The sequence below is a fragment of the Sander vitreus genome, chromosome 12 (assembly GCF_031162955.1).
Source record: "Sander vitreus isolate 19-12246 chromosome 12, sanVit1, whole genome shotgun sequence".
Classification (NCBI taxonomy): Eukaryota; Metazoa; Chordata; class Actinopteri; order Perciformes; family Percidae; genus Sander; species Sander vitreus.
This window is the reverse complement of record NC_135866.1, coordinates 15,920,490-16,064,668: the sequence shown is the minus strand read 5'-3', so window position 1 is coordinate 16,064,668 and position 144,179 is coordinate 15,920,490. Positions and strand designations below refer to the sequence as shown.

The 144,179-nt window shown below is 38.1% G+C and overlaps 8 protein-coding genes across 14 annotated transcripts in view; 2 read left to right on the top strand and 6 right to left on the bottom strand.

Annotated features, from left to right (window-relative positions):
* Positions 1 to 28,682: 28,682 nt before the first annotated feature.
* LOC144526988 (pituitary adenylate cyclase-activating polypeptide type I receptor-like) lies at positions 28,683 to 58,018 on the top strand. 3 transcript variants are annotated; one of them, XM_078264791.1, is made up of 14 exons: positions 28,683 to 28,882; positions 35,903 to 35,999; positions 40,078 to 40,188; positions 40,303 to 40,403; positions 40,484 to 40,581; positions 40,842 to 40,974; positions 43,064 to 43,217; positions 45,936 to 45,996; positions 46,530 to 46,599; positions 46,717 to 46,808; positions 47,000 to 47,083; positions 49,100 to 49,229; positions 50,929 to 50,970; positions 53,398 to 58,018. In XM_078264791.1, the coding sequence occupies exons 1-14, from the start codon at positions 28,799 to 28,801 to the stop codon at positions 53,620 to 53,622; spliced, it is 1,482 nt and encodes a 493-aa protein (XP_078120917.1). In that variant the 5' UTR covers positions 28,683 to 28,798; the 3' UTR covers positions 53,623 to 58,018. The 3 variants fall into 3 exon arrangements, with proteins under 3 accessions (XP_078120917.1, XP_078120915.1, XP_078120914.1); XM_078264788.1 differs by lacking the exon at positions 28,683 to 28,882 and adding an exon at positions 35,645 to 35,726 and having other exon boundaries at positions 53,411 to 58,018; XM_078264789.1 differs by lacking the exon at positions 47,000 to 47,083 and having other exon boundaries at positions 53,411 to 58,018.
* A 1,033-nt stretch (positions 58,019 to 59,051) lies between these two features.
* Positions 59,052 to 82,101, bottom strand: LOC144526733 (vasoactive intestinal polypeptide receptor 1-like). The gene is made up of 13 exons (XM_078264360.1): positions 81,985 to 82,101; positions 81,115 to 81,223; positions 72,989 to 73,096; positions 70,779 to 70,879; positions 69,684 to 69,781; positions 69,245 to 69,377; positions 68,113 to 68,266; positions 64,698 to 64,758; positions 64,476 to 64,545; positions 63,759 to 63,853; positions 60,343 to 60,472; positions 59,463 to 59,504; positions 59,052 to 59,198 (listed from the first exon to the last, which is right to left on the bottom strand). Exons 1-13 carry the CDS (start codon positions 82,099 to 82,101, stop codon positions 59,052 to 59,054), a joined length of 1,365 nt encoding a protein of 454 aa, XP_078120486.1.
* A 9,098-nt stretch (positions 82,102 to 91,199) lies between these two features.
* On the top strand, positions 91,200 to 106,175 carry eef1da (eukaryotic translation elongation factor 1 delta a (guanine nucleotide exchange protein)). 4 transcript variants are annotated; one of them, XM_078264095.1, is made up of 9 exons: positions 91,200 to 91,302; positions 91,773 to 91,794; positions 96,275 to 96,389; positions 98,236 to 98,292; positions 100,203 to 100,281; positions 102,287 to 102,375; positions 102,907 to 103,098; positions 103,574 to 103,768; positions 106,055 to 106,175. In XM_078264095.1, exons 1-9 carry the CDS (start codon positions 91,215 to 91,217, stop codon positions 106,091 to 106,093), a joined length of 876 nt encoding a protein of 291 aa, XP_078120221.1. In that variant the 5' UTR covers positions 91,200 to 91,214; the 3' UTR covers positions 106,094 to 106,175. The 4 variants fall into 4 exon arrangements, with proteins under 4 accessions (XP_078120221.1, XP_078120222.1, XP_078120223.1 ...); XM_078264096.1 differs by lacking the exon at positions 98,236 to 98,292; XM_078264097.1 differs by lacking the exon at positions 91,773 to 91,794 and having other exon boundaries at positions 91,211 to 91,302.
* A 4,193-nt stretch (positions 106,176 to 110,368) lies between these two features.
* Positions 110,369 to 118,040, bottom strand: LOC144526553 (E3 ubiquitin/ISG15 ligase TRIM25-like). Its single transcript, XM_078264093.1, has 7 exons — positions 117,238 to 118,040; positions 116,269 to 116,355; positions 115,950 to 116,183; positions 113,836 to 113,995; positions 113,703 to 113,753; positions 112,558 to 112,617; positions 110,369 to 112,467 (listed from the first exon to the last, which is right to left on the bottom strand). The coding sequence occupies exons 1-7, from the start codon at positions 117,820 to 117,822 to the stop codon at positions 111,941 to 111,943; spliced, it is 1,704 nt and encodes a 567-aa protein (XP_078120219.1). The 5' UTR covers positions 117,823 to 118,040; the 3' UTR covers positions 110,369 to 111,940.
* Positions 118,041 to 118,298: 258 nt separating this feature from the next.
* Positions 118,299 to 124,269, bottom strand: LOC144526554 (E3 ubiquitin/ISG15 ligase TRIM25-like). The gene is made up of 7 exons (XM_078264094.1): positions 123,572 to 124,269; positions 122,683 to 122,778; positions 122,290 to 122,523; positions 121,511 to 121,670; positions 121,325 to 121,426; positions 120,247 to 120,345; positions 118,299 to 118,925 (listed from the first exon to the last, which is right to left on the bottom strand). The coding sequence occupies exons 1-7, from the start codon at positions 124,169 to 124,171 to the stop codon at positions 118,858 to 118,860; spliced, it is 1,359 nt and encodes a 452-aa protein (XP_078120220.1). The 5' UTR covers positions 124,172 to 124,269; the 3' UTR covers positions 118,299 to 118,857.
* A 1,505-nt stretch (positions 124,270 to 125,774) lies between these two features.
* Positions 125,775 to 129,399, bottom strand: LOC144526552 (protein THEM6-like). The gene is made up of 3 exons (XM_078264091.1): positions 129,300 to 129,399; positions 127,904 to 128,408; positions 125,775 to 127,064 (listed from the first exon to the last, which is right to left on the bottom strand). The coding sequence occupies exons 2-3, from the start codon at positions 128,402 to 128,404 to the stop codon at positions 126,957 to 126,959; spliced, it is 609 nt and encodes a 202-aa protein (XP_078120217.1). The 5' UTR covers positions 128,405 to 128,408; positions 129,300 to 129,399; the 3' UTR covers positions 125,775 to 126,956.
* A 757-nt stretch (positions 129,400 to 130,156) lies between these two features.
* Positions 130,157 to 132,564, bottom strand: LOC144526551 (protein THEM6-like). The gene is given in 4 exon segments (XM_078264090.1): positions 130,157 to 130,546; positions 130,623 to 130,745; positions 130,747 to 131,131; positions 132,478 to 132,564. Coding segments are annotated over 3 exon segments (612 nt in total). The 5' UTR covers positions 131,128 to 131,131; positions 132,478 to 132,564; the 3' UTR covers positions 130,157 to 130,438.
* Positions 132,565 to 142,036: 9,472 nt separating this feature from the next.
* Positions 142,037 to 144,179, bottom strand: part of ccdc24 (coiled-coil domain containing 24) — an 18,845-nt gene continuing 16,702 nt past the window's right edge. For both annotated transcript variants that reach the window (XM_078264088.1, XM_078264087.1), the window contains 2 exons: positions 143,909 to 144,020; positions 142,037 to 143,638 (listed from right to left, as the gene is read on the bottom strand). In XM_078264088.1, the coding sequence (XP_078120214.1) occupies positions 142,651 to 143,638; positions 143,909 to 144,020 (1,100 nt within the window). In that variant the 3' untranslated portion in view covers positions 142,037 to 142,650. The remainder of the gene's footprint in view (positions 143,639 to 143,908; positions 144,021 to 144,179) is intronic.

Here is a 144,179-nt window from a genome sequence, read left to right as displayed (position 1 = left end):
GTCGGAAAAGGTTGAAACCTGTGCCTACATGCATTGTGTGGAAGTCAAGGTAGGGAGGTCACCAGTCCATCTCTTTTATCATTATTTATTGAATGTGAAGCAAAATAAGCACATTGTCCTTCACATGTACAGGAGCGCTCACAAGGTGAGCGAAGTTATTACAACAAATACACCCGAGAAGAATTTGTGTGTGATGGTCATGGATATAAAAGTCAACTTATCATAAAGTGTATGCATGTTTTTCTGCCTTTTGTGAACAATGGCAATGGAGAACAACATGAAACATAGTTACATTTTTGACCTTTGAAACAGCTGTTCCAAACAAAACAAAAATTCCTACAAGGTCCACTCAGTAGCTGGTGCTTTCGATTGTATCACACGTTAACCAGTTTTAATGGCATTGTAGAAATTTAGATTTCCATTTTCTGAACATTTTATGGACTTTATTGTCCATGCTGGCTTCAGAAGTTCAGACTGAAAGTTAAAAAGTATTTGTTGGGTGGTATTTTATGCCTTTATTAATAGTTGATTGTAGAGAGATGTTTGTTTGTCTGCTATTAGTTTGTTCCTAAAAAGACTTGCTACTTGCTACAAGACTTGGAAGAAGTTTTCTGTTTGTCTACTCAGTGTTCATCGAAGATTTTGCCACAAAAATGCTACAAATTGTGTCAGTTTTTCAGGCTATTCTCTCCTGATTGTTTTTGTCTTTCTCCTATACATGCCATATTTGATATTAATTATGGGACCGTGACATGTTGGGATGTCTTGTTCCGCATACGCTGATGCAAAGCAGCACTTGGCTGAGACAATAGAATAAATAGACCAAGTGTCAACCTAAAGCTCTGGGTCAGCCGCTGAGCAGCGCCCTGGAAGTCCCTCTCTGTGTCCCTGGCTGATTTTCTCCCCCTCCTTCTGTTGGTGATTGGCTTCAGATTGGCATACACAGCAATTCCAATGTAGCCCTGCAGGCTCCTCAGTGGACACACTTGCCAGCATGTGTTTCCATGGAGACGCAGTTTGTTCACGCGCCCCTGCAGCCTGTGTCATTGACTTCAATTAGTGCAGAAGGCAATCTTGTCTAAGCACATACTTGCATAGAGAGCAAGGCTCAAAGGGCTGGAGAAAATTGTCTGAGGAGATCTGAGAGTGTGGAATACATAGGAGAGGACGTCAGGGCTACAGAGAGGCTTTATGGTGTAATGGCATTCATTCAAATACTGGGAGATTGTCAAAACACAACGAGTAACATTTCAATTTAAACTGAGTACCCTTCATGACATCAATAAGACCGACTGCAAAGCTAACAATAAAAGCTGTTGAGGCAAATCACGTTTCAAAAACTGTAGATACTTGTTACGACAGCCAATAATCTGTCAAACCCCTCATTCAGAATTTCAATTCTCTGCTGACAAATGAAGGAACAAGGCCTCCTTTTAGGACAAAATTATACAAATTAGACCATTTTTAATTGTGCCCTGGGAGGAACATTTAGTTCAGCTGGTACAGCTGCACACATCCTCCATTTGTCACTAGATTTCATGCCATTTTAATTGTAATTTGCGTGTCTGATTGCTCGATCTCAAGATGTTTTTCCTGCACGTCATCTGCTTTCATTAAAGAGCTAAACATGTGTAGTTCAGGCCAATTGATATTAAATCATTATATATATATATATATATATATATATATACACACACACACATACAGTACTGTGCAAAAGTCCTAGGCAGGTGTGAAAAAATGTTGTAAACTTAGAATGCTTTCAAAAATATAAATAATGAAAGTTTATTTTTATCAATTTACAAAATGCAAAGTAAGCGAACAAAAGAAAAATCTAAATCACATCAATATTTGCTGTTACTACCCTTTGCCTTCAAACCAGCATCAATTCTTATAGGTACACTTGCAAAAAGTCAGGGATTTTGTAGGATTGGAGTCAGGTGTATGATCAACCAATTATAGTATATAGGTAGTTATACCGAACATTGGATGAATGGTTGCTGATAATGGGCAATGTAGATATTGCATTAAAGATCAGCCAGTTCTTTCTACAACAGTCGAGAACCCTTTTGTAATTATGTAAACACATAATGTAATCTGAAAACTGCTGCCCTGGTTAAAAAAACAATGCAACTGATCTCAGCTGGTATTCTGTCTGTAATGGAGTGGAATGGAAATTTCTAAGTGACCCCAAACTTTTGACTGGTAGTGTATATATTATTATGATAAGCAAGAATGTTTTTTTTTTTTTTTACTGTTAGTAAGTTTTATTTTACTTTTGATTAGCCTAAGTGTGATCTTCCACATTGTATCAGATGGATCCAGTAGTGCTTAAATTAAATCACACCTAAAAGTAGTATAAAATCCTTTATTACTCTTTCTCTAAACTGAAGTTTGTCTATCCTAAAAGTGGACAGATCACCCAACCAGGAAACTAGAGACTATTCATCCCCACTTCTCGGAGTATGGACATTCAACAGTCACAGAATTAAAACTCTGGGCTATACAAACAATTACACTTGAATCAGAGTGGGGACCACAACCAAGTTCTGCTCCAAGTTCCAAGTCTAATGGAATTTTGTTATGGGAAATACTTTAGCATCAATGACAAACTTTATCTGTTTTTGTTTTTGACACATTTTGTTATTTTGCTTTGATTTCATATTTTCTTTTTACTCATGGCCCAATATACTATACTTGACATAATGTCTGTATATATGTGTGGCTTCTTCAGGTCATGTGCTCTAGTACAGGTGAGCTTGTATGTTTGCCCCCTATTTTCCCTCCACTTTTCTTATTTCAAGGGTACTTATCCATCTGTTGCCAAAGAAACAGCACTGAGTTAGAAACGTGTTGTCTTTACCTATCAACATATTTTAACCACTTTGCTTTTTTGTTTGTTGTTGTCACATAAGAAGCTCTGATGAATCTTTTCAATATTGCAAGCAACTAGAGGAAAAGTCATGGGATCTCCAAAGTCCTCAGGATACATAATCTGGGAACCATGTCTATGCAAACTTTTGTGCCAATATATCTAGTAAGTGTTTCACCTAATAAGTGCACAATTTAACCAGCTGCTGGAGCTAAATGAAATCTTAAGGGATCACCAAAGTCAGTGGGTTTCATCTTCTGGAGACTATGAATGCCTCTAACAAATGTCATGGCAATCCATCCAATAGAAATATTTCAGGCTGGACCAAAGTGGACTGACCGACCAACTGACCGACATTGCTGCCCCTAGAAACCTGATACTAGCCTGGACGTCATTCTACAGTTTTAGGACCACTATTGTCATTATTGTAGCTTTTGAAAACATCCAATGGATCTGTTCCAGGCTTCATTTCCCAGTAGGTAACTTCAATTTTCATGTAGATGGAAAAAAAACATTAGTTGCAAAGTGGTCGGATGTGCCTTTAAAGTGATTCAACCTTGACTCTCCTAACTCATTACGAGCACACTCCCAGGCTGCATCTGTAATTACCGCAAACAGGTGCATCACTCAGCCTCATTGCCATGGAGTTAGAGATTTAATTTAGAGATGCTGCCCAGGATATTAACCCCGCTAATTACAACAGCGCGCTCCATGTTGAACTATGGGGATGAAACGTGGTGGACCTCAGGGCGAGGAAAAGCTCACAATTACTTTCGCTTTTATTCTGAGGGGAGTACAGGTGGGGAGGACTTGTGTGCAAATTGTGTGATTGCCAGAGAAGATGGCTTTTTTTGAGGATGCATGCATGTGAACAGAAGGTTTTGGAGTTTAAGCAGAAGATTTAAACACTTGTGGCAAATGATTTTTCCCCACTTTGGTCCAGACTGAAATATCTTGACAACTATTGGATAGATTGCTTGGAAATTTAGTTCACACATTCATGATCCCCATGGGGATGTATCCGAATACAGGTGATCCCCTGACTTTTCCTCTAGCGGAACCATGAGCATCACATTTATGGTTTTGAGGGGAAATGTATTGACAGCTTTTGGATGGATCGCTATGAAATTTAGTACACACATTCATGCCCCCCTCAGGATGGGGTAACTTTGAGGATCCCTTAACTTTTCATCTAGTGCTTTCATGTATGATGCAGGGTAAGGGTCAAATTAAGACTGCTGAGAAGTCAGCGAGGCTACATCCATTGCTGAAGACAGCTACTGATCTGGTCAATGACAAGCTGCCGCTGGTAACTGAGAGGCAGACGGTGGAAAATTAGAAGCCTGAACAAAAGTAAAATGGCGTATTTATCTGTAGATGAAAATGCAAACCTATCAAATTGTCAGTAATTCATAAAATCACATTTGTTGTTGTAGAGGTCTTTCCAGGGAAAGTTTTAAGCTCCAACTAACAGTTGTTTGTTAGGAATAAAACAAAGAAGAACTGGGTGATGATGAGCATGAAAGGCAGTGTGACACATACAGTAGAGTATTATTTTTTTGGACTTGAACTGAAAGAGGTAAAAACTCTATTTATTCATTTGAAGAAAAAAAATCAACAGAAAATTCAAGAAAAAAAGCTATAACAAAAGCCACACAATGGCCACTAAGCACCAAAGATGCCAAAATCCAACAAAAAAGTAATTACAGTTTTTATGCTCCCCTGCTCCAAGGGTACTTTGAAGAATCTTTTGAAGTATTTTCTATGTAACATATGCACACACGTGTGTGTGTGTGTGTGTATATATATATACATATTTATTTATTTATATATATATATATATATATATATATATATATATATATATATATATATACACCCTTTGACTCTATCTCTCTTTCAGAACACTTCATTTCATGTGCATCTGCGTCACAATATTTTTTTATTTCATTGGAAAACAGAATAGGGTGATAGTGTAGCTAGCCTGTCATCTTTTATTCATCCATTCATCCTCTTCTTCTCACTCCTCGCCTCCGCACCAGGGAGCTTAGCATCTGACAACGTTCACTGAAAACCACCAGCTGGATAGACAACAAGAGGAGAGGAAAAAAAAAAAAAAAGCTAGGAAAGAAGAAAAGTGCATGCGTGCAGGAGGGACAGGAGGGCAGCAGGGGCACGTTGTGCTGACAGCAGCCTGGCCCTCAGAGCACATCAGATGGTTAAGACAGGAATGGCTGTGGCTCTAGAGCAAAACCTCAACTCTCCAAAGTAACAATCTTTGAATAAAATTAACTTTGTATTTCATTTTTGTAATAAATACATCTCTGTGCAAAGAGGTAAATACAAAGAAGTTATATTTTCTTCCCGGCTCTCCACTACTGTGTCACTGAAAGCCTGGCCTGCTGAAATGATGAAGGCCAGTCGTCTCGGATATTTCTGGCCTTTTTCTGTCTCTCACACTCACACCCACGCTGAGGTAGAAATGTGCTTTGATTGCCACAGTGTGCTGCATAGACATTGATTTTGCCTTTCACGTCACAGACCTGCTGCGCTTATTATCATTTCTGGTGAGCAGAGCTGAAATAATTTCAGGCAAATACAATTATGCAATGCATATTCATGGCACTGCGTACATTTAAATAGCTGTGAACTTGTTTTTGGGTGACAAAAATGTCTTGTTCAGCATTGGATGCACTATGCTTACCAAGTTAGCTAGCTAGTGCTAGTATTTGCTGGTAACACAGCGTTTAGCTTAGCGGTAGCTGCACCCTCTACTCCAAATATGGTCACTTCTGCCTCCAAGAAAACAAGTTGGCGACAGCCAAAATGCCAAACTCGAAGCTTTCGAACGGTAGTCCACAAACCAAAGGGTGGCATCCTGTTGTGTCACGGTGGCTACGTCCACTTCTTTTATACATTCTGTGGTTGTAAATACTCTTTACAGCTTGAGTCTGCATCTATCAGCCTTAACTGATAGCCTGTATTTATCATCCTCTATCATCTGTCAATTGCTACAGGTAACTAGCTAGTTATCTATCTAGCTGCAATGGTACAGCTGTCATCAATTGTTTTTAGTTGCTCCAATGTTTTAACCTAAAGTTTATCATCTTTATTTCCTTGTTTTGTTTTTTTTAGGTTGGCTAGTGTTTTGGCACCCTGGGAATTTTTTTTTAACTAATCAGTGTTGAGAAAATGTGACTTCTGGTAAGTGTAAACAGTTCAAAAACCATTACAAGAAAAACATGTACACTTATTTTTCACCATAAAACCTCCAAGGATCCTTTTCAAAATGACAAAAAAAAATATTTGTGTGCAGCGTGAATTTTCTTGTGCCGTATTTGTGTATTTCCATAGAAGCCGAGGACTCACGGATGTGTTGTTGTATGCGGTTTTGAGGTAGATAATTTGTCATAATTGTTTAAATCTACATACAGATGGAAATCAAGTTTCTTTAAGCATACTCAGAAAAGTTATACACAAAGGCCTGTTTTGTTTGATTGTTTAATAGACAAAGGAAATGGAGGAGTTGCTCACACCTGCTAAATAATAAAAGAAATTGTGGATGGTGATGAGACAGCTACAGAAAAATCAAGGAAAATTAAACGTAAGTATTAATTAATTAGAAAAACATTTAATTTGGTATTAATGCCATTCAAAAGTCACACTGTACATCACATCTGAGCACATATTGTTTCATTTCCTGTTCATACAAAATTGTAAAGTGCGTTGATTTTTTTATGTATACCAACTGCAGAAATAGTATACTATTACAATTAGAATGTAGTATGTACTGTATACAAATTGTATCAAGAGACAACTAAATTGTCTACAATGCAAAAGGTTTATTCAGGATAGTATTCAATAGTAACATGTTGAAGGAGCAAAAAATAAAAGTGAAAAAATAACTGACTAGAAGTTAAAAAAAAAAGAAAAAAAAGTGTTTGAATTGTTTTTAAACAATTTAACTCACTCTTCTTTATCTGTATTATTTCATGTTGAAGGAGAAACCCTTTGAGATGTACTACATGGCTGTATTGTTTGTGATGCTTTATCTCTAACTGCAGTCAGCAATGCCAGCATTCATTTAAATAAGTCCTCATCAAAGTGCTGTATCTTCACACACACATGGAGAAGCTGCAGTGCTGCACAAAGCCTACATACAGTGTTTACCCCTAAACATTTACTAAGATCAGGCCACAGCAATACATATTTACATGGTGATAAGTTACAGAACAGCAATGGGAAAAATTCTTTTGATGTTTGTCCATGTGTGGAAATAACAGAGGTGCACCGTGACGTACCTATTTATTCACAAAACTAAACCACATTTAGGAAATTATACAAAATATTTCCCCATCATTTGAAAATAAAATACCTTTGTAGGGATGCTGTTTTTTTCATTTGCATTTACTCATTAACATTTACTAGAAAATACATATTTTTACTGCAAATTAAACATGTTTTGTATATTATATTTTATAAATGCAGGGGCTTAGCACAAAATTCTGGGGCCTGTAAAAAGGCATTCTCTATGGGCCCCTTCCCACATCCACAGCTATTCATTCTAGCATATTTTTGGGCCCTCCTCACATGAGGCCCCTGGGTACTCAGTCCCCGTCGCTCCCCCCCTCCACCCAGTCTGACACCCCTGCTTGGATGAACTCACTGCAAGGAGATATTGTGACCTAATGATATGTTCCCAAGCGCCCTGTCTGTTACTAAAATAGAAGCACCACATTGTGAGCACAGCATGGGTTCATTAGGTCCAAGTTTAAGATTTAATGAAGTACATGTATGCTGTGAAAATACATGTAAAGTAAATTGGGAACCACTGAGAGTTCACAAACCCACCTGTTCAGATTAAACTCTTTAAATGCAGTATCTGTTTTGTATTGACAGTTAGACATACCTACATACACTTCTATACATAAATAATAAAAATACCAGACTCACTGCATGGTTCATGTGCTACATGTAAGTAAAGGAAATATTTTCTCTGATCATACATATATGCACAGAATCAAGCGAAACGTGACAATAACTGTACCCAGGGAGCTGATAAAATATGCATTTACAATAATAATCAGGTGCCTAGAGATGTAACCCAAAGTCATCTCTAATATCGCTTGGTGTAGATTAAATAATAGATGTCACATAGCACATACTGTACATGGGTGAAGCATACATAAACACCCTTCAGTTTTATGTAGCTCAGCCTCAAATAGGAGGAATGCATACAGTTAAAATAGATAAAAACAGGAGAACAAAAGCTAAACGGTGACATACTTTGACAAGTCAAGGTTCAAATCTTGTGATGATCCAGATGAAACTAACTAACTAGGGTAAATAATGTGCATGTGTGCTTAATTTGAGAAATCTGACATTTATTTATGATTTCACTTGGACAGTATTGATATTCAAAAGTGTGTGCCTTAAAGCTCTTTTTAGACATTAAAATTTCTAGATGTACTGTATATTATGTGCATGCATGTATGTGATTCTCTGCACAAATCTATGATACAGCATGAAAGTAATCTGGAAACAAACAATTTAAAATGTTTGTCTCATACATTTGTATCCTCATCCGCATCCCTCATTTTTGTAGCCATAAGCCTGTTGAGGCAAATGTGTGATATTGGGCTATTGAAGTAACAATGACTTGGCTTCACTAGTACTGAACATAATGTAGGCTGTCCGAAATCACTCTCTTCTTCACTCATTTTTTACTTGTTTACTCTGAATTTAACATTTATATTTTTACAGGACTTATTTATATTTTCACTACCTTTGTGACTTTATTTCACTGTCTACCTAACGTCCTGTCAAGGATTTAGATTAACATGATAAAGCAGATACTGTATGTCCAGGACTCTTTGAATCCTCTGTGGACATTCTGTATAGTATTTGAAAATGCTGTTTCCCTCTAGAAATATTATTACTGTATATGCTATTCAAAGAAACACACACATTACAGTATTGATACCTTACATAGTCAGCATTTGCTTTCTGCTCTTGAACTTTACATTATTTTTTTACATGCTGTATAAACCAGAACCCTGTTGTTGTTTTTTTTAAATTTGTTCTCTTTCTCCACTCACCACACTCGGTGCCCGTCGCAGGCTGTTAACATTTCATGCTTGTTCACGTCATAAGCTTTGGAGTTGCACGGCATGTCTTTTCTTCAACAATCCAAAACAAACGTGTGTGCGTGTGCGTGCGTGCGTGCGTGCGTGCGTGCGTGCGGAACTTCTCATATGTACTGTGTAATAGTCTAATGGCTTTTGTTTGTGAAATAGGCTGATATCAAATGTGTGATGTATTATAATGAATTATGTAACTGTTGTCTTGTTTGTTGTAGCTATGTGCCAAATAAACAACTTTTTTTCCAGCAGCAACTACAGAGAAAATTTTAAATTCAGTAAATGTTTGCATGTGTGTGCATTTATATTTGCCGGTATGCACCAGTACCTGCAAATATTGTGATTAATACAGAAATGATTGGTAAGCTTGGTAATACTTCGTTTTTTACCATAGACCGTATAAAAAAATCCAGTCCATAATAGCCGCTTCTCCTGTGCTGTCCACTTTCCATGCATTTAATGTTTAGCCCAGTTAGTGTAAATTAAAAGGTTGAGTAATAGCATGAATAAAGCAATGGCCCAATCACTGTGAATTAAACAGAAAAAAATGCAATAATTTGATCAAAGTGTTCACAAGGTTCACAGCAACTTGATTTCCCCAACACCAGTTTATTTAATGTGGTGAATTTCCAAAGGGATGTATGATAGAAACCAGAAAACATGTAATTAGTGACATAACATATAAAACACAGAATAAGAGACATACAGTGAGGATTTTGTTATGTTGAAAAAATGTAAAAACAAATGAATGAATGAAAGGATTGTGTTGGTCTCGCTTTGCTGTCACTAACTGTTACAACCTGATGTGCATACTTATCAAAATGTGTTGTACATGCCACAATATCTTTAGATTGAAGTGCTGTAGTTTAGGTTAACTGGATTATACTTGCTCTAATGTTTAACCTTAATTCAACTAATATAACCCAGTTATGTGTAGGCAGTAATAGTTTGCCTTGGCTAATTAGACTATTTAAAAAACCTTTGGTCTAACTCTTTTTTATGGTCTCACGTTCTTCTGATGTTCTTTGATTGAATGTTTTGTCCTACAACTAAACTGCTGTCTTTAACCTTTATCTGAGGACGTGTTAAGCTAGCTGCACAGCTGTGCACTTACACTTGCACACAAAAAACGCTATTGAGTTGCGTTATGTAAAATTTAGGATCCAGTGTATTTGGGGCTTAAACACTATAGGGACTAAAAGTAAGGATACCTTAACCTCTGCTGCTTCGATATTTTTGTTTTAATAAAAAATTGTCTCTTCTGTGTCCAAACTTTATGATCTTCTAAATGGCAGGAGTACCCCTTTTAAGACCATGGGGCACTAGAAGCAGGCACAAGTAACCTTTTAGGCTCCTCTCAAGATGGGTAAGGTTATCAAAGTAGAGTCCTACTGCTTATTAACAGTTTAGTTAAGCAGCTGTGTGTCCCTGTATGCCATTTGTGGAGTAGGTGATATGTTCAGCCCTTTCTGCATGCCTTTTGTTTTGAGCAGTTTAGCAAGATGTCACAAACACATAGAAAGTAAAACCATTTTCTGATTTCATCGAGCTCACTGGTGATGTCATCACTTATTAGCACTAATTAAAATAATAAATAATCTGGGGCCTTTGTTTGAAGTAAATCAGCTTGGTAACCTTTTTGTTTTTTCTCCTAATATCTATCACTACAGTGAAACATCGCAGAAGTGATCTATGGCTCGTTTTTTTTTGCCACAGTCTGGAGGGCAGCTGACTTGACATCAGTACCTTAATTCCCTTGTGTGCTTTCTACAGAAAACACACTTGCAGTAATAGGCTGTGCAACCTCAAGCTAATTTATTTTCCTTGCACCTTAATAGTCATTTCGTACCATCACACACAGTATCTTACGCATGTGGGGGAAAAAGATCTATTTTACCTCTGAAAACTCCCAGGCATCAGAGATTTATTGCCAGTGATTAGAATAAAACTGCCAAGTATTTGTCATGTTTGTGTACATCACGCTCCTTTTTGTTTGTTTTGCTGCACATTTGAAGGGGGTGAAATTTCTCAGTTTCAGTTCCCAACGTGTTAATGTGTTAATTTTTGTCTTCCTAAATCCTAATTTCCTCTGGATGTTGGATGTGTCAGTGCAAGATAGCAACTTCTGCTTCGTGCTTTACAGAGTATTTAAACATTTCTCGTTTCCTGTCAGACCTAAAAAGAAGAAACTGACGTCTCAATTCTCCACACAACCAACAAATACTGTATATATAAAGCACTCCAGACTCTTTTGGTCTCCATGACAACAGGGATGTTTTGTTCCTTGATTTCTCTGATGTGTGGGAGCCAGATCGTGTGCTATTTAAAACTGCTGTTATTCTCAAAGATTTGTGAATTTATCTAAGGCAGACATGCAAGCGACAAGTATTGTGGATGCAACACTAAATACATTATTTAAAATTATATCTCAATTTATACTTTGGGTAACACTTACAATACAGTTAACTAAAATGTGAGAAGTTACTGAGGAACGACTTGATAATCAATGAGTCATTAATGACTTACTTAATCATTAGTAATGCCAGGTTCAGACTACATAGTAGTTTGTCTGATAAGGGGATCACTGTTTACCTTGCACGGCAGCTTAATTCATCACATATCACAAAAATCCATCTTGTCAGGCTCCAACCTAATGCGTTTGTGTCTGAACTAACCGCTTAATTATGGTCGCCATGGTGTTCGTGGCGCGAGGTTTGGTTATTATGGAACCCACTGCAGTTCTAGGCAAGACCCGCCCTTCAATAGCATTCGCGCGCTACGATTAGTCAGGCGTCCATGCTCGCTCAGGTCCTATCCCCTGACCAATTGGCTATCCTAACCTTAACTACTCGAGGTCAATGCCTAACCTCAACCAATCGGATTGCTTCGAAGGGCGGGCCTTGCCTAGAACTGCAGTGGGTTCCATAATTGCGCGCAAGGGACTGACTTCCGAGAACAAGAATGTAAACAAACAATAGCGTCCATAGCAGTGTGTAGCCTTTGATACTGACTGTATTGTGTTTGGGAAAAGAGAGAGAGAGAAAAAAAGAAAGAGAAAATTATCTTTTACAGCAGCACATCCATTCTCTTTCATGCTACCATGGTTACAGCGTATATGACTGTGCTACTATTGGTCAACGTCACACAACACATTCTGGAATTTCTCATACTCGGCAAAAGAAAGCAAATAAACTAGTATTTTTGATGTTGTCAGGTGTTCTCTTGTAACTCAACTGAATAGTCCTCGAATCACTTATTATTATTATTCAGGGACTACTCATTAACAATTCAATGATTATCAGGTTATTCCTTAGTGACTACTCACATTTGTTTTGTACTGTAAAGTATTACCATACTTTGTAAAATCCTTTTTAACAAAGTGCATCACAAACACACGATAAAGCAGTACACCCTTAGACTCTAAACAGCCAGTTACAGAATTTTTCATGTTGAAAAATAATGTATTTGACCTCTTCTCTTAGTAGACCCTCTGCATTTGGTGGCATTGTCATTCCTGCACAAATAAAACTAAATACACATAGACATGCACTACAAATGTCATCACTTTATCACAGTGTGCATGTTGTATGTGTTTTGAGAGAAACCCGTAATGGTGTCACATTGAAAGTCGCATTTTCTCAGCTACACCCACAAAGTAACCAGCGGTGTTTGCTTTAAATAAATCAAACAAAAAATCTTTCGACATTCCTACCTGCTGCCACCAACATAATATATATGGTTTACTGAGTATGTTCTGAGTAAATGCAGGTTAATAATGCGGTACCTTTTACCCTGCACATCACTCAATATCCAACCTTTCTCATTAGATTTCCAAAGATGCCCCTGCCATAACCCACCCAGAAAACGGACTTCTGCTTTGCTTACTGGCAACATTGACTGATCTTTAATGTGCTTTCTGGTACATGCTAATCTCACTCAATACGTCAGTTGACCACGGACTGGTTTTGCAGGCTGCCATCTTTTAAAATCTGGTTCAAGTGAATATAAAAATTGCAGTTTCTATTATTGGTAGCTTGTCTATTTAAAATTAGAGGGTTTTTGCAGGATGTCCCGTGTCAAGCAAGTGATGATTCTAGAGACCAATCATTGTTCTGCGGTGTTTTAACTCCACCTTTTAGTATCAGATCAGCTTGCTTAGAATGCTTCCAATAAAAGTACCAGCTCCCAGGTACTTTTCACAACTTTTGCCAATGAAAAACAAAAAACGGACAGGTTCCAAGTGAGTCGAGCCGTGCCGTGCCATGCCGTAGGGTCTATATGCAGTGGAAATGAGGCATTAGGCACAGCAGTATTTTTTAAGCTAAATGCTCACATCCATAGGCACCGATTTATGTTTTCCTCCGTGGGTGTTCACGGGCACACGACCTTTAAAAAAAAAAAAAGTTGTCAAAAAATGTTTGCATTTCAGAACCTTAGGAAATGGACAGCCGCCGACACGAACACACACGCCTATTAACTCGATAATAAAGCCATAAAGTAAATCTTTCAACGCCGGACAGCGCCACTTCTCAGAAATACAGATAGGATTGGAGTTGAAAAGTTTAACTGCAATCAGCTTCATGGGAAAGAGACGCTGTGATTGGTGGATAGGATATGGAGCAGGGGACTGAGTGCAACATAACCAATCACACTATGACAGACGCTCCACTTAGCACCAACTGCAATGTTTAATGATGAATGTAGTAGCCTACTAGCAGTCTGGCACACAAGGGTGCTCAGTATGCACCCACGGTGCAGCTGAGGCGGATGGGAATGTCATTAGTTTTGCAGGCATTTGGTCATAAACCAGACTATTGGGTAAATTAAGTTTTTGAGCTAATGATGGCACAAGATGAAAAGTTAAGAGATCATCGAAGTAGTTACATTTCATCCCGCTTATCTGAATTTTATGGCAGTCCATTTAAGATATTTTACTCAAAACTACAAATGTTAGCCTCATAGTAACATTAAAAGAAACAAAGACATTGGGTCACTAGGATGCATCCATTTTGGGATCACCTATAGTAGCATTCAGTTATAATTCTGTGATGATACCTCAGGAGATTCATCAGATCTCAGTCAACAGAAAAAGACCAAATGGTCATTGTAGCATACTGAAAGCTCCAGCTGCTTGAACAAAGCCCTGAGGTCATGCAGCTGGCTTCCACTCGCCTTATAATTAGTTGTCTAAAGAAAAATGACAGTGATTACTAGTATGTCGCACATGGCAACTTACCGAGCAACTGTATAGTGATCACTGTGGCAGATATTTGTTCATACATACCTCCGTTTGACTTTAGTCTGAAGATATATTAACTAAATTTTTAGAATTGCCAGTGGTAATTAAGTTAATCTTGACATAAATATATGAAAAAATGATAAATTACCACACCATGCAGCAGGAACATGGTTCAGATTTACTCACAGCGAATGTCATCTAGATAAACGTGCATTTACTGTAGCAAAATTATTTAGTGACTTGAGGTGGGAACTCCCCGTAATTGTCCCTCCTTCAACTTTAATGTATGCAGGAGATGCAACCATTAAGTTTAGACACAACCTGTTAAAAGCCATTTGGAAGGGTTTATAATGCTGTTGCCTGCCCTCATTAGTGAGGCAATAACTAAGAAATAAAAGTCATAGTGGTGAAAACAAAGACATCAACGCCACCCTGTTTAAGAATTAACAGAGCCATGCTGAATATAAAATTAGAGCTATGTAATGGGTTCAATATCCAGTTTTAATGTCTGCTGAATATTGCTCTGATTCTTGATGTTACAATCATTGCATATCAATGTCCTGCTTTGCATTTGTCTCTCTTTGTAGGATAGGATTTATTGTATATTTTCTCTTTAACACTCTCAAGTGTTCTTCAACCTAAAACCTACACATAAACCACAACAAAGAAAACAATTATATAAAACAAACGGGTGTGTCTTATGTGCTGAACTTGTGTGCGTTCCCATGTCAGTATTTCGTGGACTATCAGTGAAAGAATCAGCCATAACCCCGCTGATCTCTTTGATGGTCCACGAAATGTTTACAATAACAACAGTGTAGGGAAGCAGAACCCAGAGCCAATTAGTCCCTCATGTTGTAGTTTATGTATTTTGGCTTGTAAAAGCTACAGATCTATGTTTTTAATCAACTTGAGAAAACAAAGAGCTTTTCTAACAAAGTGAAAATGTAAAAGCTGATGGTGAGTGGTTTCAAAATGAATGTTAGAGAGCAATGTAAGGTACTGACCCTCTTTCATGCACTTTAATTTTTGTTTGAGTTTTACCAGTGTAGTCTATTGGGACCCTTGCAGGTGGTCACAGGTTAAGTGGTCATGAGATTATTAGCAGGATAGGGAAAAAAACGTTTCTGCTACACCAATTGATTTTTTGTTTAGACTTTTCTCTAATCCTCTGCTTTTTTTTGTTAATCACTGGATAATTTTAAGCATTTTCACGTTTAAAAAATATTCAAACAAAACAGGAAAACTGGTCACAACTGTAACACCAAACATCCATTGTACTTCACTGTAGGCCTACTTGTAAATTATATATTTGTACAGTTAAAAACACAGTTTTTTAACATGTAAATATCATTACTCTCAATATGAATACAAGCATACTGTATATACTGCCAAATCCAACTACTTCATGTATATAACAACCTGTTACATTAATTATGTAATTTGTATTCCAGCACCCTTTGCACTCTACACCATTGTACTATTGTCTTGTCTACAAAAGGCATTGTGCTGTTGTGTGTTATGTATATAGATATTTTTGACACATATCTACTGTATATCTGTACATAATAGTCAAATGTTCATGTTTACCTTGTTCAGGTTTGTTTTTAGCTGTTGTGTCTATTTCTTTGCAAGTACATTCAGAGTAACAAAAAACGGAGGGAAGTTCCTTGTTTGTATACACACTTACTAGGCCAAATGCTGATTCAGATTCTGATTACTAACTGGTAGACATATGCAACCAGTAAAGGGGAGGTCCCATGTAGACAGTGCTTTGTTTTAAGAGGTCACAAGCCAAAAAGGTTGGGAACTAGGCTAAAGTCTAAGTGAAATAGTGTTTATGGACACAGATGAATCAACTTCTAAAAGCTACATACATATGGGCCTACTGTAGTTTTAAAAAGAGAAAATAAATAGTCCTGTGTAGTACTGTGCATAATGTCTCAATAAGTGACAATTTGTATATCTTCGTTTAGTAGTTACACAAATTATAACTGACAAGTAAACATTGGTTCTCATTTATCTGTCTTTATGCACCACTGTTGCTTAGACTGCCAACAGTGGAAATGCTTGAACATGGTAACTAACAATAAATACAGTAAACACTCTTCTCATACGCATTCAAATCTCCCCTTGAGTCTTCTGAAGCGTGATTTGTCATTCTTCTCTCCCACACTGGTGAAAAGACCTTGTGACGACATGTGTCATCCATTACAGAACATTTTGTTGAGCTGCTCTTCTCTTTTCTCTGACAACCTGCAATTATATCAGCATGCTCTGAGAAGTTGCACTGCCAGCTGCACATTAAAGGCAATCAAAAGCTTTTGAACAGACTTGTCAGGAACAAAGTGGAGGTTCAGGCCCTATACTGTCATACTGATACTGATGGCTTCAGAAGAAAACCTCTGAAAGACCCTTTAAACATCATTAAAGTCTCTATGTGTTACATAATAACCCCAATACTGTATAACATTCTCAAATTACTGTAAAGAACTTGCAGTTGGAGTAATCTGGTTAGCATGATCAGTCACCAGTGTATTTGCAAATGGAAGAAATATACCGTACTATTTTGCCCGATGTTTTGTTTTAAAGAAAGTGACTAAATGAGATCATATTCAAAGCAACTCATCTCACATGGTAGTGATATTCATTTGGTTGGTGCTCGTGCCTCATAAAATCAAGGACACATTTCCCACAAACCATGCTGCATCCCTTCAACTGACTGGCATTTCTCCACATGCATTTGTTTTTAAGAGCAAGAAAATGGGTGAGAACTCGTAACTGAGACTTGAGAATTTTCCATCCGCATTTTTGCTCATTTCACCATCTGCCATTGTGAGAAAACATTAGCTCCTTCTGTGCTGGAAGATCAGCAGCCCTCCTCTGCTTCTTCCTCCTTATTTGTTTGTGCCATAAAGCAATCCAGCAGACCTCCTGTGAAATTTTAACCGGGTATAGCACACAAAATGTAGAGGAAAGGCCGGTTGAATCTGCCAATCGTCTTGGCGGTGAACTCTTTGTTTGTGGTAATTATGTTAATTCATCAAAATTAATGTTGGTAGGGATTTGTTAATGTTAAAATGTTAAACACAGGCCCTTAAATATTTAAAAACACCAATGATGCTGAACGCAGAATGTCTTGTAAAACAGGTCAACACCAAATACAAGCAGTGATGGAGGGGTAGTGAGGGCAAACTTGACCAAAATTGACAAGAGATCACTACCTCGCCATGCAAATATCTTCACTCACAGTTGCAAGAAGTCCAATCGCTATATTTTAGGCCAATATCATCATTTATCATCACAACTGGGGGAAACTAGTGTGAGAAAAATGTCGCTGTCTCAGCCAAAAAGCTTATTGTACTGGAAACTGCAGAGGCTAATGCCAGTATGGCAATTCATTTTACTTGAAACCCTTTTCTTTAACCCTTGTGTGGTGTTCATATTTTTGTTACACAGCCAATGTTCCCCTGTCTGGTGGACCCACCACATTATTAGGCTTTTAAATCAATACAGCCATAACAATTTATGTAAAAATACTTAATAGATGTTTACTTTAGCTCAATTACCAATGATATATACATCATGTATGGTTTATATTTGCCATTTACCCCTGTGAGATCACATTTATGATCATATGATCATTTTCATTTTTTGTGAGAAATATGGAAATTTAATTATAAAAAAATAAAGATTTTTTATCATTATTGGTGCTTATTTCTTAGAACTTAATCAGAACAGGTGAAAGTGCTTGAAATGTAACAATTTTGTAACTTTGTGTGGGAGTAGCAGGTGCAGAAAGACAACATAGTTTCATAGCACCTACATTTAAATACACTCGGGTCCAGTAGACCCAAACACCTCATATGTAATAGTTATGTGTAGGGGGGGGTGTACCATGTGCAGTCATTGAAAATAAGTTATTTTTTATGTTCTTAACAGAAAATGAGCCAATGCCAATGAGTTTGAGTTAGAAGAAATAATAAATAGCATAAGCTTTCTTTTAGCAAACATTGAAAACGGGTCCCACAGACCCGAACAACACACAAGGGATAAACAACAAAGCAAACTTTACACATAGTAGCAGGAGCAATTTCTATCTTCTAGATGTATATTCAAAATCCTCCATTGTCTGCATTTTTAAACCTACTAGCTAGCAGTCCCTCGCCTTCACTACCTTTGATGATGCATTGCTACATTTATTTGCATGCAAATGTTGATCAGCAGAATAGCGTGAAACAGGTGGGGTTAATGTGCATCTTATCACCTGCATGTTCATACACGTACAAAAACAGTAACCCACTCATTTGAGCACTCGCATTGCTCCATAGCACTACTAGTGGTCAAAAACACCCCAGGCTAACTTTGAAACAAAAAGCCTTTGCCTTTGCAGGTCTTCATCAGGATTCAAAACTGAAGAAAACACCACCTCAACATTTCAAGGAAGAACTGAAGGAAAGAAGTAACGGATCGTTAGAGTATTTTAAATAGGTAAAACCATCTACCTTCTGAATTTTAAAGCCCGTTGCAACAATATTTTTATGTACACACACATTTTGCATGTTAATTTGATAACCATTGTTAACTTTTTGTCCATTTGTCTGCTGCTTTTGTTTTCTAGCAATCCTGGTTTGTGAGTTTGTGGGGAAACTCATAATCATCATCATCATCATCATCATCATCATCATCATCATGCACCTGTGGTTTCAGTTATCCAATCAGGACACTCTCACTGTTCAATGAATAAATAAAAAAAGGTCATAAAATTAAATAAAAAGGTAAAAACTGGTTGGGATTTTAATGATCCTATGTAACGCAACATTTTTTGGTATCTTTTGCAGACAAAGTCCTCTGTCCCCCTCCTCGGCCTTTTCTCATATGCATAACTGATTGATTAATTCCCTACAAGTGGGGCACTCAGTGGGAGACAGATATGTGGGAGGAGAATGAAGAGAGGATGGGGGTTAGCATGACGTCTTGCCTGGTTCCCCATAGCGTCCTCTTTGAGATGAGGTCGGTAGGTGGGCTTAGCACTCAACCACTTGATGCTTCCCATCCCACATTCTGTCGAAGATGAGTTGCCATGGCAATCCAACAGTATGATTGGTCTGTAATGGCAAAAAAAGAGACGGGCAGAGAGAAGGAGATATGTCCTGTGGAGAGCCTCATTGAGTGGAGGGGCAATGGAGCATAAACACCTTCAAGAGACTGATTTGTATCCATAAAGCAACAAACAAGAAACAAACTTTTCTCATCTCTTTGTGGGCAACTTCTCAAATCTATTGACTAACTATATATATATATATATATATATATATATATATATATATATATATATATATAACTGCATAGAACATTACAAAATGTCACACTGGGAGCTGACAAATCAAGGGAATAGCAGGCCGGGGAAAAACCAATTGATCATTACTTACGATAATTTAAGGGCTTCTTAATAGAACAGTAGGACGGCTGGACATGCCCGTGTATTAGTTGTTTGACAGAGGTTTACCATTTCATTTGACCATATCTGAAACTTTTGGACTATAAGTGTATTAGGGAACCTTTGCACAAGATGTTATAGTTGAAACTTACAGTGATCCCCTACAGTGGTGGTTTTAGACCATTTCAAATTGAGGGGCCAGGCTGGGGCCACATGCAATTTTAGGGTTTACCAAATAGATTAAGCACAAGTGTTACATACCACCAACCCTCCATTGGTTTGGTTTTAAAAAAAGACTAACGATACACATATAACAATAAACACAAGAATACTCCTTTAGTGTTAAGCTACATTTTATTTATCCCTGCACATGAATAATGTCCCATATTTGTGGATAAAGATGGGTTCAAAATGTATGAAAATATTTGCAACAGTTAGGGAGGCCAGGGGGGGTCAAGGCTTAGAAAGGCCATAATTATTTGAACTTTGTAAGCAACTGCACGTCTCATTATGACATTTAATAACTGATTTCTTAATGCTGAAAATTAAACACCAGAGAATTTACAGCAATAAAATATTTTACTGTGAAAACCCTCTATCTGAATTTATGAGATTTTAATTTCATGTTAAACAATTGCAAACACTTTTTCTTCTTCTTCGTCTCTTTGTTGGATCAACAAAACATAACCTGATGGTTCAGATCAACTCCATTCAGGCTTGATTGCTTATCTGTGTTGGCTCGTATGTTCAAGTTAAAAATTTTCATCTTGACTTTTGGTCTGAATTTCACAGATCCAATTTAGGCGACTTGATTATTTTATTTTATTGAATTTTTTTAATTTAATATCTCGGCAAAAGCATGATTTTAACAAATGCTTTCCAAAGACACAGAAAGATTGACAACTCAATTATTCTTTATCCTTTTATCATAAAGTTTTAAATCTTTTCTAGCAAGGACATTTGTCTTGGCAAAGGGAATCCACTGTCATTACCCTGTTGTTGTTTGTTTTTCTGTCATGTGTTGTTTTACTTCCTGCCTTGTGTGTTTTCCCGCCTTTTATGATTGTCTGCCCCACCCTGATGTGTTTCACCTGTCCCTCGTTACCACCCACCTTTCCTTATGTATAGTGTTCTCTTGTTTCAGTGTTGAATTGTCTGCGTTTGTTCCTGGCTCTCAGTCTATTTTCTAGTGTTAAGTGTTTCTAGTGACCTTGTTTTTTGTATTCAGCCTTAGGTTTATTAAAGCTCGTATTTTGCTCTGCCAACCTGCTTTTGGGTCCTCCTTTTGAACTCACAAAGTGTGACATCCACAAAGGTAAAAAGGGGAAGTACTGTCAAGGTTACAGTGTGAACAGAACAAAAAAACATGTTATCAGTCCATATACAATACAAAAAATACATCATTAACAATCCTCCTACACCCACTATTCTAACCCAGCTTTACATTACATGTCATTTAGCTGATGCTTTTATCCAAAGTGACTTACAATTGCTGTATCAGAGGTCGCACACCTCTGGAGCAACTATGGGTTAAGTGTTTTGCTCAGGAACACATTGGTTGATGTATCGCAGTGGGAATCGAACCCTGGTCTTCCACATGAAAAGCATGTGTAAGATCCACTGCGCCATCACCACCCGACTGACATATTCATTTGAATATGTGTAATAACTGTTCTCGGGGTCCAGAGGCCATTTAATAGCCAGAAGGTTGCTAGTTTGACTCTTGACTCTGACATTTCAATTATTGTACTCACCATAAATGTCACCAGAGGTGCTTCTCATGTCGTTTAAATTGCCTCCCCAACTCCTCCACTTGCCTCCAATCTTGCGTCTTAGTCCTTTCCACCGAGGAGGCATGGGAGAGACGCGAGGAAATCGTCGGAGGAGAGAGGTAATGAGGAAATGTGAAATGTGGGATGAGACGTCCTTTCCTCTGAAGCATCACATTAATTCGTCAGCTGTATCAATGGGCGAAGTTAGCAACTCTTTCAGCTGCATGACTTCTGGGAAGGCTGCTCTCATGTATCCTCACCTATAGCTCCTCAATGATCCCTCCTCAATGCTTGCTCCTCGGTCCTCGGGGCAGAAATAAGAGCTTTGAGACGGCCTTCACCGAGGAGGGACAGAACAACTTCCGGTTCAGCTGAAGACCGAGGAGTCGAGGAGCTATCAAATAAGGGACATGAGATGCAGCCAGGGTCCTTCAATAAATGCCTAAAAATCCTTAATCGATTATTTTGTGTTGTGACCACAAATAAGAATAAAATCGAAATCTAAAAAAAAAGGGAGATTTAATTTTTTTTGTTTTTCTTTCTCTGTTCTGCTACATTTATTATCAGAGCAGTGTAAGACTGTTGTTGCCTCGCTGCCTCGTCTGAAATTCAATTGCAAAGCCAAAACACTTAAAGCCACTGAAAGATGAAGCTGAGTGTTTTCCATGGAAACAAGCCTCATATCGTTGTCTTACCTGCTATTATGGTATACAAAAATAGACCACAGATTGCTGCCTGCAATAGCAGAGAATTTTTGAATTTCTCTCAATTGGAGCATTTCCATGGATGTCCTTGAGGCCAGTAATAGTGTTAAAATGTTCCGGGAACAGCAGGAGATATGCGTCACTACCCTTCATCCAATCAGGCGTTTTCTTGGATGTCCCCCCCCCCAACATTAATACATTTTGATAGGGCGAGTGTCTTCTAGTCAGTTATTGTGGTCCGTGCTGTTTTCTGTTTTGTTCGCTGAGAATGTCCATATCATGACAGGGTCTACTTTTTATGCCTCATTGATTTATGGCCAACCCATCAAAAGGCCCCAGCTGGGTGATCAATCAACCCTGCACTCAAAACACTATCCTGCATATAGCTGCCTCTGGAAATTGTGCCTGGATCCAGGGGCTGGTTTAGAAACTGAATAGGGGGGCCAGACTGGGGCACAGTTTTAAAGATGGAGGGTACGTTTGGAAAATGAATACAATTTAAAGACTCACATTTAAAGCCCTGGTTCTTGTTTAATAATTAGCTGTAAATGATCAGCTGTTCCATTGTTTATTCAGTGTAATACATGTGAAAATATGAATTACTTTAAACATTCTAATGGGAAGTAAGCAATCAAGAAATAGCTGTGGTTGTAACTCCAAAAAGTCTACAGCCATGAACAGATTATGAAACAATGAGCCCCTGGACACAAAAACGTAAAAGGCCCCCCACCCCTCCTACACTGTTTGTGGTTGTTTTGTATCTATTTGTGTTCATTTTGCATGTTGTGGTTGTTTTGCATCTGTTTGTAATGAAATGTTACATAAACTCTGGTCTCATATATCAATTCTGTTGAGATTTAATTAAAGCAGCTTTTAGTATTCAGACTGTTTATTTGCAAATAAAATGTTGTACTGGACTTTTGCTTTGAGCCCATTGGTGCCCTGAGGCGATTGTTTAGTCGCTGTCCGTGGTGCTGAAAGTAAACAGGATTGCCAGAGGCCAAACAGGCCACTTCAAATAACTTTCATAGGAAGATCGTTGCATTTTGGACTAAAATGCCACAATGCAGCTTGTCTTACCAGCATTTTTGGATTACTTTGAAACACATGCGGGAATTCAGATGTTAAACTTTTGACTGAATGTGAGTCACTTACATCATGGGGCCGACTCACAGTGGCCTCACAAATTGCACCTAGCAGGGAACCGGACATTGTGCCTTCTGGAGCGTCTGAGAGACGCGGGAACAAATGTCAGTTTTATGAATAGTTCCTTTTCTAGAACAAAGTCCCACGCATGTCATGCAAAAACATGCGATGCTTTTTTTCCCTTTCAGTTCAACAACCCAGTGTTCAGACTCGTTGCTGCCTCCAGCTGCATTTGTAGACTAAACTGTTGTCTCACTTTGTTGTCTCTGTGTCTGACGAGGTGCGAATCCCGAAGGAATTGACTTCCTCCTCCTCTTCTTCCACCTCCTCCTCCACATCGTCTTGGTGCAGCAGCAGCCAACGCGGTGAGTGCGTCCTGCAGCAGCAGCAACAACAACAGCAGCAGCAGCAGCAGCCTCAGCAGCAGCAACGCACCTGTCGTTTTCTGGACGAGCTGATAACCGTTTTAGGAGTAAAACAAGGCATTCTCCGGGGATCCGTGAATACCGATGGCTTCATGTGTAGATATTGTCTCTGAAAATTACGCATCGGTAAGTTCCTTTGACTTGTTTTCCACGCCGAGTGCTGCGCGCTTTTACTCACATCTTTGGCTTTCGCTGCGGCTGATCAATTAAGAAGGCTTTCACTGAACCCTAGGCTATATGTTAAAAAGAAAAAGAAAAAGAATATATCCTATATTCCTTTTTAAATGACAGAAAGCAAGCTGGAGATTAATTCCGAGTGAGAGTGTTCAGTATAAATGCTTTTCTTGCTTTTCCATGTGTAAAGCGAAGGTCACCCACATGCATTGATGAATTAAACGTTTACCAATGCGGGAATAAAGGATAAAAAGGCTAGGCAAAATTAGCTTATTTATTCTGCACCATCAATGGGAAAATCATTTGTCACTGATTGATTGTAATTAAGACTGTTGCATTTTTCTATCACAAACCGTTTGACATGTTGCAAGGTGTAATTTAAATATGATTATTTAGCAGTAGAGATAAACTGATATCCCTGTAATACAGCCTACTGTATATATGGTATGATAATGGCACAGACAGTAACATGAACTGAACATATTCACAAAGCTGCCAAGAACTAATCATTTTCATGGGCTGCGTGATTGCACACTGACAAACATGCAATCCCCTTTTACAGGCATTAACAGAGTTGCATTTGGGTTAATTGGAGGCGTTCTCCTGTCTTATTGGGATCGTTTTCAACTGAAAATGAATTATTAATACACCATGATGTTCAGAAGAATTCAACACACATGAGGAGGTAGCTGATGTGTTGAGACAGATCTTACAAAAAAAATCCCTTTTCTTTAGAGATAAATCATTAAGGAGAGCTTTTTCTCTAGTTTGTCTCTGTCAGCATCTGTAGACACACACACAGCTTGTGCATACACACACTTACACAACCAAGTGATCCCTGTGCCGATTACGTGGTTGCCCAATCTTCCCATCAAGTTTAAGAGTCTGTTTTGGGGTGTTCCTTGTCAGTGTGTGGTCAGGTTCAGTGTCTTGCAGTTGGTTAAGTCATTAGTTATGATTGGAAATCCACATATTATATCCATGTGTCTCGTATTAAGTACTACTGGATAAAATAAACAATACAATCAGTCATTCTGTAAAAACCCACACATTTAGTGCTTCATTTCCTTTATTTTCATAGGTAGGGACTGAACACCATTTGGATATTTCTCTAAATCCCTTTCACTTTAAAGCTTCACAGATTCTTACACATGTACCCTGTGCTGAGCAAAGCAAAGACTCTCTTGCTTTCTTGCCCTCAGGATAGTTTTGATGTTTAGCCCCTTCTCTTTTGTCCTGTACCAGTGCTTCCTCAATACCAAAGCCATATGGATTAGCTCTAAATACCAAGGACTGTTTGTTTGTTTTTACTTCAATTGGAGCCTTCAGCAACATGGCTCCTGTGACATTTTGGGTTAAAGAGATGGAGAGAAATTGAGCTAATGGTCTGACAGGTTCCTCTCTGTCTTTCTGTCTGTCTTCCTAATGTCTGTTTCTGTGCGTTTTTCTGTTTAAACATGCATTCCGACAGTCGGATTTTAGCCCTACTTGACACATCCTCTATATCTCGGGGTTTTTCCTCTGAGCACGGTATGTCCTCTTACTTGATAAAGCATCCAAGAGATGCTTTAGAGGTAATTGGATTTGGTACTGGGGAAGGGACACAGAGAGGAATGTCTTTGTGTGTGCATGCATTAGCTTAGCTAGCTTAAGTGTGTGTGTGTGTGTGTGTGTGTGTGTGTGTGTGTGTGTGTGTGTGTGTGTGTGTGTGTGTGTGTGTGTGTGTGTGTGTGTGTTTTACAGTGAATCATCGTGATTTCAGGAAGCTGTGTGGATGAGTAAGAAATGAAAAGAGGGGTGTTGGGGGAGGGGTTAAAAGTCTGACCCGAGGCATATCAATTTTATTATCTTAAAGGAAATTTATGCGATCCTTCCAAATTTGTTGCCTTTGGAAATCAACTTGTCCTTCATAAATCCATGCTTTTGTTCAATATTCTGCTTTAATTTAGTGCGAGTGATGACATATCTTTTGTGGTCGTATAACCTCAGTGAAAAACAACAAATTACCGTACTCCTCTGTGATTTGATAGAGGGTTTTTTTTATGAGTGTATGACTCTGTTGGGATAAGATATGAAGTGATGCTTACCCACTGAAGAGGGGTGTTTGTTTATGTGTGTGAGTTGAAGACAATGCAGTGAAAACATTTGGCTGCAACTTACAATTATTTTCATTATCATTCAATCTTCTGATTATTTCCTTGATTAATTGATTGATTGTTTGGTCTAGAAAACATCAGAAAATAGTTTAAAATGCTCATCACTATTTTCAATTTCACAAGTTATGTCATCAAATTGCCTATTTTGCCTGACCAACACCCCCAAACCTAAATATTCTCATTTTACTCTCACATAAGACAATGAAAAGCAGCAAATCATATTAAAATAGTTTATTAAACTGATTGTGGCTTCTATATCACCAGTTTTACCAGTTGAAGATTTGGAAAAACTGTTACTTGAAAGTATAAAAAGTGTACCTTTTTCTTTTTTTACATTGTGGCATAAAGTAGCATAATATGAAAAGATACCATGTGCTTGTATAAATATTTTTTATTCTTAAAGAAAATATACAAGCTATTTAAAAATGTGGACACCTACTCATACATGGTGTAGTTGTGTAATCATTTGTAAAATGCCTTTTTGGAAAGCGATTCTTTTTTATAATATGAATCCACTCTATAAATTAATGCTTCAGGTAGCATTTCAGTGCCATTTTGGGAAAAGTTTACATTTCAGCTTCCTTGTAATAGTATTACAAATGAACCACATATTAGTAGTTCTTTCAGCCTGCAGTAAAGCAGCGAGCTACTCTTTTCCAAATAACTAGTTTAGTTTGATCCTTAGAAGCCAATTAACTCTATGTCAAAGGTTTAATATGACAAAATATAAAGTTACAGGTTAATGTAGCTATCATCTTGTCCTACAGACTAATTTTGATTGAGTGCTATAGAGCTGCAAAGTGTGAAGAACCATTTTGGGCGTCCTTGGTTCCGGATGTAAAATTCTCATTCATTTTTCTCGTAGACAATGTTATGTGACTCAAAGTTGGAACATTTCGACGGGTTGGATCAGGATTGAACTCTCCTGTTGAAAGCACCAATACAAAAGATTAATAGCTGTGTCAGAAAAAAATCAGTTTCTTTGAGAAAAAGTTGAAGATACAAGGTTGTGTACACAAGAACGTCTAGCTAGCATCTTGCTACAACTCCTAAGGCGCCTTTAGACAAGAAACATCCAATCACATAGCTTACCATGGTCTGGGTGAATACTCGATTCTGATTGGTTGCAGGGCGTCCATTAAAAAGTAATATAGGGCACCTATCAGTCCCTGGTGAAACTGTCTGTTTACCGTCACCGCTACCATGAATGGAAAAAATCTATATTGTATTTACAAAACTGAGTGTAGTCCTTCCTTGTCCCCTGAACACCAACACCACAGGATGATGCTAACACACACGCTGCAATAAGTAAGTTACTCCTCCCCTCTGAACTTACTTTGATTGACATTTAGCGATCATCTCACATCCCGTTCGCTGTTCAAACAGCCTACACATGGCTTATTATTTGTTTGTGAAAGTCTTGATATTGATTTGGAGACAATGCCATGGCTGGATAGCTAGCTCATTGTTAAACATACTATTTAATTATATTTACTGATTGTCAGCCGTACGCAATGTTATTGACTTTGAATATTCTGGTTTACAGCTGAGCTAAAGTCAAGAGTTCTATGAGCTGAGCGGAGTAGAAATATCTCCCGTTGAGGTCCGTCCTAAGTATTTACTGGAGCAGTGAATAACGTTTCCATGGCCTAAGAACCTTATGGGAAGGATTGTTCCAGGTATTAGTCAAACCCACATGTACCAGGAAACAAACTTGTTGTTTAAAAAACTTAACATTTTGATTGTAAAACGAATGAAAATATAAATTAATGGTCTTAAAAAATGTTCTTTGGTAATTGACCATGGTTTAGTGGGTTAATGCCCTACGAGGTCGCAATTGTCAGGAATTAATATGTATGTGCGTCGGACGGTTCTGGCCTCCACATTGTCCATTCATTCCTGATAATTGGTTAACACCTCATCTGACATTAACCTTTACTTAAAATGCAGTGATGTGCGCTGCCAGCAGAGCGTGGAAGCTAAAGAAAACTGATTTTACAACCTGCAGTTTAAATTAATTCAGTTCAATTTTGGAGCGACTATGGCACCGTCTTTTGTTCTCTACTTGTTCTCTTAATAATACATCCATGGTCTAGCTGCTTTCTTCTCCATGGCAACGGCAGCCAAGGCTCATGGGTATTAAAGAATTTTGACCCGTCCGCCATGCCATAACTACGAACAAAACACGATTTCTCAAAAACAAAGTTGAAATTAACCTATAGGACTGTGACATTATCTGTGAGAGTCCTGTGTTTATATCTTAAGTAACATTGTTTAAAGAAAAAATGGAAATGAGAATACAGAATGGAGGAAAACACTTCCCACTTTGCAACTAGCATCTCAAAAACTGAAATATTTGTTACAGTTAGCATCAACGATTATTCAATATTCAAGTTTCCAAAACACATAATAATAAAGAATTTCAAAATGTTATACATCATAGTATTAAACTAGCCTATAACACAAATATCTGCATAAGGCTTTTCTTAGTATGTGATTAGTGATGCAGTGTAACACGGTGCTCCCTTGTTACGTTGTTGTTGTTGTTGTTGTTGTTTGTTGTCTTACAGAGCCTTTTTTCCTCTGTGTTGTATTTCAGAGCCCTTGTAGCTGAAGAGTGGTAGCGCTGAGGGGAGCAATCTCAGTGCATCCCTGTGAACACACACGCCAAGACACACACACACACACACACACACACACACACACACACACACACACACACACACACATATGTTGAGGAGCCTTTTGGATACAAGCACTTCACAGGAGACAATGAGAGGCTACCTGCTGACTGCAATCTTTCTGCTGCCCTTGGTGAGTAGTTTGTGTGCATGCATCCATGTACTGTGCACATGTGTAGGTGTGTGGGGGTGTTCAGGAGCATAAAGGAATGTGTAACCATATCCATGTATAAGGGAGTGAGTGTGTTCATGTCTCCATCATCAGCCCACTCTTTTTTAGCCTAGGATTTGGTTTATTTTCATACGTACACTCTTGACAGGCGCTGGAGGCGTGGAAATCACCATATCAGCACATCAGCATACGTTATTACAGGTTCTGGATCAGCTCTGTGCTAAGACTACTGGCCGCCTATCAGAACAATAACAGATGGCCCGATGAAAATCAGAATAGAAAGGTTGTGTAACATGTATGCACACTGTAGGCAGCACATCAGCAGCTTCCCTAGTAAAAAGAAATGTAACATTATGTGACTGGTATCCTTAATCTATGAATTTGATGATGACGTCTTTATCCTTTTAATAATAGTTCCAGTCTAAGGATGGTTACTAGGGAAACTAAAAATGAATTCACAATGTGACCTTGCAGTGTCAAACATCTTTTCTAACCTTTAGTAAACATGTGTAACAGGTTCCTTCAGCTGACATCTTTGCACAGTGAACTCTCAAGCTGACCTTCAGTGGCTGATGTGGCACATACAGTATGTCTGTTGTGATGTACTTATTGTGTGTCAAATGGGTCTGGACGGTGTGCCAGTGGTCTGCAACGCCCAATTGAAGTTTTATTATCTGTGCTGTGCAGTGCTGTGGGAGCTACTGAGTTATCTGGCCCTTGAAAATTGCCTTGGGCAGGGAAACATGGCTCTGCAGCTTCCAAATGGTCGGTTTATCTGGACAGACATCTGTTCAAGGGAGAGGAGTGACTGGGAAAGGAGAATGAGAAGCACACTTGAATAAAAGTCTTTTGTCGTATGCAATGTCATGGTTATAGTAGTCCTCAATTAAGTTGGATTGGCGTTGACCAGCTCTTGGTAAATCCAAGTTTGTGTGTAAAATCCTTCCCAATTTCTACTAGATTCAAACTAGTGATTTACTGAAGGTTGCACCATTGAAACTGATAGTTAGACATTTTGGGAGACACACTTATTCGCTTTCTGGTAGAGAATTAGATTAGAAGATTGATACCACTCTCATATCTCTGTTGCCGTAAATATGAAGCTACAGCCAGGAGAATGTCAGCAGCAGCTCGAGCTGCTTACTCTTCAGAAATGTACGTGACCTCGCGTGCGTGCGTGCGTGCATGCATGCTTGTGCGTGGTAGATGGAGGTGTAAATTCAGGCATGTCTGTGTTTTCTGTTTGTAATTATATCAAGATCAAAACAAAATACATAACTAAAACAGCACACATAATCTGCTACCCAGGACTCTTTACAAATAAATGAACATATAACACATTTAACAACTTCATCTTACAGGCCAAACAGATAATAGTCATCTGCATCCAATTATTTCTTATTTGTGTATTTGAGTGTTCCAGTGTCTGGAAATGGAATCGAAACTAGATGAAAGATGGCTGTGATGATGTTTCAAATAATTCATGCAGTGTTGTGTGTTAAAATTCTGCCCATGTGCAGCGTGATAAAGGTAGTGAATCCTGGGACATCTTTACAGTCAGGCGATGTCCTATCTTATCTAGGCAGGAGTGATTTCATATTGGAGGGCAGAGAGAGAGAGTGATGAGTCAGCCATGGCTCAGAGGGCTGGGACATATTACACCTGTGAGAGTGAAGGAGGGGGTTGCATGAAAGCTTAGGGTGCAAAACAGAGATTGGCTTTAAGAGAGCGAGAGGAAGAGTTATAGAGTAGTTGATAGACATGCAGTAACTCTATTACCTATGGGTAAAAAGTTTCCCTCACTACACCTAAGTTCCGCCACTGTATTTCCAAGTGAAGCAGAATATGGGGGTGGGATACAAATTTAAAAGGGATTCAATAAAAGTGTGCAGGGATTTAATTTAGGGCTGTCAGCATTAACCCGTTAATCGCGATGCGATTAAGGGCCGAGCATAACGCGTTCATTTTTTTAATTGCATTAATCTCATGCCGCCATTAATTTATTTTACACTTCACTCGGCTTCGCGTCGTGCCTAACAGGCTTCTATTTTGACCCTTTGCCGCACCTTTACTTATCATCAAGCTGTCATACTTCTTCGTAACACATCCTGCTGCTGCAGGCATGATGGAGAAAGACAGCAGAAAACACAATTCTGAATGGCGCTTTTTATTTTCCAAAACTCCTGGACAGCTCATTAGACAAGTCGAAAGCCACATGCACATTGTGTAAAGCTGAATTAAAATATCACGAAGCACGTCAAGCTTGAGCTACCACCTACGAGCTAATTAACGTGACTAGGATGATGCTAGCACTATTTTGGAGAGTGCTACTTGCCGACCTGTTGATGAAACCAAATCCAAAACAATTACTACAGCTGTATTGCGAAATGGGTGACAACTAACTGGAGACCTGTCTGCATCACAGTAGACTTGGGTCTTAAAGAAGTGCTACGGTTGGCATGTTCTGACCCGTCTTATACATTGCCGTTGAGGGGGACAGTCGTTTCGCGCATACACAGCCTGTACGACACGGAGAAAGCAGCCCAACTAGAACTGCTGCAAAGTGCAAACGCTGTCTCATTAACCGGTGATCACTGGACGTCAGTGAGTAATCAACATTATTTAGGAGTTACTAAACACTATATTGACTCTGGTAAGGATACGGATTTTTAGTTTTTTAGTTAAGTACTTGGAGGAATTGTGCAATAATGACAGTTTCACACATTTTTCTTTTGTTTACAGTAAATAAATAATTACAAATCTTAAAATCAAGTTCATAAAGTTCTTTGCATTCATTTGATTCCCAATCAAGATACTCTGGTAAAAATTGCTTTCTATTGTTAATATGTACGGTGGCCGACAGGGGGAAACGCCCTGCAACTTAAGAAAACACACGACAAAACACAAGCAAATTAAGAAAACAACTTCATTAATTTGACAACACGTGCAGCATTCAGCAAACGCGCTGCAAATTCACACAACACAACCAATAAATAAACGCACTGCAAATAAAAAACGATACAAAAAGAAAAGCACGCAAACCCCGAAAAAAACAGCGATGCAAAAAGAAAAACAAAGAGAGAGAGAGAGAGAGAGAGAGAGAGAGAGAGAGAGCAACTGCATAGACTGTAAATATTAAGTCTATGTTTGAGATATGTTTTCTCTCGTTTGGTGGGTGTGTCTCGGCTCAGGTCACAGGTGATACTCAGTCAGCAGAGACGTCTGTAAACTTGTGGTAATAAAACATTTAAAACTGCATCAGCATTTAACGTTGACGTTTGTTTAAGCCATATTACATGAGAGGGTTTAATTTCGAGGTTTGAAAGGCGCATTACTGAAGTATAGGCCTCCTCAAGTGTAATATAAGTGATCAATCTGTATTCATATTGTGGAGCAATTCGCTCTTGAAATACAAAAAACAGACAGGATTTATAGTCCCTCCCTGTTTAGTAAACCAGCCAATTTACCGTGGGATTTATCAAACTGAATAAATCCCGCTCGCACATATAAACACAAAACTGCTTTGCTAACTCCAATGTGTTGTAAGTAAGACATCTGCTGAAAAAGTTATTGTATTCATTAGCATGATTGCCGTACTGTTTAGTTCACAAACATCCAACACACCAAAGTACAAACACATAGTGGACCAGACGCAAGCTTTTATTTTGAAAAGCCGAAGCTTGGGGACTGCACCAGCCGGGAGGGCATGACACGGGAGCATAGACTGTATATTACTAATATATTATGTTATTATTATTAATAATAATAATAATATGAATTTAATATACAGTCTATGGAGTTCTCCAGGCTGCAGCCATACCCGACTCTAATAAAAAGTCAGAGCTGTTCAACTAGCTCCTCCCTCTAGAGGCCTGGAGAACTTCCGTTGTGTAATCTGGATGCTGTGTTTTTTTGTTGCATTTGTTTTCTGGGTTTTTGTGCTTTTCTTTTTGCATCGTTTCATATTTGCAGCGCGTTTATCTATTTGGTTGTGTTGTGTGTATTTGCAGCGCATTTATGTATTTGGTTGTGTTGTGTGTATTTGCAGCGTATTTATGTATTTGGTTGTGTTGTGTGTATTTGCAGCGTGTTTATGTATTTGGTTGTGTTGTGTGTATTTGCAGCGTGTTTGCTGAATGCTGCGCATGTGTTGTCAAATTAATGAAGTTGTTTTCTTAATTTGCTTGTGTTTTGTCTATTTGACTGTGTTTTCTTAAGTTTCAGGGCGTTTGCCCCTGTCGGCCACCATAAATATGTACTTAAAAACAGTTTTGAAATGCAAAATAATAGAATTTTAATCATGTGATAAAACATGCGATTAATCGCAATTAACTATAGAAATTAAAAAAATGTATCGTTTGACAGCCCTAATTTAATTTTATCACTCAAAAGTGGAGAACCACAATTTGGAGCCTCAATTTACAACTCCCCCATCCACCAGCTTGTTAAATCAGGAGTCAAAAAACACGAAAGATAAAATTATTATTTATTTATTTAAAATTTTCAGCAAAGGGTCTGCCAATATAATGACAAACACAGACCCATGATCACTCTGCTATCCACTACGATGATAGAATATGAATACAATTACTTGACATTATACCAACATATAGACATCTGTCTATTAATGCAGGGACACAGTACATTTTTTTCCATGCTTTAATGGATTTGTTTGCCTACTTGTGGCAGCACATTGACATATGGCCTTATAAAGTCGCCAATTTACTCATCCAACAGATACAGAGCAACATTAGCACTTATTTCTAGTCATATTTCTATCCACTTGATGAATATAAAACCAAAACAATAAACTGAAAAACACAAAAACTCCTGAGGGGAACAGCAGAGTCAGGTAATAGTTGTGTGATCCCTTTCACATTACACATACTCATTTTATCCATTATTAGATTGAAAATATTGAATAATGCAGCTTTGAAGCACCTCTAATATCTTAATCTTATCTCTCGGCCGTTATTAAAAACTTGTGACTAAATTAGCAACAATCAAAGGGTGACTTACGGTAAAGGGTACATTCATGTTATTCCTATGGCTATACCTAAAACAGTCCAAAACATTAGTAAACATGAATAACACTCTCCCAAACTCAAATGTGTGATGTCATCAAGAATAAAGTATGGAATTGCTCCATAGACAATGAATTGGGAAAGTTATAGATTACCCCGAGAACACCCAGGGCGATGTTCTAAGTATATGGGCACATTCACTGTTTTAGGACAATAGAATAAAGCTCATTTGGGTATAAAAAAGAAAACAAAATCAGTCTCCCATTCATCGTTTAAGGAGCAGCTCCAGACTTCATACTTGATGACATCACAAATGTGAGACTTACTTGGTTGAGGTTTCTGGTTTTGAGAGAGAGTAGCTCATGTTCACAAATATTGATTGAACTTTCCCAGGACATGGAAAATAATATTGGAATTCTTAATTAATTGTTCCCTTTTAAAGTAAAATCATTCTTAAATATATATAAATATAAATATATATATATATATATATATATATATATATATATATATATATATATATATATATATATATATATATATATATATATATATAAAATCTATTTTTTTTTTTCATCTAGTTTGTTTTATTTGAACACAGCATATGTGGTTTGATCATGCTTGATTGACAGTGGCGTCTCCTTGGCAGCCAAAGCATTCTAATTCTTGATTTGCTACTGTATGTTCTGATTGGTCCTCCTAAATACTGTAGCTGACATAACCTTTTTTTCAATAACGCTCTGCCCACTTCAGAAGAGTAACAAAAACACAAATACAGAAACTTTTAATGTCACATAAAAACATTTGCACCGCTAAATGTTGTTTATAAAAAAGTCAGTAAATAAACTCTCTTTACAATCGTGACAGTGGTGTCATTTTTGTTTAATGTAGCCCCTCTTTTATTAGTATATCAGCTCTTTAAAGGTCCCATGGCATGACAATTTCACTTCATGAGGTTTTTTAACATTAATATGAGTTCCCACAGCCTGGCTATGGTCCCGCAGGTCGTACGAGACTCGAGGCAGACAGGCAGGGAAGAGTTCACAGAAGTTTCCACAGGTGGGGGATAAGGCTGGACGGTGAGGCTGGAAGCTTGTAGGCACAGCAGAGGAGGCAGCAGGTCTGAGCGGTCACACATGGGTGTAGATAACAAACTGGCGGCGAAGAGGTGATCAGCCCGGGTTTAAGTATTGCTGGAATGACTCTTGTAGATGAGCTGCAGCTGTGAGGAACGGCTGTGCAGTGTTGATTCGGCCACGCCCCTTGACCTACTTTCCTCTGAACACACCTCCAGCACTCCAGGTGGAAAAACACAGATACACACAGACAAACAGAACAAAAACACCCAAAACAGGGACGGAGAGAGAGAGCTGCCCATAACAAGAAATGGCGATAGGTGTAAACCGAGCCCTGGGTATCCTGCTCCGCCTTTAAGAAAATGAAAGCTCAGATGGGCCAATCTGGAATCTTCCCTATATGTCGTCATAAGGGGAAAGGTTACCTCCTCTCTGCTGTGCTCGCTGCCCACAGCCGCCCAGAGAATTTGGCCCGCCCAAGAGGAAATAGAGCTACAACCGTGGCCGCAAGCTGGTCAAGGCCACACCCCCACCCTCCACCTTGCCCCGCCTCTCTCCTCCTCAATAGCATTTAAAGCTACAGACACAGAAATGGCACATCCTGAGGAAAGCTCATTGTGGGACTGGCTCATAGTGGCTGTTTTGGAATTTAACACAGATTCAAACTTGATGACTCGAACACTGGGGACTCGGACTCATACTCAGGTAATGATGACTCGACTCGGACTCTTCTTTGGTGACTCGGACTAGGACTCGGACTCGAAAACTGGGGACTCGAGACTCGACTCGGACTCGACAGATGGTGACTCAACTACAACACTGGTATCAGTATAGTTAATATTTATTTTGGCACTATGTGTGTTTTTGTTTATTTTCTCCAGGTGGCCTCAGAGTCCGAGTACTGCCTAATCAAGCATGAACATGAGAAATGCATGGAGAGGATCATGCTGCACAACCCCAGCAATGACCTTGAATCAAGTAAGTGAGGATATGTCCGTGAGTATGCATGTCTGTCTGTGTGTGTGTGTGTGTGTGTGTGTGTGTGTGTGTGTGTGTGTGTGTGTGTGTGTGTGTGTGTGTGTGTGTGTGTGTGTGTGTGTGTGTGTGTGTGTGTGTCTGTTCTTGCTTCTTTCTGTGTGCATAATTTAGCATGAAGTCATTGGTTTTCATGGCTCTGCTGCTGTGATTCAATTCTTTATGTCTTGGGTTGCTCAGAAAACACAGAGCTGCTGATGAAAGTCATGCATCTCCTAAAAATCTAACTTTCCTGGAACAAATAAAAAGAACAGGCTTTGTGTTTTTACTTAACAATCTGGCATTTTTCTGTTTATCCAATCCATTTTTGAAAAAGTCATAGAGGGACATGTAATGATGAAAGATGAGTGCAGTTTTCTATCAAGTTCATATTACAAATACATCACCTTGACAGGCGGCTATACTGGACAGGCAACCATCTGGTGATACACAGTTCACAAACCAAATGTCTGCCTGTAATGTCACGCTGAGCTGCTTTCACATTTCTCACATCCCTTTTTCCAAAAACACAGGAAACTTGGTCTGTGATTCCTAGAAGCAATTATTTTCTTGGCTATGGATTCTGGTTTTCATTAGCAACTGCTGCAGGCTTCCTGCTGCTCCAAAGTTGCCCAACAGACTCACTGACAGCCATGGGGCTCTTTGGAAAAAAAACACGAACATAAAAGATTTAGAGTGTAAGATAACCAGTTATAAGCTGTAAGTTCAACTCGTTTTACTCTTTTTGCTCCACACACTACTTAAATTTGTTGTATTAATGTGCTGCCATTATCAGACCGTATAGTCACACATGTTGGCCTGCCTCAACCCTTTCACCGATCCTGGTTTTCTCCTGTCTCTTTAAAAGTAACTATTCCTTGTTTCTGCTGACAGCAAATTGTGGAAGAAATAAAAAGGCCTAGTTTGCAGAAATCTAACTTGGCGCTTGAGCAAAAGTAAAAGGGGGGAAATGAGAACAGGGAAACTATAAATGACAGAAAAGAGATACTGTAGGTGGTGCTCTGTTTTTAGCCAGGTCAGATGTTTGTTTTTTGTTTTTTTTTCCTTCTTTATTTTCTGATTTATCAAGAGCCTCTTCAAAAAGCATATTTCATGATTTATTTGTTATATTTTTAATTGAGGTACTCTGGCCCGAGATTAGTCTGCAGGCCTTGTGAAATTGCTACATAATGATTGGCTGTCTGGTGCTGTAATCACCGTCCAACTGAATTTAGCACAGTGCAAAATTCAAAATAAATGGTTCTCTCCTTACATTTTGCAACTTGTTTTGTCCTTTTTTGTAGCCATTTGTCAGATTCTCACACTAACAAAGGATCACATCCACATGCAAATCTTTCTAGGAGCTTCATTACATGTCTTTTCTTTCAGACCAGTGATGAATTAATTAATGAATGAATGAGGAGAAATTAGCTCTGATCGGTATTCTGCTACTTTTACACCTCAGAATACAAAAACATCTCGTTCAGTCGTCCAATAAGATCAGCTATAATGAGAAAAAAAATAATGTCTGTAGGCCTATGTTGTGTACACTGTGCATGTTCAGAATGTGTGTGTGTGGATACCATGATGTATCTTTGCAGCCCAGTGAAGATTCAGCGTACGATGGGATCTTGTGTGAGATAGCCAGTGATGCATACAGAGTGCTTTATGAAGCCAGTTACCTCTGTAGCTCAGTGCAGCTCATTTGGCTCAGATTTGCCCTTTAAAAGGTAATTGGCTTTGTGTCCGGCTCACCAGACAGAACCAAAACAGATTAGAGAGCCAAGCAGAATGTAGAGAAAGGTGTGTGTGTGCACACACACACACACACACACACACACACACACAGCAGAAAGAAAGAAAGCCAGAGAAATCAAAGCTGTGAGAAGCAGTTCTAAAAATACAGGATGCAATATCTATAGCTGAGCATAAGTCAGGTAATGACCGAAGCACATGACTAGAAGATACCGGATAGGTGGAGACTATCGCATTCAGTTTGGATAGTATCACATGCAATTGACATATAATGTGTCTGCTTATGTGCATTTGAGTACTTTAAATTCTATACCTTTAGTTGCCAGTTTATTAATAACTACACCTAGCTAACCTAATGCAGTCTAACACAACAGCCCTGCAACAAATCCTACTTTCATGAAGTATGAACTAGTTTCATGAGTTTTTTTACTCATTCATACATACAATTCAACAGCACCACAAACTGGAGCTTCCAAAATAACCATAAAGTTGAATCAACTCTAAACACAAAAACTGAACACTATAACCTTCCTGGTTCCTTGGAGGACTGTTGTATTAGGCTGCATTAAATGTAGCTAGTTGTAGTAAACTGGCAGCTCTTTTTTCAGCTAAAGTAAACCAAAATCTTTGCAAATACTGTACTTCTTAATCATTCACAGCTAATTCATGTTGTCTCTATATTACATATCTTACATTGCGCTGCCATTTAACCTCACCATGATTATTAACATAATTTACTAATTGTTGTGCTGCCTTTTGAGTGCTGGAGGCAGTAGTCAATTTGCAAGGATGCCATCCCCCTTGTTAGTGAAATGACCAAAATGCTTGCCCCTTGTTAACCTGCCATCCCCCCTCTTTGTCTCCTAGTAGCAGAGAGAGTGCAGGGGCAGAGAGTTTGTTTAGTTGGATATGTTAGTCTAGTCTTCCTGACTCATTGGTCCTTTTATCTGACTGAGGTTTGTGCAAGTTAGAATCTATGGCCCCGACCATGGCTCTACTGTAAAATATAAGTTGCCTGACTGATAAATCCACAGTGCTGTCCGCGGTGCTGAAGTTGCAGACGGATTTCTGTCCCCTCTGTTAAAATGAACAAGTCGCATACTGGCTGGAGGTGATATTCTATTGGAAGCTGTGTTAGTGGTGAAATTGAATTAGTAACAAGGAGGTTAAACAGTTTGCTAAAAAACACAGCACACAGTAATATGGAGACATGAACTGATCATTGTTAATCGCTGTATATAACAGGGACATTTGCCTTGAATTATCTTTTTTCTTACATGAAAACAGTCTGTTTCAATTCATGTTTTAGTTTATCAATCACGTTAGAAAAGTGAAGAGTCTTTAGTGATTAGAGTCTTTGGTGATTAGACCCCATGGTGACTTCATCCTTTTTGGTGGGGCAGTGATGCACTGAGTAGTACAGGAATATTCCCCTGATGGAGTCTTGACACTGTTGGTGGTGCTGGTGAAGAGATGAAGAGAGTTGGCTGAAGATCTGGATGGATGAGATGTGGAGCAGGGCTTTTGATGAGCTCAGTGAAAGGAACCCTGAGCATTGGGTGCAATCCTACCATGTGTACAGTATGATTTTTTTTTTTCTCTAGTTCTGCCTATTGATACTGTATTGGTCTAGATCAGGTGCTCAATCAGTGATAGTGACAACTAGTATGTGCCCTCAGGAAAACTGTGTCAGCAGTAATAAAAAAACTTAAATTCATGCTTTGTATATTATTTTGCGTTGTTTAAAGTCTTATATCTTAGCAGGTTGTCGGTTCAAGTTAAGTGAGGCTGTGATATGTCCCCCCTCACTTTTAATAGTTTCAGGTTGATTTTTATCATAAAACCTTAGTGAACATTGTCCCCTTACTGTCCAGCTGCCAGAGGTAAGAGGATCTGAGTTGATTAAAAGGTTGATACACTCATCTGAGTCAACTTCAGTTATTACTGTGCACTCAGAAATACGAGCTAATTGAGCTTTTTTTATGCACAGTGTTTTGTTTTTTAGGCTATACCAGAGAGTCTTATCTTATTACCTCAAGAGAGGTAATAAGAGTTGAGTGCTGCCATCATGCTCGCAACAGTTTTGTCCATGTGGATGTCTAAGAAATGCTCTATCTTTGGAAATTAAACTTTATTATCTCCCAATTAAATTACCTTAAATTTAAATTAATTCCGTTGAATTCAATTCAATTAGTGTCTGTATCATTTCATCACTTTTATAACAACAGAAATGCTGATAGAGATTTACACTGACTTCAGTCTGTTTGTATTTCTCTTGTCTCCTCAGTGTGTCCGTGGATGTGGGATAACCTGACCTGCTGGCAGGCGGCCAATGTTGGCGAAGTTGTGGTATTCAACTGTCAGGAGCTCTTCCATGACTTCTTGGACCCTGTGGATGGTGAGAAGAACCAAAAGATCAGCTGTGTCTCTCATTAGATTTGATCTAATTTGTATTTTAAATTCTTAATTCCATTCAGTTCAATTCAGCCTGAGGTATATTTTTAATTTTCAGAGTTGGGGAAGATCAGTCGTAACTGCACCGAGGACGGTTGGTCTGAACCTTTCCCTCACTATGCGGATATCTGCTTCTTCTATGACAACACCACTAAACCTGTACGACCTCCTTAACCATGTCTAAATTTAATATTACATTTATCACACACACATGACTAACCATCTGTCCCCAACATTAGGACACGTATTACACCTCAGTCAAGGCCCTGTACACAGTTGGCTACAGCACATCGCTGGTGTCTCTGACTACAGCCATGGTCATTCTCTGCAGGTTCAGGTGAGCGTCACAAAGTCAGGTTTCTCATCATTGGTACATGGCTTGTTCTCCAAATTTTCTTTCATTTCGGTAAAAACTAATAAAATTTAGGGGGAAAAAAAAGAAGAAAAACAGTGGGAGTGACAAAATCCATAAAAATGTGGTTTTTGTTTTTACATTTACAGTTTTTTTTTACATCTGCATTATTTGATTTATTTGTCGGAGCTTTTAAGAGTGAAAACAAGATATGATTTGATATATTTTGTCTTTCTTCTCTCCAGGAAGCTCCACTGCACCAGGAACTTCATTCACATGAACCTGTTTGTGTCCTTCATCCTGAGAGCCATCTCAGTCTTCATCAAGGATGGGGTGCTGTACGCTCAGGAAGACAGTGACCACTGCTACGAACACACAGTAAGTAATTTTTTTCATATACTGTGTGATCACTCAGAAGACCTAATACACACACTATCTGTAGCTCATAAATTACTTCCTCATGTTTTCCATCAACAAGAAAGACCGTGACTGCTGCTTGTTTGGTTATTAATGAAATTAATGAATAATAATGAATTCCAATACACAAGGCTAATTATTTAATTAATTTAAATTTGAAGCAGATAATTGCAAAATGAGGCCTTTATTATTCTAAATGGTCCCTGCTGCAGGTTTGAAGTCTGTATAAGATGTTTGCAGAGTTTTGGCAGTTGCAAAATGTTTTCAAGATAAATATTATTAATTGCATATTGGTTAATCGGTTCCAGAGAGCATTATTAAAGGATTTCATCGACATGCAGCCACTCATTTTATAAAGGAAAGCATGCGTATAAAATGTGATCAAGTGTGTTCTGTTTGAGATATAAAGAGAAGTTCATAAACAGAGGACTTGAAACACTTTTTTGATATGCACCTTTGAAGGAACTTCAATCACATGCAAATGTTTACATAAAGCAAACACGCTATAGAGCTCAACAGTCCCGCCTACAGCGGGTTCCGGAAGTAAAAATACAATGCAATTTCTCCATTGACAAATTGGAGTATAAGCCATAAAATCGTAACCGTCGATGGTAGACTTAAAACCAGCATACCGACATGACTCAGCGATTGTATATGCTCATATAGACACCACAAATCATGGGGCACTACCCTTGTTTTGAAATAAATGTCTTTTATTTGCGATGTCTTGGATAAGTACTTCATTACCCACAATCCTGAACAATCCCACAGTGATGCCTCTGATTGGTGGAACTCATGCTACCCGATTTGTGCTGCCTGCACGATCCGTTATGAGGATTTACGACACTGCACAAATCGCGATCTGTTCCACGTTAGCCTCTGCCGGGAAGCTAACGTTAGTTTAGCTAACAGCTAATTCGGCTAACCACTAGCTGACAGCTTGATTCAGTCTAAAATAACGTTAACTCAAACTTAACACTGGGTAAAGCCGTCTACAGCTGACGTAACAGCCGTTATATATGTTAACGGTTATTTTCAGGTTTTATTTTGAGGGTCTTTTAAAATTATTACATGCTGTCTCAGCTAGCGGTTAGCCGACTTAGCTGTTAGCTAAACTAACGTTAGCTTCCTTTGTTCAGTGGTGCGCGGTGGTTTATGGGATGAGTAGTTCCTTCACTCTGAGATGACGATATGTACATAGTATTGTACCTTTGACTTTTTGGGATTTTCTGTTCGTTTTTTTACTCAAAATGATACGTTGTATGCTTATGAGTCACGTACCACCTGGTTAGCCTAAGGCATAGTCTAAAACTCTTTATATATGGATTTTTCCAGACGTCAATGGGAGAAATGAATGGGAAATTTACTTCCGGAACCCAAGGTATCTCAGAGGAGGGGCGGGACTGTTGAGCTCTATTAGATGACTAATACTCCCTGATTACAAATGCAGAACAAGCTCTTAGCCTTTGTCTGGTAACAACACATCGCTCAGTGTTGTTAAGCAGGCATGATAAATAAACCTAATTAGGTATGCTAATGGCTTCAGCAAGGCCAGTGGAAATCTTCTACTAGAGGCTCATTAACATATCAATGGTTACTTTGCCCTTTTTTTCAACCCAGCTGCTTTAACCTAAATCGCTTTGGCAATCACAGGTCACCATTGTGGCACCGCGGTACAGTTCTGTAATTGGTTGACCCCTGTTAGAATATGGACTCTTTCATTGTTAACATAATGTAATTAAGTCCAGCTGACATGTAGGTGGGTTCAATCCACATATAGATGCTAAATGCTACATTTTGAGGGTAATTGCAGTGTGTTGCGATCTCTGTTTACACTGTGATTTACAGGAATTGAGGACGTATGTCACTCTGACATTTATTGTCTTGAGCTTTTAAAAGAGGCTGATAATTAAACATGGATTTTACATTTTGAACAAAATGCTTTTACTGAGGATAAAACAACCAAGAAAATCTATTTCCCACCTGCACCAATAACATTTCCCTCTGCCCTTGCTCTACTAACACACCTCCCTTGTGTTTCCCCGTGCAGGTGGCGTGTAAAGCAGTGATGATTTTCTTTCATTACTGTGTCATGTCCAACTATTTCTGGCTGTTTATTGAAGGTCTTTATCTCTTCACTCTGCTGGTGGAGACTTTCTTTCCTGAAAGACGTTACTTCTACTGGTACACTATTATAGGATGGGGTGAGTAGTTATGGTGGAAAGTAGCAACTTCTCGTTCTCTTCTTAATGTGAATTTATTCCACAATTTAAATTTTCAAAATGTAATTTACTTATTACGGTGGCCAACAGGGGCAAACACCCTGCAACTTAAGAAAACACACCCAAATAGGCAAAACACAAGCAAATTAAGAAAACAACTTCATTAATTTGACAACACATGCGCAGCATTCAGCAAACGCGCTGCAAATACACACAACACAACCAAATAGATAAACGCGCTGCAAATATGAAACGATGCAAAAAGAAAAGCACACAAACATAAAAAAACGCGGCATCCAGATTACACAACGGAAGTTCTCCAGACCTCTAGAGGGAGGAGCTAGTGGAACAGCTCTGACTTTTTATTAGAGTCGGGTATGGCTGCAGCCTGGAGAACTCCATAGACTGTATATTAAATTCATATTATTATTATTATTATTATTATTAATAATAATAATAATAATAATAATAATAATAATAATAATAACAACAACATAATGTATTAATAATATAAAGTCTATGCTCCCGTCTCATGCCCTCCCGGCTGGTGCCGTTCCCAAGTTTCGGCTTTTCAAAATAAAAGCTTGCGTCTGGTCCGCTATGTGTTTGTACTTTGGTGTGTTGGATGTTTGTGAACTAAACAGTACGGCAATCATGCTAATGAATACAATAACTTTTTCAGCAGATGTCTTACTTACAACACGTTGGAGTTAGCAAAGCAGTTTTGTGTTTACATGTAAATTGGCTGGTTTACTAAACAGGGAGGGACTATAAATCCTGTCTGTTTTTTGTATTTCAAGAGCGAATTGCTCCACAATATGAATACAGATTGATCACTTATTTTGTTGGTAGCCGTTGTTGTATAATCACAATATTACACTTGAGGAGGCCTATACTTCAGTAATGCGCCTTTCGGACCTCGAAATTAAACCCTCTCATGTAATATGGCTTAAACAAACGTCAACGTTAAACGCTGATGCAGTTTTAAATGTTTTATTATCACGAGTTTACAGACGTCTCTGCTGACTGAGTATCACCTGTGACCTGAGCCGAGACACACCCGCAAACGAGAAAACATATCTCAAACATAGACTTAATATTTACAGTCTATGCAGTTGCTGTCTCTCTCTCTCTCTCTCTCTCTCTCTCTCTCTCTCTCTCTCTCTCTCTATATATATATATATATATATATATATATATATATATATATATATATATCTCTATCTCTCTCTCTATCTCTATATATATATATATATATATATATATATATATATCTATCTCTCTCTCTCTCTCTATATATATATATATATATATATATATATATATATATATATATATATCTCTCTCTCTATATATATATCTATATCTCTCTCTCTCTCTATATATATATATATATATCTACTCTCTCTCTCTCTATATATATATATATATATATATATATATATCTCTCTCATGATAGATATATATATATATATATATATATATATATATATATATATATATATATATATATATATATATATATATATATATATATATATATATATATATATATATATATATAACTTCCATTGTGTAATCTGGATGCTGCGTTTTTTTTGTTGCATTTGTTTTCTGGGTTTGTGTGCTTTTCTTTTTGCATCGTTTCATATTTGCAGCACGTTTATGTATTTGGTTGTGTTGTGTGTATTTGCAGCGCGTTTGCTGAATGCTGCACATGTGTTGTTTTCTTAATTTGCTTGTGTTTTGTCTATTTGTGTGTGTTTTCTTAAGTTGCAGGGCGCCCTTGTCGGCCACCATAATTTATACCTTTTTTGTGTGAATTTGATTTTTATTCAAAAAATAATTTATGTTTAGAGGAATAGGGAAAGGAATAGGAAATGATAGCACAATGGTAAATGCTGTTGTATTTTGAACGAAACATACAGTATATTCTGGATTCTCATCACATACAGTTTGTCTTTGTCCTGGATGTCTCCTTAAAACAGCTTCTTACTTATGTATGTGCCAAGACCTTTTAGATTTCGGCCAAACTTGCCAATAACTGTTTATTCAAATAACATAGTAAAATACAGGTGAGGTAAGGCGAGGCAAGGCAGCTTAATTTGTATAACACATTTCAGCAATAAGGCATTTCAAAGTGCTAAAGTGTTAAAAAAAAAATATATATATTTTTAAAACAGCTAAACTAGAATAAGACAGATATGAAATACAAGAATAAAACTTACAGTGCAGTATAAGAATTGAACAAGTATTTAAAGAAAGGCAGCATAAAAAAGAGAGGTCTTCAGCCTTGATTTAAAAGAACTGAGAGTTGCAGCGGACCTGCAGTTTTCTGGGAGTTTGTTCTAGATATGTGGCGCATAAAAACTGAATGCTGCTTCTTCATGTTTAGTTCTGACTCTGGGGACAGAAAGCAGACTTGTCCCAGATGACCTGAGAGGTCTGGGTGGTATTGTAGCCAAACAATTTAGCATTCTTCCTCTCCTGATTATGAAAACAGCTTGCAATAGTAATCTTTGCTGTGATTGATGAATACCCGACTTTGTAAACAGGGTCACAACCACAAAAAATATGATATATAATTGTTGAATGTTGGTATTTCCCAAAAGTATGTTTGGACAAATGTGAAGTACTGTGATTATTATGACAAATGTACTGCCTTTTTTTCTCCAATGTATATGACTACTGTTATTACAGGAACTCCCACCATCTGTGTCACTGTCTGGGCAGTTCTGAGGCTCCACTTTCATGACACTGGGTATAACTACTCTTCCAACTTTAGATTCACTATTTGAAAGGGAATAAATGCATGTTAACTGTTGTTCATATCGTATAAGGCACTATAATCTACTGTATCAGAAAAGAGGCAGAAGCCTTTGGGTTGCTAAGACACAGAAGTCCAAATTTTGTATGAAGATAACTCTCAATTTCCTCTTCATCTTGGCAACTATACAATTTAAGATGGGGATTTGCAATTTCAGGAATTTAGGTAAACAGATAAGGGAAATAACTCCCTTCACCACAGATCATCTTTATCTTTTATCATTTATTGTGCAAAATACATTAAAATACTAGTGAGTGTAAGCAAAACAGAATTCTTGGACTGATTTTTCTAAGGTTTAATTATAATTTTAGGGCTGCTTCCATTTTGAGTCATCTACTCCCCTCTGACACTCCCCTCCACCCTTCTTATTCTGCAAATAGCCACTTGCTTGACATATTGTACTAAGTGTTGAGAGAAAAGGTTAATGATTATTGAAATGCACTGTTCTCCTCCTCCTCCTCCTCCAGATGCTGGGATACAAATGATAACACTGCCCTCTGGTGGGTGATCAAAGGACCTGTTGTGGCCTCCATTATGGTATGACGGATGCTAATTTGTTCATTCCAATTTTCTAATTTCTTATTTTCTTCACATATCCATTGCTTAACTGGCTGAAATGTAATGTAATTTTGGTTTTGTGTTGTTTTTTCACAGATCAACTTTGTCCTCTTTGTTGGAATAATCATCATCCTGGTGCAGAAGCTTCAGTCCCCTGATATCGGAGGAAACGAATCAAGTATTTATCTGTAAGTTACAATAAGCAAATTCACTAACTCCAATGTTATGTAAAATTAAAAGGTGTGTGTGTGTGTGTGTGTGTGTGTGTGTGTGTGTGTGTGTGTGTGTGTGTGTGTGTGTGTGTGTGTGTGTGTGTGTGAGATGTGTCCCTAAAGATGTTGTCTTTGTTGTATTGTTGTGTTGTCTTTGTGCTGTATAGCAGCTGTGCTCAGAAATGCTTCAGTGAGCCCACACAGGCTGTTCAGCATTCGTGCAGGATGTCAGAGTTATCCACCATCACACTGTAAGTGTGTGTGTGGTGTGTCTTGTGTCGACTGCATGTGTGTATCTGTGTGTATTCTTTTTTAATGATCTGGATTCTCAAATGCATACTCTCTCTCACACACACACTTGTATTCTGTACTTGTGAGGACCCTCATTCACATAATGCATCCTCTATAGCCCATATAATCATCACAGTTACCACTTACCCCGAACCTAAACCTTACTCTAATCTGAACCTTAAAATTAAGTCTTAACCCTCAAACAGGCCTTAAAGGTCCAGCCCAAAGTGAGGCACCCAAATTGTCCTTACAAAATTCAAACTGGTCCTCACAAAGATATACACACAAGATTACACATTCGCACATAATTTAATTAATCTGCTTGAAAATGTGAAAATCTGTAGGTTTTTAGATTTGGTTCTGAGAATAATTGGCTTTTTTCTGCTCCTCAAAAACAGCTGGCGGTCACTGGACTGCACTGTAAAAACCACTGTGTTGCACATTTGTGCCTTCCATTATTTTATTGTGTCATTTGTCGTGTATTTCTGTGTTTTTCCATTCGTTATGTGTATGTCAGACACTATGTTTTACTGCATTATACGGACACAAATAAGATTTGGATGCAAATAATACTTCATATGCAGTAGGCGATTTCTATTTTTAACGGGAGTGGGGGGGGATGGAATGACCCAATAAACAATTCCTTTTTGATACCCCTACCCAAAATCCAAGACAAAACTGACGAGAGGAGACTGAGAAAAAGTCGCAATTGCAAACCTTTCTGCTACTTCTGCACCACGGACATCACACCACCATTCATGAATCAATTCACAGCACAGTTAGGCCACTGATATTCCAAAGCCATGGTCGGGGCCATAGATTCCAACTTGCACAAACCTCAGTCAGATCAATGAGGCAGACCTCTGCGTGGTTAAAGGGTATGCATTTTGGTCATTTTGCTAACAAATTGCCTACTGTCTATATAACTACAAGGATAGATTGTACATATCAACAGTTATATGTTTCTTGTCTCAGTCTCAATTTTGTAATTAGTACACTAAATCTAACTTCAGCTTTAAAGTAAAGATAATGCTGGTGATATTCTATATTTTTCTTATTGTCAACAAATCACATATAAAACCAAAACCAACAACAATCAATTACTCTATACTTTCTGACTTGCCTACAACATCCCCAAGTCCATTAGTTGTTTAAAAAATGGGTAACAAATGCCTAGTTTAAATTAAAAAAGAAAAGAAAAAGAAAACGCTAAGTAATTTTCTAAAAAAGCTGGGCACTGTAAACAAACAGGAGTAAATGGTGCATTTGTTGGGAACTATTTTCATTGGCTGACAGTTGCTCCCATTGCAACAGTGTAGCTCATTAATGTGTTTTTAATAGTTTTTGGACAACAATGGTGCTTTATTGCAGTAGTAGTAGAATAAGATATCAGGCTTTGGCTACTCAGGCAATACTTGTTTGTAGGATCGAAGAACAGAACAAGGTAGCGATGGAGTTTTTTACACTATCGTCATGGCTGAGCCGGCAAAAAAAAAGCAGAAAGCAAGGAATGCATTGTCGAAGGAACAGAGAAAGAGGAAACGGCAGACTGACCAAGCGAGTTTTTACACAGTGTTGCCAAATATCTATTCCGAAGCTGTAGGGGGAGATCTATAGAGAAACCTGCAAGCAAAAAGCAAGAAAACAGCGAAGAAATTGCCAAAACTGCATAGCGCCCCTTTAAATGTAAACTAAACTAAACATAATCATATAATTGTAACTGCTGCATTTTAATACATTGATGCATTGATTGAACTTGAAGATGAACAGGGATTCATTTATTTCTTTAATTTGTGGCTTGACTAAAAATTGAAAACTGTGTGTAAATGACTAGTTTACTATGCAACAGTAGTCAGAAAATGTGTCATAATTGCATTAGTAGCTCTGTTCTTGCATCACGTCCAGCTGACCAGCATTAGTGACACATGACTTTGATTTGTGTTTGACTTACATTTCATTAAACTGTTTTTGTGTAGGCGTCTGGCGCGCTCCACCCTCCTGCTCATCCCCCTGTTTGGTATTCACTACACTGTGTTCGCCTTCTCACCTGAAGATGTCAGCAAGAGAGAGAGACTGGTCTTTGAGCTAGGACTGGGATCCTTCCAGGTACGCTTTAACAGCTCACAATACCAGATGATGAAGGAGAGAACATAATGATGATAATAAATCATCTGAGTATACAAAAGAAAAAGTATTGCAACAACTGGATTAACAAAAATATAGATTCGCTGTCTAGGGACATTGTGTCTTGTCCCAGGAAGAATCAAAGAACAAACGATCAAATGAATTACATGTCAAACATTCACTAGTTCCAGCTTCTCAAATATGAGGATTTGCTGCTTTTCTTTGTGTTATTTGACAGTAAACTGAATTTCTTTTGGTTTTGGACTGATGGTAAGACAAAATAAGCAATTTTAATCACTTTTGGGAAACTGTGATAGGATTTTTTAAATCAGTTCTTACATTTTATTTACAATATGATTCGTTGATTACAGTTTTTCTTGATTGCTTTGATGCAGCAGTCAACTCAAACTTCACATGCCTTCAAACAACACAACTTGCGAACAAGTGTATGAGCTCTTCCAATCAACCATTACACAGTGGACAACAAAATACAAAATACAGCACTCAGTGTGACTGAGTGTTACTGTACGTAGCTTTCATGCCAGTGCCATTTGTTGTCAAATTTGCCTTCTTTCAAAGATTTGGAACCAGAATCAGAAATGCTTTGATGCAAATTTTATTGATTCCATTGATCCTTATTTTGAAACTGTGGCTGAAAACTGAAATACTGTAAATATTACACAAAATACATGTAAACCAAAATAAAATCTATTAGAGTATAAGAAATTAAGAAAATAAAATATATTACAGTAAAGTATAAACATCTATTACTGTAGAGTATAAGAAATAGCCACTATTGATACTCAGTCTCTTCTGTCTTGATGATGAGGCCACATAGGCATGATTGATAACGTGATCAATAACAGTTGCCCGAATTTCATCAGAAACCTGAGCCCTTCCAACTATACCTCCACCTCGCACTCGGACTCCTCTACCTCTTCCTCTCACACTCACACTCACACTCACACTCACACTCACACTCACACTCACACTCATCTGCCTTTGACCTTTTCCATCCATGTTGGCAAAGAACAACACAGATGCTGCACCTTTAAGGCCTGCAGACTGATTGCTAATTGAAGATTTGTGTGAAGGAGTGTCAAACAGGTGCTTCAGTGATTTCATACTGATGTAGGTAGTTTCTAATAGTTAGGAACAGGTGGTTTCTGTTTGGTTACCATAGCTAAAACAATGGAGTTTGGACTGCTTGAATGACATCCGTGTTAACTGTTCTGCAAAAGGGTGGGGAACAAGTGTCAATCCAATGAGAAAGGGTTAACACATTTGCAAGAGGTGTCTTCTGCTCTGCTGAGACCGTGATGATGAAAACTGAGTGGATCCCAGTTTCTTTAAGCAGGTCAAAGCAATCAAGAAAAACTGTAATTCATTTATAGATAATTTATACCACAAACAAACTTAAGTTGCAGCCCTAAATGTTATGCTTTAATTTTTTATATGAAACATCTAAATCTTCTACTAAACATTTATCCCTGGATACTGAAGTTGAAGTTTTTCAAACAGATACATCTTCAGAGCTATCAGCACACACTATTTTGTAGTATAGCTTTTAATAGAGATGACTGAACATTTGAAAGTGTGTCCTTCCTCACAATGATGCAGTGTTTTTTTATGAATCTTAATCTGTTTTTCTCTTATTTTTGGTCTCTTTTCTCTTCCTCAGGGCTTTGTTGTGGCTGTCCTCTACTGTTTCCTCAATGGAGAGGTAAGCTTTGGTCCCTTTTCATAAATAGAAATGCTTTAAATGCTATTTTTGATGCACGTGAGCAAATTGTAGGATAAATGTCTCTAAATATGTGGACTGATTATTACCCAAAACAGTAACACTTTACTATAAGTCCTCTATTTCTAAATGTATAATATATAAACAGGTAATTATTTATAACACACTATAATTTAGATGTAATAGAATTTAACGATATATAATTAAAATAAAGAGAGAGAGAGAGAGAGAGAGAGAGAGAGAGAGAGAGAGAGTGTTGTATGATCGTTAATGAATTTCAGCAGAGGTGTTAATTTCCATACAGGTTTAGTGGCTCGATCATTAATGGTGAAGTAGGGGATTTGATTCGCGGGGGTATTTTGGCGACAGTAATGTTATTAGTTAGCAGTATGTTAGCAGTAACGCTACTTAATTAACCCGGGGTGAGTCTGATGAAAAGTGCTGTGTCTGCCCGGTTCAGCGCTGAGATTTTCTCGCATTGCACAGCGCTGTGAAGGAATAATCTAAGAGATTACGTTATATTCTGCCTCTGGTTAGAAGTGGTGAATGTAGGCTAGAGCTCATAGCAATTTAAAGTGTAACTCTCGCCAAAATGCAACCTAGGATCTTTTTGTGAATGTACCCGAGTCAAACTTTCGTTTAAAAGCATATTTAGGACGGAAGCGTCACTTTTAAGATTTACTGTATTCTCATTTATTGGTCAAATGGCCTTTTGAATGGGAGTGCTAAGGGCACTTTTATGCTAGCCTCAAAATAGCTACTTTTAAAACACTAAGAAGGCTCGACACAACATGAAACTTTGCTCCAAGTATCACCAGGGGCTCTACACCTTAACGAAAGCATTGACAACATTGTTTGTGTACACAGAGTTAACTAAAAAGAGAGGTTTTGAGCAACTCACGTTAGCGTTGTTGTTTACGCTATCCGCCATTTTCCCAATCCAAAATAGGCGATCTCCGAATGCAAATGAATGGAATTCATAGGAGGAAATGTCATTCTTATATGAGGCTCCTTTTTCAACTACAAGGTCAATATTGTACGACAAAACAACGAATTATCCGTGCATTTATATGGAACTAAGCTTGAGGAGCTTTCCATCTTTACTCTCCTCCCTCGACTATTTTTGACTGGCTCGATAGACGCCGACCAGAAGAACAACAGCTACAGTGAGTTGTTCAAAACCTTTCTTTTTAGTAAACTCTGTGTACACAAACAATGTTGTCAATGCTTTCATTAAGGTGTAGAGACCCTGGTGATACTTCGAGCAAAGTTTCATGTTGTGTCGAATCTTCTTAGTGTTTTAAAAATAGCTATTTTGAGGCTAGCATAAAAGTGTCCCTAGCACTCCCATTCAAAAGGCCATTTGACCGAAAAACGAAAATACGGTAAATCTTAAAAGTGACGCTTTCGTCCTAATTATGCTTTTAAACGAAAGTTTGACTTGGGTACATTCACAAAAAGACCCTAGGTTGCATTTTGGCGAGAGTTACGCTTTAATACTACATAGTGTCTGGCTTTTTGTTGATATTTAGTGTTGGCAAATGGCTTTTTGTTGAGTTTCCTCTTAAAATAGACATGGAAAGGCGTAGCTACTTTTTTTCACCAACCTTATTCCACACAACAGTCGCGATGTTCCTTTCAGCTATCCGCTCGTGCTCCAGGAAAATGAAGAAAAGTAAGTTTGGTATATCCAGCAATCATGTAGCTAACGTTGGAAGCAGGAAAAGAGTCAAAGGCGGTAACAATCCTAACTCAAGGTCCACTTAGATCTTTTATTAGTGCTTTTAGTCACAACTTGTGGCCTTCATCAGTTAATGGAGTTTGCTCCTTTGTGGAAATACTTTACAATAAGGTACACAAAAATGTAGGTAGTTACTGAGGAACGAATGAGGAACGACGAGTAGTTAATGGTTAGGTAATCATTCGTTAATGATTAACCACTCATATATATATATATATATATATATATATATATATATATATATATATATATATATATATATATATATATATATAATACACATAGAAAATAAATGTAAATTAGTGATAGTTAATAGAAACCTGTGGGCCAAATCTGTCCTCTTGATGAAAACTTTATATCAAAACTTTGACATTTATTTTTCACAAAATAACTGCAAGACTCTGACATTTGCTCTCAAATTAATTAAAATAAATAAAACAAAACATTGAAAACATGCAGCACAGGTCTAACCTAATTGCTGACCTCTGATGTAAAATATGAAGACTTTTATATTATAGTTTATATTCTATAACCTTTACTAACTGTTACGAATGCTTCACAGGAATGACAAGTGTTGACAAATACATTAATACACACCTAATGTCTTAAACTGTCACCCACTGGAGCTGGTACAGCTTAAAGTACATTAAAAAAATGACCTTGTGAAGTTTCTCCCTGAAGGTGCAGTCGGAGATCAAGAGGAAATGGCGCAGCTGGACGGTGAACAGGTACTTTGCTGTGGACCTGAAGCAGCAAAGGCACCCTTCGTTGGCCAGCAGTGGAGTGAACGGCGGGACTCAGCTGTCGATCCTCAGCAAGAGCAGCTCCCAGATTCGCATGTCCAGCCCACTGGCGGAGAATGTCAACATCAGCCTCCCAACCTGAGCGTCTGATTGGCAGGAGTCAACTTCAAGGTGCCGTTCCACTTATGTACATCCAGACCAACCAGAGCAGACCAAAGTGGCCCCTCATAACTCTTACATTCTATAGTTAGGTCTTCCGAAAATGAGATATTTCTGAAAGCATTTACTGGAGATTCATTAGAGGTGCATAGCTGACTTTCATAACTTCATTTGAATATACATGATAATTTGTTTGAGTATTTTAGTCGACTCTGATTGTGATCTTTCCTGATTAATGATGCACTTGATATCTTAACTGACAAATTCCACTACATACATTAAAAAAGAGACATAATAGAAATTCCCTTTCTACCAATGTTATCTATTTTAAATTTTTTAAATAATATTGATGTGGAGTTGTTGCCAAAAACAGTACCAACTGTAAAAAAAGAAAACAGTAGTTAAACACCGAATGTAGGGGTCATATTTGGCTGTTTGTGTGTAAAGTAAATGTGCTTCAAAGTGCCATACAGGTTGCCTGACTGGATCCGATCTCTTTACAGTCCAAAGTTAAATAACAACCGTGTTCGCCTTGCTTGTACAAATGCACATTGTTTAAATGTTTCATCTTAAATTTAAACATTTTTCTACAATCAGCCGTAAGTACAGAGTATGTCAAAAGATCAATGGGGGGGAGGGACTCATGGACTTTGTAAATAGTTACTGTTGGTGTTACGATCAGAATTTCTTTCTTTTGCCTAATGCAGTATTGTAATGACCTTTTCAAACAAAAGGAACTGGAGCCCAAATCTGTAGATTTCATCACACATCCTGAGGACCCAGAAGATCCTTCCCCCTATATTCTGACCAAATTTTTTTATAAAAATACACACAGTATATGAATGAACACAATGCCAATGAATGAGCACTGTAGGGCAGTGGTTTCCAACCTGAAGGTTCACAAGATTAACCTGAGGGCTTGTGAAATGTCAGATACAAGTTAGAAAAGAAAACCAAAATTTTTCACCATTAAATTGTGTTTATTTTAGCTTTTTTCGTGTAAAACCAGATACTTTGATGTCTCCAGGCTTCTAAAAATATTCAAACTAAAGCATCTGAGAAAGGAAAATCAGGCTTAGCTTGAAGTGATCACAGCTCGTAAAAATGTGTGACTTTTGATGAGGGGTCGTGAGTTGACTTTGAATTGTTTTAAATGATCACAAGACAAATTATAGACCTTCTGGCGAGCCAGATCCAGCCAAATCAGGCCAAGGGTGTAAATTGGGGGGGGGGGGCCAAGGCCCCTTCCCTACTTTCTATCCCCTGATTCTGGTACCCTTGCTCGGACCACACCCATCTTGGCAAGACACGCCCTCCGTAGCATTCAAGTGCTAGGATCGGCCAGGCGTCCATGCTCCCACATTCAGGTCCTGTCCCCAAACAAATTGGGCTGTCCTGACCCTAAACACTCGAGGTTAATGCCTACCCTCAACCATAACGCAGGTCGAGGTCAGTGCCTAACCACTCAGCTGCTATGCAGGTCGCGTCTTGCCAAGAACAGTGGGATTTATGATTTATCCTCACAGCTAGTGTCAGTAATTTCCTCCAGTTGATTTCCCTTTCACAGACTTCATGCAGACTGTGAACATGTGAAAACGTGCCATTTAGTGGATGCTTTTACCAAAAGCTCCTCATAGTGCCTATGAGGAGCTTTGGGTAAAAGCATCCATTGGGTAAAAGCATCCATCAGTTTATATGTACAGCATTGTATTGTAGGCGGCGAAAATCAAACCCTCAACATGCTCTTAAACAATAACAGGACTCTTTGTCTTTGTCCTCTTTTCTTTAAACTTCAACCCATCGTGCCATAATAAATTGCTCTTCATTTAAAAAAAAGAAGTAATGAATTATCTCCTACACTCATATTCCAAAGTGCCTATCGTCAGTCTCAAATAGTTATCACTTTTATTTCCAGTACATTAAACAGATATCTATCTAAAGTTGTAGTAAGTCATTTCCTGCAGAGAATGTACAGAGTGGTGTGTTTTTATTGTGGATTGTGGTGCAATTTTTCAAGTGAAAAGAGTCCTGCTTTATTTATTTTTTAATCATGATGAGTTTGACAGTTGTGTAATAGCTCCACATAACTGCTATCATCTATTCAAGATAGTGTTGCCCATTTTCTCTCTGTCTTTTTTGTTTTTGCACAAACTAAGCTAACAAACAAACAATAACTGTCGAGTTGAGGAAATCATTTAATAAGATGAAATGTGATGTGTACGATGTGTACAGGAGGATTTATTCACAATATTTACTCAAGATAGATATTTATTTTTTGACTGTCATCTGAGCTGATTAAAAGAATGTAGTATCTTTAAACAATATATTGAATATTGTTGAACAGAAAAGGATGTATATTTATTTACCATAAACTGGTTCCATGTGAAATGACTCAATGCATAGTACACTTATGTCATTTAGTTGTATGCCTGATTTCATTACATTGATTGATATTGACTCTCTTGGTCAAAGTGCCATAAATGTAGTGACAACTGGTGAGATGTGTGGCATAATGTCTCATTTCTAATTTTAAAGAAAACTAAAAAACACTCACAGGAAATTGCTGTCCAAAACTGCAGAGGATATTGTGAGAAATAAAACAAATACATAAACTCTAAAAAGCGAGATAAAACATACACACCACTGAGGAGATGCATCAGTTTTATGCATCTGCTTGGCTGCTTTTGGACAAAACGATGTGTGACAAGATACTATCGAGTGAACTAGAGCCAGAGGTTTAATTAGGAAGTGGAACAACTGCAACAGATAAAACACAAAGTGTGTATGAGGGTGTGATTAAAAACCACTCTGCTGCTGCTTACGTGTTCTATCACCAGCCGTCACTCTGAGTCTGAATCGGCTCAGATGGAAACGACCATGTCTAAAAGCTGTTACTGTCTGTAAAAGAAGAGTAGACAACTCCTTACTTTACTATATGTGCTGTATATTTATTTACCACAAGGTGGCAGCAAAGTCTTAGAATTTTTGTTTGACAGTTTTATAGAGAGGGGGAAGTTTGACTGACATTGATTTGCTTTTTGAGCCTTGTACTTTGGATTTTTGATGAAATAGGGGTAGTGTGGAGCATTGAGTCACTTGAATGCCACATGCTTAACATTGTTCACATCTACGTTTTGTGATTTTTCTTTACACAAATCAACAAACAAGCCTACAAATTGGAATTTTCTAAATCCGCACTGATGCCCCCTCTAAATCCTAGAATTTTCTTTCTTCTCTCTTTAATTTCAAAACAAACTGTGAACTTACTGAGATGCGAGTAATAATTGAGAATTGGGGGCACCTTTAACTGCTATAATAAATGCAAGCTGTTTAATGTAATTTTTGTTAAAGCTGACCACACCTCTCTCCACCCATGCACCTCTTCTTATGGTTAGTTTAGCAATACGGTAACACACTAATCTTTATGTGTCAAAGAAAAGCACTTGACAAGTTTTCTCAAAGCAATAGTCTAACAATTTTCGAAATATGTTCATTCACTTTCCTGCTGAAGTTTAGGTGAAAAGATTAATAACACTTTCATGTGTATAAGCTAAATATAAGGCTACAGCCAGCAGCTGGTTAGCTTAGCACAAAGACTGGAAGCAGGGGGAAACAGCTTGCTGGCTCTGTCGAAAGGAAACACCTCACTTAACTTCCTGTAAAACCACAACATGTATTTCTACTCTTCTGTTGTTGTGCAGATTAAACAAACAAGATGTAGGCCTAGGCCTAACTTGTCTTATTAGTGTGCGTCCACTAGCTAATATCTACTAGCTAGCTGTTTAATCTTAGCTACTATATATTGGCTAACTAATAGCTACATTATATCTAGATTATCACTAGCTAACTGTCCCCCCCTAGATCTTACTCTCAGCAAGAAAGCGAACATTTAAAATGTCAAACTATTCCTTTAAAGGTAACTATTCTGTGTGTTTGTGTGTGTTCTATTGATTGCCAATGAATTTTTGAATGTATCGATGTTGCTCAGCTGCTCTTAAATGTCGCCTGCTATCAATTTGCCATGGTGTACAAATGATATCTTTTCTTGATTATACAGTACACTGTAGATGTATATTTTTGGCACACAGGTCGGTGGACCTCTTGACGAAGACCTGTAATGTTTGTGACCGTGTTTTTGTACATTTATGTTAATGTAACAGTTTTTAGAGTGAGTATGTTTGAAAGTTGGAGAGAGTGTATTCTGTACGCATGTGTATGTAATGACAAGCATAATTGAGGATCTAAGTAACTTAAATGTCAAAAGAATATCTATAAGACCTCATCCATATTATGTTCTACCTGTGACAGTGTGTCATGTGTAACATGCGTTCTGGTGTCCAAAATTCATGTCCCAGGTTGTGTAAATTTGACTGCAAAATAAATCTATCTGTGGTAAATTGTTGTATTTTGTGAAGATTTGCTTTATTTCGCTTAGCTATCCCATCCATTAAAATGGACAGTGTACAGATTTGGCAGCAGATTTGAGTACGTTGTTACTTTTTATCATAAGAGGAAATTATCTTTTGGCTGAGTAAGATCCTTGTTTTAAACCAATGAATTTAATGTAAGGAGAAGCGTAAGACAGACCAATTTGCTGCTTCTCTTTCCTATTTTTTTTATCCAAATCAAGGTACATATAGTTTTGCAGTGGCAGACCTATCTGGTCTACTCTAGCCCTTTGGAGTAAGGTCTGGCTACCCCACACATTCATTCTGGGATAGGAGAAAAAAAACCGCTTTGGGTTGTTTGCATTTCTTTAAACCAATCACAAGTGTCCGCTAAGCTCTGGACACAGCGACAGTGGCTCTGTAAAATGGTCTCGGAAGGAAACATGTTTTGGTGGAACATTTGCACCCTGCAAAAGAAAACGGCACATATTAAATTAACTGTTCACACAATACAGTAATTTGAGCTATTTAAATTCAGTCCATATCAGTCCTGCACATATTTTCAGCCTGCAAAGAAATAATGAAACTGCTTATGTTCAGTGCAACACAAAACAATTGAACAAGTTAACCTCATTTTACATAATTAAGCAAAGTTCAAACACTCATTGTTTCCACAGCCGTCTCTACATAATCCTTCAACATTTGCTCATTTTTGTACTCCAAAATGTAAACAGAACCATGTAAAATCATCCTCCTGAAAGCTCCGGGCCACCTCTGTTTCTACTGTTGTCTTTCCACAGTGTCACCATGGCATCCTCACAAATCAAGAACCAGTGTGAGATGTGTGCTGTCATGGTCGTTGCTGCTGCTGACACTGATATATATTTCTCACTCACCAGTGTTTATTACGCTCCTCTCACAGAGGGGTTGTTGAATTAATTCCATCAGCAGATTGAGCTTTGCCTCTGATAGTTTCCTTAACATTCTCACATTCTCACAACAACTTGTATCTCATAGATGTTCTCTTAAAAATCATACTGAAGAGATGTTGCCACTAGAAGGAGGCCGCCCGAGCCCCCTGCGGGCTCGAACTGTGATCTGAGTGATACTTCGCTTGGCTGGGGTGAGATGATTTTGATTGTGACACTTCCACAGCCATCGCCGCAGCTCTGTTTGGACCTGTAGACAAACGCATGCATGTAGAGCTGTACTGTAGGAAGAAAAAGTCTAACTAGTTTTGTTAAAGCAATTCTGTGTACAATGTACAATTGAGCCCAGTGGCAGTATCAGAAAAAACACTGCAGCAGATAATGTAGCATTACCAACTTGCAGAAAGGCACAGATGTTACAGCTTTATGTAGTTTGTTCTTGTCTCTTTCTGTCTGTCTATGATGTATGTTTGCAGGACTTTTGTACGACAACGTTGTGCCTACATTCACTTACCTCTCCATTCATGAAACAGTAAAGCAGTGCCACCACAAAACCCTGCAACACAAGAGAAATGGTGACTGTTTTCAAAGCATAACACTACAATCATATACTGTATACACACTCCACTTAAATCACTACAGTTAGTGCTGATAGTTTGTATAGTCAGCCTCAAACATAAGAGAAAAAGGTATAACTCTTGGGTGTAAATATCTCAAATAATGTGATTTTGGAAAATCAGTCTCAGATTTGGACTGATTTTAAGCTTTAACAAAATTATTCAGGCCATAAGATGTTCCTTAGTTTTACACACACTTCAAGTGACAAATAAAACATTTGAAAGTTTTAAATGTAAGTTTCACTGCATCACTACATTTCACATATTAATATTTTTGGTTAATCTTTTAGTTGCATCAATTTTATATAGTATGTCTGGCTATGAGAATTGAAGATATGACCTTTCTCTTATACAAATGAATCATCATCGCGATGAGTCATGAATACAGAAATATTACCATAAGAGGTGTTCCAAATTCTATTGAAACTCTAACATCCCTGGTTAAAGTTTGGTCATTCCCCATCACTCCCTCCCTTTATTTCCTGTTATCTCTCGACTGTCACATCTTAATAAAGGCATACAATTGTACCAAATTAAAGGTAAAGTGTAAAAGATTATGTTAACAAAAGAGATTGAATTCCAGGAAATGGCTTACTGGGACACTTAAATAGAACAGAGTTATTAGTAACACTTGTGCTTTTCCTTCTATCACAAGTCAAATATCTGCTGTGAATAAGGACTGTCTTTGAGAGCATCCTACTGCAAGCAGTGTGATTTGTCTTAATTTAGTCTTTAAGTCTGGTCTTTGTGTTCTGCTCCCTCACTATTGTTTTATACCTGAAAGGATCCCAGCCCCAGCTCGATGTAGAGTCTGGCTGCCACTCCAGTGTTCTCAGGCAGGAAGGCGAATACTGTGTAGTGCATCCCAAACAGAGGGATGAGGAACAGGGTGGATTTAGCCAGCCTCCTGAGGGAAACAAATCAAGAGGAGTGAAAGAAAGAAGAAATACATCATTCCAGGTAATGTAAAGGCACAACCTCGGGCTAATCCGTGTTAAAGGCCCTGAAAACACATTTTCTTCTTTCCTCTGAGCGATGGGTCTTTCATGAACACATAATCTTCTGGCTGTTTCACATTAGAGATTTCTGTATGTTTCATCTTTGCTCTTTTTAGTCTTACGAAGTGGGTGGGGATCCTTTGAAACAGATGATGTCACATACTCCCATCCACCAATCAGGATGAAGCCACTTTGATTGATTGTCCTAGATTTGTTTGCTAACGTTGCCTTGTCAATGTCAATCAACTCAGGAAATTAACTGTGATTAAAAGTGTTTCAATCTTAGACTCTTGATAAATAATAACTAATAATGTTTTTTTTTTACTCTGACTATAATTGTTGCTTCTTAATGTTTAATGTTAATGAGAACATTTGAAAGTTTTCAGGTGCCTTTAAAGTAAGATGATCATCTCAATTACAACAATCTGAATATGTACTAATAATGGATTTTCACAGTTTGTTGCACAGTCACCTTTATCAGTGTCAGTCTAATCAGTGTTTCAGTTTTAAATGCCAGAATGCATTATTACGCCAAGTTTCATCAAAGGTAGACCGGATTTGACAAATATCAAATATTCAAACCGACCTTTAAAACGACACCATCATCAGTGGAATAGATTAAAATGTCAAAATACAAAACCCTGATGCATTGTGTGCTCAAAGTTAGTTCAAATCAGATTAGTGATGACTGAATATTGTGTAAATGTTGTTCTTTAATTGTGGTGAAATAAGATTATTGCACCACCTCTGCACTACTATACATCCCACAAAAAATACAAAATCACAACTACCCCTGATTAGTACCCCTGTCTTATTCTCTTAATCCTGTTTTTCTCATGTTTATTCTTTAATGTCACAAATATGATAAAACTAGCTGGGCAGTTGGCACATATCCACTGATCTAGTCTCACAGCCAATTCAAAAAAGAATCTATCACAGATCAATCCGTTAATTTAACCACAATAGAGATGTCTGCAAATGGTCTTGTTCTCTGGTGATTATATTATATTAAAAGCTGTCACAAGGACGTGACAATAGTTATTTGAATGTCCTTAATAACAAAAATAATCTCTCCGATCAGAAATAACATCACCACTTTGGCTGCTGGAAGATTAAAGACTTTAAAAAAAGAAGGAAATAAAAAAAAAAGGTTGGATTAGGCTCAGGCCTTTAATAGGATTGTGTTTGTCTTTTGTCACACCTGGGATCCGTCTGGATCAGATTCAAGTTTGTAAGAGAGATGAAGCTTTTTGAAAGTGTAAAACATTCATTGAACTGGTGGAACCTTCCTGTCACCCTGCGATGCAGCAGACATCTATTTCTGGTATCTGGTTTTATTTCTATGTGCTGCTCTCATTGTAAACAAATTCAGCTGAGCTGGAATCTGAACCAACCAAATTTTAAAAGGAAGATAGGATTCACTCCAGTAAAGCAGCATTTCTGGGCTCCAAGAGTAGATTCATAGAGGCAGCATTTTTTCTCTTAAACTGTGAGGAAGACTTTAGCATGTTATCAAGGGTTTCATCGATTCACTCTCCTTTCCTTCTCCATACTAAACCCTTCAAAGTTTCTCACTTAGCAGTTTTATCTCAACACTGAACAATTGTTTCGTAGTTTAAAAGAAGCACTTACTGTAGAAGACTTAACTTTGTCTCAAAATGCATTGTATGGAGAAAAGCAGGGTCTGAAAAAGTCAATCAATCTAATGAAGGACTCTAGCGACTGAAAGCTGGACTTGAAATTAAATACTTGCATCAACATATTTTATGTTTTTTAACCGTCTTGCAGCTCAGTATTGTGTTGTGAGCGTTTTGGAATCAAGCACCTATTCACGGTGGTTTATATCAGTAATCTTTTCTCTACTGATTTACAAGAGATATAATTTAGTTCTTAAAAAGACACTTTGTATTTGTGTGTTCTTTTTCCCAGTTTTATAATGATATATTTTCCTTCATTAAATCCTGCCAACCCGCCTGTTCCTTAGAGAATGCAGTGCTGAAGAATTTGATTTTAAGTTAGCTGTGTAGCTGGAAAAAAAGAAAACATTGCCTGCAAAGAGTTTTAGTGACAACAGCATAGTGAGAGTGGTAATCTACAGCCATGCTACTGTAACACATCTAAAGTTGTACTTAAGCACAGTTCTTTAAGCTAAATGCTAATATCAGCATGCTAACCAAAATCCATAATGCTAACATGTTCACAATGACAATGCGGATGTGTGGCAGATAATGTTTACCATGTTAAGCATCTTAGTATTCTTATTCTTATTTTAACTAGAAGATTTAATTTTTCACTTTTAGTCACTTTGTGTTTTTTACAGTTAAAAACAGTACTGTAACTGAACTTTACAGATTATTATAATTACTTTCTATAAAAAAAAGAGCCTTACTTACAAAATGCTGCCATAATCAATAAGCATCTCATAAAACTCTTATATCTTATTAAATTATTATTATTATTATATAATGAGTGATTTATCAGTTAGCGGCCTTATGCAATACAAACCACCACTATTGTAAACTCCACACATAATTTAATTCTTGAATATAGAAACTGTTATCTATTTTTTTTGTTATTATTCATCAGGTCAGATATTAAAATCCTCTTACTTCCTAAATAGTTAAATGCCAGAGAGAACTGGAGGCAAATTAAAATGGAACGTCACATACAGTATGAAGCATTTTGTCAAATTCAGGGAGCTCTGAAGTCAAGCCTGCGTTAGCTGATTGGTATCAGCTGCTTCTTTCATTCATTTATTACAACCAGTGGTCTATTAATCAGCTGTTTGGATGTTACCTCCCAGCAGGCAGCCAATGTCATTATTAGGTGTACAAGGCAGCCTTTATAGCCTGACAAGTCTCATTAGTTGCTCTGCTCTTGTCAACACTGTTGACAGCTCCCTCGATCACCCCAAACTCTTCTTACCACTCTATTGTGTTGAAGCATTTGGTATTGCTGTACTGAGATATAATATTCATCAATGTGTTGGTTAAGAGGGAAAGTTCTCCCAGCAGAGTCCTTGTTGCTGCTCGGATCTTTGAGAGTGACTTTTCCACCAAACCTAGCTGTGTAACCATGTTAAAGTTCAATTTCCATGTGTGAGTGTCTCTGGAGGAACTCTGAATATGGTTTAGTTTTTTAAGAGGGACAGTTTTTAAGGTCTTGGTCCAGTTGTGTTAGTAAGTTGTGACTCACATAAAGTGTCTGGTGTCATTGTTCCCGGCCATTGCTGAAGATTTAAGCTTTTGAACCAGGATCCGGATCACGTTGACGAAGATGACTATGTTGACCTGATAGAAACACATGCACACGTATGCACAATTATCCAAATAACAAAATCCACAGTGAGTGAGAGAAAAAAAATAAAAAAACTGAAATATTTCAGTGCTACTACAGCTGCGAAAATCTGCCAGCGACAGTCAACTGAATGAAGTAACCTTTGTTTTAAAAATGACTATTAATTGTACCTACTCTTGTGGTATCCTAGCTATAATGACTTACTAGAAATACAAACCTGTAAAATATACCGATTACAAATAATGTTACATATCCATACCTTGTTTAAGACTCAAGTAGAATGTAGCTGTTAAGAATGAACATTTCAGTAGGAGGCACTACTTGTTCAGAGAGAGAGAGTATGTTCAGCATACAGGATGCTAACTCTGTGTCAGACCGAAAAAGGGAATAATGCTAGCCGGAGACATGTGAGAGTAACCTGTAAATATGTCATGCCAAACAGTTAAGTAAAGCCTTTAAAAATATTTGGATGTTGTGGACATTCCACTCTTCTCCAACACTCTTATCATTGTAAACTGCATGAACGCGAGAATAGAGAGTTCGACAGACGTAGCAACTGTAACTGAGAGGAACGCATAGCAGACAGTGATTTAGTAGAGGTACATTTTCACTTACCAGCAGCGTGGCTGTTATTGGTCCTTTGATAATCCACCAAATAGGAACATTGTCTGTGTCATCCCAGCAACTACAATTAAAAATGAAATTCATTGAAATATCTTACACTTAATTCAGACACTGCAATAATTACTACTGCTACTACTACTGTTTAACATGCATTGGTACAATGTTATCATAGCAGTGAATTATGAGAAAATATAGTTATGTGTTAACTCGTACCCTCTGTCATCATAGAAGAATCTGGTCAACACCCAAAGTATAAGAGCTGTTGACGGGAGCCCTGCAACGTAAAAGCGGAGATTAATTATTAATACATTGTGTATGTGTCAAGTAAAATTCATCTGAACAACACTCAAGCCCCAACTGTACGTGTTGTATGTATTTGTAAGTAAAATGATCAGAGGCATATAAAACATTATGAATTAAATGTATCTGTCTCCCACTTGAATCTTCATGCCAGAAGAAGAAACAGATACAGGATGAAAGCAGGAGTCGGAGAGAGAGCAAGATGGTACAAACCGGAAAGAAGCTGATAAAACACATCAGAGCCACTCTGAATACTGGGTGAGCACCACATCAAACACACACCCTGGGTTCCTTGTCAGATTGTAAAACCACAAATACTGGGGGAAAAAGGTATTTAGGTCCATATTTCCCTTAGCAACAAGTGCATAGTTTCATGTTTGAATCAGGTTTGAAGGTGTTTTGTTAGGTTCATATGGTTGAATGGAGAATATGTCATGTATCATCATAACTATAACCACTGACTCTTACAATAAGCAGATTGGAGTACAAAAAGCCCAGCATGACCTGGAGAATTTTTGTTTTGAATTGTTGGTTCTGTTGGCTAAAAGTTTAAGAAACTCCGGCTCCTCACTAAAGAAAACCAGCTTCTGTCTCCACAACATATTAACAGCTATATGCCTTCACTGCCTAACTAAACACAGCCGGTAGTCGCTCAATTGTATTGTAACGTTGTGGTAACAACAACGAAATGATACAGGCTGTGAAACGTCAGCACTTGAGACTACCAGCTTAAACAGGGAAATGGGAAAACCATGGAAATCCGTTGACTGAGGATACACGATAACACAAAGGGAAAGCACTCATCGGTAGAGAGCTCAGTGCAGTGCAGCAAAAGATAAGGGAGAAAACAAAGGGAGAGCCAAGGAAACACAGGAACAGCTATTGTGTAAATAAAATGTTGCCAGGTTTGTGGAACTGAATTATTGTCTGGAAATAGAGACAAGACAACAAGAAAACCTTCCAGTATCACTCAATGTGCTGTTATGCAACACCACAAACAACGGGCTCTGGAATGAGCAGCTGAATCACTTTCTCCTCTCTGACACAGTCTCAAGTGTCTATGTTAAGCTTCACAAAGGACTGTTGTACTGGATAATATATTATCATGTTTTTGTTATTTATTAGAATGAGTGTGCTGTCGAAACTAAACCAGCCAATCACATGGTTTAGTTACAAAGAAGCATACGAAAAAAAACGACTCGGCAAAGCTAGCTAACGAACTATCAGAATCTTCTTTACATCATCAATGCTGTGCGTAGGGCCTTGTCGTGGTGTTTTCAGACTGTGTAAATAACACAGCCTACATAGTGTCAGGGAGCCAGGGCAGCTTAGCTCAATGCTTACTACTTTTTAAAGAGCACACGTTTATAACAAATGAATGAAACATAACATAAAAAACATGTTTATGCCGTTTGTATACTGTTATTCTCTACAGTATGTTGTTCTTTGTTGTCACTGTCTGTTTGATTGTCCATGTTTCTCTCTGTTGATACTGTACATATTTCATCTGTTTTAACTCTCTAACTCTGCAATTTAAATATGTTGTTATGGCTGTCTGTGATTATACTTCAGGGTTTTTCCTTGCTCAGAATTGGCCTTTGGGGGAACACATAAAGCAGGGGGGTCTGGTCTCCCCCAGGAAATTTTGAGGGTGAAAGACTTCAATTCCTGCATTCTGATACATTTTTGGGCACCAATTTATGGTAAAAACATCTATATTTATGGCAAGGAAATCACAAAATTCTGGTGGCAGGTAACGATTTAAAATACAAAATATAATGGAATATTATTATATTCAGTAGTCCAGTAAGGGGGCTTTCACATCCGGGACATGGGCCGGATACAACAACACTTGACCCCAAAGCATGAACAGGGCTTTATGGTCACTTTTTTCCTCAATGAGCACGTTTTGCTCCCAAGTTGAAAAATGTAGGATTGACTTACATAGGCTTTTACTGCTAAATTGTAAAACAATCATGTTATGGATACAAAACGTTATGAAGTGTAATGTTTTCTATATTCTATTGATCAAAAATGATCAGGGATGTTGAGACTACAGTGTAACGGACCACCAGAATTCATGCATACATGTGAACCGCGGATTAATTGCAGAGTTTAACCTACATGTAAAACTACTACGTGAATGGGGCACAGCAGAAAGACATAGCAGACGGAGCTGAACGACGCTGCTTGTTCAGGGTTGTCATGTGTACTCCTATAGGCCTACACTTCGCATCAGGAGTTAAAACCAACTGTACCAAAACACTGAACTGGACTACTATTTAACGCGACAACGAGACATTTTTAACCGGTAATGAAACTGTCAATTGAATACTGATGCCGTCAGACGACCGCGCGGACAGACAGCAGTCGGAGCTCCGGCGAAGCTCTCTGCCCGTCAGCAGCAGCTTCTCGCTGCTGCAGCCGGTCCCCCAGAGCAGCATGATCACCGGGAGAGTCCGGTACAGCCTGAACCCTGCAAACGGAGATCCCGTTTGAAGGTGACGTGCTTGATTTTGACGGAATGTCCCAATTTGAGTAACTTCTGATTGGGTCGGTCGGCCCATCTCTGGACCAGGCCATTGCAGACTGGCCAAATCCTTCATATTTATTATTATTAATATTATTATTATTATTATGATAACCATAGTGAAATCGTGCAAGTAATAAAAACCCGTCCTCTGCGCTGTCGGCCTGTAAAGACAATTTATTTGTATATTAAAAAAAAAGAAATCTGACTGGCCCACATTAAAAAAAATGTGTGCACCTCCTGTTTACTCATTGAGTTCAGCAGCCCCTCTCATCATTTCTGCTGTGCATTTAAGCTGATTATAACCTCTGTCCATCAGCATGCAGTGAAGACTACTACTGCCTGTCACAATCACACACCTTTGTGAAGCAGGTTTCTCTTTTGTGTCAGCCAAAAAAGCAGGGAGAGTGCAGGGGCAGAGGGGTTGTTTAGATGTTAGTCTGGTCTGCCTGACTCATTAATACTTTATCTGACTGTGATTGTGCAAGTTAGAATCTATGGCCTGACCATGGCAGTGAAATATACTATGCTGTGTATGGATAAATCCATGGCGCAGTGGTGCTGAAGTAGCAGACAGATGGCCCTTCTGTCAGTTTTGTCTCTCTACAGTATAATATTCTCTCAACTATTTGGGGAGTTAGGGGGTCGAACCAAAAGAGTTGTTCATGTTTCGCAAACAAATCACCTACTGTATATATGTGAATATTATGTGTATGTAGATATCCAACCATCACCTGATTGTTAGTCTGTCATGGGCTTGCACATCCTCAGACTACCTCTTCAGTCATCTCTACTCACCCCATCCAATCAGGATGTACCACCAGAAGTATTTCCTCTGAGAGACGAAGGACAGGGCCAGCAGGGTCTGTAGATACATGCCCTCCACCAGCAACCAGAAGTAATTGGCCAGGATGCTGAACTGGAAGAAAGCTACGGCTGACTTGCACGCTGTCTAGAGAGGGCACAGCAAAGTAAAGTTAGTACTGGTCTGGATGTGTCATTTTGTAACACAAGGCAGTATAGTAGAATATGAAAGTAGTTTCAATGCTGTCTGTACTGCAGCAAAGGCATTAATAATACCCTTTAATAATATACTACATCTAACACATCCTCTTCATATTCCGTTATTATATTATGAATACACTAGGCACTATGACATGTGTAACCGTTTAGTCAGTGTACAAGTTGTGGCAAAAAATTGTGATTGTTGTTAAGACAAAATCAGAAAGCTAATGCATCAATGACAAACAAATTCCTTTGTATAAGAGCTCAAATGTTTTGCTGCAAATTGAAATTCTTTAATACATGTACTACAACTACTACTACTACTCAGCTCTACACATTCTGCAGAAAAGGATGACAATCGGCCTGTTTTGATTCACTGTTTCCATCAGCATCTCTGGTCCTTTCAGGGAGGTTTAACCAACTTAAAAGCAAAGCCTTAAAAGTCCAGGCCATTATTGCATGTATTCTTCATATATTTACATAATTCGGTAATAAAATATCCTTCAACAAAGCATTGTCAGATCTACTCTGACAGACAGAGAAAATATAATTGAAGAGACATCCTGGTGGAATTCCTCGGTTGGTTATTGATTGAAGCAGTTTTCACCACAGTGCAAAATACTGGATTCATTATGTATTCCATATATTTGTGTTTTTGACGTCATTGCTAACACTGTCCACTTAACAACCACTCAGTTCTATGTGTTCAAACTATTTTGTTGCTGAAAGAATTCATCAATCTTGTCGACTGAAGGGATTTCGCTGAGAAACGACAGCTACTATTCATCACTTCTTCCATTTTTTCACTCTCTTTCTTCTAACTTTCTTTTTTTCTTCTTTCTTTGTTAATTCAATCATACATGCACATGTACATGTGGGAATTTGCTTTACGATGGTAACATTATTGGCTAGTAAGCGTGCTCACCGTGGACACAGAGCAGTGGTCCAGGGTCTCATCAGCAAACAGAACGGTGTCTTTAATGAAAACAGCGCTGGCTCTCAGGACGAAGGAAGAGAACAGGTTGATGTGGATGTAGTTTCTGGTGCAGTGGAACTTCCTGAAAGAAGCACCAATTCACATGTACACAACCAGTACTACTAATAGATTCCCAAACTTCTATATAACAAAGGCTTTACTGGGGCCTTTACTGATCTGACAGTCGATCATCTGAATTGTATCTGTCGGAACATGTTAGAGTTATATATACTCGTCCTTAAAATTGCTTTTTAAATCTTCTTCACCACTACTCTAAACACTCCAGTTTAGGATCTTAACTACCTAAATGTTGTGTGAGTGAGCATCTAGGTTGTTATCCCTTATTGTTTGTGTGTATCTGGGACTGTGTGTGCTGCTCTGGTCTTACCTGAAGGCTGTGAACACCACTATGGCTGTAATGAGGGAGATGAGCGAGGTGGCGTAGCCCACAGTGTAAACCTGTCTGAATGTAGAGAGGTAACTCGTCTGCAAAGAGTGAAACAGACAGTCAGTAAATTGTGATGCTGTCAATTGTATGAATGGGAAATGACTCGATGAGTGGAATGTCACACGTCTGCAGTGGTGGAAAGTAACTAAGAACATTTACTCAAGGACAGTACTTAGGTACAATTTTGAGGTACTTTTCTCCTACTTTATACTTTTACTCCACTGCACTTCAAAGGGAAATATTGTACTATTTACATTTATTTGATAACTTTAGTTGCCAGTTACTTTGCAAATTCAGATTAATAATACAATACAGCATTAAAAAAATATGTAATTTGTTTTGTTTGGAACAAAAATATCACAAATGCATGTTGTCTTTGCACTAAACATAAGAGAGAGCGAATACTAATTCAGTTAGAGTTTTTTTTCTGACCGATAACCGACCCTCGTTAACCAATCATTAACCGATAATTAACCGTTAACTGACAAGCAGGCAACAGAGTCCCACGATGTTCCGTGCATTGTCGTGGACACATGCAGCTACTTTCCTGGAACCGCTTGCGTGACCACACAAGTCCACAGTGGTCCGCGGCATGTATGTCTGAGCCTGTCTCCACCGCATCCACCGGTGAGGTTATCTGCTGTGTCTCTGCCTGGCATACTCTGTGTGTAGAATGGCCAATTTAACCCGCCAGTCCTCACTGATATAGTGACATATGTCACGTAGCTCTCCATTGTAAGCACCATCCAGCAGGGAGCCACGAGCAGAAAAAAAAAAGAGCAGCTTAAAACACAACTTGCTAGTGCAAAGTTAGCACTAGCAAGTTGGCTAGCAGTTAAGAAATAGATTGTATAGCCTAAAAAAAAGTTTTTTAAATAATTTTAATTTTAGTTTTTATAATATTGTTTTTAACTATAGTATTAATCAGTCATAATTCTTATTGTTGGTTAACGGTTAAACGGTTAATCATAAACATCCCTAGCAGAAACATGAAGAAGCTTAACTGATTGACATGATTACAACATTTGTGTATACCTCAGATTCAGGCTCACTGTTGTCACTGAATGCACAGGCCTCGTCGTAGGGTGGATACATTTCTGACCAGCCATCCACCGTACAGTTCCTGTAAACATACCCTGATGTGGGAGCAGACAGCAGGGAGACAAGATGGGCTTAGAACTGGTTTTAAGCAATTCAACCACTGCAAATATTGTCACAATACATCATACAATCTATTCAGGAGCTCAACCATTTTGTTATTCTTCACTTTCTGTGGCTTCATTTTGTCTGAACTTGAACTTCTTTTAACATGCAGTTTAAATTAATTGTGCTGTGAAATGATGTAGAGAATGGTATAAAATGCAAGTGACCAGTAGCGGAAAATAACTAAGTACATTTACACTAGTACTGTCCCTATGTATAATTTTGAGGAACTTGTACTTTACTTGAGTATACTTGTATGTTACTTTTACTCCACTATAATTACAAATGTATGATTAGATTGAAAAACATGGCAGTATATACATTTGTTACAATTAGCCACATAAATCAAAGCTGTATATGTCCTAGAATCCTGTAGCCACTTGACAACGCCGCTAGGAAAGATCATTCTAAAAAAAAAAACGTAAAAAGCAGATTTTACTGCTTCAAACTGCATTATTTTCAAGTTTGTGAGCGTAAGAAATGGAATTCTGAAATCAAATCAAATATCTCATATTTTAAATGTTGTAATGTAAGCTACTTTGCAATGGAAAGTTGTCATTCCACACTGTCAATTGAATACTGATGCCGTCAGACGACCGCGCGGACAGACAGCAGTCGGAGCTCCGGCGAAGCTCTCTGCCCGTCAGCCGGTCCCCCAGAGCAGCATGATCACCGGGAGAGTCCGGTACAGCCTGAACCCTGCAAACGGGATCTCCGTTTGCAGGGTTCAGCGCACATTTGGACCGCTACACATTTCCTCTCTTGGACCATTTCCCTCCATTACTGCTTTCAGTCAGAAAACATTTGATTATTTCATGTTCAAGCCTACTGACATTTTAGTTCTGGTTAATGTCCATTTGAAAACAGCAGGTGTCGGGAGAAGGTTGTCAGCTGGATCGCTCCCTGCACTGCTGTGTTTGTGGGATTGTACATCTAAATGTGTGTGCCACAGATACAGGAATCAGCTGGACTGTTTGAATAAAGACACAGAAATGCATGGCAGCAGGGTTTTTTTCTCTATTCCCTTTGAGCTAAGCAAACAGGAACTAAAGCTGCTAACTGCACCGCTCAAAGCAAAGACTCTGCTTGAGTGATGTGCAATTCAGATTATAATGAGTCACGATTTCCATCAAGTTAAGAAAGCAAAGAACATTGTTCCTTAATGATCCTGACCTTACCACCTTTAATGATGCTATTATAATGACAATCCTATCAACACAAAATAGTACAAACAGTCCCCATTTTTTGTCTGTGCATTTAGACTGGAAGACAAAGGTTTCCATATTTAAAAAAAAAAAAATACAAGCTGTCCTATAAACACTATTTTGGAATGCAAATGATTAATACTTGTTTAAAATGTACTCATTACATAACACATAATTATAACCAATCATTATTAGGAGGTTTGTTTGTCAGCAGGATTACAGAAAAACTACTGGCCTAATTTTTTATGAAACTTTGTGGAAGGGTGTAGCATGGGCCAAGAAAGAACCCATTTTTTGGGGCGGAGGATACACAAATTCTTTTTCACTTTCTTTAACATTGCAAGATAGAGCATGGCCTTGGCAGAGGTCTGCACTCTCCAAGTGCCCCATCTAGTTTTAACTGTATCTGTTTCAAAAAGGATATTACCTCGAAATATAAAACCCTAAACTTAAAAATCGACAACAATTTTACTCTCGTAACTTCAAAATATGTCTATCTTGCTGTCATCAGCACCATCTTTCTGGAAACACAAATCCTTCAACAGCCCAAATTAAGTCTGTGACATGTGAACCCTGCAGACAAGATTTGACGTAATTTCTTCTGCCAGAAACCTTCCAACAAACACTTCTTGTCAACAAGCATACATGAATAATTCATACTGTGCTCCTTCATCACAGCAACTCCAGCCTGCATTAGTGTTGCAGATGATATATATTTAGTAGTGGAGCTGCTAACCCTTTACCTTCTGTATTTTAACTACACTATTGATATACATGACTGGAATTGAGTTATTCTTTTCTGTGTTTGTTAAGTTTTGGATTAACATGGAAACCAACCTTGATTGCTGGAGAAATGCTGGAAGACGTCAGAGCATGATATGTTCACCACCTGCCCAACTTCAGCTCTCAGCCAGCAGCCAAGCTCATCCCACTCTGTGTTACATCCTGCAAATACAGACAGAGGGAGGAGCACAGTCAGTCAATAATTATAAACAATAATAATAATGAAAACTTTATTTATGCAGCAAAGTTACAAAGTAAAACAGGATTAAAACATGTCAGGGCTGCAATAAGGCATATGTATTATATATGTACATAATGTTTTGTGTTTGGCTTTTTTCATAACAAATTCCTGAAGTTCATGTTTTCTGTCAGTCCCATGTCATCACATTACTATCAGTTGAACTGGTCTGTCTGCTAGACTGAAGCAGTCACCCACATTTCTTCAGAAGTCAACATGGCAACATGAAAACTCTCAGTTCAGTTCTACAGGGCCCAGACAGTGAAGCTTATGGCAAGTTTATCCAGTCTGAAAAACTTTAATGTTTTCTTAAAATGTTGTGTTTTGATGTCTAAAATCAGCACTGTCGGTCCGCCCCTTTGATTCCTGACAAAAATGCTGCATCGGTTAGCATTACATGGCAGAATTTACATACTGCTGTGTTTTCTTTTAGATGTTGTTTTGCAAATAAACTCTTTAAAAAAAATATAAGTATTAAAATGTATTAAATAAAACATTATCCAATCACAGTAATGATGTTAACACATAAATCAGACGATACACAGGCAATTTAGTGATATCCCTGAAGTTGTGGTCTTGGCCGGTCTAGAAATGAAATCCAGAGTCCTCTTTATCCGAGACCGAGACAAGACCGAGTAAAAATGTGGTCCACCTGCTGTAAACTCTTAGTCTTGTTTGAAATGTTTCAGGTTTTCTGCAAGTGTGTCTTTTGAAACTGTGTGTTTTGCAGACCAGGACAACCCCTGGATAAATGGAAAATTATTTTCTGCTTATAATAAGGAGCAGCCAGTTCATGCATTTAAGATAAGCGGCTTAAAAAGACAATTTCTTTTTTTACAGTATGGCACCATTATTTTGTGCATTTAAAACCAAATCTCACTAAGTAAAAGAAGATTCAGTACTATTTATGCATAAGTCAAATGCATCTTATAGTGTTCCTGTCTGACTCTCTATGAGTTTTAAAATGTCCTGCAAAAGAATGATGAATTTCTCACAGCATCACAGACTCCCTGCTGTTACATTTATTGAGAAAAGACTTGAAACCTTAATTTGCAGAAATCCACCCACACCAACTACAGTGACTACAGTACATACAGGTGACCTGATTACCTAGTTACATACTTCTTCTCATGTAACCAAAAAAGGATATTTTTATTAAACCTGCATGGCCTAATAAATCAGCTGACAGGTCTTATCCACAGTTCTTGCATCTCTGAGGTTTTTCCATCTATTGTCCTAAATTTCCCATATTCTAGATAAACCTGGGATTGCTTACCAGTACTGTATATAATGGACTAATTCGCATATCAATGAGGACATGGTCTCAGCAGACGAGGTGACGGGTTTAACAGGACTGAACAAATGAATGGACGGAATAACTCTCCACTCTGATACATATCATTGTGATAAACGTGGTGTGTGGTGCTGCAAATATCTGCAGCCATCATCCACAGCAGGTAAATGTCAACAGCAGTAACGAAATAATTATCCCCAAGGCTGAAGTGAGACCAAAGTAAATGTCAAATACATTTTCAGTCAGAAATCTCTTCTGTAAAAAAAAGTTTTAACTCCTCAGGAGCTAAATGTTTTTCAAGGAACATAAAAGTGTTTCAAGGGACCGGGAGTGATTTCTGATTAAAACATAAACAATAAAGATTCTTACTTTTCTCTCAGCAGGACGTCGGTGAACCACATATTGTGCTGAGTCTCTCGTTTATTTTATCCATACATTTAACATTTTCTTGATTGTAGTGTAACAAAAGGAATGTTTAATGTTATGAAAGCACAGTTAAGGACAGAAATGAACCAATAATGTCACTTTCTGTCATATTTAAACCCCTTTTGATGTACATTTAATTGAGATGCTATGACTCATCTACTGGAAGGTAGTTTAGCCATCAAGATGTCTGTTATAGCAAGTTTGCAGCCAAACTAGCAGGTTATGAACCAAAGACATTGCAACATCAGTAGAGCTACACTGAGAAGATGTATGAACACAATGTGGTTCTAAGACATAAGAATTGACATTAAAGGTCATTTGAGCCATCCACTGTGGCTCCTGACATTAATCTGAGAGGGAGCAGCGATTTACAGGGAGCAATCTGTCTGGATGAAATATACTTTTTCATTTTCCTTATGTCATTTGTACATAGCCGGCATATCTAATCTATTATTCACTCCTTCTCTTGTGTGTCCCAACCTCGCAAAAAACAACCACTTGCATCCAACCAGGTGGTCTCACGAAAATGATGTCACCTCCAACGTAACAAAGCGATAGTGTGCAATTATTCACGGAGGACCCAGGAGTTGTATGATTCACGTCAGCGTCTCCTTTGTTGCTCTCAGGCTGAGTCAGACTGATATTCCTGAAGTAGAAAGGAACCAGGAGGGGCAGAGGCATTGTGTCGAAATGCACTTTCAGATCTCAGGTCTGTCTTTTCATTGAGTGTTAGCTCAATGAATTGTTTTCTCAGGGGTGGTGCTATGAATTGTGGGGCTTTAACACAGCAGGTGGCTCAAGTAGACCCTACACCACCAAACACGCCACAACTTTATATTTTACTCTACACTGCTTTATTTACAGGATTAATTGTTATACTTGCATTAGCTACTTCTTCTAACTGTGCTTTGTTTGGCTCCCCCGTGACTATTTATGCTACATTTACCGTTCACACGTCAATAAATGTAATTCCTGCAAAACCTGATTTTTTAAAAGACTTGTGGTACACATATCATCATTACAGGTGTAATGCTGCCAACACAATTCATATGTCAAATGTAATAATTTGCACTGTAGATGGCTGCATTTAATTGTTCTTATTGATTGAACTATTTTACGTATTATGTTTTAAAAGCACTCCCATAGACATTACATTTAAAATGCTCAGTATTACTCACTGATCAAAAGTATGTTACCTCATTATGTACAAATTATTAATTATTACCTAATGCGTTTATACCTATGGAGGCCCATTCGGTCTCATTGTATTTAAACAAAGCACATGTACCGTATATAGTAAAACCATATGATGAGAAAAGTCATCCAAAACTTATGCCAATCAGCATCATCAGTCAATCAGTGTGCACAACATTCACAAACATTTCCTTCAGGGAACACTATTCCACTTTTTAATAGACTCCTGCACAAAATATGCCAGGGGTAAACAACTTAGCTTCAGTCTGCACAAGAAAAAATCTTGAGAAATTGTATTTCTGCTTGTTCCACTTTGTCTCAGAAAACGACACATATGTTATATCATCTCAGTAAATCAAATATTTGTCTGTGGGGGCCAGAGCAGTGTGAAATTAACGTATAAAATATTTACAGATTTGGGGACCACAAAAGACATTTTGGTAAAGATAAATCTCTAGAAAGCTTGCACCCTAATAGACAATTTTTACAGAATACATTTGGACATGTCATAGCAGTAAAAGCACATACGTAATCTATCAGTTCGTAGACAAGTCTCACTTGCTACTTGAACTACACCTATGCTTTTCCTGCAAAATATCTGCTGTGGAAAAGGTTGATTCCGGTCATCTTTGGAGGGCTAACTTAAAACTCTTGGTGTGGCCTCGCATAATATAAAGATGCATTTTTTTTCTCTCTCTCGTGGGCTTTTAACTACACTAAGCCACAATTAATCACATCCACAAAAACAATGCTTTTCAAACTGCCCCCCTGTCAAGTGCATCTTGTTGAAACCCATTGTGGATAAAACGATTAGGATTGGCAGTGAAGTACAGGCATGAAATTAAAGGATGTGGTTACGAGCTTGCAGTTAACTGTAATCTGTTCGGGTTTAGAGGAAGAGGAACAGTGTCTTTAAACAATGCTGAGGTAATTGGTATCAAGGATCATACAACAAGTAGATTGGACCAGACAATCTGGTTGGTCAACTAAACATTTAGAACCAGAGCCGTTTAATGAGAACATGCTCAAATCAGCATGATAGCACACCATGTTCATTGCAATGAGTTAATCTTATTATACAACACTCTGGATTTATTAGAAATGTTTGGCTCACATTAGCTGTGCCAGTGAGTCAGTGACACAGCGCTATGTTAGAAATAGCTTGTGAAGTTCGCGGACATATAACTAACAATCTACATTTGGAAAAAAAAAAAATGTTTAGCAGATATCTTAGTTACAACACAATTAAGCTAGCAAAGCAGCTTTGTGTTTATATGTGCAGTATTTATTCAGTTTGGGAAATACAAACAAACAAAATGCAAACCCTCCAAAGCTAACGTTAGCTCAAGTTGGCTAACAGGGACCAGAAATCGTTGCTTAAAGTTCGCTGACGTATAGTAGCTAAATATGTCCATGGAAAAAAATATGTTTTTCAGCAAATATTTTAGTTTTTGTGCGGTAATTTTGGTTTGGGAAATCCTAAGATCTCTACAAAGAGATCGTAGGATTAGCTCACTTTGGCTGGCTTACGAAAATAATGAGAGTGTAGTTTGAGTTGCCTTTCGTTTCAAATCTACTTTAGTGATTCACATTAGTTAATTTCATGTTTGCACAGAGAATGACCGCCAAGCAACTGTATTGTTGTTCGTAGGTGACTCGCAACACAGACAGGGTAAATTTATCACCAAAACGTTACATATCCTTGTGCATTTGTAAGTTGGTATATGGAAATTCTTGACCTTTCATAGTGGGTATATGGCGTATATCTGCGTATCACGTAGACTACACCACTGCCTCTCGTGTAATATTGTTTAAGAGATTTTATTCTCCAACATTATGGTTTCTTAATGCCACAATTGTTGGCCTATAAATATTAGATTTGGTGAGAGGGGAAACATCCTTTTAAGCATATCATTTGTGGGAGGATTGTGTTCTGGTTTACACGGATGGGTTTAATCCTAATAAAAAAACACAAGGCGTTTATTCAATAGAGTAAACAGCTTCCAAATAGTATTTCAGTTTTCATGGCAGAGACGTTGGCACGTTTATGGGCATTTAAGAAACACAACCAAACAGCAGTGTCGTTTATACAGACCAAACTGCAGAGTTAATGGCACTTTATGACAGGAGAGCTGAAGGTTGACTTGATTTAATTACTGAACTTCAGCTGTTGCTTTATAAACTGGCAGCAGCAAAGCAGCAGTTAAATTCATTAAAAGTTGGAAAGTTGTAGCTTCATTAAAAAAGGTCTGATGTTAAGGCAGAGGAAGTTGGACAAAGCGCAACACACACCAGCCCCATTACGTTAAGTCGTGTTGCAATTACAATTGCAATACACCCGTAGCACACACACGCAGCATGCTCCACACAGACAGGAAAAGTGGTCAGGACATCAACATGGGAAGCAAATGTGATCAAAATTGGTGCTTTTTAGGTCATTGACAGCATATCCTGACAGGATGACAGTAAATGCAACCCGTATGTGGGTTCACACGAAAATAATAGATGTAGGTGTTTTGTAAGTGCAGCCTTTGACCGTTATGAATGGTTTACTACCAATTTGTTACTTGACATTAGCAATATTAAAATTATGTTATGAAGGAAGGTATTGTACTTAATAATAGTAATTTGGTGCTGGAAGACAGAAAAATGCAGTAGCATGTAGAAGAGGAAGATACTGTATATGATATCGCTTTTAAAATTTGCTTGTGGGTCTGTTTATTAGTCAACACTTTGGTCCAGAATAAAACAACCATTGGATGGATTGCCATGAAATTTGCTATAAACATTCATGTTGCCCTCAGTACAAATTCTAATAATTTTTAATCTAGCTACCATCAGGTAAAAACTTTAACTTGTCCTATACTTTGATTTACTGAATTTGACTAAATACCTTCAAAACTAATGATATTCCCATCAGCCTCAGTTGTACTTTCATTTGTATTGTGTTTGATGCGATTTGGCAATATTAGAAACTAAAGTAAACATGGTAAACATTATTATTACTAAAAATCATCCTGCCCTCCACTTTTTTGACCTTAGATCAGGGTTGGCTGTGTCCAACAATTTCAGAAGTTTCACTTAGCAATTAGCCAGCAGTGCAGTGGTGACAAAGTAAACAATCCATTTAATAGTTGTTGAGATACTTCACTTAAAACCACAAATGTGAACCTCAGGGTGGTACTAGATGAAAAGTCATGGGATCCCTAAAGGCACGAGGATTCATCTCACTGGGCTCCAGTTGTTGAGTTATGTCAGTCGGGACCAAGGCTTAAAGGCTTAAAGTTCTGCATAATTAACAGCATTTCGCTTTGAGTGATGTTGGACTGCTGTGACAAGAAGCAAGCATAGACTATACGTTTCATTCAGCCCGCCTCAGCTCCATCCACGCTCCACCTCTTAGCCCATTTTTGGATTAGCCGAATAGCATTTGTTTTGGCTCTTCAGAAACCTACAACGGAGACTGCGTCTATATTTTACACAGTCTATGGTCTGGACCAAAGTGCTCAAGGTCCTCAAATGTGAGGCTTTTCTGCCTTTCTCTATTTTAAATGCAATATCTTTGGGTTTTGGACTGTTGGTCAGACATAACAAGCTGTCACCCTGGGCTCTCAAAGCTTCTGAAAAGCATTATTCACTGTTTTTATTGACATTTAATATAAGGGATTAATTAAAAACAGAATCAACAGGCTAATTGACAATGGAAAATAATCGTTAGTTGGAAACTTAAATCAAACCAAAAAATGCATCAAGCAGGAAACCAGTAAGTGGCTGATTTTAAGTCAATGGCAACACATTTCACAGCAGTGTAAAACGTGACGTCTGCTTGGGCTCATTACCACCAGGAGTCAGTCACTGATGATGACTGTCATCATTTCACAAAGGTGAAATTTCAACTCAGCATGACTCTCACACTGCACGATTACATGTCACCTGCATGGTCGGCATTACACTGATGGACGCACAAACACACCTACTTGGACAGTGAAATTCATCAGCATACATTTATCTGCGTAATGAGCAGCGGAAGACACCTTGGCGTTCACAGTCATCAGGGCTAATTACGATCAAATTAGTCTAAAAATGTTAAAGTTCATCACTCTCTCGGAGGGGAGTTGCCAGAGTGTTGTTCTGGGGCAGTTTCTGATGAAGTGGAGAAGAGTTCGGCTCAATATGATACACGCAGTGCGGCAACTTTTGGAAACGCCAGGTTTATTATTATACAATAAAGTCAGATTAGAACGACAAGCTGGTAAAGGAACAACAGGTGTCAGTGTGGGTATTAGATCATAATTATGAACATGGTGTAATAACACCATGTCCATGCACGTTGCATGGTAATCTTTGGTATGTTTTCCCCTCTCCTATGTTGTGTAAACTATCAATGTACTCACATAAACCATATTTTCCCTTCCACTTGCACGGTGTGGGAAATATTAGGGGTTCTCGCACTACTACAGGTATGGTTATGTCAGGTAAGGGCTCTAAATATTATGCAATTACATGTGATAGTGACCTCAATATCAGACAACAAAAAAAAACTAAACTAATCTAAAACATGGGGACCCCAAAGAACACCAATGGTACAAACTGTGTACAGGTTATTAAAAATATCATCATGTTAATTTAAGTAAAGTAAAGTTAAGTTAGAATTAGGAAAGTCGAAGAAGATGTCAAGCACTGATGTAGAGGCACCAAGGATAATAGGAGAGTTAAGTCCATGGATGTGCTCCCATCAGGAGCGTCATCAGAGGGAATTGAGCTGCAAACTTGGCTCATTCAAAAATCATACCACAGAGGAAAAACAATTAACTGCTAAATAAAACATCCTACAGAAAGTTTAACCCCCATCATTTTCCTTCCTGTGTGTTCATATTGTGTTTTTTTAAGCCCATCTCAAAACTATTCTTCCTTTTTAAGTTTAGCCCACTCTACTGTCTAACAACCGCTCGCAGTGCGCCAAGGTTTTCCCATTGATCTTTTAAAGAAACGCAAAGCAGCAGCAGCAGCAGCATCATATGAACCCACCGCTGTGGTCGGTCTTATTTTGCGCTTCGCTCCTCCTCGTCTGGCTGCAAACCTCCCGAGCCCTCAGGTGCTGAGAGATGATGGCGCAGTCCGGATGAATTGCTTCAGCCTAAAAAACGAGACAACTTCAGTTATCTACACGAGCCTAAAGCAGACACGTGCATCCCCATGGCAAGTCTCTTTGCTTGTTGCTTGAATGAGTGGGTGCAGCGATGGAGGAAAAACATGGAAACATTCGCTTAAACAAACAGAATCAATAGAGGCACCTCTTTGGATAGATACCTTCTTATTTTTCTCACTCGTACAGGTTTATTTTCAAGCAATTAGTTTTTATATTCTATAAAATCATCTCATACGATGCCCACATTTTTCAAAGTAAAAAATAGGCTACATATATATAAACGTTTTAATTTCCCTGCTAATTAAAGCTCTTTTCGTTGACATTTTGCGTATTTGCACGCTCCAACCTTGACAACATCTGGACCTCTTTTCTTTAATATCTTATCCGTGTTTTCCGTGTTGATTTTTGTCTTTGATTGATACCGGCGGTGACAGGTGGCGGTGATGGATGCAGGTCGCGAGCCTTGCTACCACTAATTAGTGCCCGCGGCTTAATGAGGACATTTGCTGTCCAAGTGTGTGGTGTGTGCTCTAAGGAGCCGGAGAAGTACAGACGATAATAACGGTAATAGCGTTGCATTAAAGATGTCATTAGGCTATAATTAAGTAGGCTAAATCGTTTAATTAGCAGGTCAAAATGCAGCAGAAGATGTCCCTTTCTGCTGCATGTTACTTTTCTTCATTTCATGAATGAGAGTATTTTGGCCTAGATAGAAAGAATGTATAACTTATAAAAGAAAAAGCACTCACTGTAGGCCTGTACCACAGATGAAGATAAAAGATGAGGACTATGAATGTCTCCTGTCGTCCCGGCAGCGCCTTACAACACACTTCCATTTTCTCATCTGTCTTCTTTATATCCCTCATCGGATGATGATGATGTGAGCGCAAATCCAGGTTATTTGTTCCTCTGGAGCCTCTTATAAAGACTGACTTATTCGTTAAAGCCCCTGTATGAAAATGTAGGCTACTACTCCTTAAAATAGATGAATCCCCATGTTGTCCCTGCAAGCTGCAAACTTGTGGGAGTAAAGAGCTGCTGTCTCACATCTGCTTACTCTCTCTCTCTCTCTCTCTCTCTCTCTCTCTCTCTCTCTCTCTCTCTCTCTCTCTCTCTCTCTTTACAGGTTCTCTCTTTCAGTTGAATGGATAGCTCCAGATAGCAGTGATGACTCCTGTTAAAACAATGGCTTTCAAGTCACAAAATGTGTTACAATTGCCAGATGCCTATTAGGCTATGTCTCAAACAAAACCTTTATTTGTACACTGCCTGATAGGCAAATTACTTAATTTTACTTTACTTCAGTATTTCCACATCGTGCCACTTTATACTTCTACTGCACAACATTTCAGAGGCATTCAGGTATTTATACTACCACTCTGCAAACTGAACTTTGCATATTATGATTTTATATATACTGTATATACAGTTTATAAAATACAGTGGCGGTAGAAATATATTTTACTAATACAAACGTAGCATTACAGATCTGTAGAAATACTCGCGTGACAGCTGGAGCACATTTGAACTACTTTACTGTTGGATAGCTTCATCTACAGCACAGTATCATATTTTATAGATTGATCATATGTTTAGTTTAACTCTGTAGCTATCAAATAAACAATATAAAAACATTTCCCTCTGAAACGTGGTAAAGTACCATGAAATTGAAATACCTCAAAATGTGTACTTAAGTACAGTGTAGTAAATACTTACTTACTTTCCACCACTGATTAAATAGGATGCGTTGTTGTATTAAACTAACAGTGTATAAAGAAGCTACACCTTCAAAATGCTTCTTACCATTTAAAGGGTCCATTCTGATGCCTAATGTGTAGCCTACTTTTACTTTTGATACTTCAAGTGTGTTTTTTTACTTCTCTACTCTTACTTAAATAGGATCTTGGATGTGGGACTTTCTTGTAATGGAGTACTTTTATATTGTTGTATTGGTACTTTTACTTAAGTAAAGATTCGGAATACTTCTTCCACTACTGATTATTATTATTAGGATACATGGTGTCTGTTAACAGGATTACCAACCAAGCAAAGCAGGGACAGTAACTGCCCCAGGGGCCCCAAAATACAGAGGATGTGGTATCTAAAAGGCAGACTAGGTGGGTCATGACTGGAAGGACAGTGGTTAAAAACTAGAATGCTCTTACCATCTTGGTATCTTTGAACAAAGAATATATTTCCATTTTGTTTCACTGGAGGCAAGGCAGCTTTATTTGTATAGCACATTTCAGCAACAGGGCAATTCAAAGTGCTTTACATGAAAACAGATAAACAAATTAAAAACAGATAAAATACGAGAAAAAAAAGTTAAAGTGCAGTATAAGAAATTAAACATTGAAGAGCAGTTAAATCAGTTAAATATATAAAAGCAGATAAAATAGGAATTTCTCTTTATATGCTTATATAGATTGTTATACAGTATCAACAATGCAGCTTCAGTGTAAGAAATGAACAGTTATTTAAAGAAAGGCAACATCAAAAAGATAGGTCTTCAGCCTTGATTTAAAAGAACTGAGAGTTGCAGCAGACCTGCAGTTTTCTGGGAGTTTGTTCCAGATATGTGGAGCATAAAAACTAAACGCTACTTCCCCCTGTTTAGTTCTGACTCTGGGGACAACAAGCAGACCTGTCCCAGACGACCTGAGAGGTCTGGGTGGTTCATAGTGTAGTAGCAGATCAGAAATGTATTTTGGCCCTAAACCGTTTAGTGATTTATAAACCAGCAAAAGTATTTTGAAATCAATTCTTTGAGGTACTGGAAGCCAGTGTAGAGACTTCAGAACTGGAGTGATGTGATCCACTCTCTTGGTCTTAGTGAGGACTCGAGCAGCAGTGTTCTGAATCAGCTGCAGCTGTCTGATTGATTTTTTAGGGAGACCTGTGAAGACACCGTTACAGTAGTCAAGTCTACTGAAGATAAAAGCATGGACAAGTTTTTCCAAATCCTGCTGAGACATAAGTCCTTTAACCCTTTATATATTTAAGGTGGTAATAGGCTGACTTTGTAATTGTCTTAATGTGGCTGTTAAAATTCAGGTCTGAGTCCATGACTACGCCAAGATTTCTGGCTTTATCTGTTGTTTTTAACATTATCATTTGTGCTGACTTTTAATCGTTCCTCCTTTGCTCCAAAAACAACCACCTCAGTTTTTTCATCATTTAATTTAAGAAAGTTCTGGCACATCCAGTCGTTAATTTGTTCAATGCACTTAGTCAGTTGTTGTGGACACTGGAGCTGGTTTATGGACAGTAATTTAAAAATGGGGCCATGTAAGGCAGTTTGCAGGTGTGAATGTGGAGCAGGCCAGTGCTAAAAAAGCAAATCCTTCCCTTCAGAATAGGTTCCCAAGAACAAGAACACAGGATTCAACCTTAGAGACTGTTTGTTACTTATTTAAGGGGCCACCAGAAGAGTTTTAGGACCTCTAGGCTAAAAAGACTTGACCCTCCCTTCGCCAGTAATAGTTTTTCTATGACCCTCCAAAATGATTTGAAAAAGAGGCATGACCCTCCCCTTATGTGCTAGTTTGCACTTAAAAAAGATGTACAGATGCTATTTGATTTTTTACAGCTGTGACATATATGAGTTAACCTCTGCATTCTCATCTTACACATCACACTCCTCTGTTATGGTGTGGTGGCCATTTCAGTAGATTTACTCACTAACATTGGAAACTAAATGCACACTTCATGCATTACTGCATTACTTCAAATACTAAGTTACTCCTCTAGTAAACTAGTATTCACATGAAATAAAACAATAAAACATTGAGACCATTCAGCAAAGGACACTGGGAAATAACAAATTCAACACTGGTTGCTATGGACTCGTCACTAGGTTTCCTCAGTCATTGTATATTTTAGCACATAGGTAAAACTGCCGAAGCTGAACATTATATTCCAAAACATGTTTTTTTTTAAAGCAGATTTTAAATTACATTGTAACAATTTAACAATTCGCCCTTATGAAATCCAATCGCGGTACTGCTGTTTTGTCGTTACGTATTTTGCCGTAATCCAATGACACGGAAAAAAAAGTAATCCACAGCGATCAGTAGATCCACAAAAAGGGTCATGGTGTATCCAGCAAGGTCTATATGAGTGTCACATTCACCAGCCAGCTCCAAACAGGTGAACGAGGCCTCTCCACTTCGCCGTTTAAACAAAGTGGAATAAACGTATAAAAGTCCAAATCTACACAAAACCCGCAATCAATTAAGATGACATCACATTTATATACATGGCATTTAGGAAACCTTTATTGCAAGGTTGGCACGGCAAGATGTCCAGACTAGTGCAACAGTAACTTTCGTTTTTTTGCGTCCTGCTGCTCCCATCGTCAGCCAGGTAATATCTTTTTTTTTACTAAAGTAGTATATGAAATCAGATGTATTACCACCATTTAGTTGTTTTGTGTTATTTAAGATATTTATTAGGGTTGTCAAAACGATTAATTTTTTTTAATCGCGATTAATCACTGAATTTCTATAGTTAATCGCGATTAATCGCATATTTTATCACATGATTAAAATTCTATTATTTTGCATTTCAGAACAGTTTTTAAGTACATATTAACAATCAAAAGCAATTCTTACCAGTGTATCTTGATTGGGAATCAAATGAATGCAAAGAAAGTTACTTTATGAACTTGACTTTAAGATTTGTAATTATTTATTTACTGTAAACAAAAGAAAAATGTGTGAATCTGTCATTATTGCACAATTCCTCCAAGTACCTAACTAAAAAACTAAAAATCCCTATCCTTACCAGAGTCAATATAGTGTTTAGTAACTCCTAAATAATGTTGATTACTCACTGACGTCCAGTGATCACCGGTTAATGAGACAGCGTTTGCAGCACCTTGCAGCTGTTCCACTGTGGCTGCTTTCTCCGTGTCATACAGGCTGTGTGTGGGGCTGCTGTCCCCCTCGACGGCAATGAGACGGGTCAGAACATGCCAACCGTAGTACGTCTTTAAGACCCGAGTCTACTACGATGCTGACAGGTCTCCAGTTAGTTGTCACCCGTTTCGCAAGAATTGGTGGAATTTTTGGGGATTTGGTTTCATCCACAGGTCGGCAAGTAGCACTCTCCAAAATAGTGCTTTGCCTGAGTGGGTAGCATGCTAGCGGGTAGCATCACGTTAACTGAACTATATGCTTAGCTCCGTAGGTGGTAGCTCAAGCTTGACGTGCTCCGGTGATATTTTAATTCGGCTTTACACAATGTGCATATGGCTTTCGACTTGTCTACTAGCCGTCCGGGAGTTTTTCAAAATAAAAAGCTCCATTCAGAGTTATTGCTGCTGTCTTTCTCCATCATGGCTGCAGCAGCAGGATGTGTTACGAGGAAGTGGCAGCTTGATGATAAGTAACAGTGCTGCAAAGGGTCAAAAGAGTAGCCTGTTAGGCACGACGCAAAGCCGAGTGAAGTGTAAAATAAAGTAATAAATGGCGGCATGCGATTAATGCGATTTAAAAAAATTTACGCATTATGCTCGGCCCTTAATCGCATCGCGATTAACGCATTAATGCTGACAGCCCTAATATTTATAAAATATCTGGTCATGCCAGATGTAATTATTCCACTCATTTTTTAAACATTGCAATTGCCCGTTTCAGCCACCAGGGGGGCAGTGCCCCCCAGCAAACTCATGGGTCAGACCCATCTGGTAGTGAAGGAGGGCCGAGACTAAGAGCGACATAAAAAAATATACACCAAACAAGCCATTTTGAAATTTTGCTGTTTTCATAAATACAAAAGTTAACAAAGAATAAAAATACATGACCATTCCATTCCATAAATACCGAACGGTCCCTTAAACTACTGCTATGGAGCTACTTAAGGCCTTTTTACAGTCGCCGCAGCCGACCTGTTGTGCGCCAGTGTGACGTCAAAAATGATATAGATGTCGCTGGCGTGCCAGGATTTTGAGTGTGTGACCAAAGATCCACTCCACCACTCCAACCACGACAAAGTGGAAACAGAAAGCATGGACGAGTTTGAGGGGGAACCAGATGCCAGGACTCTCAGAGTGACTGCAAGTCTCTCTTGTAAACTTACTGGGTTAAGAGGAGTTATTTTATGGTGAATGTAAGGCTTGATCCGACGAAGTAGGTCATCGAATCAAATCAAAACATTGACGTCAATACTGCTGCCAGTTCTGCCGTTGTTTACCTTTTTTTTCTTCTTCTAGTCTGTAGAAATAGCAAAGTCGGTAGCCTTTCCTCATTAGCGACACCTCTGTTCAGGAAAGAATGCAACTAGTGTCGTGACCACCACGCGTGAGTATAAACAGTTACGGCGCTCCCATGACGTCACATTTGCGCACGAGAGGTCGGCTGCGGCGAGTATACTGGACGCCTAAGTGATTCATTTAGAGGAAGATGTTTTTACAAAGCTCCTTGAAACAGTAGAAGACTATGATTGAATCTTTGTCCCTCAGAGCAAAACATGGTGTCCCACCGCCTTAAAAAATAATTAAAAACAAACCTCTTGGTATAAAAGGTATCATGTTATCAGGTGAGGTTCCAATCATAGGGGTTTCCCATTAAGATAATCATGACCCGTTTACAAACAAAGGTTAACAAAAGGTTTGTGTGATACCACCAATGGCTGTTTGCTAATTATTGCTTTTTTTGCAAAGTTTGCTTATTTTTCAAACATATTGGTTCTTTGCATTTAAATAAGGCTTTGCGTCGCCTGTTTGATCACTTGTTTTTGTGGAAAACAACAGTAAGGATGTTGTATAAAGGCAAAACAGCTGAGTGTTTTATCCCCACAAGAGCTAATGGATCCTATTCAAGCTTGTGTTTGCACAAGCTACAACTGATTATACTGCATATCAAAATTGAAGTTTGGAAAAGCACTGGCCAGATGTAATCAGTGATAGGGCCACAAGATTAATTGATCGTTTGGGTATGGTCATCAAATAGCAAAAATACCAATCCCAAGTTTCCAGAGCCCAAAGTGATGTCTTAAAATCTTTTTTTTTCCGACAACTGTCCAAAACAGAACAAATATTCAGTTTCACTATCACAAAAACACAGAAAATATTCGGATTCAGTTTGTGTCTCATTATGGTCATTTTTTGGTTGTCTCTTTCAGGTTGTTTCAAATCTCTTTGTAGTAATTTGGCACTTTTAGTACTTGTTTCTTTTGCATTGATTTGTTGTTGTTTTGCATGATTTGTGGTTGTTATGTGTCTTATTGGAGTCATTTTGCATCTTTTTGTGGTTGTTTTGCTTCTCTTTGAAGTTGTTTCACGTCTCTTTGTAGAAATTGTGCATCTCTGTTTTCGTTTGTGGTTGTTGGTATCGCTTTGTAGTCATTTTGTTGTCTCTTTGTGGTCGTTTCAGTCATTTTTCAAGCAAAACTGCCAAATCAAATCAAAAAGGTTTGATTTCGGCATCTCCAATATATATTTAATAGATTAGGTGATTAATTGATTAAACAATCAACAGATGAATCGATAATGGAAATAATCATTAGTTGCAGCCCTAAACAAGACATCAAGACAGTAATGCTTCAAGTTGAAATTCTGACTGCAAACAAGATCAGTGTTATAGCATTAATTCCACTACATTATGCAAACACACCAAGTTATATTTGTTGGCCCTGCCATTCATACTCTTCTTCCTGAACACAGGTTGCAACATGTTTTTTTTGTTTTTGTTATCCATTGTTTTTCCTTAGCCATAGCCCTGAAGCACACAGGCCTTGTCAGTGCTTCAAGACAAATACACATTGAAAAGCCTTGCCTAAAGAGCAATGTCACCCAATTTCAAAAATCCCCTGTATTATTTCTGAGGCTGAGACACAGCTCAGGCAATACTTGTGTAAATGTGTTTCCTAAAACCTGAAGCTACAGAGCATACCATAAATTTTGTATGTCAGGGGTGTAAAATGTGGCTCTGCTGAGGACCCAGCAGACATATACACCTAGATATGGGACACACATAATGCAAAAAAATGAAATGCTATCACAAGTACTTACTAATAACAAACTAGGGCAGGAAAAGGCTGGATGATGCAGGAATGAATCAGCCAATCAGTGAAAGTGTTGTTGAACTCCTTCCCAGAACAAAATCAAAGGATGTTTTACTGATTTTAACGATGCAGATTTGTCCTTCTAGAATATAGATCTGCTGTTAAGGATCAATCATAAATTGTCTGAACTGCAGTGTACCAATGCCTTTATTTTGGTACAACATAAAGCACAAGCTGAAGTTTTAATTTTAAAGAGTGAGAATAACTCCTTAAGAAATTGTCGCAATTTAACTTTTGCTGCTTTTTCTACTTGCCCTATTTGATTTTTGAAAAGATTAGATGTAAGTTGTACATTATTGGTCAACCAGAGCGATTGAATGTGAATAAGATGTAGGTCTAATTACGTGATGTCCTCATGGGTTCAAAACCTTCTCATCATTTTGCACAAGATGATAATACTCTTTGAAACAGAAAGTTAGCTGAGGCCAGCTTTCTGACTTCTATCAGATTTCTGAAGCTGCCAGAAGTAACTGATCAATCTCTATTTCACAGGAGAGATTTAAGAGCTGATGACACTTGATGTTGACATGAAGTTTTCACATTGCACATAGTTGTAAAATATTGTAATCATCGTACATTTTTCAGTTTTGGTTGTTCAGTGATGTGCATTGCTGAAAACATTATGACAAGGTCAAAAATACATTATATATATATATATATATATATATATATATATATATATATATATATATATATATATATATACAATTCACCTGTCAGTCTATCCTACCAAACACGCTTGGTTTTTGCTTTCAATGCATTGACTTGTGGTCAATATGCTGTGGAACTGTGGAAAAGCTTGTTGATAGCATGTTATTTATTTAAATTACGTATTTTTTGCTTTTTTGTAAGAACTTTTTAGTCCTTGTTACACAGATTATGAAGTGGTTCTGTTGAACATATATGTTTATTTTGCATTCATTTCTTGTATGGCACAATAGCTACCTGTTGCAAATTATGTAAAATTCAGTCTTTCAATCAGTTATTCTATACCTTTACCTCCACCCTTCAAAAAAAGTTTAAAAAAAAAATAGTATAAAGACCTTAATATTACCGCAATACTACTACTAATAGCCTAATAATAACAATAATAATTATAATATCTCAAACAAATCTACCAAAGCCACACTGAAAACTAGCCAAATTCTGCTAAAATTTAAATTATATAACCTTTACAAACCCAAATAATCTAGTCTGTGTCTTCCGGTCTATATAAAATATCATCAATAATATGCATAGCCTTGCATAGTTTTCATTCAGGTTTTTATTCAGTCTATTTATATTGGCTCGACTAGTCTGCCCCCTGCAGGACAAGAAAGGAAAAAGTATTTGGCTGCACAATGAATTTAAATCTTAGTTAAACTTAACATTTTCAACATTTAGCCCAGTTTTATTTTAAAAGATGCCGTTACAGAGGTCCATTTGTCAGACTGGAAAGATGACAAAAGCAACATTGTGTTATTGCTCTAACTAAACATATAAATTCACAGTTTATGTATTTGACCGGGCCATTATTGTTATAGATTCATGGCTGGGCCCCACAACGGAACGCAGCATATAGGTTTATAGCCATAGACAATAAACTGCATAAACAGCCTATCGATGCATGGACTGTATGACGTAGCATGCTCATAGCTACGATGTTAGCTGACCGGTTCGCTTTGAATTCTGGGAAATGAAGTTTTGGGCAAAATGGATCATACCATCCTGAAGGTATACGGTATAAATTATATCGAAAACACGGATGTCTTCTTATTTTAAGGATTCATAGAAAATAACTTGTTCAGTGTGTGTGCCTGTTTGTTATTATATTTGCCATAAACATTAAACAAAAGCGGAAATCATCGATACAGTAGTGGAAAAGCTAACGTCCCTCCGCCCTCTGTCACTGAATAATACAGGCGGTCCGCTAATGCAAATCCTCTTCTACCGTCGGATACAGTCGTTGCAGCACGTAAAGGGACAGTTACTGAGCTATAAAACGTCGAATAAAGCCAAGAGTAAGTGCAGAAGAGTTGTATTTTTATGACCTGGCACATAACAAAAAGTGTATTGTTTGTTAAAACCCACAAGTATTTTGAATTTAGAGCTTTCAAGCGCCACGTGGTCAAAGGAACTAGCTACAAGTTGCTGTGACTGTCAAAAACTTTTGCTAGACAAGACTGTCAGTGTGAGCAAGCAACAGATAAAGTACAGCACGAATTTCTACTTGTATTATTATCACTTTGACTGTGCCATATACCTGATTTGTGACTGGTATTATACATGAGTTCACTTCTTTCTATGATTCTCAAGTGACAAATTGCTTGCGAGATAGTTATTTTTGTCCCCCCATTTCCATGACTTGAGCTAATTATAGTTTGTATTTATGTACATTTTCTTCAAACATTTAACAAAAAATAGTCCTGTGGTTGCGTTTTTAGTTTATGAGCATTTTTGTATTGTCTCTTATTTCTCTGTTGGGCATTAGCTTTCCATTCCAGTTACCAAAGGTGAGTGTTGATGTTGCAGCTGCTTTTCAGCTGATGCTCTAACACATGCACTGGTTTATTGCTGTTTTATGGTGTAGTGGAAGTTGGAGTTACTAGTTAGTACAACCTAGCTAAAATAATGCAGTCTAATACAGCAGGCCTGTACTAAATCCTACCTTTTTATGAAGGTTAAAATGTTGTAATTGAACTGTTTCAGAGAGATGTTAATTCAACTTTATGGTAATTTTGGAGCGTGTAGTTTGTTGTGCTGTTGAACTGTATTGCATATGTTTATGCATTTTTACTGAGAGGTGTTTCGTCTACATTTGTTGATATAAGGGCCAAGCTGCATCTATTTTGACACATCTGTAGATTTTTTTTGTTGCATAAAATATATTTTTGTCTGTAAAATGGCCATCACAATTCCTGGAACCCAAGGTCACATTGATTTATACTGTTATAAAAAGATAAAAACAGAGAATATTTAAAGGTAAGAGGTTAGTATAAGCATTTGTTTGGCATTTTTGCTTGAAAAGTGACCCACACAATTAATGTTGTTGATTCATCGACTAATTGTTTCAGCTAATGGAAAAGAAAATATTAGAAACTCCTCTCAGATTAACACAATATAATTCAACCGCTAAAAACTGACCTGGTTAAAACACAGCACAGTTCCACATAAAGGTAGGATTTATTACAGGTCTCTTACTGCATTAGTTTAGGCTAGGTGTACCTAACAAAACTGGCAACTTTGAGTGTATATCTGCACTAACAGTGCTATAAATAATGCATTGCTCATGTTTGTAAGTTGGTTTTTGTAAAGTGTTTTTAAATTTTTCCTTTGTATTATGTTTGTATTAGCTTTTTTATTTTATGCTTGACAATGTAAATGTCTTGGTTGTGATGTAGGTAGTGCTTCTATCAGAAACATTTTGATTGTATTCTATGATTTTCAAATATAATTCAAACTTATGTAATTACTTTGAAATATTTAAATATCCCATTCCACAATAGGTAGTGTACATTATCCTCCAGCATGCCAAAACAAAGGTGAGCCAGACACTGTTGCACAGGTTGGGTTTTTGGATGTTTCACAAGAAGTATTTAATGCATAAACAGTGTTTCCTCATTAATCAGATACTACGTGTTTCCCCATTTGTGACAGGGAAACAAAGAATTCTTAATTATAAAAAATAACTGAACTATATAATTCATACCCTTATTAAAACTCTTTAAATAATCATAAATTAGATTATACACATTTATGAAACAACCTTTTAATATATCCTCCTTTCACATGAAAAATAACTGCTTCAAAAGCCCTTTTTAGTCTGCTATACAACTAACGTTACCTACTCAATGACAATAATCTTTCAGTACTTCGGCTACATAGCCCAACAAAAACATTTTGTTAAATGTAAATGCAACATTTTCTTATACTGTAAACAAACCACACATGACCACGTCACCCTTTGACCTCTTACACCATATGTCATGCCAGCGTTGTGTCCAGTCAGTGGCCTCTTCTCCGAATCAGCAGTAGCAGCATATGCTAGCGGACTGTTGTCCGAGTCTGTCCACAATAAAAACAACATAATAATAAAGATTGGCTACTGCCACAGGTGACTGCCTTCAACGAGGCAGATATTGGCGGATACCGATAAATTGATTCATCCCTGAATAGCCTTAGTCTAGTTTTGCACCGCACTTGTCATTATCTGTATGTAATTTACCCTAGGTTAAGTTAAAATCACTTATTAATCATAAAATCAATTCAAAAAATATTTGTACTTCATAGATTTTTTAGATTTTAAATGAATAATGAGGAAACACTGCAAACATCCTAACCTAAATGTTGGCCATTCTCACTTTTATGTTATTTTGTGTTAGCCACATTGCACTTTGCATTGTTTGTTTTTGGTTTTTGAAAGTCCAATGTGAGATTGATCAATGAACTGTTATTGCTTGTTTGGGGAATGATGTCATATCCTAAAAGCATACAAATAAAACCTTGTGCATTCTCAGTAGATTTATCTATTCTCAGACAGGTTAATGGCATTCTGAACTCTTCATATATATATATATATATATATATATATATATATATATATATATATATATATATATATATATATATATATATATATATATATATATATATATATATGTAAGTTTGATCAATCCACCGTCTCTTTGCCTGCAAGACCACATTGGCATCACACATCAGCTGTTTATGAGCTTTCTTTGATGCTTCTAACCAGCAAAGTTTCTTTGTGATGCTAACTTCACACTGAACTAATGGCTCTAGCTTCCACCTGTTGCTTCTTTTCTCTCCTCATGAACACTAAAGTGAGTAGAAAAGAGCCCCCTTTAATAGAGAAATGGATCAGTCTTGGCCAAACCATCAGCAAGGAGGAGCCCCTCAGCATGCTGTACCAATGGGGACCTTCAGGCAGGGTAATAATCCCACTATCAGCGGAGATAAAGTCCAGTTTGGGAGGCTGCCGCGACGCACACGTTTGTCAGAGAGCCACAGTTTTGGGGCTGAAGAGGAGTGGTTGAGCACCTCCATGGAAGCGAGCGGCTCCTACGGTCAAAGCCCCATCCTCCAGGGCATGCAGGCAGAGGGAATCTTGCTCAACCGCAGCGCCTATGAGCAGGCCGAGAGCAACTACCAACGGCGGCTCACCTCTAATGGCAACGGGCCGCTGTCATCCTCTCCGAGGAGTCCAAACACCAGAGGCTACATGACCTTCCAGTCCAGACGCAGCCTTGCTCAACAGCAGGATCCGGGGCACCCTGTCACCACCGTGAAGGCCTCTGGTACCCCCCACCGTCGGTACAGTAGAGGCCGCAACCGCACCTCCTCTGAGACCGAGCAGGGGGGCAAGGGCAGCAAGGGGCCGACCGAGAGGAAGAGGGGCCTTTCTGAGACGAAAAGCAAGTCCAGATGGGAGAAGTATGGCACATCTCACACAGGGAATGGCAGAGACGTGATGTGTGTTTTCGGTTTATTTAACTTTTATGTTTTTTGTTTATTTTGTTCGTCATGCATTCTGTGTGGCCTTTTTCAGTTATGCTAATATAGCCCAGGCTTAATAATGACATCCCTATATTATATTTTAAGACATTCAAGTTATTAAAATGTGGTCAAAAGTAGTGCGTAAAAGCTGTGAAAGAAAATAGTGGAAAATGATTTAACTTTCACTTATTTTTTTGTTATCTTTGATGGGCTTGTAAATGAGCCATTGTGTATAATACTTTTTTAAATGCAAGTTTTTAGATGAGCCTTTGTTTTGAGTTTTTGGTTTAGGCCACATTTGGACAAATTTAAGCACTCGAGAAAATAAACACACAATCTTCATTTAAACGAGGTCAATTCATTGACTCAGCAGGGGTGCCAACACAGGACTCACTCAACTCAACTTTTGCCGCAATGCAATATCATCGCAAGGCGCTGCAGTGGCCAGTTGATTATTTGTAATGTTATTGCTGTATTTCTACTATTTTTATCTTGTGATCATTGTGACTAAAGATAAGAAATATTTCACAGTGATAACTTTCCAGTGTCGTAAAGTCCTGTCTTGGAGTATTATAAAGAGCTCTGCAGTGTTTTGGCATCTGACAAGCCTTTAATTTGTCTTACCTACGCCTGCATCAATTCAGCCCCTTGCATTTTTTAACACAAGTCTGACCTTGTGTCACCGAAGTATTAGTGTACACCATGCCATCATTTACTGACATGTTACAGTAAAGTGCGTCTCTTTGATAATCACACAATGAAGTGGACCTCTGCTATCACTAAGGGGGGTTGTGAACGGTCAGCGACCAACCTTTTGTTCTATAATCCAGACTTTGCAGACCAGGCAACTGTGTTTAACTGACTGAGGAATGTGTAGATGCCTGTCTGCTGCGCTAACACGTCAGCAGAATAAGAAGGGAAGTGAAGCATATATGCAGTAGTCTTTTTATCCATTTGTTTTAATGTTTCTTTTTATTTTACAGAAACTGTTATTGAGCCATTAATTTACTGTGTATATGGTTGAAACTGTCTGCTTTATGCTTTGTTTTGTGTCTCTCTATTTCACCTACAACTCCATCTGTGGCTCTGCATGATATTGTAACATGTAATATACAGTGTCCTGGTCAAGCATCTAATAATGTTCTGTCGCTCATTTCTTGTCACTGATTGTGCTGGCTGTGACGACTAAACGCCTGGTCATGGCTGTTGGTTAGTAGATAAACTGTTGGATGCAGATCAATGTTTTTTTGCATTCTTATTTATAAACCTAGGTGGCTTCGGCACTGTTAAAATCAGCTGAAAACTTACCTATTCAAACTGGCCTTTGTCTCATGTTTGTAATTTTGTTTGTTTTAATGTTTTATTTTACTGTTTTTATTTCTATTCATTGTTTGGTCTTTTAACACATTTTACTCTTGTGACTTTCTTCTGTAAAAGGTGCTACATTAAATAATTTAACTCTGCCCCCCCCCCCCTCAGTACCAACATGAGTGGATTGCAGTGCCTCGCCTCAGAGAACATCTGGTTTGACAAACAGCGCTACGATGAGGCGGAGAAGTGCTTCTACGAAGGAGCCAACGGACCCTCTACACAGGTAGAACAAGCAAACATCTTTTAAAAAAAAAAAATAGCTTTTCAACTTCTTTTTGAAAGCCTGTTTTTATGTAGCCCAAAAGTAAAGCTGTTGTTTTTTGTAGTCAACCTGATCATTCTTAGAAATAAGGACTTTTTTTCTTTACACAACATGTATTTCCAATCCTTCTCTTGTCTCTTGCTGCTATCTTTTGAAGTTCCTTCGTCTATGGCTGACACATACTCGGCTCATGCTGCCCTGTCAATCACTGGCCTGTTAAGTCGCTCGATTTAGAAGTGGCTCATCCTTGTGAGAGGGGTCAGGTGGTTTGGCAGCTGCCTCTGCCTCCCAGTCTGTGCAGGACAGTAGAGAGTTTCTGCATAAGCCTGGGAAACAATGTAGATTGGAGAATGATCGCTCCTGTGTCTTTTTAAAGGGTTGTTTCACCCAAAACTCAGAATGCAGTATGGCTTCGCCTTACCCTGTGTGATTTCAGGCTATGCAGGTAGTTTTGGTTTTATGTTCTGAGTTTTTCAGAGATGCTCCACTACTGCTGCCCAAATACAAATAGGGAAATATGTCTTTACAGAAACAATGTCCTGAAATAATTCACATTTCAGTACAACATGTACTGAAGTGGGAAAATGACAGCTGCACCATCCTGGGTTTGTGTTACCCTCGTGCCTCCTGCCAAAATGTGTGTAATCTTTTATATTTTATCATGAGGCACAACATTTGCATGTAGCTCACATTTATTTGCAACTTGCTTACTTTTTTTTAATTGAGTCATCCTAAATGTTTGCTGTATGGTCCATCCTGCTTTTGTCTGTTTTGCATGCTGCTTTGTCTTTTTCACTGCTCCCGCTTCATCACTGCTTTACCTACATATACCTGGAGGGGAAAGAAGTTAATGCCATCCTGCAGGACATTGCTAAATCCCAACAGAATATTCTTCAGTCACTAAACGGAGTGAGTACTGTGCTACAAATGAGCATCAGGCACACCCCCAGTAGTGGCAGGACTGTACTCACTAATGTCCGTGTACCAGCCCTAAAACAGGAAAACATCTGTTTAATTTAGAATTTGTGATTATAGTAGAGACAGCAAGTTAAGGGACATTTTAGCCATAATTAATTCCCAGAAAACCTTTGGCCTGCACTTTACAAGAAAAGTGCTTCATGCATGCTACATTTTCTGTTGAGAGACACACTGTTAGACACATTCTCCCTCTCTCCTCTGCTTGCTTCTCCTATAATCTCCATTGCAGTCTGTCAGTAAGTTGCGTATCTGTTTGTCTTTACATCAATGCTATATTGTTAGCAGTATAAGTGTGGTTATACTATATATATTTTTTAAGTGTTCAAAGGAAAAATTAGCTTTTTCTCTGGTTGATTACTGGCGCGTAGAAATATGCATTCAGTGTGAAAGGTCAGGAGCACGATCAGGCACTTACTTACGCGACACTTGCGCAGGCGGTGTGTTCCTACTGTATTTAGCTTGTTTGCTGTTAACGGCTACCTTGAAGGGGTCAATGAGTAAAACACAATGGTTTCACAGACTTAAACATGTGCTATAATGGTTTAAATGGTTCTGTAGAGCTGCTGGATTGGTTTATATTTCCCATTTTGGCACTACTAGTGACTTTTTACTCAGTCATTTGATATGGTTGTGATGTAAAAAGTTGATTAATGCAGTTTTAAAATGTTTCATCCCATTTCTCAGAATATTGACTTTATTTTCTGTTGCTGACAGCTCTGATGCATGTGTAGCATCCAAGTTTCTTCCTACAACCACTTTTTTTCTTCTTTTTTTTTTTTTTTCTTCTGGTTCCCCCCCTTACTTTCACCCTTTACATTGCCGGGTGCAGGTGAAAACTTCTCTGCAGCAGCCCAAGGGGCGCCAGCAGAAACGGCAGCACAGAAATGTAAGTCTTCCGCATCCGGTTTTGCTGCTCAGGCCTGGGAGCACTGCATGGCTGAGACAGACAGCCTGGTGCACTGGCTGTGTCTGCTGCTGCCTGGTGTGGAGTGTGCTACTGTTATCACAGCACTAAGATGTCTCATCCTGAACCACCATCTTGCATCTTTTTCTTTCTTTTTTTTTAAGCTTCATACACTACAACACAACTGATTCAGAATTTGGGGGTGGAAATTATAATAATCTGGATTGTTTAATATTGTGATAATTATTAATGTTCTATCTTGAAAGCAAAATTCTTGTATACAGTGACAGTTGCCTTTTCATATAAATTCTGAATCAAGTAATCAATAATTGATGAAACTTTAACTAGTTTGACATTGTGGGAAATAAAATTACTTTATTCACATTGTTGCCGAGAGTTAAAAGAGTCAGAAGATCAATACAACTTATATCTGTGAGTCCAAAGACTGGAAACGGGTAAACTGCTAGCCTGGCTCTGTTTAAAGATGTATATAAAGAAAAATGACCTACCTGCCAGCACATCCTCTAATTAACATTTATCTTGTTACTCTAATCCATACAAATACTGAAGTGGCATGTTTTGTTTTTGATTGGTATGGAACTTCTCATCTCTTTGCAGGAAAGCAAATAAGTTTTCCCGAAATGTCAAACTATTCCCTTTTTAAATGAAGAGTTTACCTGCATGCTGTCGTTGTAAACATTAAATCCTCTCTTTATTGGGGATCAAGGGAGTTCATTTTAACATCAGCATTGTGTGCGTGCAGTGTATCCAAATCATTGTGTAATGGATAGAGGTGTGGCGAGATTAAACGTGACGAGATTTCTCTTTGAGGTAAAAGTGTCTCGCGATATCGGTACACAAGTGCAATGCAGCAGCCTTGAAATTAGCATAGAAATTCCCCCGGCCGTTCTCCAAGTTTACTCTGAGTTTACTTTTGCAGAGCGATAGTGGGGGGGGAAACCTGCCTGTAAAACCCATTTGTATTGTATTGATGTATTAAGAGAAGTTAGAACGTTAGAGTACCGCCTCTCTCTCTCCCCCTCTCTTGTCTGAGACACACACGTCCGCAGCGTGCAGTTCACTGTGGCGCTGTCTCGGGCAGACCACTCTCTTTCTCTGTTAAAATGAGTCGGGAAGCGGACAGCAAAACCTAACTTTACTTTTAATGATAATAAATAAAGAGCAATGTTCTCTTTGTCCTATAAGGGTCATAAATTGATACTAGAGTAGCCTCCTTTGTTTAGTGCTGCAATTAATAAAATGCAGAGGCGAAAATAGCATCTGTCTTCACAAAAGTGTTTGATGGCAATTTGTGGTCTAGAATTTAATCAATGTGAAACTACAGCAAAATAAGCTTTATTTCTCTGTCTACTGTACAATGACAAATTCAAGTACAAAACAATTGGTCTCAACTACTGCCAGAAAACGGTTATGTTGTAACCTTGGTTCTCTGAGTGAAGAGACTCTCTCTCTCCACCATACATGTGGAATAAGTAACAGTATAACTGAGTTATACAGGAGAGTAGCCAGTCATTTGAGTTTATGGCAAAACCTTTCAGTGCTCGGTTTTTATTTTGTGACTTTCGTTTGAATAAAGGACTATTTTTTCAGTCTTATTTCTTCATTGAAGTTTTTTTGTAAAGTGTAGTGTTAAAATCTCGTCTCGATCTCGTGAACCCAATCTTGTGTCTCGTCACACCCATAGTAATAGATATTTTAACCTTGCATGGGTTGCTTTTTAAACCTCACCACGTTGACTTTTTTTGCTTGCTTCTTGTCTTCAGGCTTGGATTTGTTCTCAACCTGGATAAGAGTGCTGATTTGCTTCGTCACCATTTGAGCCCTGACCTGCAACATGACATTTGCTAATTCATTTGTTTATCTCTCCACAGTCATCCTCGCATGCAGGGGACCAGGAGCTGGTTTCGCGCATGAAGAGCATGGAACTGGAGAACCAAACTCTGCACAAAGGTATGTGTGTGAGTTTTGTCATGTCTTCCTGAGCTTTTTTGCTTACTTGTTACACAGTATCCATTAGGGCTGGGCGATACGGCCTAAAACAAAATCCCCTTTAAATCGATTTCCCTCCCCTACTTAAAATCAATCTGCAGATGAAAAAGAAATTGTTCAAAACAAGTTTTCACTTTATTGTGTTTTGACTCATACACACAGGCACGCACATACACATGGGGCATGTATACCATTATGATTATTCATGCCAATTTTTTGGATAGATAAATTGATATATTTTTTATATAAATAAATAAATGAACAAGATTGATGTTATGGAGTGGCCAGCCCAATCCCCAGACCTCAATCCCATAGAAAACTTGTGGGGTGACATCAAAAATGCTGTTTCTGAGGAAAAGCCCAGTAATGCAGAGGAATTGTGGAATGTAGTTCAATGGTCCTGGGCTGGAATACCTGTTCACAGGTGGCAGAAGTTGGTCGACTCCATGCAGCACAGACGTGAAGCAGTTCTCAGAAATAATGGTTATGCAACTAAATAATAGTGCAGTGATTCAAAGTAAAGCAAACCCTTGAGACATTTTTCAGTTTATACAGTAAATGTTTGAGTTTGTAAAGAAAAATGCAAATACTGCTATTTTTCTGAACAGCCTAATATTCCTTTTTCTTCACTTTCTGTAAAGTTGTAACACAAACTTGATCAATGTTGGTCATGTTTTGATTTGGAATTGAATTGAGTGTTCCCAATGCATTGATATTATGGAATTAAAAGCTATTCTAAGGATTTTGAGCATTATTCACTTTTTTAAACACTGCTATTATTCTGAACACAACTGTATATTGGTTTGAGTGTTTTCCCTCCCTACAAAATTAAATAATTATGCTATATATTATGCTGTTGTGACGAAAAGAGAGCTGAGCCAGAAGGCAAAGCTCTCAATCTACCGGTCAGTTTTTGTTCCTACCCTCACCTATGGTCTTGAAGGCTGGGTCATGACCGAAAGAACAAGATCCAGGGTACAAGCGGCCGAAATGGGTTTCCTCAGGAGGGTAGCTGGCGTCTCCCTTAGAGATAGGGTGAGAAGCTCAGTTATCCGTGAGGAGCTCGGAGTAGAGCCGCTGCTCCTTTGCGTCGAAAGGAGCCAGTTGAGGTGGTTCGGGCATCTGGTAAGGATGCCCCCTGGGCGCCTCCCTAGGGAGGTGTTCCAGGCACGTCCAGCTGGGAAGAGGCCTCGGGGAAGACCCAGGACTAGGTGGAGGGATTATATCTCTAACCTGGCCTGGGAACGCCTCGGGATCCCCCAGTCAGACCTGGTTAATGTGGCCCGGGAAAGGGAAGTTTGGGGTCCCCTGCTGGAGCTGCTACCCCCGCGACCCGACCCCGGATAAGCGGATGAAGATGGATGGATGGATGGATGCTATATATTCAACAAATTATATAATTATGCTATATATTCAACAACAACAAAACGGATGCATGAGATAAAGCTGTTTTCACACATACATGTAATTCACTTCTCGTTCCTCGCCTAAAAGTTCAATTAATTTTAACTTAAGTCGCGCAACCTTGCCCCTATTTTCACCTGTTGCTGAGTAACGTGCCATGGTCTCGTGAATGTAACATACCTCTAGCAAGCTCCTTCGTAGTAACTAGCGGTAAAAAAGTCGAAGAGGAGCTCCGTGCTATAAAGCGACGGTTACTATCCGAGAATAGGTGACTGTGAGCCGTGTACAGAGTCATTTCGGTGGAGATTACAGTTAAGTAATGAAACGACTAGTTAAGAAAAGAACTAATAACATTATTATTATTATATATAATATATTATTATATAGTCCTGTCGCTGCCATGTTGTTTGTGTATCTCTATGGCAAACGCGCGGGGGGGAGGGCTGAGCCCATTCGGAACTACAACAAGACAACGTTAACTACACGTTAGTTAATCGATAAAATCGATTTCTCGCCCAGCCCTAGTATCATACTTAATTTTCTTATTTTGTTTGCTTGTTAGTGGTGGTGGAGATGAGAGCAGCCCTGCAGAAGCTGGAGTCCAGAGTGGCTATGCTGGAAAAGAGCCCAGCAGCTGTCCCATGTGCCAAGGTAGATATCTGCGGGGTTTTTAATTTTTTTTTAATTTTTAGATACATATGTTCTCTGTATTTATAAAACTACTGTCTGAAAGAGGCAAGATAGCCTTGTCTCTGGAACAATTAGAAATATGATATAAATTAAATTAATATAATGTATTCTACTTTGTTACATGTGTTCAGAATCGATTGAAAGAACACCTCATTTACAGATGCAAAACAGTTTTGTATTGTATTTTTATTTGTTTTTCTTTTCTCGTATTGCAAGTTTCCTCTTATGATTCGATTATCTGCTTTTATTGTTTTCTTTGTCTTGTTATTTGTTATACTGTACTCAATTAAATTGTTTTGTATTGGGGAGTACTTTGTATAAGCCCTTTGGCTTCTTTCCTCCACTGCACATATATCTATTGACCCTATTGTATCATGTTATAATTGTTTGAACAAATGGTTGAAGGAAGAAAGCTAAAACCTTTTTGGAAAAAGCCTTCTCAAGAGCAGACCTTCACAGAGAGTTCCTGTCCTTTTCCATTGTTGTGACCAGTCTGCTCCAGTCAAGGCTGCTCCAGTAAAGGTGGAAAACGGTGATGACGATGACATTGACTTGTTCGGCAGTGATGAGGACGACGAGGAGGCAGCACGCCTTAAGCAGGAGCGCGTTGATGCCTATGCAGCCAAGAAGTCCAAGAAACCTGCCCTCATCGCCAAGTCATCTATCCTGTTGGACGTCAAGCCCGTACGTGTCCTCTTAAACTGTATCATGTTGCTCATTAAAATGCTAGTTCCATTGTAGTTTTGTTCTCATACAGGGAACCTACGGTTGTGGAAAATGTAAAATCAGGAAATCTGTCTCACCAGGCCATGGACTAGTTTGTACAATGATTCTTGATTGAATGATTTTCTTGTTTCGGATAAAAGGTGAAGAAAAAAGATAGTTTGGGTTTAATCTCCTTTTAAATTAATTTCCACTTAATTTATCTACTTAAATATTTTTAAATGATGTAGCCAGAATGAAACGATGCATTGCAAACAATGCATCCAATGCATTTATTAGCTCAATTGTCCAACAAAATAAGTTAAACATGCATGTAGTCAAAATTAGTATGCTGTGTCATTCAACATATGTTGAAAGTTTTGCTGCAAAATGTCTTATTATAACTGTCTGGTTAAATATTGTTCGGTGTGTCCCCCTCCTCCATGTGTTCCCTTAGTGGGATGATGAGACTGATATGGTGAAGCTGGAGGAGTGTGTGCGCTCGGTGCAGATGGATGGGCTCCTGTGGGGAGCATCCAAACTGGTGCCAGTTGGCTACGGCATCAAGAAGCTGCAAATCAACTGCGTGGTTGAGGATGACAAAGTTGGAACAGACATTCTGGAGGAGGAGATCACCAAGTTTGAGGACTATGTAAGTAACAACCACTGTGATGTAATTTGTTCACCCTAATAACACGTTTTTCTCTTACCTTGAGTTGTAGCTAGCCATGTAAACAGCTTTGATTTCATCTAAGGTTTTAAGCCCTCTGTGTTATACATCTCTGCCTCCACCTCGATACTATGTTGATGAATGGAATTTAATTTTTGGCGCTCACAGGATTGAATAAAATTGCAGTACAAGATTTAACAGCAAAATCATTTTAAGAAATGACTTAATTTAAGAACATGTCTAGCTACCTCAGTAACCTGGTCATTGTAAATTGGTGTATACAGGCAGCAGGTCAGTAATTAAATTATCCTGAGGTTATTTTGGAAGCATGGCATAATTATTTTAATTGTAGTAGTTGGAAGTAGAAAGAAGACGGTGGTTGACTTGTTCAATTGTGGAAACTGATTTTTATTTCTAGAGGCTGCTTTGTGTTCGTTTCAGTTTAAGTCTAACTTTGGATGGAATTATTTAGAAGACGAGCCCATTGCTACATTATGATCTGTTTCCATCCAGCCTCCTCGCTGTCACAGCATTACTTTCCCTGTCCAAAGTCTTTGTCCTGCACATGCATAATTGTAAAAAGTAGAGGTCAACCGATATGGGTTTTTTCTGGCCGATGCCGATCTTTAGAAATCGGGGTCAGGCGATAAATGCTGCCGATTTATTTTGGCCGATATGTGCTTGTTTTTAAACCTCTATTTGAAAGATAAAATGTAACCCTAATATACACAGAATTTCTCAACAAAAACATTTATTGAACACTTATATACTTACACTTGTATACTTCAATTAAAAATGTATAATGTAAAAACATACTGTATATTGAATAAATAATGTATGAAAAATGTATTAAATAAATGAAACCGGTAAGAAGAAAATAAACTTTGTAAAATAAACTTTTCAATGAAAAAATAAAGTTTAGTGCACTTAGCATTTATTAAACTTCTGAGAATACGAATCTGCAAGCGTCACAGAAAGTGACGTTATTATTAATCTCAACACTATTTCCTCCTAACTCCTGTTTTGGGGATCCTACTGTTACATGTCCTGTTGCACTCATTAGGATCTTATCTGAGCAGATTTCTGTCATTCAAACAACTCTTAGTTGTAATTTAAAACTCGTCCAGCCAATTTAATACAGTTAAGGGTTTTATTCGTACGGAGAACTGAAGGCTCTGTTAGCAACGATTAGCTCCGTTAGCGGTTAGCTCCAGTTAGCTCCGTTATAGGAGTGGATGAGACTGCCACAGACAGGGGTAACAACCAGACTCTGATAAATGACATTCGGGGAGCTTCCACAGCGGCGTGGCCGCGGTGTTTTGTACGGTTTTATTAGTACAGTTAATCCCAAGGCAAGAACACCAGCAATATGCTACTACTAACGGTAGCGTCTGAGCCTGAAGTGACTGTGCGAGACACGAGGGGAGGGGCTGGAGGCAGCTGGTCTGGGTGCGTTGTAAAAAATGTCGCCTATTCATGTTTTTAACACTAGGCTGCCCACAGATGCGCCTGCCTATTAATCGGCTTGATATACTGGGATATTGGCAAAGATTGCATCTTTTACTGTCGTTAGCATGTAGCTGTAACACGCGACAATCGATTAAAAAAACAAAACAGACCAGTATTTCCTGCCTGGAGCAGATGACCAATCATAGAAGGCCAGAGAAGGCCGACTTGGAGTTGCGTAACAATTAGCCAACAGTAGAAAAAACTGTTGAAACTGGAGCGTTTAGAACAGTTGGAAATCTGAACCTTTTGGCTCACTGGGGTTTCTCTAAAATACATTCACCTCAATATCTGAAGTTTTGGCCACGTGTAACATGAAAATCTGACATAACATTGTACATATGACAGAAAACACAAAAGCATAATGTCCACTTTAAACCCTTACCAGATTACATAAAATTATCTGCATTATTGGATAGTATTACAGGCAAGCCTTTTGTGATTTGGGTAAACCAAACCTTGAATAACTCAAAGAACATACATTTCTCTCTGGGATAAATAGTGGAGTTCAAAGTCCCAAAAGTTTTTTTTATAACATCTTCTTAAGAAATATGCTCTTTCACTTTCTGGTGGAGAGTTTCAGGAAACTGATACCACTCCAATGTCTGTTCATTAAGTACAAGGCTGCAGCGTTAGTTTAGCACAAAAACTGGAAACAGAACAGCAGGCCATATCCACCTACTAGCACCAGGGTTGTCTATTTCTTTCTTGTCTTAATCTCCATCACTTAAATATTGTTGATTTACTTTTCTTCTTTTGCAGATCCAGAGTGTAGATGTTGCTGCCTTCAATAAGATCTAAGCTCCATCAGCTGTTTACCTGGTCAACCAAAGTGTTGCTGCTGCTCCGGTTTGCACGGTTATTAAAAAGTTTTGAGCACAAACCTCCGTCTCAGTTTCGTTATTATTCTTTGTAAAACATAAATATTTTACATGGAGTGCAGTCATCTTTACATTTTAGGGGAACACATTCTCAAAGTAGAGCTTAAACCCACCCAAAATCCTGAGTGATAAAGGCTGGGTGATTGTACTGTATGGCAACTAGTGGCACCTTGTGAGTGTCACGGAAATTAAACACTGTCATCAATACTGGTGCCTTTTAGCTAAAGTAAGTGATTGCGGTGCACAACTCTACAGTTTTAACAGGACCTTAATCATATGGTGGCTCCCTAAATTGGCACTCGTCGTCAAAACTTTAAAACCCCTGGTATAGCATTGCGTGAAACATTTAATGATTTAGTTAAGTAATGAAAAATGTTGAGTCATGGTATAGTGTAGTATGTCATAGTATGGTATGGTCAAAGTTGTTTTTTTAAAGACTATTTTTGGGCATTTTAGGCCTTTATATACTGTATGACAGCTGAAGACATGAAAGGGGGGCGAGAGGGGGAATGACATGCTGCAAAGGGCCGCAGGTCGGAGCTGAACCCACGGCACCAAGGAGCAAACCTCCACACATGGGTGCCTGCTCCACCAGGTGAGCTAGCCAGGCACCCAGCATTACATAAACCATTTAAAGAATGCCATAATATATTGTCATTAAAAAAAAATGGTATACAGTCATAGTATGTCATACAAGTCATTATAAAGTGATAGTATGTCATAAAAAATTCATAGTATGTCATAAAACATAGGAAAGTATAGAAATATAATAGTATATAGTATGCCATACAATGTTATAAAAAGTCAGTGTGTCAAAAACTCATAGTATGTCATAAATGTCAAAAGTCAAAGCATAGAAATAGGATAGCAAAGTATGCCATAAGAACGTCAAAATAATAGTGTATAAAAAGTCGTTATAAGTCATATTATAGTACATCATAAATAATGGGACAGTATAGTATGCCATGAATGTGCCATAAAAAAGTCATTGTATAGTGTCATGAAGACGTCATTGTATAGTATGCAATGAAGATGTCACAGGAAAAAGTCATAGTATATAGTATGTTATAAAAAATGGGATAGTAAAAGTCAAAAAGTCACAGTATAGTATGTCAAAAAAAAGTCGTTCTATATCATTAACATTACTGAAGACAAAAAGTCATAGTATAGTATGTCGGAAAAAAAGTCACAGTATAGTATGTCGAAAACAAATCACAGTATAGTATGTTGAAAACAGTCGTAAAACAAGTCGTAGTATAGTATGTGGAAAAGAAATCACTGTGTATTATGTCGAAAAAAAGTCATAGTATAGTATATCGAAAAAAAGTCATAGTATAGTGTGTTGAAAAAAGGTCACAGTATAGTATGTCGAAAACAGTCATACAAGTAATAAAAAAGTCACTATAGTATGTCAAAAAAATCATAGTATAGTATGTTGAAAAGTCATAAAAAGTCAGTGTAGTATGTTGAAAAAATGTCAAAGTCATAGTATAGTATGTCGTAAAAAAAGTCATAAAAGTCATAGTATAGTATGTCATAAAAAGTCATAGTATAGTATGTCAAAAAAAGTCATTAATAAAGTCATAGTATAGTATGTCAGGAAAAAAGTCACAGTATAATATGTCAAAAGCAGTCATGGTACAGAAGGTCAAAAAAGACATAGTATATCTGAGAGTTGAACCCTCAACTTCAAATTCTCTTTTTTCTTTTATTTCTAGCAGCTTATCTCACTGAGCTATAAATGAAGCCCAAATCTGCTGGTTCGGATGTGTATTTATCGTTCACATAACTTGAAAAAAAATAAGTACGTACAAAAGAGTCATAAAAAGTCATAGTATAGTATGTTGAAAAAAAAGTCATAAAAAAGTGATAGTGTAGTATGTCGAGAAAAAGTCATGGTATAGTATTGAAAAAAGTCATAAGAAGTCATAGTATAGTATGTTGAAAAAAGTCATGAAAAAGTAACTGTATAGTATGTTGAAAAAAGTCATAGTATAGTATGTCAGAAAAAAGTCATGGTATAGTATGTCGAAAAAAGTCATAAAAAGTCAGTGTAGTATTTCGAAAAATAAAAGTCATAGTATAGTATTGAACAAAGTCATAAGAAGTCATAGTATAGTATGTTGAAAAAAGTCATATTATAGTATGTCGAAAAAAGTCATGAAAAAGTCATAGTATAGTATGTCGAAAAAAGTCATAGTATAGTGTGTCAAAAAAGTCATAAAACATCATGGTATAGTATGTCGAAAAGAGTCATAAAAGTCATAGTATAGTATGTCGAAAAAAGTCATTAAAAAAGTGATAGTATAGTATGTCGAAAAAAAGTCACTGTATAGTATGTTGAAAAAAGTCATAGTATAGTATGTCAGAAAAAAGTCATGGTATAGTATGTCGAAAAAAGTCATAAAAAGTCAGTGTAGTATTTCGAAAAATAAAAGTCATAGTATAGTATTGAACAAAGTCATAAGAAGTCATAGTATAGTATGTTGAAAAAAGTCATATTATAGTATGTCGAAAAAAAGTCATGAAAAAGTCATAGTATAGTATGTCGAAAAAAGTCATAGTATAGTGTGTCGAAAAAAGTCATAAAACATCATGGTATAGTATGTCGAAAAGAGTCATAAAAGTCATAGTATAGTATGTCAAAAAAAAGTCATTAAAAAGTGATAGTATAGTATGTCGAAAAAAAGTCACTGTATAGTATGTTGAAAAAATTCAAAGTATAGTATGTCATAAAAAAGTCATAGTAAAGTATGTCAAAAAAAGTCATAAAACGTCAGTGTAGTATTTCGAAAAAAAAAGTCATAGTATAGTATTGAAAAAAGTCATAAGAAGTCATAGTATAGTATGTTGAAAAAAGTCATATTATAGTATGTCGAAAAAAGTCATACTATAGTATGTTGAAAAAAAGGTCATAGTATAGTATGTTGAAAAAAAGTCACTGTATAGTATGTTGAAAAAAGTCATAGTATAGTATGTCGAAAAAAGTCACAGTATAGTATGTCAAAAACAGTCATAGTATAGAAAGTCAAAAAAGACAGTATATCTGAGAGTTGAACCCTCAACCTCAAATTCCTTTCTTATCTTTTATTTCTAGCAGCTTATCTCACTGAGCTATAAGTGAAGCCAAAGTCTACTGGTGTCGAAAAAAGTGATAGTATTGTATGGCAAAAAAAGTGATTAAAAACATACTGTAGTAGGTCGAAAAAAAGTGCTAAAAAATTCATAATATAGTCTGTCAAAAAAAGTGATAGTCATGGTACAGCATGTTGAAAAAAGTGATAAAAAAGTAATAGTATGTAAATAAAAAAGAAAACGTTATCAAAAGGGCCAGCCTGGACTGGATATAGAACCTGGGTCTTTGTCTGCAGTGACTACTTGCTGGTCGCCTATTGGCAGCAGTGCTAACTACTGAGTGTTTTATGTTGAAAACAGTGATAGCATTGTATGTTGAAAAAAGTCATTAACAGTTTTCAGTATAACATGTCGAGTGATAAAAAAAGTGATAAAAAAAACTCAAGCATACGTTGAATACAAGCACAAATGTCCCAAAAGAGCTGAACATTTTGATATTTGAATGGTTTTTGTAGCCGAAAGTATGCAGAAGTAGTAGGCGACTGAAAATCGTACAAAGAATCAGATAAAAATACTGTGAATGCTGCTAAATAAGCATTCACTCAATTATCTCCATTGTTAAATACCATTAAAAGGTAAGCATTTTGTGAGTTTGGGTGAACTAAACCTTTAATAACATATCTCCTTCCAGATAAAATAGGGGTGTTCATGTAACAAAAACTCAGTTTGACCGCCAGCACTAGTAGTTATGTGTCTGACTATTTCTTGGCCGAGAGTCATTGCACATAACCCCTGTAAAACAGTGCACAAGAGACAAAAATGAACAAATTGTTTATTTAAAATTGGATATGATGCACAATGAATCCCTATATTATTCCATAAATGTGCTCAAACAAATATACATTTGAGTTTATGAAAATGTCTTCCTTTGCAGATCCAGGGTGTGGATGTTGCTGCCTTCAGTAAGATCCAAGCTCCACCAGCTTGTTACCTACCCCACCAAAGTGTTGCTGCTGTTCCAAAGTTGCACGGTTATTAAAATAAAAATTTTAAACACAAACCTCTGTCTCAGTTTCATTATTATTCTCAGTCAACATTAATATTTTGAAAACCGTTGGAGTGCAGTCATTTCATTTTTTATTTATTTATTTATTTATTTGGGACAGTGCACATTAATGAACAATCTAACATTTCTGTACAGACTGTAAATGAGCCAGGTTATAGCATAAATGCTAATTTTCACCTGTAGTCCCGAGGCAGGAAGACAACATACAAGATAATACAACACAAAAGAATATGACAATATACAATATCAAGCAAGAAAAACATTAGCTCACATTCAGGCAGATTACATTACATCAATAAAATTAGTCAAAATGATGACATAACTGGGAACTTTTAAGAAGTTGTTTAAGATGCTTTTTAAATGTGCAGTAAGTTGGACATTCTCTAATGTTTGTTGGGATGCTGTTCCAAAAATGACCTCCTCTGCTAGACAGAACAGTTTGTCCAAAGGCAGTTTTTCTATGCGGGATCTCTATATCTCCTCTAAATGAAGCTCTGGTACAACAACCTCTGTCAGACCTTGGTTTAATGTATGTAGAAAGTGAAGGTGGGGCCAGTCCATGAAAAACTTTATAAATTAAACAACTATTTTTAAAATGAATAAAATTTTCAAAGTTGAGCATATTGTATTTTCCCAAAATATTACACTGATGGAATGACAAAGCTTTTTGATCAAGTACAGTCAGTCAGCATCACCAGGGATGAAACCCAGCGTCTGGTGATGTCTATGCCTTCCAGACTTCAGGCTGTAATTGAATGCAAAGGATTTGCAACCAAGTATTAAAAGGTGAAAGTTTGATTTATGATTGTTAATCTGTCCCATTACTTTTGGTCCCTTAAAAAGTGGGAGGCACATATACAAACTGTTGTAATTCCTACACTGTTCACCTGATTTGGATGTAAATACCCTCAAATTAAAGCTGAAAGTCTGCAGTTAAAGCACATCTTGTTCGTTTCATTTCAACTCCATTGTGGTGGTGTATAGAGCCAAAAAGATTAGAATTGTGTCGATGTCCCAATATTTATGGACCTGACTGTATTTTTATAGATATTTGAATAACATTTCTATGGGTTTTAAAATTGTATTTCCAGTGAGTGACCAGGTTGTGATGCAGTAATCTATATGTGAAAATATCATTGAATGTAGAACATTTTAGCAGAAGTAGTTGTCATTGATGGTCTGATTTGTTTAAAATTTTGTAAATTGAATTTGATTCTATTCGCTGTAAGTTTGATGTGTTTTTTAAATGAAAGTGTTGGGTCCAGTGTGACACTTGAACTCCTCTACAATGTCAAGTTCCACTCCCCCCCAGGAACACATTGGACCACTCCAGTTTTATGGGTTTTTTTGTGAAAGTCATAGCAACAGTTTTCTTTTTGTTCAATAATAGGCAGGATTCAAGCAGCCAATGCTGTATATTCTCCAGTGCTGATGTAAGGATGGATGATGCTTCTTGTGTGCTTTTAGCAGATGTAAAAATAACCACATCATCAGCATACATTTGAAAATGGACTTTTTGACAAACATTTGGCAAGTCATTTATATATACAGAGAACAATACTGGTCCCAAAATAGAGCCTTGTGGGACCCCTGCTGAACATTCAAGGTAAGACGACTTAGTGCGATTTAAAGAGAGCACAGCCTCAAAGTAGAGCTCAAACCCACCCAAAATCCTGGGTATAAAGGCTGGGTGAATGTAGTTTTGACTTTATGAAGTAAAACCATTGTATCAGAAACATTATAGAAAGACAAAGTCCCACCCCTGAAGTCCAGAAACACTCCTATCCTGCTGCAGCACGAAGCAGCGATGGTCAAACCCTCCTTATTGTGCTGAAATGAACAGACTGAGTAAGAGCAGTCCAGGCTCCAGGATTTGGAATTGTGTCCAAGCTTACAGTCACTCCCTGCTCCACTCCTGCCCATGTTTTTGTAGCAGACGCCGATGGAAACCCCTCCGTTACCAGCCCACTCTACCTCCCAGTAACAGCGTCCAGCCATCCCAGCTCTGCACAGCACCTGGGCCCAGCTGGTGAAGCGATGCGGATGGTCCGGGTATGGCTGTGGCTCCGAACGTGTGGTCACCCCTCTTTGACCATCAGAGAAGCTTAGATAAGGGTTGGCTGTGTTCAAGTCCAGGGTTATATCGTTGTAATCTGGACACAACAGATGCACATTGTCAGACTCCAACTACTAGTTAGTGGATTCCATAAAGATGGATGGATTTATCAAATAATTGTACTCACATTGTAGAAAATCAGCTCTTGTCTTCGGTTCTGAGTTGCATGGTACCTCAGTGTCTTTTACTGTTAGACAGATGCAGGAGATAACACATATTAAACAAAATAGAGTTGGTTACACTTTACTTGAAGGTATCTACATAAGAGTGACATGACACTCATGAACGTGTCATAAAGATTATAAACAAGTCATTAACGTTTATGACATAACGCTTCTTTTAGTTAGTGTCATTCAGTTTTTGTCATGACAAGTTAGGGTTAGCGTTCATGTGTCATGTCAGTGTCATGTGTCATGTCAGTGTCATGTGTTCATGATAGTGTCATGTCACTCTTATGTAGATACCTTCAAGTAAAGGGTTACCATAAAGTTAGTTAGAACTGTGTTAGTAAGTGATGTTAATCCAATGTCAAATGTTTGTCAAATACAGGAAATATCTCCTCACTGTCACCCAGCTCTCTATTTTCTGTGTGCGCTGAAAAAAAGCATGTGAATGTGCCGGCCAGTAGTTATCTGACCGTGAATCTGGGGGGCGGAGCTTATGAGGGGGGGGGGGGGGGTTGTATTTGTTTGGCAGTTGAGTTCAAATATCAACAATCTTTGCCCAGCTTTGCTTACTGCGCCATTAAAATATCTGGTTCTTTGATTAAAAAGTAGAAGGACGTTAACTATAACTAATTGTAATTGGTGGCCATAACATAATCTTACAGGGTTGTTACATCGTCTGGGAGAGTCCAGTGTTTCTATGTTAAGTAACGTTGAAGATATCGTTTAAAGACAAAACTGAAATGGGAATACAGAATGGGGGAAAAACACTTCTGGAACAAGCGACCCTCCAACTTCACAACTCATTTATTGACAGACACTAAACTAACAGTTAACCCCTTCTTTACTGTTGCTATTTTTCTTTCAGGCACGGCACATATGCAGTTAAAAATGTTCACTTTAGCTGGGAGATTATATCAACTGTAGTGAACCAATTTTTGGTTCCAAGCCAGCTTTTTTTAAAACATGCATTTTGTTAACAGGATCCTAAATGTGCACTTAACATCTAAATACATGATATTGTGCTAAAATAATCCCATCCTGCTAAAATGTGATTGGAAAATTGCTCTTCTGGGAAGGGGCTCAACCACTAACGAAACGTCCATACCTTTAGTCTTTTCAGAGGTACTTTGATTGCTGGTCTCCTTCAGTGAAATGACTTGAAATGCAAACAAACAGTCAGTATTTACTGTTCACAAAATAATCGTGTGTGGTAATCAGGTGTAAAAGAGACACCATACCTTTATCAGAGATCCTGTTGAATTCTCTTTCAAGTGTTTCGTCCAGACTGTCTTTGAGATCAGCTAGGGCTCCTCTCATGGTTTTATACATCAAATATTGAAGTGCATCAGTGCTGGGCATCTCCACAGTCTTCATAGGGAAATGAAGAGACTTGCACTTCTGTGGTGACATGCAACACAACCAAATTAGAGGACAGCATTTGAATGAAAATGCAAAAACCCTGACAAAACAGGCATGAATCACTTTGTGAGTCATGTTCACCAAAATCACACTGCAAGTTTTACAGAGTGCTTCACACAAGGCAATAGAATTAAAAACAAATAAATGAAAATGTAAAAGCTTAAAATAGATAAATTAAGTGGACTATCATCTCTGATTGGCTATTCCTGCTCTAAACATACATGTGTGTTTCATCATGTGATCACTTAAGAGATTTCTTAACACTTCACTGTAAGTAAGTCACCTAAAAAATGATAAATGTGTCTTATTGATCATGTTCAGCGAAGTACTCATAAATTGACTCTAAGGATGAGCATTCTTAAGTGTGATTCTTAGATTTTAGATAAATACAGAAATACAGCAAGGAGCCTGAAAGGTAATAAAAAATAAATCCTAAAACATAGTGGGGAGTCAGTGTGAAAAGGTTAAAAACAGGTGTATTGTGGTCATGCCTCTTAGTTCTAGTAAAGCCTGATATACTGTGTAAACAGTATGTAGTTACGTGAAGAGGCTTTTGCGATAATCAAGGCTTGAGGAGATAAACGCATGCAAGATCCTCTGGGTCTCTAAATGTTTATTTGAAATATTTTGCATATTAAGGCAGTGGTGAAAGATGTACTCATACCTTAGTAAGTTTACCTAAGTAAAAAAGTGGCAATACCACCGTTCGGAAATACTAAATATATTTTAAGTACCAAAAGTAAAATTACTCACTATGCAGAATGGTCAAGTTCAAATGAATGTATGTTATAATATTTGATTCTAATTGTTGATGCATTAATAAATATTATATATACATACATACACACACAGCAAAAAAAAGAACGTCCTGTCACTTTCAACTGCTTTTATATTTTAAGCATATTTAACATATGCAAATATTTGTATGAACATTAAAAGATTTAACAACTAAGACATAAACTGAACAATTTTCACAGACATGTGACTAACAAAAATGGAATAATGTGTCCCTGAACAAAGGGAATATTAAATAGCCCTCAGTATCTGCAGTGCATTGCATCTCCTCCTCATGTACTGCACCAGACTGGCTGCAGCCATCCTGTACCTGTCCCACAGGTGTGATATTTGGATGTACCGATCCTATGCAGGTGTTACACGTGGTCTGCCACTGCGAGGACAATCAGCTTCCTGTCTCCCTGTAGCACTGTCTTAGGCGTCTCACAGTAGGGACATTGCAATATATTGCCCTGGCCACATCTGCTGTCCTCATGCCTCCTTGCACCATGCCTAAGGCACGTTCACGCAGATTTGCAGGGACCCTGGGCGTCTTTCTTTTGGTGTTTTTCAGAATCGGTAGAAAGGTGTCTTTACCCTCCTAATTTTCTCATAACTGTGACCTTAATTGCCTACCGCCCTTAAGTTGTTATTGTCTTTTTGACGTTCAACAGGTGCATGTTCATTAATTGTTCATGGTTCATTGAACAAGCATGGAAAACATTGTTTAAACCCTCTACAATGAAGATCTCTAAAGTTATTTTGACTTTTTTTGCTGAGTTTATATACACATTACTCAATATACAGCTGGGTAGCTTGTGAATTTTCCTGGGGATCGATAAAGTCAAATTATACAGTAATAGTATCATAATTTATTTGTTGATGATATTTTGTATCATTCATTTGAATCTTAAAAGTAACCAGTAATTTAATTTCTAAAATAAATGTAGTGGAGTAAAAAGTACAGTATTTACCTCTGAATTGCAGTGGAGTAGAGGTATAAAGAGCAAAAAAAATGGAAATACTCAGGTAAGGTACAAGTAGGCCTACCTCAAAATTGTACTTAAGTACAGTACTTACAGAGTAAATGTACTTGCCATTGCTGTGGTTGGACAGACCTTTGTCCGCATCACTGGCCGAGTTTTGTTTTGTTCCATACCTGAAGAAAGTGGGCGTGGTCCTCAGTGCCAGAAATCTTATCCAGCTCAGCACCGGTCCTCCTGAGCTCGGTTACGTCCCTCTGGATCTTCTCCAGCAGCTCCTCGGCCTGACTGACAGCTGCTCTCTCCTGGACTCTCATCACCTCCTTCACCTCACTGCTTTGTTTCTCTATGGAACGGATCAACTTGGAGAAAACCCTCTCGCTCTCCTCCACTGCTGCTTCTGTGGAGTGCTGTGGAGGATAAACGTTTTCACTTTTTTGTGTAAGCAGTATGTCAACAGCATATTTCAAACTCCTGTATTGAAAATGCACTCACCTTAATGTATCTGACAACATATCTAAGTTCCTTCTCCTTGTCCTTCAATTTCTGCACAGACTTCAAAGAGGCTTCTTGGAGTTTTTTCTGAGAGAATACATAAGAGTATCACACAGCGCAGACCGTCAGGCTGCTCAGTCGAATATTTTCTTTCCGCGGTTGACTTTCAAGATGGAAAGTTTTGATTTTACAATCAAAGGGTTGGATTGCATGGAAGACCTTTGGTCTATCAACCTAAACTTTTGACACAGTAACATCAGTGCACAAGCTATGGCTGCAGGACCAGCTAGGCACATTTCATACCCCCATTTAATATTTGAAATGTTGAAGCCGTTACACCAGGATATAAAAGACATATTCATAAAAGGTATCTCAATGTTTCTTAACCGCAGACAGAATCACAATTAGTCACCCTACTACTGTCTTATATGCAGCAAGTTTTAAAAGCATTTTGGAAATAGTCAAATGGTGAGTTCAGTCACGGATTCATTACTCAGTCAAATCTGAACACACAGACAGAGATATTTTATTTATTTATAAATGGCTCCACTTCTACCAGCAGCAACATTAAAGGGATGTTTACACAATATATTTTATTCTGAAACGGGTCATTCTGTATAAAGGAGTAGCCTATTTTTGGTACTTGAGAAAATTGTAATGCTAATACTTTTGTACTTTTACTTGTAACAGATGTATTACACAAATGTATTCATTCAATTCAAAAAAAATATTTCTAATATTAGGCCTACTTAAGTAAAATATCTGAATACTTCTTACAACACTGTCAATCCCACATAACACCGCACAGGCCCCAGCTAATAAACCTGATGATGTCATAGTAGGCTATTGTAATCGGGGTTATTTTCGACTTGATAAAGCTCTTCCAGAACCACCGAAAACAGTGTTATCACAGGCTGAGAAGTACTTTTTAAACATCAAATACTTTAGATAAATCCTGTCTGATGTCACCTGTTGTGTTGCTCTCTCATCCACCACTGAGACTGCATCGTGGCCCTTGTGTCTCTCTTTGACACACTGGGAACACACACACTGCTGGTCAGTGCGACAGTACAGCCTCAGTGATTTATCATGATGTGGGCACAGCTTCTCCCTCAGCTGATCTACAGCTGGGATCAATTCATGGACCTTCCCATGAAAGCGTTCTTCGTGGACTCTCAAGTGAACAGCACAGTAAGACTCGGAGCATACAAGGCAGGATTTTACAGCTTTGCTTTTTCTCAATGTGCAAACACTGCATTTCACTTCCTCGGGTTTGGCCAAGTGTTGAGCTGCGTCTTGAAATCCAGATCTCTGAAACTTTTCCACCACTTCGCCCAGAACTGTGTTTCTACTCAGCAGAGGCCTGGGATTAAACACCTGCCTGCACTGTGGGCAGCTGTACTGGCCTTTCTGCTTGACCCTTGTCCAGTAATCTTCAATGCAATCCAAGCAGTAGCTGTGTCCACAGGGGATCGTCACCGGGTCTCTTAAAACCTCCAGGCACACTGAACAACAAAACTGGTCTTGTCCAATCGAAATAGTTGCTGCAGCCATTTCTTGCACTCCGAACAGAAACTGGAAGAGACAAAGATGGGCGTAGCGAACAGGTGTGCTGATTACAGCTTCTCAGGTTTCACCTACTGAAGCCTCCAATCACAGCCGCCAAAACGCTCGATGGTATTTTTGCCTCCAACGGCGCCTTCCAGGCAGCTAACCCTAACCCTAAACATAACCATTGCCGCGCTGCCTGGGAGGAGACGTTGGGGGCAAAAAAACCCAAAGACCCACCAAAACCAGCAAATAGGCTGTCCCAGATAAAGCAAACTGTGCAAAGAACAACCTTCTATTGAAGCACCTCTCCAATGTATACGGGGAGTTCATATTACATGCACTGACCCTATGAATGTTATATGACCCATAGCCTTTTACACAAAAGCACTGCAGTGCGTTTGTGTGCACAGTCAACCTGCTATTCCACTTTTACATCAGACACCTTGTGCCCGTATTTGTACAATGAAATGTAAACCATACTCCATGCAAATAAACAGCACACTTGAGAAAGACTAGTTTTACAAGTGTGTTTGCTTTTTTTAATGTCAGCATGTCACAAATCAAAATATATAATTACACTATATAGACACTAACATTACAATTAGTGTCTGTAAAGCAAATGTAAAGTTATGTTGTTTTGGTTAAAAAATGAAAAATCTTTACAAAAGCATTACATTGTTAAAATGAACTTAAACTTCACTAAATGTCAATGAAATTTCCTTTCAAATACTGAAATACAATGTGTTGAGTCAGTCACGTTTTAGGCTGCTTATTACTCAAGTAAATGCATTGTCAATGTGATCTAATGTGGCACTAAATACTTTCCTTTTCTCTTCTCTTCCCACCTGCAGTATAATGCAAGATGCAAGTATAGCTGATGGGTCAAAACACAGCAATTAAATAATACTAAAAAATGAATTATTAAATGTACAATTTACAAGTGTCAGTACAGATTTGTGAGAGAAGAGCACTGAGGTATGATGACATTCAGCCCGTGTGGGTGCATGTTAAATGTTGATTTTGATGTCCACTACAAGTCTATTTCCTCCTGGGGTGAGCGCGGCGCTGAAGGTTCCTCTGTCTGGATCCTGAGGAGAGTTTAGAGCCTGAGCAGACAGAACAGGAATTATCAGTCTACAGCACCCTGAGGTGACAAAGATGTTAGGACAAGAAGGATATGTTAGAGAAAGAGCTTACAAATATATAATATATTCCTGAACATGATCTGTAGTGGGTAGTAACGACCGAGCATACAGAACCATTTATCCAGCAAGATGAAATGCAATGAAATCATTTTAATTTCAGTAATTATAGTATTACAAATAAAACCCCATACACTTAAGGTGTCAATGTAAGATTGCATAAAAAACAAAACAAAAAAAAAAACACTAAATTACCTCAGATGAAAAAAATCTACAGTACAAGGTTTCCTTTACCACTTATTTCAAATATATTTTATTTTCAAATATTTAAATATCTACAACTCCCCTGTTAGTCACCTGCTGTGTCATAATAAATCTATGCACATTTTCATAATTTGACACAAAATCCCAATATGCATGGATCAAAGTGATCAAGAATGCACAATGAACAATGAAAAAAGTGACACACAAGGTACACAGAAAAAAGCACAGAGGAGGCAGCTGAGTTACAGCTGTTTTGACAAGGTAAGACAGATGCAATCACTCAATCTGCAGGTGTTTCTGTAAAGTCACATATCCATGTACAGTACACTCAACTCAGATGTTTTGATTCATTAAACACACACTCGCCTGAGATCTTCAGGCGGTCTTCCTAGAGCCAGACTAAAAGTCTAAAAAGGTAAATGTGACTTCTACAAAAAGCTGTCATCTACAGGCAATTATAGTTGGATTGTAACTAAGTACATTGACTCAAATACTGTACTTATTTTCATTTTTCTGATTGCCATAGTTGCAAGCTATATATTTTACATACATATCATTGACTTATACAATATGATGGATTGTTATCGATTAAACTACCCAATAGTATACTCTATACTGTAAACTAGCTAAAATTACCTCCACCTCAACCAGCAATAATATTAAAATGCTGCTTTCTTAGTAATCAGTAATTATAGTCCAGTAATATAATAACACTCTAATACTTTAAATATTAAGTGCACTTCTATTTAGGTAAAATTATAAATGCAGGACCTTTGTGTGTGGTTTATGTTGTGGTATTGTTACTTTAATTTCAGCCAAAGATCTCAATACTTCTTCCACCACTGCAGGATTTATGTTATATATTATACTGAATGTGTCTCTCTCTTTCTGTCTGCCACTAAAATGACAACATTTGTGATATGTTTTACATTTGGTTTTCTTGTGTAAAATAGGCTCTGCAAGCTGTTTAATGCTGATATACTGTACATTTCTTTTTTGATAATACAGTATCTCTATTTACCAAATGGTGAGAAGGCAAAGGTGGGCACAGCGGATCCAGGAGGGAGGAAAGGGTTGAGAGGGTTCACAGGACTTTGGTCTAGGCCAGGTGGAGGGATCACTGCAAGCACAAAGAGAACAAACACTGTGACTGCACAGTCTCAGCTGTCCAAACTGTCAGAGTCTGCAGCACTGTCATCCTTCCACTTGAGCAGATTCAGCAAACTCCACTATAAACAAACATGTTGAGTAAGGTGTGCGCATGATAATGTGGTTAGGATGGGACGCACAAACTGTAGGGAACAACAAGTCAAATTTAAGAAATTTTAAATGTCACAGACTAAATGGAAACTATCAATGTAAAGAAGCACGGATGATATTTATTTACCAAGTGCATGAATGTATTGACGTTCCAGGGTTTCCCGCAGAAAATGTGTTAGTTAAGGTGGTAGGGTTGCCAATTTTAAGCTCATTAAACTATTTAAATAAAAATAAAAATAAAAGGTGCTATAACAGTTTTACTGGCATGGCTCCCATTATCCTCTGTGACAAGCTCTCTTCCACTTCGCCTGACAACTCTTCTCCAAACAAACAGCTCTAAGATAACAGAGCTCAGCCCATAGCTTCACCCACTCAAAGCAGATAGTATGCGTGAAATTAAAACAGGACACGTAATGTCACTGTGTGTAGTGTTAACTACGCTAACTAACCGTGTGTTGTGAACCGCATGTAGTGATTAAAAAAAAAAAACCCGACAACAGCTGTGTATCTCAAAGACCAGGCAACAGCAGCCGGGACGTTGAGAATTCACACGCGAGAGGTGATGGATAGTTCCAGTCACTTGATCATGTATTCACTTTGTTGAAACAAGAGAAGAAAGCCTCACTGATGTGAAGAACAGGACAGAGAAACATATATAAATGCTCTCTGTCTGCCATATGCCAATGCTCCGGTAAGTCCACTCAACCCTTTGCCAGTACTAGTTGATCGATGCATCGCTGACTACCAAAAGTTTTGTGGTATTTTACCACTTGTATTTAAAGCTGGAATTGTGTGACTGACTAATGCAAATCATATTCTAAAAAGATTTATACTCTCACCTAGTGTTGCTTCCATTTGTACAGCTGATTCACCATCACGGGGCTGTGTTGTGTCCAGCTGTACAGCAGGATTTGGAGTACTTACAATCACAACATCTCTCACTAAGAGAAAATCACATAAACAGAGTTGACAGAATAATTTGTATCAGATAAAAACACAAACTTGATATAACCCTTTGTATCTACCTCTCTCATAGATGCTGACAAATCCTCCCTGGCAGACCTCCAGCAGCAGTCCTTTAAAATCGGACACAGCTGTCATCACGGGGCCAAAGGTGAGGTTGGGGTCAATGGTGACTGTAGGCAACGCTGACAGCACAGGTGGAGCATGGAAAGACTCAAAACTCTGGAAAGACAAACACAGAGACCGAGCGGTTGAGGTGTGTTACTGTGTGTTACTGTTTGGTATCCAGTGGTGGAAGAAGTATTCAGATCCTTTACTAAAGTAAGAGTAGTAATACCACACATACGTCATCAAGTAAAAGTTCTGCATTCAAAATTCTACTTAAGTAAAAGTACTAGAGTATTGTTAGCTAAATATACTATTATATTTTATTATTATTTAGAAAATACTTACAATAAGTTAATTTGCATTCAAACAGTTTGGAATATTACAGCTTAAAAATTAGTATATATTTTACTTGACAAAAAAAAACGTAGGACTAAAATTACTCAATATGCAAATGTTGTGCACTGAATAAGGAATATTTTATAAATTGATATATGTTTATATATGACATATGTTTAGAATATAAAATCTTATTTCGGAAAATAACTTCAGATGTCATGAATGAATGAAGTACAAAGTGCAATATTTCCCTCTGAAATGTAGTGCAGTAGAAGTACGAAGTAGCAGACAACAGAAATGCTCAAGTACAATATTGAGGTATTTGTACTTTACAGTACTTATGTAAATGTACTTAGTTACTTTCCACCACTGGTGGTATCAATCTGAACATTGTTACCTGAAGGAAATGGACGTGGTCCTCAGCATGGGAAAGTTTGTCCAGTTCTGCCTCGTTCTTCTTCAGCTCAGCGATCTCCTTCTGGATCTTCTCCAGCAGCTGCTCGGCCTGACTGACCGTCTTCTTTTCCTGGGCTTTAATCAGCTCTCTCACCTCGAAACGCTTCAGCTCAATCGACCGAATCAGTTCAGTAAAGACGGCCTCGCTCTCCTCAGCTGCTGCCCGAGCAGAGCGCTGGAGGGAGAAATATAATAGACATAACATATAGAAGGCATTGTGTCAATTAGGAACTGTTTAAAATAATCTGAAAGAGGTGAGTACTATTTTAGCACCTACTGTATGTTGTGATCTACTGTATTTGTATATCAGACCAAATGGGATGTTGGCACTTACAGTGAGAGAGAAAATGGCTTGTCTGATCTCCTGGACACCCTTTTCCCTTTGATGAATTATCAGCTGAGAGCTCTGCTTCATGTCACCAAGCTGCCTCTGAGGAAAAATAGTGAGAAAACTTCAAAGAGATCTGGTCTTCACAGTTACATGACACCATGTTATATTTTGCCAAATACAACGACTACTGGTTTCAATATATTGTTCATGTGTCCATGTTCATGCTGTTTAAAGTCCCATTTCAGATCTGTGGAACCTTTCTATAATTAATTATTAAACACACACCTGAGGGTGCCGACGGCAGCCGTAACATTGTGAAAATAGAAAAGAGCCATATGATAGCTTTTTCTCCATCAGACAAGCTCTAGATAAAAAAAACTACTGTACTTAAATGTATCAAACCAGGACTAGATTATCATTGAGACTCCTGTTTAAAATCCTTTAACATTGGTGACTACTTTATTTTACTTGTAAAACTGAAGAAAAGAGCATTTTTTTCACCATCCAGAGCACATTAGACCAGAGAAATGTAAACATTACAAAAATGGTTTTAAATTAAAATCTTGTATTTCTTTTCATTTTAAAACATTATAGCTTACTCAAGCATTTCAAATGCCACTTATACTTGTTTTCTTTAATGTGGAACAGATGTATATTTTGTTTGTAAATTGTGCTGTTGTGGATTCCTGTGTTTGTCGATACTTATATTGACTATGTTAATTCTTTTCCTAAGAAGATACCTTAATCTCAATGAGAAATATTGTTTCACTGCTTTTAAACCATGTAGATCACATCAGACCCTGGTCGATATGAAAACAATGTATAGTACTGTCGCAGATCAACAGCCTTATCTTGAATCAATCAGATGCCGTGATTGAATTGATTAGGCTACCTGCTTCTGTTGTATCTCTGCCTCAGCCAGCACCGTGTCGTGGCCTTTGTGTTCATCTGTCAGACACAGGTAACAGATGCACTGTTTGTCGGTGCGGCAGTACACCTCCAGCAGTTTGTCGTGTCGGCCACAGATCGTCTCTTGAAGTTTTTTGGAGGCCGACACCAGCCTGTGTTTCTTGAAAGCAGCCGATTCGTAGTGAGGCTGGAGGTGGACGTCGCAGTAGGAGGCCAGACACACCAGACAAGACTTCACAGCTTTGTTTTTCCTCCCGGTGCACACGTCGCACTCCACGTCGTCGGCCTCAGCGAAACTTTGACTTCCAGTCGTCGTTGTTGCATCTTGGAGTCCAGTCTTTTTGAATTTCTCCACCACGTCGGCTAACATGGTGTTTCTGGCGAGAACTGGCCTCGGGTTGAAGTTGTGCCTGCACTGCGGGCAGACGAAGATCCCCAGGTAGTCGTCCTGGTCCCAGTAGTTCTGGATACACTCCGAGCAGTAGCTGTGTCCGCAGGGGATGGTCACAGGGTCCCTCAGCACGTCCAGACATATCGAGCAGTTGAACTGGTCCTTATCCAGGACCACTCCGCCTTGAGCCATCGTCGTCAAAAACGCTGAAGTTGGTGTAGAAAATGAGCGAAAGCACAGGAATCTGACAGACGGCTGCTTCTTTGTTTACAGGAAATGACAAGTAGCAGGCGTGGCCAGAGAGGCGTCACCGGAAACGGCTGTAGGGAATTTAATCTTTAAAAAAAATACTTATTTTCAAAATAATGTTAAACAGTAACATTCAATCGTAAAATGACAACGAAGTGATGAACGTTTTATTTTATGTAGGCTTAGTTTGTCTCTCTATGTTGTGAATCTGTGTTTTTGTAAGTACAATTTTGAAGTAGGCTACTTGTACTTGAGTATAATTCTCCATACTTTATACTTGTAACGTTACTCCACTACAGTTCAGGGGCAAATATTGCACTTTTTACTGCACTACATTTTGCAAATTTAGATACATATATATACAATAAACAAATACATTATAATTTATATATATATAATTATGGGTATAAAGATAAGACTTATTGATCCCTTGGTGAAATTCACAAGCTACCTTGATACCTTGTGTTATTTATATATATATATATATATATATATATATATATATATATATATATATATATATATATATATATATATGGGAGCCTGAGGGTTCTGCACAGTATCAGCTGTTACTAGGACTGCGCCCTTCTGGACAGAGATCTCAGATGTTCCTGGAACTGTCCTAGTTTGGGGGTTACAGCCCCAAGTGCTTTTTCAAGCTTCACGTTCCTTTTTCTTGATGTTGCTGTCGCTTGGTATTGCTACATCTATCAGAACTATTTTCTTCAGCTGTTTGTCGACCACTACGATATTCGGTTGGTTCGGATGTCAGGTTGGTTTCCTTGGGACTTCCAGCCCATACTGGCATAGATGTTCCTGTACACTATGCCAGCCACTTGGTTCCAGGTATGCCGTGCCCGTACCTGCTTGTCTCAGGGGTATCTGGTACTCTTTCTCTTAGCCTTGGTAATCGACCAGGGGGTCTTCAGATATCTCTTACTTATGATCATCTCTCTCAGGTCAGCTGCCCTTGTCTTAAGCCTGTCTGTTCTTGGGAATTTTAAAGGTGCCATTCAATGCTTAAAATTAAATAGTGTAATGAAGTGCAGGTCGAATTAGGTCCTATTATTTGTTCTTTTTGTTTTTATTTTGAAAGATGCGCATGTCGAATTGTTGCTGCTGCTGGCAACTAAACTCTGGTGTACAAGCCAGTGGTACTCAAGTCTTTTAATACACAGTATTCCATTACAAATTAAAGTACTGCGTTCAAGTACAAACGTATTATAAGCTAAATGTACTTTTACATTATGTTGTAATTGTACATTATTGATGCATTAACATGTAGGAATCATTTGTAATGGAGCTGATTGAGGTCCAGCTAAGGTTATATGTACGTTATATATAATTTGGGCAGTTATAACAATCACATTTTTGATGTCAAATGTTAATCTGCAAATGGTAACTACAGCTGTCAGATATATGCTGTGCAGTAAAATTGAGGTACAAATACTGGTCATCAATACAGAACCACAAACCACAGTACATTAGTAGGTCAGGTTATTGCTGAATAACAAGCACTTAAAAGGCAAGCTCAGTCACAGAAACATGGTTTCCAATGCATTTATTTAAAATGCCTTTAAATACTTAAACACAACAAATAACAGTAGGTGCATTAACCCATTTCAATACATCATAAATAATATGTGGAAAATAAAAGGACAGTGAATATCTTAAAACTTATATTAAATCAAGCAGGATTTTCAGTGTATCAACAACATAAATAACAGGTTATAGATCTTTAAATATTGATTTTGTTTCCTCATACTGAACAATACATTACTTTGGTCACAAAATAAAGCTTTGATGCATTAAAGGGAAGGTTCCAGATTTCAAAAGACCGAGCATCATCCTAACATAAGTGTTTATCGTGCATTGCAGGTTTCGAAAAGTTGCCAGCAACCTCATATCAACGTTTGCTTAATGTGCCTGTTAATTTGGATTTGAGCGCTTTCTCTTAAAATGACATGCAATTCCAATCTAGAAGCATACCCTCTAAAAGCATGTGTTATACAGTCAGTAAAAGAACAATACTGTACTGATTAAAAGGATCCCTCAAAATCAAAGATTCCCTTTCAGATTGTTAACAGGAATTCAGTTTGTCTACTCACTTGGGTTACTTTGTGTTGTGCAAAATGCTGATGGGAATATTAAAACAGTTTTCAGTGCATGTTCATGATGCCCATTCAAGTATTTCATCAAACTTACCCTTTTTTTTGTAAAAAGTTATAATTCTCTGAAGTTATAACTGTAAACTACAGCTAATCAAGAGAAACAGGCACAAAAAAAGACTGGGTCTGTTTAAAAACATGCATTGATGTCAATGGAAGATGAACTTTTGCTCTGCATGCTTATCTGAATTTAGAGGATTTTGCTAAAATGAAATGAAGATGTCTAACGCCAGTCTATAAGCTGCAAGAATAAAGCTACATTCTTGTGTCACTTTATTCCGAGAGAACTTTCAATATGATCCCAATGCATATAGTGCATTTTAAAAAATATGGAATACCTTACAGTTCAAGTTTTGTAATAAGTTCAGTATTTCTGTTCAAATCATACAAAAATACACAGCAGGAAGAAGCAGACCGAAAACGGAGATAAATTGAATCTTGTAAGTAAACTAAAAACGCTCTACGATGTTTAACTGTTTGTGTGCATGTATGTTTACTGTATATGTGCGTGCAATGCAAATTATATGTGGGCCTACACTCATGATACATGGTGTGGGGCTTCACTTGTTCTTCTCTTCCAGTCCGCTCTCGGCTCTCAGTGCCTGGCTGCTGGCTGAGATGAAGCTGATCCAGTGTTTGAGGTCTTCAGGAAACTCGGGGCACTCAATCTGCACACAAACACAAAATTAGCCAAAGAAGAATAATGCCACAGTACAGAGCTGCAACTATTGACAGACAATTTTCAAGTTTGATCATTTAAAAATAAATGTTTTAAAGAAAAAAGCTAAACACTTCCATGCTGCAGTTTCCAAAATGTGAGGATTTGATGAGAAAGAAAACTGAATATCTTTTGGATTTTGGACTGCAAATAACATAACATAACCAATACAAATGATTAGTTGATTAATCAATCAGTCAGTCGATCAACAGAAAACCTAGTAACTACTGTAGTTTGATGGTCAGTATTAGAAATCCGACCGATAATGGATTTTTAAGGCCGATATCGATACAAATATTTGGTGATTTAAAAATCCGATATATCGGCCGATATGTATTTAAAAAAAATAATCCAGAAACGCGTAACAAAACATAGAGATTTCCCTAACATTAGTTATTTGTAGTTATTTATGAGTCCTCACTAATATAATATGATAATGCAGTTTAAAAATAAACTTGTTTTATTGTCACAACAGAACAGAGGAACATCAAAATATATTAAAGTTCTGATAAATAAAATGTATAAATACAAACTTAAGATATGAAACTTAAAGTCCTGTGTTGCCAACAGGGACGTTGTAGAGTGGTCTCTGGTGGACAAACTATGCAACGCCAACACTCATAACATGGTTGGAGGGCGTTTCGTCCGTTTTTGTTTTATTTTTTAAATATTCGTTGATCGGGAAACCAAGACAGATTAAAGCAGATAAATCGATAATAAAAATAATTTTCATTTCCAACACTACTACAGTCATACCAATACTTTTCTTCATCTCCAGCTATTCCTCACCTTTCTTTTGCAGACAAACTCGATAATGCTCTCTGGGCTGCAGTGCACCACGTTCTGTCTGCAAAGCATGATAGCAGAGACAAAACCATCTTTCTTGGACACAAACCGCTGCTCCAAGTAAAACGCCTTCTCATCCCATCCCACTATTTTGGTCCGAATCTCAAAAGCCTCACAGAAGGCCAGGGAGCGCCGGTACCGAATGGTGGAGGCCCCTACCACCATTCTGGCTCCCAGTTTGCGTGAGGCCATTAACAGCCCGTTTCGCATATAATGGTGGAAGCGGGCAAAGTCACACTCCCTTAGATATCGGGAGTTGTTCATGTGGCCCATGTAGTCCAAATCATGGGGAAGGACCATGCCATCAATGGTTTGCTCAGCCAGCAAGTCCCATATTCTGGGTTGGAACCACGCCTGGAAGAACACCTGGACCCCCCGCAGGAAGTACCATACATCCAGACTGCAGAAGAGCAGAAGGAGGGCACCCAGCACCAGCAGCAACATCTCTCTGGAACATCAGTCCAAATAAGATAAGATAAATATTAGATTGATCCCCAGAAAAAAAAATCAGTTGTTGTTGTTGCAGCAGCTCAAGGACTATACAAGAGCATTTGGAGACAAATTTGCAAGGCAAAGTAACATGGTGTGGTTAAAGTGACATACGCGCTACACATCTCTAGTGGAGCTCTGGAACCCTATTTTTATATATATATATATTTTTTTTTATTTATTTTATTTTATATAGTGTGTGTGTGTGTGTACATATTATACACACACACACACACACACACACACACACACACACACACACACACACACTATATGGTATAGTACGTTACAGCAATATAACAAAGGATATAATGCAAAAGAATATCAAATATAGTTTTAAAAACAGTATAGTAATATATTATAATGACAAGAAACAAAACCAATTTAAAGGCACATGATATGACACATATTACAATAGCAATTCCAAAGTTTATGATAGCAATTTCCTTTAATAAAAAAATGCTTGTTTTCTAAATTCATGACCACTCTCAATATTTAATCACATGCTCCTTTGACCTCATCAATGTCAGTGCAGATGTGTAGAAAAAGATGTTTTTTTTCCTCTTCATTCACTGGCTTTATATTACAGCTAAAAAAAATACGGACGCATCATATCCCTATAATCACTCACTTCAACCTTGACAGCTCAATGCAAATGATCGGGGCGCAACCTGCTGACAGCCAAATCTGTTAGCTTAGCTAGCTGCTAGCTACCTGCAGATGGTGGCCTTGTAGAATAGAGACCATACTCTTGACGTGTGAAAGTCGTTTTTTTTATTTTTCTCACTGTCGAAATTTAAAAAATAACCACAAATACAGTAGACTTATTTTTTATGGCTGTACAACTTACCGTGCGTCCAGAAGAGAGTGTTACCATGGGATGCGATACGACCACAACTTGAAGAAACCGGTAGAATGAATGAACATGACTTCCGGGTATGTGACGAGACGTAATTCTTCTTCTGCTTTGAGGTTTAACGGCAGTTGGCATCCTAATAGTGGTGCGTTACTGCCATCTTCTGGATTTAGTGAAGTCTTACCGATTGGAAAATTACCAATGTGGAATTAGTTTATTTTACATTTAATGTATGTAATGTATGTCATATGTATCACTACACTGGACACACCCCCTTTATTCACAGAGACAATATAACTTATGTGACAGTTTGGCAAATTTTCTTTCTTCATTGTCATAATACCTTGGTCAAATTCTTGTTTGTTGTGTTTAGACATGGGCCGGTTACCGGTTTCAAGGTATACCGCAAAACCACTACAATTTTCTGTCATACCGTTCCTAAGGTATGAGCTGTTTTTTTATGAGTCTTCAAGGACAGAAAGTGCAGTTTAGAAATCCCTCTCCCTGCCAGTGTGCAGTGTGTTTAAAAATATAATACATTGTGTTCAATGGGGGGAAAAAAGTTGTTTTTTACCCAGACATTTAAAAAAATAATACATTTATAGCTATAATTGCAATACCGTAATACCGTGAAATTTTTGCTGAAGGTTATTATACTGTCAGACTCTCTTACCGGCCTATGCCTAGTTGTGTTACATCTTTTTTTCTAATTTGTGACCAATATGATTGATTTTGCAGTGTTTTACAAACAAGTTTCACATTTGCTTACAGTAAAAACTTCTGCCTTTGGCTCTTATTATGTATAGTGTGAGGCCCTATATGCATAGTGAGGGCATAAAAGTGCATCAATAGGACTTCAAAATCAATTTGTTTTTATTGCTGCCATAGTACACGAAGATAGACTTTGTACAATCATATTACTTTATTATTACTGAAGAGTAATTGTTTTTTTAGCCTGGTGTGCTAGTTCGTCCAGTGTTTACATAGGCAAGTATTGGGGTCTAAGTAAAGCTCCTTTCAGATGCGTAGGCACGACTGTGTTTAAGTCAAGTAATGTGAACAGAAAACCAATGCCTTTTTAATCCTGAGATGGTCTTACAAAAAGCCAGTCTTAAAGCTGCCCATGCAATGTCTTATTTGTTCTTCTCGTCTAGTCCACTCTCAGCTCTGAGGGCCTGGCTGCTGGCCGAGATGAAGCTGACCCAGTGCTGAAGGTCCTCTGGAAACTCAGGGCACTCCACCTGCAGGGAGCACACCATAGACTCAATGTTCTTTAACTATCAAATTTGCATATGTATTTAGTCATTCGGTCCTTACCTTCCGCTTACACAGGTGCTGCATGATCTTGTCTGGGCTGCTGCGTAGGATGCTCTGCTTGCAGTACATGACGGCACACACCAACCCATCTTTTGTTGACACAAATCTCTGCTCCAGGAAAAAAGGCTTTGTCATCCCAAGTGACGATACGACTCCGCAGCTCGTACCCCTCACCTATACATAGAGCCCTGCGGTAACGGATGGTGGTGGCCCCCACTACCATTGAAGCTCTGAGTGCTCGCACTGCCTTGAACACACCATTACGTATGTAGAGAGAGAAGCGGGCAAAGTCACACTCCCGGAGGTAACGAGCATTGTTCATGTGGCACATGTCAATGTCATGGGGAGTGACCCGGCCTGTTTGGATCTGCTCTGCTGTGACATCCCAGATTGGAGGCTGGAACCAGGCCCGGAGAATCACAGCAGCTACCCGGAGGAAGTACCACACATCCAGACTGCAGAAGAGAGCCAGCAAGGTGGCGAGCACCCACAGGACCCACCACATCTCTCTGGGGAAAGGAAACACGCCACACAAGCAGAGGAAGGGAGTGGGGTTACTGTGATGTGTAGATATGATGTAATTAAATCAGCCAAGCTGAGGTAGATGTATGATAGTTATGGTGTTTGATTCGTTATTTAACTAATACAATTATTTTTTTTTTACAAGAGGTAGAAGTAAATGTGAATGCTATTTTAATAGCTTGTACTCAATCATATTTCTAGCCTCCATAAAAGAATATGACAAACTAACAATCTTAATATCAGCTACTATTAATGCTAAATTTGCATATCTGCATGTTTGTAGTGTTTATTAGTTAATGATGTGTTGATTTGACTGGCAAGGAAGATTTCTTTAGTAAGCAGGTATTTATGAGATATTAATTTGTCAGAAGTGGTTCTGCCTAAAAAATATTTTTAAATGATTCTCCATTTTTACTTAGTTGTGTTATATTCAATAATATTCTGATTGGCTCAGAAACACAAATGGCAAACAGGGGCTCTGTATCTGCTTGAGACTCACTTGAATGCCCGTAAAACAGTGAATTAGACTACAGTGATGATTAAATGTTTATAGTGGCCAATAATGAATAATTCTCATCCTTTTTATGAATGCATGTGCATTTCATTTTAAATTTCTCACAAAAGCGAGAGGAAAGTGTAACGTTAAAAAAAAGTATGTTGGCGTGATTAAATGGGTTTAATCCGGGATGAGTTCCCCGTAATGTCTGGATGTATTCTTTTTGCATTACACTACAGGCAGCAGACCCATTGAGATTAAACGTGACTGTTTCAAATCAAGTTTCAGTGTTTCCACTTTTCAGGATACCAGTGAACTGATTTAACTAAACGTGAATGTCAACAGGTTCTACAGGAAAGGCAGGATAGCAAGGCTGACTCAACCTCTGAGCATGACCCGTTGAAGATTGTAGACAACCCCAACCACTAAAGTTCTTGTTACCAAGGCTATGCGAACTGAGATTATTGCTAGCTAACGTTAAATACAATTCAAATTAACGACTAAGGAAATCAGTGACATGACTGGAACTAGAGTACACGAAACTACTGCATTTAGTCTGGTTAGTAGTACAGTCTGAGTAATGCTTTGTCTGAAATACCATTCACAAGAGTTAACAATAATGCCATAACATTTTGTGATTTTAAACGTTAAGTCGTATAAACATTGGTAGGTCAGACGTATAAACGACCTGTTGAGGTAACGTTAGTATTGACAGTTTTTAGTTTAACTTTACGGCGAACGTAAACAACCGCAGACAGTAAATATACCAACGTTAATGATTTAGACTTTTAGGAGAAATCTAGAAAAACCTATATACAGTCTATGAGAAAAGCTCACCTGCTGTCTGATTCCACTCAGATCTGCGGAGTCAACAGCATTCCAGCACTCTACGCAACGCGTGGTGTACGACCAAAAAGTTTTGATACCCTTTTACCACAGCCTTCAAAATAAAAGCAAAACTGACGCAGGCGTTTTCGACAATCAATCGGGAACAAAGCGTATAAACACGAATATGTTTTAAGAAATCCAGTTTTATATTGTGAAATGTACCATTAATATCGTGTGTGTGCATACTGCATTAAATATAGTTTTCTTAATTCAAGGACATTTAATTTGAAGACCAGTGCGATTCACTTCCTCTCTTACGTAGGGGCAGAATGGGCGGAAGTTATTGGTCCCATATAATGGACGTAGTACCGTAAGACTGCAAACATGAGCATACTAGCAACGATTCTTTTAAACAGTCTCTGATAGTCACATGTGGACTCCACACATACTGGAGATAACCGTGTGTGAAAGTTGAACTACTGGATCAGTCTTGGTAAACTGTCATCTGTCCTATTTGGAAATCAAAATTATTATCGTAGTTTTTATCCTTGACTATGTTAATTATAAGCCAGGACTGGGTCACTTAATCTTACCACCTGAACAATTTTAATTGTCATACTGCCACATGCAACTCAAAACTGTATTGCGTATACAAATTTTAATTACAATGTAAAGAGAAATTGAACCATTTGAAAGATGACAACAATTCTGAGAATTATTTTAGTGAGAAAATGTGTCGTTAACATTCCTTGCTTCAACGTGAAAAATAAGAATTGCTCCTTTCACATAAAGATCAGGCTATGGCATGCTTGCATAAAAATCCCACTTCTGTGCGTGTGTGACTTATAGCACATCAATATACACCAGCTTCAACATTGATGATTTGAAAATAAGCATGTCTGTGTATTAATTGACGATAGAAAAAAATGCTCATCCTTTATTCTTCTGCCATCACTAATAAGACAAATGTAATGAACTGAAATGATTTACTCCTGTATTATACATAATACAGATGTACAACATATTTGAATGATAAAACAGTAAAAAAGGAAATAGGATAGCATTTAAAAGAACATTGAACAATCAAAAGTTAGAAGCACAATCAACTCCAAACGAAAGTGTTAACAGAAAAAAATTTGTCCATCACTGTTCATATAAAAGTAGAAGTGATGTCAGGAAAAGAGTAACATTAATGGGAATAACCTGCACTAACATTTCCCAACTGACTGAACAAATAATGTTCCAATACAAATTAAGTAAGAACAACTTCTATAACAATTAAGAGTAGATGGTCAATTTCCTTTTTCACAGGAACCTGATAAAAAAACTACTCAGCTGCAACTTCAAACTGAATTTGACGAGAACGATGACCTGATACCATTTTCTTCATGTCCTGGTCCGCTCTGATGTCACTCATTTCAAGCTTGTGTTCGGGGCCAGCCATCGGATTGTACTTGTGTCTGCAAAAGAGTGTACAGTCAATTGAAAATACATGGCAATGAAGCGGATAAGTCCTTTTGTGCTTGAGAGCCATGAGACGTGATTTCTAAACTGGCATCGGTCATTTAGGTAACCATACAGGTTACTCATTTTTATAGACAAACTCACTGCTTTAGATGTTCCTCAATGGCCTTGCGTTCACGGTGCCATACACTGTTTTCACAGGATCAACAAACATCTTCTTGGTGAGTGGACAGATCAGATGTTGAGGTATAAACTGTGGCACAGACTCCACCAATTGCTTTAAATAGAGACAAAGAAAAGAAACATAAAACAGTAGGTTATTGTAAAACCTGCAAGACATTTTTATATGCAAGACATGATATCCACTACTATATATATATATATATATATATATATATATATATATATATATACATACATACACATATACATACATACATACAGGGCCTGAAGTTAACTTTTTTGACCACCAGCCAGTTTTTTTTGCCTCATAAAAAGGTGAAAAACAGGAATTGCTGTGTCTCTATGATCCTATCCTGTCCTATTCATGGTAGTCTACTTGTGGACATTGCGCCGTCATCACGTGCATAATCCTGCATAGGGGCCCGGTGTTGGCTCATTACGCCACTGCATATAACAGATGAGATGACTGACAAAATCATGAGTGGCCTACGCGCACCACAACAACAAAAAAACACTGGTGAATGCGCACCATAACACATGAAAAAACACACAAGGGCAGTCCCTCCAGGATTTCGCAGCCTTTTTTTGAGATTGTTGCGGGAGCTTTTGTAAAAAATTGCAATAAAAGTTTATTGCAAGTTGCAGAAGACAGTGAAAGTTGCAAAAAAAAGTTGCAATTTTTTTTGTATAGTTCTTTAAAAATAAAAAAGGAAACTTGTTTTGGGGAGAATAATAATTATTACAATTAATTAATTACTCTGGGCTGAGATTTCCTAGTAACCTTACCAAAAAGGCTCAGGATGCTGCAAATGTTGGTATAATATGAAAATGGCTGGTGGATTTAAGACAAAAATAATAATTTAATAATATAATTTATTATATGAATCAAATATGAACATATCGTCACTGTGGCTTGTTGATCTTTACATTGTTAGTTAATTTCAAGCCCCCAGGAAGAGCGTCAAGTCTAAAAGCCACCATGGGCTTAGCGGATAACGGTGGTACTGCACCCCATGGCCCAGAATGACTTTTCACATAGACTTTGCATGGAGAAAGAAATGTCTATATTTCAGTGGATCATTTGTTTCGGGGTATATCAACTTACAGAGAGAGAGAACATGCCACTTACTAAAGTCTGACTCCGATGGAAAGATTCTGAAGAAGAGATGTGGGTTACAATGCAGGCTCTTCAGCTCATCCAGGACACGTTTGTCCTTCTCCAGGAACTGCCCCTTGGACTCCTTAAGCGTCTTTTTCAGGGCACTATTTACAAAGATTATTAATGATTCAAATGTAATGCAAACACTTTGAAGGCAGTAAATATAAGTAACATGTTTGTCATTATAGTATGGTAAAAAATACAATATCATTATTATTACAGTTTGAAATCATAAGACTAAGAGGCTGTACCACTTCTCTTCACATAATTACATCAGGTATTGCTAATCAGCAGCATGTTAGCATCGTTGTGCAGAGTAGTCTTGCAGCTGATAGCTTGGCTGTAGACTTAGTTTTGTTTACACTGATCAACAAATATTTTTATGAGCATTGTCATAGAGTAATCAGGTAAATTTAACAAATGCCTCTTTTTATGTGTGACACCTTTACATTGTCAACTTGTTCGCCGTTTTACAATTCAGACAGCAGATGGATATGGTCCTAATAACATTACTTGAACAAGTTTCTTATCAGCTCCTGTGGAACTGTTGCTTCCACCACTTACCTCTCCGTCACTGTCACTTTGCTGTTCAACTGGCTTGGCAAGGACGCCTCTGGACATTTGTCATACCCATGAGTAATGAAGATGTTGGACAAACTACGCTATAAAATGACAGGAACAAATGAATTTGCACATCAACACAACATGTAAAAGTGTATGCCTGTGTCAAACAGTAATGCGTTCATTTCCATATCACTTCCAACAGAATGGTGGACAAGGAACTATAAAACTAACCCGACTGATGGAAGACGGGTCAAGTTTTTCCTTGAGTTTCCTCTGCTCCAAAGAGAGAACTGTCTCAATCTCAAAGAGCTTCAGACCCTCTTTGGTTGTCTGTGGTTTGAAACAACAACCACCTGGAAGTAATGTGAGGTGGAGAGATTAACAATTGTCTGAATAAAGGTCTGCAGAGTACAAATTAACGTATAACAACCAATATTATACCAACAACACTAGATCTATACTTGAGCCGTCAGCTGTCAAATACCTGAGAGTGCAACAATGATAAGGTGAAGACAGTGAGCTGGATGAGATCTCTTGAATTTGCAGAATGTTTGATGGCATATACTGTACATAGCATTATTTTTATTTTTTTACACATTTTGATGCATGATTTAATAATAAGTATATAACAGTGAATATACCCCTTTCCCACTGGCCAAAAACCCATTTACAGTACACCCACTAACATCTGGCTTTTGTCTGCAGTGGGAAAGGTTACAATCTGTATTCACTCCCGGGTTAAATGGATCTGCAGTAGGCACGGGTATTTAACAACTCCAGCTCCCATCGGCAGTGATGGAGCAGGACACCTGGGTAGATGTGCTAATTTGGGGCCCTTTCCCACGCAGGTTTGTTGGTTTTAAAAACCCTGCATATACATGCAAATTTTGGTGGAAAAGGCATAATGAAGCCATTTTTCAAAGATGCCATACCTGTTGCATTGCTGATTCCATGAAGCATATTGTTCTCCACATTTCCAAGAAGTATCGAGTCCACAATGATGTTAGATTGTAGCAGTTTGGCTGTAACAACATCTGGCTCTATTGAGGATCTAGGGGAAGAATTGAGATTATGTCAACTCACTTAAAAATATCACAATCTGTAGATGACAGTTTAAAGTCATGGTTACTCATGACATTGTCTTACTGCTCACAGTATCAATATATGTACTAACAGGTCAAGTATAAACAAGGTACCAAAACTGCTTAGAACAGATTTACCCAGAATCATTTCCATCAGTGAGACAAATGATGCGAAGTCTACAATCTGGGAACCTCGTCTTGACCTTTTCCAGCTCACATGCCCCAAGTCGCAGGGCGTCATACAGCAGAGTACATCCACTGGCCTCAATTTTGCGTATGTGTTCCTACAAATGTGAAGAAAAAAAAGAAATCACTTTACATTTTAAGTTTATCACTGCTTTACAACCAGATGCACATTTTACTAAAAGGACAGATCTAAGACAGCCCTGATTCACTGACTTTACCTTGAACATTTCCAGAGTTTCGTTAAACGTGTGGAGAATTTTCACCAGGGAGTCGAACTTCATAAGGCAGATGACATGATAAAAATCATAAGCCATGGTCCTTGTTGCAAAGTTGTCAAAGAGCTCCTTCACAGCATCTATCTTCTTGATTTCTGCACTTGCATAGCACTCCTCTTCCATGGAGGAGCTTGTGTCTATCAGCACCTAATGAAAATGTACACTTTTTTTTACAAATTTAGGTCAAGAATAATCATAGCATAGCTGCCAAGTGTGTCCTGTGTTCCCTTGTCAGTCCTACATTCAATTATCAAAACAAGAGAGAGACAAGTGTTACCAGTATAGCCTCTTTTGGGGTCCTGGTTGTGACAAATGTTCGGCCATCGCTATGGTCTCCAGTCCTGTATTAAATGTCAAAAACCATCAGTCAGAAAAATGGTATAGAGGGTTTTCACGGTGCGTCATCAGACCCAAAGTCGCCATGTTGGAGGTACTCCGCATCACAACAAAGCACAGGCACTGAAGTAGATCCTGAACGGTGTTAAGGAAAATGGTTAATTATTGCCGTGTTTTAGGTTGTACCAATAGGTCAGACCGAGAAAAACATTTGGAATATTATCGACTTCCAAAAGTTATTAAAAACTAGGGAGAGGAATGCCAGACGTTATCAGAGGAAACTCTTTCCTGGAAAGGAGGCGCTTGTGTTTGGCAAAGCTCAACCAGGATCTACAAGGGAAAACTCTGTCTTGTTCGGTCTTTGAAATGAAAAAAAAAACTATTGAGAGTCACTTGGCTACACCTTGAGTATCACAATGATATCATACAGTTAAGGTTAGGTTGATTAAAGACGTTATTGCATTACTTACTTTGGCCTTCACAACACATTGGTCGTTAATGACTTGGTACTGCGTCTCCCTGACCCATCCACACACCATCTGGTTATAAGCCTCCAAACTTTTGTAGGATTTAAGGTATTCCACTGTGTATGGGCTCGGCAAGAAAACCAGGTAGTTGACTATATCGGGGTATGCAACTGAAGGAAGAATCACCGGGTCGCCATGGATCCAAGAAGAGGGAGCCAACTTGTACGGATCTGCACCGCAAGTAAACTGTAATTTCTCAAAATATCGCGCCTTTTTTGTGGTGCAAGTCCTTCCATGCCTTTGCATCTTGGACGAGTTTTGATGAGCTTTTCTGTTGTTTAGACATAAAGTATTAAAGTATCCAAAGTGCACAATACTCCATTACTCCATTCAGTTGTTTACACCGAGTGCCTCCAATATGGCCGCGCATCCAGGTTACCGCCCAGAACGTGACGTTGGTGAAAACCCTCTATTCTATCCCTTACAGACAGTGTCTGAGCTACGGCTGAGCCTGAAGTGGCTATGAAAGCACACATGAAGCCTTGAAGGTCTAAACCCACATCATCTGCACTATCTATTAGAGGTGTTGAAATTAATCAAATAATCAATGCATCGAATCGTGGACATGGACGATGCTGCATTGATAATCGGCCGGGCCATAATCGATTATTTCTGTTTACAATTTAATGTATGCCTATCAACCTTTTTGTTTACATATTCTGTTATGTTTTGCACATTCAGGAAGTGCCATGTGCACAGTGCTGTATTTTTATGTATCCAATTTATTTAGTATTAAAACACTGCAGAATGTTTTGTTTTTGAAGCTTGAAAAGCCTTGAATGAAATATCCTATATGGCTTTAATAGAAAAATGTATTTGACGCATCGTGATGCATCGAGATATCGAATCGAATTGGGAGATCAGTGAAGATTCACACCTCTACTATCTATCTATACATTGCAGGAATGTCTGTCTGTCAGTGTGTGTGTGTGTGTGTGTGTGTGTTATGCGCATATCTCTCGAACCGTTAGTCCAATGGATTTCAAACTTGTGTCTTGCTACAGGCACGAGCAAGTGCGGTGCCAAGTTTGACGTTGTTTGGATTAGAAATGCAAAAGATATTGTTAAATATATCGGTAAAAGAAGCACACATTGGCTTTTGACGCTCTAGCCGCTGGCCACTCCCCCTCTCACCCTGAGGACCAGAGACAGAGAGCAGCGGAGCTTTGGCAGCTAAAATGTGACATACACCTGAGACCCACAAAAATGTGCAAAGTAGCACTACTTTGGACTTTCTTTGACTTTGAATAAACAAACGACAATTCCTGAATTTAAGGACGTTTCAGAATCCCACACATGCAAAGCTCAACCAGACAACAAGTGCAGACAGAGCGTGATGCCACTTATAGGCAGGCTATTTATCTTATAAAGCGAGACGTATCTGTATATATCTGTGTCCGTGTTTGGGGGGAAGGTAACCTGCACATCAGCAGACGCCACATGCAGAACGCTTTAGAACAGCGGGGGGACTTTTTTCCTGCTATTGTATTAAATTGCTGTGAGCTGGCAGAACATAACATAGCCTAATCTCAGAGATTATTCGGTAACACTAATACAATAAGGTAACAAAAAAATAGGTAGTTAATGGTTATTTACTGTTTTTGAAAGAGTAACAAATGATTAGTTACTGTTTTTAAGAAGGGTAGTTACTGTTTTTTGAATATAGTGAAGAATAGAATAGTAATGAATGATTAGTTACTTTTTCAAAAAGCAGTAACTACCCTTCTGAAAAACAGCAACTACCCTTTTTTCCCACCTTGACAAATTAAAAAATTGGATCTTTAAACTTTTTTTTCCAATTTTCTGTTTTTATTCAGAGAATCAGAAATTTAGAAAATTACAAAATTACGTCTGGGCTCCAATTATTCAGTACTGCAATGGTATTCTCTCCCTCGTTCCACCTAGTTACGTGTCAGTGGGGTCTGATAAGGACACTGTTGCTACAAACATTGATAAGCTTTCACTCGTCGTCGTGACGTAAATGTTGTACCTCCTCTGACTGTAGGCAAATGTGTTGCTAACTTTACTAAGCTAACTACTGTGGTTTCTTCATCTTAACAAATGCATGGACCCCTCTGGAATATTTAAATTGTTTCATTTGTTAAAGACGTTTTGGGTTGGGAAGAATTCAACACTGTATTTATGAAAGAGACTTCACAGCATGGGGGAAACTACTTAAGGGCAGTGCTATTTTTATGTTTACCTCGTAGTGGTTAGTAGCTTTGGCATATTTTCATGCTTTATTTTTTATTTATTTTTTATTTTGAATCCTACATGCAGAATTTGTTGACTACATTGCCCTTTCCCCACAATGGCCTCCTCCTCATCAGTTGGAGATAATCAACTGCAGAGGATAATCCGAGATCTGCATGGTAATTGTACAGTTCACACTTTCAATAAACACCATCCCTTACATTGTTCTATGTGTGCCATGCAGTAGGTGTTTTGTACTATTTGAAGTCGGGCATATGTCTGTGTCTCCAAACAAGAGATATCAAGGCAAAAATTATAAGATTTTATATATATATATATATATATATATATATATATATATATATATATATATATATATACACGATATATTGCTCCCAGAATAATTGCATGATTAGATCAGTCAGGAAATGTTTTGTGCCTGAAGATCTATAACTGATAGACATTTCGCAAAAATTGTTGTGTAAGCAAAAAACAGTGTGCAGATTCTTAAACTGTTTTGCCCTTTGTGTGAACACAAGAACATAACTTGATATTTGTGTGTGTTAACAAAGCTGTTAATGTTACTTGTTTAGATGCTGTGTCAGAGCTGAGTAAAGAACACAACGAGTGTGGTGAACCCGTAACTGATGACAGCTCCTACCTGCACAAGTTCTTCTATAAACTAGAATACCTGCTGCAGGTATGGTCTCATATACCATAAAAGTGTTGTTTGGAGTTTATCAGGATGATGTAGTTCGTGTTTGAAAGTCTACCAACACTGCTCATCTGACTTGCTAGACCAGTGGTTTCCAACTTGGGGATTGGTACCTCTAGAGGGCTAACAAGAGAAATCAATAAAGGGGTTATGAGATGATGAAAAGTTAGAAAATACATTGTTTTGTTCTGCGTATTTTCTGTCTTCTCTTAAATGTTTTTCTTCTTCTTGTGAAACACTCGTGAGTCTAACTTTTCAGACCTCAACAAGAAATGAAACAACCTGAGAAGGAACATCACATTTTGGTTGAATTGTCCACATCTCAAACATATGCAACCTGCAGATACCAGGGATTGTGACTAGCATTGCTTTGCTACAAAGGGTCACAAATTTATAATATTAAGCAGCAGTGCTTTAGACAAGTGATTCCCAACCTTTTTTTAGTTGTGAACCTTTAATATGAAACTCAAGAGTTGTGAGCAATTCCACCAGAGTGATTTTGTTTCTCTAAAGTGGTTGTATATTTGTTAGAGACCATGGAAGCAGAAACTATGAGTACACAAGAAACACTTTTCATAAGAAAAAGTAAAAAAAAAAAAACTACATACAGTAAATGTGTGTAGCAGAACTACTATCCCCCCCTCCCTGTCCCGTCAGTTATCTAGTGACAAGGTGAGTTTTCTGTTAAAGGTGTTGAAGGTGTAGCACTGTCATGCAGGACTCCCAAATGGTGTTTTTTTATTTTTTATTAAATGTATCAATATTTAAATGTATTGAGCCAAAATTCATTTAATTATATCCCTGGTAACATATACATATATATATATATATATATATATATATATATATATATATATATATACATATACTTAAGTGACATAGAGTTCTTTTAACAGCAGACATTGACTTGTCATAGTAGGTGAAGCACGTGTTACTAATAACATTAATGATGGTGCGTGACATAGCTGAAGGAAATTGAGTTATGATTAATGTTATTATTTAGACTTGTAAGAACCACAGAGGGCTTTAATTTTCTAATGTTCAGTTAAAACACCCTTCAGTGATTATAACACATTTATACTTAGAGTATTATTTGTGATTTTAATGAAAGCAGGGCTCTTAACAACACACATTTTACTATCAAATATTTAGACACTGCAAAATTTCAAGCACTCATTTTCCATGTATGTAGATACCAGAGTTCAAGTTATGTTTAATTGAAGCTTTATGGGGGGGAAAAATATATATAGCTGTGAAATTATTCCAGAGCAAAACAATGTATGCAACTGTTAAGTAATCCTCTCCCAAATAGAATAGTAATTCTGAGATGTCTTATCACTATGTTCAATAGTTTGCCATCTTATCTACTACAATACCAAACCTCTCTTGAATTCTTCCTGCAACATACTATCTTTATTTGTCTTCCTTTTTATCTTAATACAACAGGTCAATGGCACTAACTACCAGAGTCTCTTTCTGGTCTGGTTTGTGGCTGACTTCAAGTTGACATTGCAGGAGGGACTGGCTGGTAAAACTTGCTGATTTGCTGACTTGTGGTGCCCTCAAGTGGTCTTTTGTGGGAAGTAAAGAATTGTCCATTTATCCGTATTGACGCTGGATGGGTGCACGTGGCTACTAGGCTTTGCTGTTGGACGCCGTCTTTACCAAGATGACCATTTTTACTTCTATCCATTCCATTGTTGCTGTTCCTGCTGCCAGTATATCCAGAATAGCTCCCAGTTTCAGACTGCAACCTCTCAGAAGTACTCTTCCTTCTGTCATTATATGTCTGCACCGTTGTTGACACTAAACTATCTCCACAGGTGCTATTCTGTTGCTCATTTTGTGTCTTTGATTTCCCAGTCGTTGACACAGGATGGTTAGTATTGCTGCTGTAACTGCCTGCATCCAAGTTAGGGGTTGAGGGTGTAGTATTGATGTTTCTTGACCTCCAGGCCGGGCTGCCATTTCTCTTCATCTGTGGTGACAAATCACACTTTCTGCTCAGGCTGTGAACACTGCGATGGGATGACAGATGGGTTTCATGGATGCGTGAGTTTCTTGGAGTTTTTATTTGAAAACTTGAAGTAGAAGTCGGGATCATGCAGTGGAGACCACCGCTATCTTGCTCTGAGGAAAGATTGCCGTGGTGTACGGTTTTAACCGTCATCTGGTCACTGCCAGGCCCTGGCAGTGAAGTGGTGAAGTGGTGGTTTGCTTGCCCAGAAGTGACCATCCTGCTGCAGATAGGTGTTTGTGTTTTCCTAGCTCCAGTGGAGGCTAATGTGCTTCTATGCTGTCCATGAGTCCTAGACAGTGATGCACTATTAACGAGTTTAACTGATGAAGATGGCTTGTTAGGAGGAGCCCCGAGCGGTGGCCTTGGTTTAGTATGGCACAGAGGAGGAGGTGGATGTGGTCTTAGGACTGATGTAACGCTTAAAGATCGCAGAGTCTCATCAGAAACCCTTTGTCCTGCTGACAGTCTGGGGGAAATGAATCAGAATGGGAATCAGATTGAGAAATATTTTCTTACATGAAGACAACGAAAAGAAGTACCGTTAAAATAGTTTGTTTGTTTTATAAATCAAAAACAACACTGTGCATACATCAAGAAAGCTTGAATGGAATGAGAAGGCACATATTATTTAAATATAAATTTTTTCCTGTCATTCCCTTTTCATTTTATTTGTATTCATTATGGCCCTCTTAAAAACAAAGCCTTTCTGGGGGTCGTAACAGAAAAACATACTAACCTGTTTTTCAGTTGCTTCAAAGGGAGAGGGGAGGAAGCTGAAGGTAAAGCAGCAAGCGAAGAGGGGTAAAGATCCAAGTCCATTTGTATAGCTCCTCTTAGCTCTTTCAAATCTGCACACACACAAATGCAACAGTATTGAGATTTGAAAATACTTAAACACGCTGTCAGATACGTAAGTACAGAAAACCATCAAAAGATAACAATCACCTAGTGCATATGAAAAAAAAGCAAGTACTCATTATTGAGTTCTGAAAATGAACGCTATTGCT

Coding starts and splice junctions, on each gene's coding strand:
- LOC144526988 (XM_078264791.1), top strand. CDS start 28,799: ATGTTGAGGAGCCTTTTGGATACAAGCACTTCACAGGAGACAATGAGA. Junction 45,997..46,529: donor CTCCACTTTCATGACACTGG/GTATAACTACTC, acceptor CTCCTCCTCCAG/ATGCTGGGATACAAATGATA. Junction 49,230..50,928: donor TAGGACTGGGATCCTTCCAG/GTACGCTTTAAC, acceptor TCTCTTCCTCAG/GGCTTTGTTGTGGCTGTCCT.
- LOC144526733 (XM_078264360.1), bottom strand. CDS start 82,101: ATGAGGGATATAAAGAAGACAGATGAGAAAATGGAAGTGTGTTGTAAG. Junction 69,782..70,778: donor ACAGTGAGCCTGAATCTGAG/GTATACACAAAT, acceptor CACTCTTTGCAG/ACGAGTTACCTCTCTACATT. Junction 60,473..63,758: donor AATGACACCAGACACTTTAT/GTGAGTCACAAC, acceptor TGTTTCCCTCAG/GAGGCTGGCTAAATCCACCC.
- eef1da (XM_078264095.1), top strand. CDS start 91,215: ATGCAAATCCTCTTCTACCGTCGGATACAGTCGTTGCAGCACGTAAAG. Junction 96,390..98,235: donor CCAACGGACCCTCTACACAG/GTAGAACAAGCA, acceptor TGCCGGGTGCAG/GTGAAAACTTCTCTGCAGCA. Junction 100,282..102,286: donor GAACCAAACTCTGCACAAAG/GTATGTGTGTGA, acceptor TTTGCTTGTTAG/TGGTGGTGGAGATGAGAGCA.
- LOC144526553 (XM_078264093.1), bottom strand. CDS start 117,822: ATGGCTGCAGCAACTATTTCGATTGGACAAGACCAGTTTTGTTGTTCA. Junction 113,996..115,949: donor ACCACGCCCACTTTCTTCAG/GTATGGAACAAA, acceptor ATGTCACCACAG/AAGTGCAAGTCTCTTCATTT. Junction 113,754..113,835: donor CAACAGGATCTCTGATAAAG/GTATGGTGTCTC, acceptor TTGCATTTCAAG/TCATTTCACTGAAGGAGACC.
- LOC144526554 (XM_078264094.1), bottom strand. CDS start 124,171: ATGGCTCAAGGCGGAGTGGTCCTGGATAAGGACCAGTTCAACTGCTCG. Junction 121,427..121,510: donor TGTCAGCATCTATGAGAGAG/GTAGATACAAAG, acceptor ATTTTCTCTTAG/TGAGAGATGTTGTGATTGTA. Junction 118,926..120,246: donor CTTTGCCTTCTCACCATTTG/GTAAATAGAGAT, acceptor CTGTCTGCTCAG/GCTCTAAACTCTCCTCAGGA.
- LOC144526552 (XM_078264091.1), bottom strand. CDS start 128,404: ATGTTGCTGCTGGTGCTGGGTGCCCTCCTTCTGCTCTTCTGCAGTCTG. Junction 127,065..127,903: donor AGTTTGTCTGCAAAAGAAAG/GTGAGGAATAGC, acceptor GTTTGTGTGCAG/ATTGAGTGCCCCGAGTTTCC.